The 144,179-nt window shown below is 43.4% G+C and overlaps 3 protein-coding genes and 1 non-coding gene across 12 annotated transcripts in view; 3 read left to right on the plus strand and 1 right to left on the minus strand.

Moving 5' to 3' along the window:
* The first annotated feature begins 8,133 nt into the window (after positions 1–8,133).
* Ccdc28a (coiled-coil domain containing 28A) lies at positions 8,134–25,038 on the plus strand. 3 transcript variants are annotated; one of them, XM_059272701.1, is made up of 6 exons: positions 8,141–8,486; positions 10,756–10,955; positions 14,467–14,627; positions 18,508–18,662; positions 21,890–21,912; positions 24,984–25,038. In XM_059272701.1, exons 2-6 carry the CDS (start codon positions 10,798–10,800, stop codon positions 25,036–25,038), a joined length of 552 nt encoding a protein of 183 aa, XP_059128684.1. In that variant the 5' UTR covers positions 8,141–8,486; positions 10,756–10,797. The 3 variants fall into 3 exon arrangements, with proteins under 3 accessions (XP_059128682.1, XP_059128684.1, XP_059128683.1); XM_059272699.1 differs by lacking the exon at positions 24,984–25,038 and having other exon boundaries at positions 8,134–8,486; positions 21,890–22,811; XM_059272700.1 differs by lacking the exons at positions 21,890–21,912; positions 24,984–25,038 and adding an exon at positions 19,667–20,225 and having other exon boundaries at positions 8,147–8,486.
* A 14,103-nt stretch (positions 25,039–39,141) lies between these two features.
* Positions 39,142–110,683, plus strand: Ect2l (epithelial cell transforming 2 like). Of its 2 annotated transcripts, XM_059272702.1 has the most exons (21): positions 39,142–39,243; positions 40,575–40,687; positions 68,330–68,492; positions 73,612–73,864; positions 74,932–75,097; positions 77,059–77,197; positions 78,181–78,349; positions 80,931–81,059; positions 82,610–82,702; positions 84,486–84,668; positions 86,837–86,940; positions 90,224–90,349; positions 94,928–95,014; positions 97,291–97,505; positions 98,463–98,610; positions 99,804–99,877; positions 99,973–100,129; positions 101,187–101,252; positions 102,847–102,935; positions 107,953–108,125; positions 109,607–110,683. In XM_059272702.1, the coding sequence occupies exons 1-21, from the start codon at positions 39,142–39,144 to the stop codon at positions 109,729–109,731; spliced, it is 2,874 nt and encodes a 957-aa protein (XP_059128685.1). In that variant the 3' UTR covers positions 109,732–110,683. The 2 variants fall into 2 exon arrangements, with proteins under 2 accessions (XP_059128685.1, XP_059128686.1); XM_059272703.1 differs by lacking the exon at positions 90,224–90,349.
* LOC131918904 (U1 spliceosomal RNA) lies at positions 39,407–39,570 on the plus strand. Its single transcript, XR_009381128.1, has one exon. It is a non-coding gene; the product is annotated as a U1 spliceosomal RNA (small nuclear RNA).
* A 3,269-nt stretch (positions 110,684–113,952) lies between the features above and the next one.
* The window catches only part of Reps1 (RALBP1 associated Eps domain containing 1), a 76,830-nt gene continuing 46,603 nt past the window's right edge, over positions 113,953–144,179 (minus strand). For 2 of the 6 annotated variants that reach the window (XM_059272704.1, XM_059272710.1), the window contains exons 8-20: positions 143,507–143,661; positions 134,848–134,969; positions 131,366–131,446; positions 123,972–124,059; positions 122,827–122,928; positions 121,192–121,264; positions 119,912–120,030; positions 118,664–118,728; positions 117,734–117,919; positions 116,602–116,697; positions 116,132–116,280; positions 115,236–115,341; positions 113,953–114,223 (exon numbers count right to left, since the gene is read on the minus strand). In XM_059272704.1, coding sequence (XP_059128687.1) covers positions 114,155–114,223; positions 115,236–115,341; positions 116,132–116,280; positions 116,602–116,697; positions 117,734–117,919; positions 118,664–118,728; positions 119,912–120,030; positions 121,192–121,264; positions 122,827–122,928; positions 123,972–124,059; positions 131,366–131,446; positions 134,848–134,969; positions 143,507–143,661 — 1,411 coding nt within the window. In that variant the 3' untranslated portion in view covers positions 113,953–114,154. The remainder of the gene's footprint in view (positions 114,224–115,235; positions 115,342–116,131; positions 116,281–116,601; positions 116,698–117,733; positions 117,920–118,663; positions 118,729–119,911; positions 120,031–121,191; positions 121,265–122,826; positions 122,929–123,971; positions 124,060–131,365; positions 131,447–134,847; positions 134,970–143,506; positions 143,662–144,179) is intronic. The other 4 variants (XM_059272706.1, XM_059272705.1, XM_059272709.1 and 1 more) reach the window with 4 other exon arrangements.

The following is a 144,179-nucleotide window of genomic DNA, read 5'->3' on the forward strand; positions in this document are numbered from 1 at the left end:
TCTTAATAGACTCTATCTCCTACGTCATTATAAACATTAAAAGGGTTAACTGAAATGAAGCACTTTAGGAGGCTTTTGACACAAAAGCAATCTAAACAGGACTTAGAGAGATTTCCTCAAACATGAGTATTCAATATTTAAAATATTCACTTTGATTTCTTCCTTTAAAAATGCGATTACAGCCGGCCGGTGGTGGCGCATGCCTTTAATCCCAGCACTTGGGAGGCAGAGGCAGGCGGATCTCTGTGAGTTCCAGGCCAGCCTGGGCTACAGAGTGAGTTCCAGGACAGGCTCCAAAGCTACACAGAGAAAACCCTGTTTCGAAAAACCAACCCCCCCCCAAAAAAAAAACACGATTACAATAACCTTTTCCTTAAAAAGCACATCTTAAACTGCAAAGTGTTTCAGCCACGTGATTAAGTAGACTCTTTAAGTAACCTACAGTCTAACCACTACTGATACTGTTTCTATGGAAAGCTTTTTCTTTCTTTCTTCAAGTTTTGTTTTGGGGACTGAGCCCAGGCCCTCAATACATGCCTGGCAAGCGCACCACCATTAATTAAGATACATCTCTGGCCCTACAAACATAATTCTAAAGCACAGTTTACTTAGAAGATAGGGGTTGGGTATTACTCATACAAATAAATATAAAACAATATCTTATTTAGCTTGCTAGAAAATTTGTTAATATTTTAAGGGATTAACATCTATCACTTCTGCAAAGGGTCTAGGATCAACTTCTTATTAATAGGTTTAGGGAGTGTGTGTGTGTGTGTGTGTGTGTGTGTGTGTGTGTGTTGCTTAGAATAGAACAGGGCTTCAGACATGCATAATTTCATCAGCCCCAGGATTTGGCAATTTTCAACCAGACCTACAAGTCATAAAACAATATTCATATAAAAGAACTGCTTTGGGCTTTCCCGTGTTCACTTACTAAAGGACTCAGTTTCCCAGAGAGAAGTCCCCCACTGAGGGATGTTAGCCTCTTGGAGAGAGCACAAAAATCAGCAAAGTCAGATTCACAGCAAGGAAGCTGAGCCTACCAGCTACTCCTTTTCATTATCTCTCCAAAAGAGGAAGTGCCATGTTTCCCCGGGACGTTTTGTTTATTTTGGACTAACAATTACAAACTGTTGGTAAAATTGCCCAATTTATTAAAAAAAAAAAATCCAGGATTTCCAGTAAATTTGAATTTCGGGTCAGCTGGAGTGCTTTGGTTTTTTCTGTGTCCTAGATGCAATATTTGGGAAGATAGGCCAATACTCCTGCTGATCCAAGATTCAAATTTTACTAGCCATTGTATTTAATCTGGCCACTCATCTGTCAGGTCAATTATTTCTGAACACATTACTGCCTTCTCTCCCTAATTCTTACCATCTCCAAACTCATTCACATTAGACATTTTCATTCTTTGAAGGATTGTGTATGTGCGAGTGTGTGTGTGTGTTTTGAAGGAAAAACAGTACACCAGCTTGTCACATACTCTCTCAAGATTCTAGAATCTGCTTCAAGAATTACCAAGAATTCTCATTTGTATTGAAACCGGGAAAGAAAAACACACTCTCATGGAATTATATAATTATATTTTATCACTTATATGCCTCTGTACAATTACAGAAATAGATGATAACTTGATTTGTATTTAAATGTGCTTATTTTCCCAAAAAGTTAGTGGAATGTAGTTTGTCAAAAACAAATATGGGAAAATACTACCACCTAGAGATCAGCAGAGCAACGTGCCTTCTAAGTGAAAAAGAATCAGTTCACAGGAATGCCTGCTTTGATCATGCCTTTCTACTTGCTGCCTTGAGAGTTTAATTCCCCTAACTGGTTCATATTTACTGTGCTGCAGACACTATGCTGGCCTTGGTGAATATAAAGACAGTAAGGCCCAGATCCTTCCTTGAGGAACTAGCAGCAGTCTGAAGAGAAAGACAGGCACATGGGACCCCAGAAACTGAGGATGCAAAAGTGCAGTTGAATCTAAACTCACAGGATGGACATGCTGGCACACTTGTAATCCCAGAACTCAAGAGGCAGAGGCAGGAGGACCACCTCAAACTGAAGGCCACCCTGTTCTACACAATGAACAGTCAAGGTTATATAGCAAGACTGTCGAAGGAAGGAAGGAGGAAGGAAGGAAGGAAGGGAGGGAGGGAGGGAGGGAGGGAGGGAGGAGGGAGGGAGGGAGGGAGGAAGGAAGGAAGGAAGGAAGGAAGGAAGGAAGAAGGAAAGAAAGAAATACCTATTTTTTTTTTCAAGACAGGGTTTCTCTGTATAGTCCTGGCTGCCCTGGAACTCACTTTGTAGACTAGGCTGGCTTCAATCTAACTGAGATCTATTGCCTCTGCCTCCCAAGAGCTGGGATTAAAGGCAGCCACCACGACCGCCCAGCACGAAACCTATCTTTATATGGTAGAAAGTGTGTTTCTTATTATACCAGAGTACATGGTAGTTTATATTTTCCCATTCACTAAGGAGAGCCTGTCTCTCATGAAATTATTCAGTGTATAGACCACCTAATTGATACACATTCTGCCGTTGTTCTCCTCAGCCCTCCCTGAAGATGTTGAACCCAGCTCTCTTCCCTGGACTCTTGTAGTAATTCTTCCAGGGAGATTTGAGCCCATGAGGGATTACTCTTTCTGTGTGGAAGCATGGTTGTGTGCACACACATATACAACAATAGTAAACAATTACAGGTCAAATAACAGATGTCATCATTCTCATTTTTAGATCGTTTTGTTTTAGAGACAGCATTTGACTCTATAGCGCAGGCTAACCAGCCCACGCTGGACTATAGTTCTGAGATTCCATATGTTAACAACCACCACTTTTTGATTTTTGAGACAGGGTCTTTTTAGTGTAGCCTTGCCTGTCCTGGACTCGCTATATAGGCCAGGCTGCCCTCAGCCACACAGAAACCTGCCTGTCGTGCCTCCTGAGTCCTGGGATTAAAGGCGTGCATCTCTGCGACTGGTCAACCTGTTCTTTTCACACTTCTTCCTACCATTTCTCTTCTTTTTCTTTTTTTTTTTTTTAAGATTTATTTATTTATTATGTATACAGAAGAAGTTGCCAGATCTTATTACAGATGGTTGTGAGCCACCATGTGGGTGCTGGGAATTGAACTCAGGACTTCTTGAAGAGCAGTTGGTGCTCTTAACCTCTGAGCCATCTCTCCAGCCTCTTCCTACCATCTCAACTGCCCTTTCTCCTGCCTCCCTTTTCGGATGCCTTTAGCACCAACATTGAGATGTCCTTAACTCTAATCCAGTGATTCTTTCCTCTTTACCTCAAGAGCAAGTCAACTGTCTCAATTTTGTATCTTCCAACTGAGCCTCCTGCACACCTGTGCATATCTAGTTGTCGTCATTCATTACGAGCACACAGGAAGCAGGTCATCTATTTTCTCTCACCTCTGTTTCTCCCACTGTGCTAGTTTGTTGTAATAAAACACGGGCCAAAAGCAACTTAGACAGAAATGGGTTTATTGAGCTTACACATCCCAGTCATAGTCCATCACTGAGAGAAGTCGGGGCAGGAACTCAAGGCAGGAACCTGGTGGCAGGAACTGAAACAAAGACCATAGAGTAGGGGGGTCCACCCTTTTGGGGATTGAACGACCTTTCACAGGGGTTGCCTAAGACCATCTACAACAAAGATAAATATGTTACAATTCATAACAGAAGCTAAGTTACAGTTATGTGTTAAGGTCCAAAAGAAGCCCCCAAGAAAGACCATCAGTCACATATGCAATCAGCATGAGCATTTATGATTTCCAACATGTTGGAGTGGCAAATAGCGACCCCAAAGGGAGGTCATAAGCTCCTTTTAAGTGGAGTTAGGGGAATTCCAGGGAGGAAGGATTAATCTGGTGAAGACTGGTGGAGGAAAGATTAGTCTGGGGCCTGATTGGTGGGAGGCTCCAATGGTTAGGGACCCTCCAGCTACAGGGTAGGGAAAGCTATCTTTAGCTAGCAGAAGGCTGGGGCGGGGGGGGGAGTTCCTGATGAGCCAGCAGAAGGCTCGGGGGTGGGGGGAGCTGCTGATTGGTTGCTCCTGAGTTGTATTCTTCCTGAGAACTGCTTGTTCAGCTCCAGCCAGTTCCAGTAAACCGAAACTAAGGCTTGGTCCCCTGGCAGGGCAATCAGAAACCTGTCATGGCTCTGGTGTGGCTCCCTGGCCCTCTCATTATAAAGTGGCAATGAAGCCGGGTGGTGGTGGAGCATGCCTTTAATCCCAGCACTCGGGAAGGCAGAGGCAGGCGGATCTCTGTGAGTTTGAGGCCAGCCTGGTCTACAGAGTGAGTTCCAGGAAAGGGGGCAAAGCTGCACAGAGAAACCCTATCTCGAAAAACCAAAAAAAAAAAAAAAAAAAAAAAAAAAAAAAGTAGCAATGAAAATAATTTTATTTTCATTAGGAGTCACCAAAACATGAGGAAATATATAAAAGAGTCTCAGCAATAGGAAAGTTGAGAATCACTGCCATAGAGGAATGATGCTTATTGACTTTCCCTCTATCTCATCCTGTTTCTTTTCTTTTCTTTTTTTTTTTTTTTTTTTACAGCTTTGGACCACCTATCTAGGGATGGCACCACCCACAGTGGGCTTGCTGGACCCTCCCGCCTCTATTATTATTATTATTATTATTATTATTGTTGTTGTTGTTTTGGTTTTTCGAGACAGGGTTTCTCTGTAGTTTTGGTGCCTGTCCTAGACTAGTTCTGTAGACCAGGCTGGCCTCGAACTCACAGAGATCCGCCTGGCTCTGCCTCCCGAGTGTTGGGATTACAGGCGTGCGTCACCACCACCCGGCGTCGCCTCAGTTATTAAAAGGCCTCACAGACTTGCCTCCAGGCCAGTGTGATGGAGGCATTTCCTCCATTGAGGTTCCCGCTTCCAGATGACCCTGGCTTGTGTCAAACTGACAAATGAATAGTAACCAGAGACTTGGTGACAGAAATTAAGCAACTCAAAGTTGAAGTGTGGCAGCAGTTTGGATTTTAAAACCTCCTCCCTATCTATGTACAGGTATAAAGAGGGCTCTTCTTTTACTTGCCTTCTTCCTTTCCTGTCCTGTCCTCCATCACCCTTCATGTTAGTCAGCATTCTCTAAAGGAACAACTGAGAGAATAAACACACACATGCACACCCCCTCATCATGTATATCATATATCATTTACGTGTGGTGTGTGTGTGTGTGTGTGTGTGTGTGTGTGTGTGTGTGCCACACGCAGGCATAGTTTATTAGCATTGGCTTATAGGCTGCGGTCATGGGATCTCTTCACAGCTGTAGAAAAGTAAGACATTCTTCCTTTTACTTTTTGCTCCTTTGTAAGACATTCCTTCAAGTGTTTTTAGCACCCTTGTAGTACTCCATGGTAAACTCTGAAAGTCTAGCTAAGGAGAGAAAAACCGAAGGTTGTGATGCAGTGTAGCCAACTCCTGACCCCACGGCCTGCTTTCTTTTTTGGCTAAGCCTTCTTTTAAAGCTGTTCTGATTACAGGAGCTTGGAGAAGATTCCCAGAGGATCAAAACATTTTCAGAACTTTCTGACACCTAGCTCCTAATCTAGTTAACTACTTTAGCTTTAAAAGAGAAGTGTAGTGAAGACAGCTGATGCTGGTGAGGATGTGGAGCAAGGGGAACACTCCTCCACTGTTGGTGGGAATGCAAACTTGAGTAGACACTCTGGAAATCAGTATGGTGGTTTCTCAGAAAATTGGAAATAAGTCTTTCTCAAGACCCAACTATACTACTTGGGCATATACCCAAGGAATGCTCAATCTTACAAGGACACATGCTCAACTATGTTCATATCAGCATTATTCGTAATAGCCAGAACCTGTAAACAACCTAGATGCCCCTCAACTGAAGAATGGATAAAGAAAATGTGGCACATATACACAATGGAGTATTACTCAGCAGTGAAAAAAATTGACATCATGAAATTTGTAGGCAAATGGATGGAACTAGAAAATATCATCTTGAGTGAGGTAACCCAGACTCAGAAGGACATAGTATGTACTCACTCATAAGTGGATACTAGATGTGAGGGGAGGGATGGCCAGACTGCAACCCACAGCTCCAGAGAGGCTAGCTAACAGGAAAAGACCCTAGGAGGGACACATGGATGACCCAGCGAAGAAGTGGATGAGATCTACATGAGTGGACTGGGTGTGTGTGGGGTGGCAGAGGGCGAGGAGTGGGGGATGAGAACATAGGGAGATGGGAGGGTCAAGCTGGAACAGGGACAGAGTGGGAGGGCAGGGAGGGAGATACCATGATAGATGAGGACATCATGGGAATAGGAAGAGGCAGGGTGCTGGGGAGGCTCTCGGGAATCCACAAGGATGACCCCACGTCTGCTGGCAGTGGTCCAGAGGGTGCCTGGACTGGTCTACTCTGGTGACCAGTCTAGCGAATAACCTAGCTATCATCATAGAGCCTTTGTCCAGTGACTGATGGAAGCAGATGCAGAGATCCATAGCCAGGCACCAGGCTGAGCTCAGGGATTCCAATGGATGAGAGAGAGGAGGGATTCTGCAGGTGGAGGACATCGAGATCATGATGGGAGGACGTGCAGAGATGACCAGTCACACTAGTGGAAGCCCATGAACTGTGGACTGGTAACTGTGGAGCCTCCATGGGACTGGACTAGGCCCTCTGGATACGGAAGATGGTTGTTTGGCTTGAACTGTTTGGGAGGCACCCAGGCAGGGGGATCGGGATCCATCCCTGGTGCATAGGCAGGCTTTTGGGAATCTGATGCCTGTGGTGTGACGCCTTGCGCAGCCTTGGTGCAGTGGGAAGGGGCTTGGACCTGCCTAGGCTCGGTGTGCCAGGCTCTGCTGACTCCCCATGGGAGACCTTGATTTGGGGGATGTGGGGATGTGAGGCAACTTGGGAGAGAGGGCTGGGGGGTAAAAGGAGGGAGGAGGTGGGATCTGTGGGTGGTGTGTGGAGTGAGTAGAAAATTTCTTAATAAAGAAAAATGGAAAAAAAAAAAGAGAAGTATAGCCTAGAAATGCAAAGACTCAGTTAAAACATTAACTTTGTAGAACTATAACCCCTCAAATAGTAAGTTTTATGGGTTGTTTTTCACAAGAAAGCATCAGAACTTCCAAAGGCTGGGTAATCAGATCCTTCATCAGGCCTCTTGGAGGAAGGCAGTTATAGCAAAGTCCCAGATGCTTCTTAAAAGCGCCTGCCTGGACACTGGTGATGCCATTGGTCAGCGATATGACTGGGCCAACTCCTTCAGACGCTGCAGTTTTAAAGGGAAGCTTAGCCAGATGTGATGCTGCATAACTGTCATGTTAATTAGGGCGGCCAAAAGGGGGCTTTTGATTACTGGACTTCAATACTTTGGTAGCTGGACCTTGGTAGTCAGCCTCCGGAGGAGGAAATGGCCAAATAAGGGAATAAATCTTGGTGGCTAGCTTTAGGGATGTCATCTAATGGTTTTTTAGCAAGACAGAGGGCATGGGGAGAAGGGTAAGGTCTGCCAGAGCCATGTTTGCCATGCTCTCTGGCTGGCCTGAGACCTTCCATGAGCCTTCTCTCTCAACCCTCAATTCTTTCTCCCAGGGATGAAGTGGAGAGTCAGAGAACATGATAGATTAGCCTTTCTGAATCTCAGATTCGTTTCTAAAACGGGGATTATGACACCCATCTCAAAGGACTGTAGTCAGGTAAACCGAGTTGGGTGTCACATATCCCTAATCCCAGCAGGTAAGAAGCGCGGGCAGGAAGATCACGAGTTCAAGGCCATCCCAGCAACCATAGCCAGTTCTAGGGCTGCCTGGGCCGGAGGAGACCCTGTGAAAAAGAAAACTAAGACAGACAGGCACACAGACAACACAAACAAACTCAACTCCCCCAAAGACCTGCAATGCTTGGACACTAGCTATTTACAGAAACCCACTTTGGAGGCTCAGCAGCAGCAGCGTGGCTGAACCGTCTGCAGCTTTTCAAGCCACACTCGAGGTAGCCAATCGGAGAGGAGGATCCGCGGCTCCGGGCGACCATAGGCTCCGCCTTCAGGTGTGCTCGAACGGCATGCTGGGAACTGTAGTATATGGGGGCAGTCGTTCACCGTGGTGGCTAGCCGCTTCCGGTGAGGACACTAGACAGCCAGTTCCCCCGAGACCGTCGCAGAGGCAGAATCTGGAGTGGCTAGAAACGACTTCTCTTTCCCGCGGCCGCCGGGGCCATACCTGAAGGTGGCTACGGGAGCCCTGAGCCCCAGGCTAAGCGATGCGACCAACGCTGAGGGACCAGGAAGGGGCGTGGCTTCCGCCTCGTAGAGGGGTCCCGCCCCGGTGACGTCACTTCCGTAAACAAAGGGCGCTGTGGAGGCGCCGGTCCCAGGCTGCTGACCCGGGTGGGCGACCCCGGACTCTTGCTGCAGCTGTAGCAGAGGCTTTGGACGCTCTCTGACCCTTTCCAGTTAAGGGAGGGGATCGCAGCCTCTTCCTCCGGTATGTAGTGGGGTGAGGAGGACCCCGCAACCTGCTCCTTCGGGCCCCTCGGCACCCGCTCTGGTCACTGCTGGGTATTGATGGGTCATCACGGATGGGTTGCGGAAGGGAGATGAAATGCAGTCCAGAGGCCCCCCTCGGTGGTCCTGGTTAGAAGCAAGGCCTCGCATTCAACCGTGAGCAGTTCGCCCTCTCTGGAACGGTCCCTGGTGCTTGCCCTACCTAAAGGATTTCAGGTCTCGTGACAGATGTTATCCCCCAGAAATGAGTAGTAAATCGCAAGCTTGTTCCCTCGGAGACCATTGGTTTATTTGCGATGCTTTTCGTGTTAACTCTTATTTTTTTTCTATTGTCACCAAATGTGTATTAGCACTCTTGGATTGGAAGGTTAGTGTGTTTATGTGTATCGTGAATTATACAGATAGATCCTCACCTCCTGGAGACCTGCTCGGTCGTCTTTAATCTGCATTGCATGTTAAACAATTTCCAACTGATTCAAGTGGATTCACGATTGGTATCTGAGATTGATTAGAGACTGGACGTTGGACCCTTTCTCAAGAAAGCCGTCCATTAGATAGCAAAACAAAAACAAAAAAACAAAACCTCAACGTTGTCTTTACAATTCCCAAGTAATTCTATTAGTCTTTTAAAATAGTTGTGGCAGGATTAAAGTCATCACTCTTTTAAGTTTTAAATTTTATTGCCTGTGTATGAGGGTTTTACCTGTGTGCATACAGTGCCCCTGGAGGCCAGAAGAGGGCATTGGATACCTTGGAACTGAAATTACAGATTGTTGTAAGCCACCTTCTTGGTCCTGGAAATCAAATGAGTCATCTGGAAGAGCAGTCAGTGGCTCCTAACTGCTGAGCTGGCTCTCAAGCCCCACGGTATATATTTTTTAAAGACTTGGACATTCATAATGCAATTGACAATTTAAAAGAATGAATAGATATTCATATTTCTGACGACTTTGTGATCCATTAATAATTGAATTTAGAAAAATCCAGATCTAAACAGCCAGTCTTGTGGCATATGCCCATCATCCTAGCACTTGGGAGCAGAGGCAGGAGCATCATCACAAGCCGGCATGGCTTACATAGTCATTTCTCAGCCAGCCAGGGACATAGAGCAATACTTTTTCTCAAAAAGAAAAGGTGAGGTGGTATACATTTTTGATGCCTTTAATCCCAGCATGCAGGTGACAGAGGCAGATGGATTTCTGGGAGTTCCCAGTCAGCCTAGTCGACAGAGCAAGATCCAGGCCAGTCAGAGCTACATAGTAACACCTTATTTAAAATATAGATAGATAGATAAGATCAGATCTGAGTATGGTGGTGTATAGCATACCAATATAATGTACATTACATAAGCCTTCAAGTTGCAGTTTAGATTATTGATGCCCCGATCTACACCTGTTTGAGTCTGCTTTGGAAGGGAGATTGAGAATCCAGCTAAAGCTCCAAGGAGGCTGGGGTTTTGCATGGGTGATTTATTTATATTGGCCACCGTATGTAATGGTGGCTTCTTCAGATTAAGGGCTTTGTCTTATTCATTATTGTTTCCCCAGGACTGATGACAGTTCTGGCTTGTGGAGAAGAATCAGTAGATACTTAGAAGATATGTGAATAGAGAAAACTCTAAAAAAATTTGTTAGACAAAGACCTTTAAGTATGGTGATATATTGTGTACCCTAATAAACTTGCTTGCCACTGATTAGACATAGAGGTGGCACACACCTTTAGTCCTATCATTCAGGAGGCAGAGATTCTTCTGGATCTCTGTGAGTTCAAGGCCACACTGGGCTACATGAGATTGATCCAGTATGGGAGAGAAAACAGAGCCAGGCAGTGGTGGCATACACCTTTTAACCACAGCACTTGAGATCTCATACCTTTGCTTGGGAAACACACACACACCTTTAATCCCAGGAGGTAATATGGCAGGACACAGAAAGGTATATAAAGCATGAGGAAACAGGAACTCACTCTCTTTAGGCTGAGGATTTCATAGAGGTAAGAACTAGTGGCTGGCTGTTCTGCTTCTCTGATCTTTCAGCCTTCACCCTGATATCTGGCTCTGGATTTTTATTAAAAGATCATCTAAGATTTGAACAACGTTTGTGTGCATTAGCAAAGTAAATTAGACATAAGGGATTCCTTGTCCTAACTTCAATGCCTTGAAATTCTTGCTCTTTCGGTCTGTGGAATGGGCCTTTGACTCTCTTTACATATTATAGCATATAGCTGTAACCACTGTCTTTCGAATTTAGGTCATACGAAGCTGGTGTTGATGCGTCGACAAACTTAAAACAATGGAAGAGCGGAAAGTGAAGAGGAAGAGCCCCAAGTCTTTCAGTGCCCACTCTACTCAGGTTGTTAATGCCAAAAAAAATGCCATCCCAGCGAGTAAAAGCACAGGCTTTTCAAATCCCACAGCACAGTCAACTTCCCAGCGGCCAAAGTTAAAGAGGTGAGTTCTTTCCTTTGAGGTTTTCACAGTTAAGTGCTATTAAGTAGTTAACTTCTCTATCCAGCCTCGTTTCCTCTCATGGTTTGACTTTTCCCAGTGCTAGAGATTGAGTCCTCACACATGCTGTGCTCTGCCTCTGAGCCACAGTCTCAGCCCAGGCTTTGACTCTTAAAGCAGCGACTGCAAGAGTTTCGTTTGAATAAATATTCAGAAAGGTGTTTTTGCCCCGGAGAGCTCGATCAGTTGGTAAAACTCCCGTCCTAGAAACCTAAAGGCTTGGGTCTCATCCCTAGAACCCACATGAAAACACCTGGTAGCTCGTTCCTGTTTTCCCAGCCTGGGGATCACAAGAGGATTCCTGGGGCCTGCTGGCCAGACAGTCTAGTTTAGTTGGTGACCTCAAAGAAAGTGCTCCTGGGATAGCTCTGCAAGCATCCTATGACCTCCACTTGCCTGCACACAAACAGGCACAGCCACACGGCCATGCACACCCTCATGCACAGACACACATGTCCATAAAGGAAACACATTTTAATAAGTGGAGTTTTATAGTGTATGTCTGTGTGTCTTCTTCTCTAGGAGGTGTTAACTGATGAAGTTATCTAGTAGATAAACACTTCCAACTTTGAAAGAAGAAGAGAAGTACATTTGCTACACAGACACCTTAAAATCCGTAGTGGATTCTCTCCAATTTTAAAGAGTATGGGTATTGTGGGGATCTTTTTAAGCTGTACATTTCAGATCAGCAGGAGTGGGGCTTCACATGACCCTTTGTAATAAGCTCACAGGTGAGGTAATGGACAGCACTTGGAGTGTTTCTTGTCAAATTGACACAGGCCGGAGTCCTTTGGGAAGCCAGATCTTCAACTGAAGCAATGCCTCCATCAGATTGGCCTGTAGGCAATTCTGTGGGGACGTTTTTCTTGATTAGTTATTGATGTGGGAGGGCCCAGTCCACTGTGGGCAGTGCCACCCTTGAGGAGGTGGGTCTGGGTTGTATAAGAAAGCAGGCTGAGCAAGCCAGTAAACAGAGTCCCTCCATGGACTGTGCTCCAGTTTCTTCCTGCAGGTTCCTACCTTGAGTTTCTGCCCCACTTCCCTGCACAGTGGACTATGAACTGTAAGCCAGATCAACCCTTTCCTCCCTAGTTGCTTTCTGCCGTGGTCTTCATGACAGTAAGAGGAAGCAAACTAAGACACTGAATGACGTGGTTTAATACCATATAAAATACTTGTATAAAAACCCCAGGCCAGTGGCTAAAGAGCTTGCCGCACAAGCGTGAGGATCTGAGTTTGGATCCCTAGCATCCAGGTAAAACCCAAGGTGTGGCAGTGCACATCTGGATCTCCAGCACCAATGGTGTGGAGATGGGGGTCCCTGGGGCTTGTTGCTGAGGCAATCTAGCCAATGTGGCAAGCTCCAGGTTTGATGAGAGTCTATCTCAAAAATAAAGTGGAGAGCAGCAAAGGAAGGGACCTGACATTGACCTCTGGCCTCCACACATGCATGCACACACATGTACACACAACCATGTACATGCACACGCTGCATAAAACACACACATACACACACACAGACTATACAGGCCTTTCCTTGTGAAGAACCGTTACTGACAGACTATGAGTTCTGTATTTTCTCCTGTTTGTTTGTTTGTTTGTTTGTTTGGTTTTTATGTTGTGTTTTTGAGACAGTTATCTCACTAGGTTGCCTTGGCTGGCCTAGAACTCACTATGTAGACTAGCCTGGCCTTGAACACATAGGGCTCTCTCTTCTTCCCTTCCTCCAGAGTGCTCAGATTAAAGATGTGCACCACCACTCCAAGTTCCACTTTTTTTTTTTTTTTTTTTTTTTAGATTTTCATTTTATTTGTATGGGTATTTTGTCTTCATGTCTGTTTGTACATGTCTGGAATCTGAATGTCAGACCGAGGGTGTTGAATCCCCTGGAACTGGAGTTACAGACAGTTGTAAGCTGCCATGTGGGTGCTGGAAATTGAACCCTTGTCCTCTGGAAGAGCAGCTAGTGCTGGTAACCACTGAGCCTTCTCTCCAGCCTGAATTCTAAATTGCTTATGAGTCGTTAGTTTCTTTCTTTACCCCACCCCATCCATGTACCCTCCCAGACCCTCACACAAAGGTGTATGTACACATACACATGCCCTATTCACCGTGTCCTTGTGAGTATAGTTGTGGGGATGAGGTCTTCATTCATTACTGTGTGAGAATCCAGTCCTGAGTCTCTGTATGTAGAGTACTGAATCCAGAATCTACAGTACTTGTTAAAGGCAACGCCAGCGCCTTTGGCTTTTTAACCCATGCTTGGATAGCACCCTTAGAAGTCTGGCTGGCTCTGTGCTGTGTGAACTCCTCTTTCTCTGTTTTTACATAGGAGTGTGCATGGCACCATCTCTCTAGTGTCTGAGAGCCCAGTATGTGCAGATGTGTGTGATAAGAATTCATCGAAGGGCTCCCAGATCCCTTCTGTGGAAATAGCAGCCTCACTGAGGCTTGAAGGGTTCATGAGCAGTGGCCTGGCAAGATGCTGGGAAGTGAAGGACCTGAATGTGGGTCCAGGACTCAGATCAGATGGCGAATATGCTTCAAGAGGCTAATACCATTAGGGGTGGGTTGTTCTGTTTTATTTGAAACAGGGTCTCTCGGGGGCGTGGACTGGATATGTAAATCAGGCTGGTCATCCACCTGCCTCTGCCTCCTTCCTCTGCATCAGGATTAAAGGTTTGAATAACTACACCGAAGAAAAGCAGGGTTTCTGAAAGGTATTGGATTAAGGCAGGCCTTAGCTCTTGAAGGCTTAAATTATGTGAGCTGGCATTATTTAGAAATGGATTTGTCTGCCTCGTCGGGAGGAAAAGGAGACCAGGGACCATACAGAGGACCAGGTGGGCCGTCTGGGAAGACGTGGGGAACTGTTAGGTCAAGACACAGGATGGTGGCAGTGGCTAAGGAGAGCATAGAGGAGATAGATTACAGTTACTCAGCTGGGCTTCGAAACTGCCCGAGGGCTCTGAGGAGGGCGGCAGGATTCGGAATGACCAGGTTCTCGATTCTGGATTTTAAATGTCTTTCTCCTAAGCCCAAGCACGCCTGGCATGCTGTCTTAAGAGCAGAAACCCCAAAAGACTCACCCAGCTCTAAATAGTTTAAGGATAACATTTAGAAAGGGGAGTGTGTGGTGTGTTTTACTGAGAAATGAAATATACAAACTAGGATACTGAAAAGATTTACCAATTTTCTTTTCAATCTAACAAAGTAGCATATTGCATAAAGGTACTAACTAAACTTTTGACATTTCTCAGTGGTTACACTTTATGTATTTGAGATTTTTCACCACCTGTTTTTGTTTGTTGTTGGCTCGAGGTTTCAGGTTTTATTTAGTATTGATTTTCTTGTTTTCAAAAAAATGTTAGTTTATTTAACTAAGAAGTTACGCGGAGGTTGAATCTAGAACACCCTGAGAGATCTAACGTGGTCAATTGTATCGTCTCTGCAGAGTGATGAAAGAGAAGAACAGACCTCAAGCAGAAGGGAAGGGGACTCAGTCCACCCCCATCCAGCACTCCTTCCTCACGGACGTCTCCGATGTCCAGGAGATGGAGCGCGGGCTCCTCAGTCTGCTGAATGATTTCCACTCTGGAAAGCTGCAGGCGTTCGGTAAGCCACCGGTGTGCTCTTCATGCCTCGGGTTAGGATGTTTGCAGCCTGTGTTCTGGAATGTTCCTTTCTTCCTTTTGTCTGGTATGTTCTTGTGTGTGCATGTGAAAGCCAGAGGACGACCTTGGGCGTCATTCCTCAGCACCACCCACCCACCTTCCACCTTGTTCGAGGGCCTCTCAAAGAATCCTTTTCTCTTGTTAAAAGGCAAAGGGATGCTGGATGTGGTGACTCAGGCCTGCAATCCCAGTATCTAGAAGGGAGAGGCAGGAGGGTGAGAGGTCCAAGGTCATCCTCAACCACATAGGGAGTTTGAGGCCATTCTGGGCTACCTGAGCCTGTCTCGGGACAAGCATGCCCAGAGAGGGCTGGGTACGTATGTGGCCTTGTTGGTAGTTGGCAGATTGCCTAGTGCTTACAAAGTCCTCTCTTTGACACCCAGCACTACATAAAGCCCAGCATGGGAGCACACAGCTCTAATCCCACTTCTCGGGAAATAGAGGCAGGAGAACCAGACAGTTCAGAGACATCCTCAGCTACACAGTGGCTTTGGAGGCAACGTGGGCTACACAAAACCTGCCTCAAAAACAAATCAACAAAACACACACTCAGTGTGGGAGAGAGGGAGAGAAGGGGCTACGAAATATATAGACATAAAATTTAAGAATTTAGATTTTATTGTCATGGAATATAATTTGCTTTCTAAAATTATTGGGGGGATTTTTTTAAAGGATGTTTTTGGGGCCAGAGAGATGGCCTAGTGGGTAAGACAGTTAGCCGCTCAGCCATGAGGACCTGAGTTTGTACCCAGCACCTGTGCTAAAAAGCTGGGCATGGCTGGGCGGTGGTGGCGCATGCCTTTAATCCCAGCAGAACCAGGCGGATCTCTGTGAGTTCGAGGCCAGCCTGGGCCACAGAGTGAGTTCCAGGACAGGCACCAAAACTACACAGAGAAACTCTGTCTCAGAAAAAACAAACAAACAAACAAAAAACCCCCCAAAACTGGGCATGGACACAAGCAGGCCTGTAACTCCAGAGATATGGGAAGCAGGTTTCTGGGGCTTGCTGGCTGTTAGCCTTGGTCCAGGTTCACTGAAAGACCCTGTCTTAAAGGAATAAGGCATAGTGGTGGGACAGGACACCTGACACCCTCCTGGCCTCTGCATGCCAGTCTGCACAAGTGCATTCCTGTATATTATATAACAACACCACACAAGGGAAGGTTAGCCAAAATGTTAAAGTAGGATTGCTATTATGGAATAAATATCCTGAAGTGCTCATTTAAATTAGGTTCTCAGTCCCTATATATGGTCTTTTATGCCCCTTCCTTCTTTTGAACCTAATCCATTTCTGAAAAACAAAGCCATATCATATAATTTATCTATTTAAATAATAGGGGAAGTCTTTATCAGCTAAACCAATTTAGGCTTAGTGTATTCAATTTGCCTTTAATTTTGGAAAGTGTCTTGCTATGTATGTAGCCTTGCTATCCTGGAGTTCATGATCTTCTGCCTCAGCTTTCCATGCACTGGGAATTTTCCCCTCTTTTGAAGCAGGACCTTGTATTGCTCAGGCTGGCTTTGAACTCGTTGTGTAGCTGAAGATGACCTTGAACTTCTGATTTTCCCGTTGCCACCTGTCTCCCACTGCTAGGATTATAGGCACATGCCCTGACACCCTGTTTATACAGACTGGGAGTTGAACTCTGGTCTTTGAGACTGCTACACAAGCATCCTACCAAACTGAGTTACATTCTCATCCTGTTGACTGGTTTTTTGAGGCAGGGTCCCATGTATTGTAAGCCAGCCTTGAATGCATTGTGTAGCAGAGACTGCTCTTCAATCCTTGATCTTCCTGTGTCTCCACATTCCAAGTGCTGAAATAGAGAAGTGGGTCACCACACCAGCTCCAGTTTTATTTGTAATAGTATCCTGAATGCTTTGGTTTCTTGTTTTGTTGGCCATGTATGGAAGAATCTTTTTCTTTGGGCTCCCCTAGCAGTAGACATTATCTTTCAGTTTTTTCCAGTCAAGTGAAGTGTTTTTAAATGGCCATCAGATTTGCATTTCTGTGTCTGCTTGTTAAGTAGTTGGATTGCTCTCATCAGGGCCTTTACATAGTTTCAGTCTGGAAATTTCTTTCTTTATCATTGTCAAGAGCCCTCTGTATGTTTCGCCTGTAAACAATCCATTTTTCTTGACTTATTTTTCCAAATATATTTGTCTTTAGATGTTGTGATAGTTTATTTAATCCTGTAAAGTTCTTGACTTTTGTGTACTCACATCTCTTGTCTTTTGTGGTTCCTGGGTCTTTAGTCCTTAGTAATGCTTATATTTCACAAAGAAGCCAGGCTCAGGCCTGTAATCCCAGTACTGGGGAGGCTGAGGCAGGAGAATTCTGAATTCAAAGCCAGGCTGGATTACATAGGAGCCCCTGACTCAAAAGAAGGAGCATTATTTCCTTCACAGACGTGTTCCGCCACCTCATGCTCCACTCCACACCAACAGCATGGCATCCATCCCAGAATGTTTTCACTCTTCTCAGTGGCAATCCCTGTACTTCTTTTACTTAGCTTCCTCCCTTAAGGTCAGGTCATTAACGGTTTTGTTTTGTTTTTAAACAACTTAATGCCTAAGAGCCCACCACCACCACCACCACCACTTTATCTGTAAACTGTGGGCATTTATCTTGGTATGCAAGGACTGGGCCTTTCCTCATGGATCCCTCCAGGGAATCACTAAGCCTTTCTTAGCTGCCATTGATCTTTTGCCCTTCAAAACACGTCCTTTTTATCTTAGGAAGCTTCTGTTGTCTCCTGGCAGGCCATCTAGGTCTGCCTTCCTCTCCATTTTCCTCTGTCAGGTCTGCATCTCTGTATTCATTCATTCATATTCTCACTCATTCTCTCGATCCCTCTCTCCCCCTCCCCTGCCCCTCCTCCCCTTCTCCCTCTTCCTCTCGTTCCATGAACACATATCTCTTCAGGAGATCCAAATGCTGATACACACACTTAGGATGCCACACCTGGCTCCATTTTAGCGTTAGCTGAATTATAGTGTGCTTCTGCAATATATGTAGGGGAAAAGGTGGGTCTTTTGTTTTGTTTGTTTGTTTGTTTGTTTTAAATTTGAGTACCAAGAGGTTGCAGAGGCTGCACTTAAACCAGATGAAGATATAGACGATGTCATGTGTATATATGTTAGTTGTTCTGGGCAGGTAAAATCACTATGCTGGACTTAAGAAATGATGAGACCCATGCCTTAGTGAAGTTGTCTTGCATTACCATGCATATGATTGAAAATATCATTACACTGTGTAATGTATAATCATCACACTTCATAAATATTTGCATTTCTGTTTCCTAAAGGAAGAATATATAATTGGCTGGAAAAATAATTTGTGGTTGAAATTCTTAGACAATTCCTTATTTTACTCAGAGCACTACAGAATGTTGGCTTTTCCGTTCAACTGGCAGGTGTCAAAATGGACATAATTATGGCGTTACTGCTTCTGTATACAATGTTACAGTGGAAGAAAAAAAGTCTTCCCTACTTAAGGAGTGATTTCGCTTTACTATTTTATGCCTGATTTTATTTTAGGGCCCAGTATTATTTCTTAGGTTGGTCATTGTTTCCCTGGCCAATAATTGTATTTGCTCCCAACAGTGAAGAGGCCAAGACAGGAAGATTGTGAACCAGCTTGGCTACACTATCTCAAAAAAATAGAGGATTTATGATCATACACAGAAAACAATTATTAGCAAGCCAATTTACAAACAAAGAAAATGGATTTCTTTTGCGCACCTGGAATTGAAAAGCTGTTCCTCGGGGGTTATAGGCTTTAACACTAATCTTTGTTAATGTTCTGGAATGTTCCCCAGGAAATGAATGTTCCATAGAACAGATGGAACATGTCCGGGGAATGCAGGAGAAATTAGCTCGCTTGAACTTGGAGCTGTACGGGGAGTTAGAGGAGCTTCCCGAGGAGAAGCGGAAAGCGGCCAGCGATGCCAACCTGGACAGACTTCTGTCTGACGTGAGTGGAGTGCTCTGTTGTCTGAGAACATCTTCCTGCAACAACGCCCACATAGCAGTCATCATATACATATACTGTGTATGTGCAATTCATATATACCATGTATCATATACATACATACTCAGTGTTTGCAGTCATCCCCACTGTCTAATTCTAGAACATTTTCTTTACCCCCTAAAGAAGCCTGTGTGTTAGTTTCTCCCCCCAACGCCCTAGCAACCCCTCATGTACTTTCTCTCTCGATGAACTGGCCTCTGTGGCACTTATACACACGGCATTGTGCACTGTGTGCCCTCACGGGGGTTCTCTTAGTTCTGTGTCCTCAAATTTCACCTCTGTTACACTTGACTCCCCTTAGAGAAATACAGTCTAAGAAATGCTTAAACTTAGATTTGTGGAAGCATGTATTATCATAATCCTGGCAAACTTCTGAAGGCACTACTTGCTTCTGTACATTTTTACATATGTGCCTGTATTCTGTAGAGACCTTATCCGTATGCAGATCCGAAGTCCATAGAAGACACCAGTCAAAAGACCTTTGCCTGCCTGGATGGTTACTTCATTTTAAATATAGACCAGTGTTGGTCTTCACAGCAATTGAGAACATTTCCATCTGTCAGTCTAAAGCTACCGTAACAGAGCGCCGCAGACTGGGGTTTAAACACTAGAAGTGTATTTTCTCACAGTTCTGGGAGCTGGAGTTGGAGATCAAAGTGTTGTGTAAGGCTTCAGTTCTCCGTGGTGGGTGGCCATCTTAATGCTCACGGAATTCTTCTCCTGTGCACATCTGTCCAGATTTCCTTTTCTTGTTAAGGTCCTGTTGGACTAGGGCCCACTCCATTGACCTCATTTTGCCTGGATTACCTCTTCAAGGCTCTGTCTCCAAATCCCCACATATTCTGCCATATTCTGACTGACAGCTAGAATGTCTGAGTTGGGGATGGAGAGGGGCACTGCTCAGCCCGTAACATCTTGTCAATTTGCCTCTTTGAAACCTTTTTTAGGGGGCTGAGAAGCTGACTCAGCGACTAAAAGTACTTGCTGCTCTTGCAGAGGACCCAGAGTCTGTCGCCAGCACCCACATGGCGGCCCTCGACCGTCTGTAGCTCCAGTTCCGGAGATCTGAAGCCCTCTTCTGGCCTCTGAGGGCACACCTCTGTGGGGCACATGCTTACATGCGGGCAAAACACTCACACCCGTAAAATAAAAATAAATAAATCTTTCCAGCCTTCTTTAGGGAGCTAGGGAGAGAGCTCAGTCAGCCAAGTCCTTGCTGCTCCAGCGTGAGGGCCTGAGTTCAGACCCTCAGTACCTGCAGTCCCAGCCCTGGAGAGGTGGGGATGCAAAGATCTCTGGGCTTACTGGCCACCCATTCTTGCTGAATTTGTGAGCTCCAGGTTTGGTGAGAGATCCTGTCTCAGAAAACTAAGGTGGAGAACAATTGAGGAAGACACGAAACGTTGGCCTCTGGCTTCCCCGTGTGCAGATGCACACACTTGCACGTGTGCACACACCAAACCTTTGTAGAACAAAGGGAAATAAATAAAAACTGACTTCAGCATATTTTAGCTTCGTTGTTCATAGCTTGTCATTGTTCACCAGTGACAAGAGTCTGTTTCTGCTGCTTTTCTTCACTCTTTTTTTTAAAAAATAAGTATGAAGCAACTGTCGAGACAGGGTTTCCTGGTGTAGCTCAGGCTTTCTTGGAACTCATTCTGTAGACCAGGCTGGCCTCAAACTCAGCCAACCTCCTCTGCCTCCTGAGTGCTGGGATTAAAGGCCTGCGCCACCTCCTCCTGGTGTCTACTCATGCTCTTCAAGCTTTAAGCCTAGAAGATTGGCTGTGCATGCTTGTAATCCGAGCACTTGGGAATTGGACGAAGGAGGAACAGGAGTTCAAGGTTAGCCTCACGTACATGAGACCTCTCGCAGAAACAACAAAAATCCCTTCAAGCCTGTTCTTTTAAATGTCAAGTCTGCCATATAACATTCAGTGTCACAAGTTCATGCTTTGTGCTTTATTTCTATTAAATAGAAGCTTAATTTCTGCACTTTTGGTGCATTTAGGAAAATGCTGTATCTTGGCAAAAAGAACACTGAATTTGAAATCAGGAGACATAGTGCAAGGCTCACATCAGTGTTCTTCTTGGTAACGGTGAACCTAGTTACCAAGTCTAGTTAACCTACCTACTTACCTTTTCTTTTTGAAACTGGTTTTTTTTTTTTTTTTTTTTCATTTTTCGAGACAGGATTTCTCTGTGTAGCTTTGGAGCCTGTCCTGGATCTCACTCTGTAGACCAGGTTGTATTCGAACTCACAAAGATCCGCCTAGCTCTGCCTCCCGAGTGCTGGGATTAAAGGTGTGTGCCACCACTGCCCAGCTCTGAAACTGTTTTGAGTTACTGGAGATTAAGCCGAGGGGCTCGTGGATGCAAGACAAGCACTCCACCACTAAGCTACAGATTCAGACAGCATTTCTATACTTTATATTTCCCCTTCTAAAGTTAAAGATAGTGTGGTCTGAATGTCTGTATCCTTCTAGAACTCACACTTTCAAGTTCTTCCCCTGAAGTGGTACACCAAGAGACAGGTCTTTGGAAGGTAATTAGGTCAAGAGTGAGATTTAGTATCCTGGGAAAAGAGGCTGGAAAGAGACACCCCACTGCTTCCGTCTTGTGAGGACATAGTACAAGGTGCTGTTCTGTTAGCCAGACACGGGCTCTGTTGGCTTCTTAATCTTGGATGGCTGGTCTCGAGAGCCTTCAGAAATGGGTTTCTTTTTTTCTACAAACCACTGATTTAATGATATTTTGTTAGAGACTCTTTCAAAAAGGAATAACAAACAGTAGAGATTACTGCCATTTTAGGTGATTCTAAGAATACTTGCAAAGCTCTAGTCTTCAGGGTTTGCTTCTACTCTCTCTTAGGGTCTTCCATTCAGGCTGCAGCTACTTCATAGTTACTTTATAAAAAGGAATTTCCCAACCTAGAAAATTAAAAAAATTTTAGATAGTTTGTTCATTCAGTAAAGAAAACCTACATGAAGCTATTTTTTTTTTCCAGAGCTGAGGCCCGAACCCAGGGCCTTGCACTTGCTAGGCAAGCGCTCTACCACTGAGCTAAATCCCCAACCCCTTACATGAAGCTATTTTAAAACATGGTTTACAGTGACCTACTAATATTTATTTTGTCAAAATTAATATTCAATTTGTTTCTTTGTGTTGCAGTTAGAAGAATTGAATTCTTCTATGTATCCTTTGCCAACTATCAACAGTGTAAAGTTCATAATCTGTAGTTCCGGGGAAATAATTCCTACCATATCTTATTTTACCACTAGGGCTATGTGTCTTCCCTTTTAACTCTCCCAATCAAATTGTTTCGTTGTTTCGCATGCTGAAATTCTGTGTCTGGTTTGTTCTTCACTTTATATTGTTTTCTTATTTTTTCAAAAGAAATTTAATTATTACATTTCAAGTCATGAAAATTGTGTATTGGACTATAAGAATTATTTTGACTCTTAGATTCTGAGACTACCTAGCAGATATCCAAAGATATGCTTAATAGTATTACTTAAGGTGTATAAAATTGAAAGTCAGGTACCGCTAAAACACAACTTTCAAGGGTCCTTTCACAGATGTCGACATGGCATCTCCATGCCAAAGCTAGGGCAGTGTAGGAATACCTTGCAGGAAAACACCAATAACACGTAGGTGATTTTGATTTTGATATTTCAGTCTGAAACAATGACTTAAGGAACTTTTCAGACTTTTTCTTTTAATGTATTTGTCAACACAATTGCTAATACACAAGAATAATAGGAAACAACCCTGCCTTCAACCTGCTTTCCTATGAGAAGGTAATTTTCTTTGAACATGATAATGGCATGAGATAGGACTTCTGAAATGTGGTTCACACTTCAGTAATGGGACATTTCACACGTCCTTTAACATCTCCAAGGGCTTCTGTAATACTAACTGCTTTGGGTAATGGTATATATGAGGAAATTTCTAAACTATGTAGAATATACAGACGTTAGAGTAGCAAGTCTGAATCCTGCTGTATCGTTTTATACTGTTACTAACTGCTCAGCCTTGGTAATGGTATATATGAGGAAATTTCTAAACTATATAGAATACACAGACGTTAGAGTAGCAAGTCTGAATCCTGCTGTATCGTTTTATACCGTTACTAACTGCTCAGCTGTGCAGAAACAACCGTTAAGTCTGTGCTTTTGCTTTGAGCATGGCCATGGCCATGAACTCCACTTGCCATTCTTAAGTAGCTGAAGTTGCCATTCAGCTCTCACCACGTCTGCTCCCGTCCCTCCTTCCTTCTCTGTATGACACTGAAGGCACTTAGAACCTGATTCTTCAGTGTTTTGATTTTATGTTCTGACTTGAGCTTCAGTATTCAATACGGAAGCCACGAGCTGTATGGCTATTGAGCATATGATGGATTTAGCTAGTCAGAATTAAAATAGGCTTTGACTGTAACAAGGACAGTGAATTTCAGACGTGAAAAGAAACCCAAACATTTCAATTCTGATTGCATGTTGAAAGCATTGCTGCTGTGACTTTATTTGGTTATTTTGAGACAAGGTCTCCATGAGATACCCCCCAGGCTGGCCTCCATTCTAAGATACCCCTGCCTGTGCCTTTCGAGTGCTGGAGTTGCACCATGCCTGATTTGAATTTTAAAAGAATTATATCTGGATAGAGCCAGCAGGATGGTGCTTGTTACGTAGCCTGGGGACCTGAGTCTTACCACCATGACCCAGGTAAGACTAAGGGAGAGAATGGGCTCCACAAATCTGACCTTTGAGCTCCACACGCACCGTGGCATGGCCAAATACACAATATATTAAAAATTTTAAATTGAAATATATCTGAGTAAATAACACATTCAAATTAATGTCATCTGTTTTTCCTTTTAACTCAGTGTTAGAACCTTAAAAACCGTATCTGTAGGTTACATTATATATTTCTCTAGACTTCAGACATTGCCATTCAATTAATCTTCTTTAAAAACGTCACTTTTTTCTCTTCAGTTCTTGTTTTGCTTTTCAATCAGGACCCCCTCTACAACCCAGGCTGGCCTAGCACTCACTGTGTGGTGCAGCCTGGCCTTAAACTTGCAGCAATCCTTCTGCCTCACTCCCCTACCGCTGGCTTCATACATTGGCTCTTGCCAATGCTTTTTTATTGTTATTCGTTACCACTGTCAACTTTTTTCCAGGCTTTTTCCAGGCGATCACAGCACATACATCACGTTAGAGTTTGTGTTCCCGCTACCACTGTCAACTTTTTTCCAGGCTTTTTCCAGGCGATCACAGCACATACATCACGTTAGAGTTTGTGTTCCCGCTGAGCTGTGTCCTTCCATGTCTCGGAGCACATCATGTTCATTCGTACCAGGGTGTCCCTTGTTGAACCTGCAGTTCTCATGCAGACACACTCTGGCCTTTCCCCCTCCTCTCTGTCAGACAGGTGACATTCAGGCTGACTGACCACTCCCGTCCAATGCTCGGTTTGTACCTGGAAGCTCGCAGTCCTGCCTTCCTTCACCGTCGGGTGGTTTTTCTGTGTTAAATCTCAAACCTCCCCACTGGCCAGGAGTACTTTGGATGGCCATGCCTTTGTCTGTGTGCTGTTGTGACCTCTCCATATACACTGCCGACACGGAGCTGTCCTCAGTGTCTCCACTGTTTGAACTGGGCTACAGCTAAACAGTTTAGGACTAAGGAAAATGAAAGTCATGAGAAGGGGCAAGGACACATGCAGAAATTCTGTTTTAGTCAGTTTTCTTGAAGGATGATTAAGATTATATAAAAGGTTACAGGGTTGTGATAATTTTCTCAGGTTTGGCTTTATCAGGAAATTGTTTCCCCAAACATGGTAAAATGGCATCTTTGAGGATTGTCTTAAGTTGCTTAGACTTTTAATGTTTCATTTTCACTGGTTCCTTATCATGAAAATGCTTCTTGCTGCATTAAAAATGAGCCCGGACAGACATGATGCTATACTCCCATGACTCCAGCACTGGAGGCTGAGGCAGGAGGATCTGGCATTTGAGACTGCATAACTAGATCCTAAATAAATGTTTTTAAGCTTCGAATTACACACATGGCGTTGTTCTCTGCATTGAGCCACTGTCCAAACTTGTTGGAAACACGACAGCTTTCCCTTTAAGCCTCCCCTGCTCGCTCTCCCTCCCACCTCCCCTTATCCCATGTCTTCTGTTTCCCGGGTACTGAGTGGAAATTCCTGAAATTTAAAGAAGTACTCACTTTAAAATGAAAACCTTCTTAACTGGTGACTCCAGACAGAAGCTGCATTTGGCAGACGCGCAGGATGTTCCCAATCCGTCCACCAGCTAACGCAGAGAAGCGGCAGCCATTGCTTTCCCAGCCGAGTCCAGTAGCAGAATCATCTTCCACAACAACATTCACGTGCTGAGAGCCAAGTGCAGTGATTGTGTTCACACGCCCGCCCGCCCGCTGGCCGCTTCTAGTCCATGTGCTTGCTGTAATCCCCCGCTGGGGAGGGCGTGGCCTGGCTGCAGGTCGATCCGGAAGTGGGGTGCAGTGGGGTGCGGAGTTGTGCTGCTGAGTTTTCTTCTGTTGCCTTAAGGTTATACTTGAAATGCTCTGTGCTAAACATTCGGTGGGGCTGAAGGGTGTGTCCTGCGATCACCACACCGACCGAGTTCTGGTCACCCGGTGGTGGTACACAGGCCTCCTGTGGCAGCCCAGCTTCAGTTTACGTCAGACAATCAGTACACACGCAGGTGTGTTTCCCAATGGCCAGTGACAAATGTTTAATAAGTATTTGTGAGATTCGCTATTTTTAATAAAGTGATTGTTTTAAATGATGGTCTCTGTTGTCTTTTTGGAAGACCCAGTAGTCTTCAGTCTGGAAACAAGGATACAATCCTCCAAAGTAAACTGCATGTATAATATGATGATTTTGTGCCATCTCTGCGAATTCTGTACGTTTTGCGTATTTAAATACTGTTTCAGGAAAGTACATGGCTTTAGAGCTAGAGCTTGATTTGGATCCCCATTCTTCCCCTTGGCTTTCTAACATGTGTTTACTCGGGCTGAGTTCAACTTTCGTTTCCAATGTAGCACTCGAGGATTTCCCAGCTGGTGGTGGTTGCCCGAGGCTAATAGAAGTGCATGAAAGACACCTAGCCTGAGGCTGGTGCCAGGGAGGCTCGGTAGATACAGCCTCACTAGCTTCCCCTCCTTTGTCTCAGTGATGCGGACTCAGGAGTGATACTAGGCAAACCCTGTCACTGACCTGCACCGGCCACTCTTTTTCAATGTTTTAAAAACTTGACAATTTCATGTATGCATATTGTGTCTTGATTATGCCACCCCCAGCTCCCTCCTTCCACTCCTTTCGAACCCCTTAGTACTTCCCCACCTTCAAGTCCTCGTTAAATTTTATTTTTATAACTCACTGGGTCCAGCTAGTGCTTCCTCTACATGTATGGATGTGTATCCATGGGCAGCCTAGAAGCAGCCACACCCCCAAAGAAAAATGAGTCCCGCTCCCCCAACAGCCATTGATTGTGAATAGCTCTTCAGCTGTGGGTGATTCCTCCTGAGCTGCTCTCTCATCCACGGGGAATATTGACTGGCTTGATCTTACAGGTGACCCTAGTGCAGCGAGCTTATTAGTACAGTCTTTCACAGCATCCCTCCCATCCTCCGCTTTCTTTCTTACTGCTGCTCTTTCTGTGATGTTCCCTGAGCCTCAGGGGACTGGATCATAAATGGCTTGTTTAGGACTGAGTACTCAATGTCACCTACTCTCAACACTTTAATCAGTTATGAGGTTGCTGCCCATTGCAGAACAAAGCTCTGACCAGGGTTAGAGCAGCACTAATCTCTGGATAGAAACATTTAGAAAGCAATTTGACAACAATAATCAGTACTCCCCTAGGACCCAGAACCTCTTCAGCCATGGGCTTTTGACCAGATTTACAGCACTAGACTTGAATTCCCTCCTTTGGAGCAGGCCTCGAATCCAACCCCAAAATGGTTGGTAACCCTATAATAGTCATGCCATTATTGCTTGGGTAGGCACATCTTGATTGGTAGGGTAGTAGTATAGTATGTAGTCTGTTGACCTTTCTTTCCCAGCAGACTATAAAATACCATCAATCACTATAACAATTAGCTTGCAGGAAGGAAGTTTCCAGGTCAATTTCAACCTAATTTCTTTTTTTCTTTTTTTAGTTTTTCAAGAAAGGGTTTCTCTGTGTAGTTCTGGTGCCTGTTCTGGATCTCGCGCAGCAGACCAGGCTGGCCTCGAACTCATAGAGATCCGCCTGGTGCTGCCTCCCTAGTGCTGGGATTAAAGGTGAGCACTGTCGCCAGCCTCAACCTATTTTCTTTACGCATTCTTCAATTGGGTTTTACTTTTTTTTTTTTTTTTACAATGATGATGACTTGTATTATTTGGGGTGCCTCTGTGTCCTTTCTGACCAGTTACTCATAGGGAGGTATCTCATACATTGGGGTTTTCATTTAAAAACTCTGTCTTCTGGAGAAACATTGCCCATTAATTAAAGATACCTCTGTTCAAACTCCTTTTAAAAATGTTTTAAAATTAGTTTACAAAGCATAAGGTGTTGTAGAATATTATTTTCAGGTGTGTTACGTTTGTTTATGTTGCATTTGTTTAACTCTGTGAAGCTGTGTTACTGTGCCTGTCTAAAACACCTGATGGTCTAATAAAGAACCGGCCAATAGTGAGGCAGGAGAAAGGATGGGCAGGGCTGGCAGACAGAGAGAATAAATAGAAGGAGAACTCTGGGAGGAAAAAAGGAAGAGAGAAGAAGGAGTCAGCCACCCAGCTACACAGCAAACCACAGAGTAAGAGAACGGGAAAAGTCCAGAGGCAAAAGGTAGACAGGATAATTTAAGTTAAGGAAAGCTGGCAAGAAACAAGCCAAGCTAAGGCTGGGCATTCATAATTAAGAATAAGCCTCCATGTGTGATTTATTTGGGAGCTGGGTGGCGGGGCCCCCCAAAAGACCAAAAACAAGGCCTTTTTATACATCCTTAGTTGTTTTTGACTCACCCACACACCACAAGCCTCATTCCTGCTTAAACACACTCTCCTCTCTCTCTCTCTCTCTCTCTCTCTCACACACACACACACACACACACACACACACATACACACACACACACTTCCTTGCCACATTTGTTTTGTGCACTTACTCCGTTAAGGCCTCCCGGCCCTATATGCTATTTCTAGCTTCCTGATCGCAAGTAAAACACACACACACATCTAAAAATTTGAAGCTGAGATCCTCACATGAGAGAAAGAGAGAGAGGCATTTGTCCTTCTAGGCCTGGGTTACTTCTGTAACCATATTCTTGGTTACATATTCTTCAGTTCCATCTATTTTCTAAAAAAGTCAGAATTTCCTTTTCCTGACATCTACACAAACTGCAACTTGTGTGTGTGTAGGCTGATTTCATGCCCTAGCTGTGGTCAACTGAGCCGCAGGGATCCCTGTGGTAGGCTGTAGAATCCTTTGAGTATATGCCTAAAAGTGGTACAGTTGGGTCATATGATAGTTCTAATTTAAGCTTTTGGAGACACCTCCACACACAGTTCCATAGTGGCTGCACCAGTTTACAGTCCCACCAACAACCCATACTCTTCCTCAGCATAGTCCTGATGATGGCCATTCTAAGGTAAGATATAATCTCAATTTTAATTTACATTTCCTCGATGCCTGGCCACCCTTTTAACACAGATGTTGTAAAAATCATATTTTTAAAATGAATTACAGAACCTGCTTTGGAGCAAACTGTTTTAACTTACTTGTGTGCCTCCTTTCAGACTTCATACTTGGGTTTTGTTTACCCCCACTATTCACAGGATTTTTAACTTTCCCATACTTACTGCATTGTGAAATCTGCCCCTGTTAAGTACAAAAGAGGTGTTAGAGTGAGGTGTCACAATAAACAAGGGCATTTTCATCAAAGCAGTTAGAAACGTGTTGATGTTCATGTATCTTTCTAATGTCTGTATAACTAATTACTGGTTACAAAGAAAAAAATCTTTAAAATTTCCTGAGGATTTGCTAAAGTTGAACATGAGAAAGGCTAAGAAACACCACCTTTCCCAGCACAGGACTTGAAAGTTGCTGCCTTACGTAAAGCTAAGCAAACCCCGCTTCAGCGTCTAAGCCTTTCTTGGCAGACAACAGCTTTGTGTCAGTCACCTCTTCCCAGGGACTTGGCGAGACCCTCGAGATCCGGCAGCAACTGCCTCCCACCGCCGGCAAAAGAAACCAGGGTTTCATGCATGCTGAGCAGAACCTGAGTCCCGAAAACCCAGGGAAGGAAACTGGGGTCTGAGAGCAGCAAAGACCGAGGTTGGCCACTGGAGCGCGCCACTGAGCAGGGACGCGGGACCTGTGGGGCGTGGTGGCGGGCCTGTGTTGTCATCCCTATGGAGATGGGGCTCTCCCTGCCCCACCTGCCACCCCAGGCTGGGATCTGGAGCACTGCCTCTCCTTTTCCCTGCACAGTGCCAAGAGGAGTCTGCCGCCACCGAGCTCAGCCCCTTGGCCACTTCCCGGAGGTAAAGCCCCTGCCTTCTTGGCGATGTCTTTTCCTTGGGGCCTCTGGAAAAACCTTGAGTAGCTCCCCGTGACCTTGGAGGCCCCTGGCAGGGTCAGGTTTGAGTGGGGCTGTGGCAACTAAAGTCTTCCCTCCTCCAGAACACTCCTGGGTTAGAAGGAAGTGCTCCCGCACTTTGGAAAACACTGGTTTTTCACAGGACTCCAGATTGGCTCAGGCTAGCTCTACCCCTCTGGCTGTGTATCATCATCTTCTATTTGCTCCTCTGGAGTCCAAAGACGTGGGAGGGGGCTGTAGGGCTAATAAAGATGAAACGAAGACTCTATGGTGACTAGTTTGTGGTTCTGATAGTTCATATGCTAGGATTTCATGAATAAGGTGAATAAATATTACATATTGCTAAGTGTTTACCTTTTGAGAAGTACTGGTGGTTGTGCTTATTAATAAACATTGCTCTAAGTATCCGAACAGTTTCCTGGCACCGTCTGTATTCGAGTTCACGCAATTCAAGCAGTGGTTTGCACATCCTGCCTGTGGCAGTCTGTTCTCAGAAACTTGACTCGGGGCTTGCTCAGGAGCCTAGGAAATTGTGTTCTGAAAACACTAATTTCAGAGGGAGAGAAACAGGAGTGGAGGAGGTTAAGAAAAAAAAAATTAGGGCAGCAGTCATGCATTATTTTTCTTGAATGAATTTAAATAGTGCAGTTACTTCTTGCTTTGATTTTGTAACTTTAAATCATTAAGCATATCTAGCATTTAAAAATATCAGCACAAGTACCATTTTTCCTTAATTTTTCTCTGTGTGTGTGTGTGTGTGTGTGTGTGTGTGTGTGTGTGTCTTTGTGTCTTTGTGAGCACATGCACATCAGGATCTAAAGTAGCTCAGGCTGCCCTCCAACTCACTGTGTAGCCATGGATGACTTTTAACTGATCTACTTGCCTCTACCTCCCGGAACTGTGTGTGACACCACACCAGTTTATATGGTGCTAAGGATGGAACCCAGGGTTTCATGCATGCTGAGCAAGCATTCGACCTACTGAACGATAACCCAGGTATTATGTTTTGCATATGTTTAAGCAATGGTGCTTCGAGGCACAGATTTCTTCAGGACACGCCTTCACTCCATTACCTATTATTTTCTTGCATATTTAATATAAATGTGCGTACTGGTTTGTGTTCATATTAAATCATGCTCTAAATGCAGGTAAATGGACTTGACTGGATTGTCTTTCTCTTCTGGTTTTTCTCTGGTTACCCTCACATTTTTGTGTGTTGAAGCTCTTCACTGTAGTCTGGAGACAAACTTTTTTAGAGGCGTTTCGGACACTAAATGAAGCACCTTCCGATTTGCATGTATACGCTGTAAACTGCCAAATGCAATCACCTCTTTGCCAAGGAATAACATTTAAAAAATTATTGTATGGGAAGGGTGTGGTGGCACACCCCTTTAATCTCAGCACTTGGGAGGTAGAGGCAGGCTGATATCTTTGAGTTTGAGGCTAGCCTGGTCTCTGTAGTGAGTTCCAGGACAGCCAGGGTTACGTATGGACACTCTGTCTCAAAACAACAACAAAAATGTGTGTGCGCGCGCGCATGCACACTAGGATGCCCACAGAGTCCAGAAGAGAGCTGGAGTTAGAAGTGACTGTGAGGTACCCCATGTGGGTGCTGGGAACTGAACTCCACAGGTGTTGCAAACACTTCAAACAGCTGAGCCATCTTCCCACCCCAACAAACCCATTTTGTCTGTGATATTCTAAGATGTGCCCCTGTAGTAGAGCAGGATCGGCCTGTTCTGCATTTCTCCAGCTACAAAACAGATCGCTCAGGAAAACAGTTAACTGATGACTCCGTTTTCTGGTTTATTCCAATGAGGCATCCCTTTCTGTAGACTGGCTGCTGCCCAGCCAGTTCATTTCTTAATCTGGGTTTGATTGTTCCAAGAAAATACAGCCAAACAAGACAAACACAGCAGCTTTTCCTCTCTGCTCACATACTTGGGAATATAACCTTCATTCTGGTCACCAAAATGGGAGACATCTCTCTACCAGTCCTCCAGTGGCTCCCCACAAAGCTCTTACTATCAGGTCCACTCCTGACACTTGGAGTTAGCTCACAGGCTATGCTAACCAGCTTCCTGTCACTGTAACACCTATCCGAGACAACTTGTAAAGAAAGGTTTATTTGGGCCCACAGCTTTGAAGGTTTCAGTCCCTGAAGTTAGCCCTGCTGCTTTGGGCCTTTGGTGAACAGCATACCATGGGGTGTGTGTGTGTGTGTGTGTTGAAATGGAAAAGAGAATGGAGAAAATAAGGGAACTAAGGTCCCATAATCTTCCTCAGTGGTTTGCCGCCAATGACCTAAAGACCTCCCGTGAGTCTGTACCTCAGAAAAGCCTTTAAGCACAGCCACTCTGGGTGCCATGCCTTCAACACATGGGCCTTTGGGAGGGACCCTCAAGATCCAGTGACAGCAGATGCCAATCACAACTCCCAGGTTAGGTCTACAGACCTTAGAGAAGGGCTCAGAGATGGCTCAGCACCGCCTGCATGTGCTCGGAAGGGACTTTTTCCTGGGTCCAGCTTGAGATGACGAATCTTCAGTTGATACTTGGACTGAAAGGCCCTGCACTGGAGGCCTGCCTAAGCTGCACCTGGACTCCTAACTCACAGACACTGGGAGATAATCAGTAAGTAAGCCACTGACTGGGAAATAATCTGCTGGAGTTAGATAAACACTGTGATAATTGCATCAGATAGTATACACTCTGGTGAGTGCTGGGTCACAGTGAATGAGGGAAAATGCTATATATTATTTCTTCCTCTAACAGACTCACTGTAATGAGAGCACGTCAAAGCTTCCAAAGCATTGTGCAATGAAAGAAACAAACGTTAAGCTCTAGTCAATTATGACTTCCTAATTATATTTAAACACAGATTCTGCTTCTGAAGAAACACCTACTAATACCTTGTAAAACTACTCTTTGGGTGATTATAAAATGCTGGGACAAGAAAAGAAATCATTTGGGAGGGAGAGGCAGGAAAATTGCCAGGAGTCTGGGGCTAGCCTGGGCTGCAGAGTGAGACATTGTCTCCAAAAAGGGCAAGACATCCTGCGTTAAGGAAGGAGTGACCAGCATTCTGTCCATCTCTCCCTGGTTGAATAGCTGGTTAGGAAAACTGACGTTTTACTTTCTGAGATGGGGTCTCGAGTATCCCAGGCTGGCCTTGAACTCACTATGCAGTGGAGAATGAATGACCTTGAACTTTTCAACATCCTCTTCTACCTCCCCAAGTACAAGGATTACAGGCATGTTACTACAGCACTTGATTCAATTGTGCTGAGGTTCAAAGCCAGTGTTTCAAGGGTAGCAGGCAAGCCCTCTCCCAACTGAGCCCAAACTGACATTTCAGATAATGAAAATAGTATTGTGTAAACTTGCACACACCGCACACACACAGACACACACACACACACACACACACACACACACACACACACACACGATCATGTATTTAAGCCCAGCAGCAGAAACAAGAGCTATTGTGTTGTATTCGGCTCATTATAAAAGTCAGTGATCCCTCCTCACAGAGGAGAGCAACAATTCTGAGAAACTTGCTAAAATCCAATTCTCTTCCGCTGGCTCCTGGAGTGATTTTACATAAAAACAGCCAAATATCTTATAACACCTTAGTGTCATAGGCTTTGTTTTGATTTAGTAATCAGAAGGAGATATTTAATTCCCCACATTGCCCTGAGGGTTTTTTGTTGTTGTTGTTGTGTGTGTGTATGTGTGGTTTTTGTTTTTTGTGTTTTGTGGGTTTTTTTTTTTTTTTTTTGGTTTTTGGGTTTTGTTTTTTTTTTTTTTTTTTTTTTTGGTTTTTGGAGACAGAGTTTCTCTGTGTAGCTTTGCGCCTTTCCTGGATTTCACTCTGTAGCCCAGGCTGGCCTCGAACTCACAGAGATCCACCTGCCTCCGCCTCCTGAGTGCTGGGATAAAAGACGTGCGCCACGACCACCCGGCGCCCTGAGGTTTTTAATCTAGACAACACATCATTATTGTTTGTCGTGACACACTACTACTGCCTTGCATGGCTGCATGGATTCAAATGTGGTGTTCAGTGTGTGTCATGCTACCCTCCTGGAACATTCCCAAAAATTGTTGCCAAGACTGTCTGTGTCTTTGAAATACAGTCACTTTGAAATGCGCCTTTCTCATCGGATTGTATGGCAAGGAGGCAGTACATATGTAAATGCTTGTCTTGGGAGTCTTCTGACTCGGGTCTTTTCTTCAGTGACTGGCTCACTTGGAATTTATAGCACCCAAGGGCTGCTAGAAACATCTAAATTGCTTGCATGTCAGCTAGAATATCACTGACATGTGGCAACCCAACTTGAGCTTTGGGTTATCTAAGAACAGACCTAAGAGGCAACTAGAGCTGCTGAATGACCTTTTTGCATTTATTGTGTGTGTGTGTGTGAGAGAGAGAGAGAGAGAGAGAGAGAGAGAGAGAGAGAGAGAGAGAGAGAGAGAGAGAGAGAGAGAATGAGAATATGTGTGTCCTCTGGGTTGAGCCATCTCAGCTCATTTTTTTCTGACATCGTCTTTCTTTCTTCCTTCCCTCCTTCTCTCTCTCTCTCTCTCTCTCTCTCTCTCTCTCTCTCTCTCTCTCTCTCTCTCTCTCTGTGAGACAAGGTCTTGCTGTGTTACTTTTGGCTGGCTTCTCAGAGATCCTCCTGCCTCAGCCTCCTAAGTGCTGGGAGTGATGCGCCATCACCTCTGGATTCATCTGGATTCATCTGTTGTTAATATTTTACTGAGAGTAGGTTGAAGTTATAGATCAGCATGAGAGGATTCATCACTTCTCTCCGCTAAGTCCTGCGATCATAGAGGAGGCACACTTCTCCATTCACTTAGGACTTTAGAACATCTTTCTTTCTTTCTTTTCTTTCTTTCTTTCTTTCTTTCTTTCTTTCTTTCTTTCTTTCTTTTCTTTCTTCCTTTCTTTTTTTGTTTTTGTTTTATTTTTGAAGATAGGGTTTCTCTGTGTAGCTCTGGCTGTCCTGGAACTCACTCTGTAGACCAGGCTGTCTTTGAACTCAAAATTCACCAGCTTCTGCCTCCCAAGTGCTGGCATTAAAGGCATGTGCCACCTCTGCCCAGCTAGAATATTTTTTCAATAAAATGTTATAGTGTTCTTTGTACTCATTTTTTTCATGGTCCTTAATAGTTTTTTATGTTGTTGTAACTATATATCACTTTACAAACTTCTTGTTCAGAATAGAGAATTAAGAAAAGGCAAATCATAACCATAGGGCTCAAAGTTTCATGACGTGAACTCACTTGGACTCTTATTTCTAGACCATTCTTAGCCCCTAGAATCACTTCTAGTGCCCCCTCCCAAATATTGCTCTTTCCTTCTCCAAAGGAAACTGTCTTGATTCTTAACACCTTGTGGTCAAACTGTATTATTCTGTTCCTAGCTTCTTCTGTCACTAGGGTATGTGTGTGATCCATCTATGGTTTCCTGTAACAGGTCCTCCATCCCATGATACACAGTATTCTGCTACATGGATACATGATACATTTATCCATCCAGCTGTTGATAGATGCTTGGATGATTCCCACTGGAAGCAATTCAGTGCCTCAGCAAATATTCTTTTTGATGTTTAATTCCTATGCGTACTTTTTCTGTTCGGGCAACTATATGTCTATGTTCATCTTCAGTAAGTAGTGCCAAACAGCTGTCTCAAGTACATTTCCACCAGCTGTATCTGACTTCCCAATGCCCACCCCCCCCCCCCCCCCCCCCCCCCCCCGCACTTGGCTCTCTAAGTCTGCGCTGGGTGCCGGGTAACAAACCATCCCACATGTCAGCGGCATGTAACAGTAACCATTTATTTTCCACAGTGTTGTGAGTTTTCTGGCTTCCTCCATGCTGTTCTTCCACCTGTAGTCCTCTTTAGTCTCTGTGGGTACTTGCACACACACAGTATACGTTCACATAGGTACACACACACACACACACACACACACACACATCAATAAAAAGAAATCATTAAAAAGAAATTCTTTCATTTGCTAAATGGGAGGGTCTACCAGTATTATCCTAAATCTTACACAGACCTCACCAAAGAGTCTCGTGTCCATGCTGTTTGTTTGATCTTTGTCCAGAGGCTGTTTGTTACTTGAGACTCTATTGCCAGCTGGAAACTGTCCTCGATAGTCTACCCCCAAACTGAGCAGATCTTTCATGTTGGTGCTGGCTGTCTCACTGGACTTTATTATATGTAACTAAAGAGGTTAATGAATCATTGGTTTCTATGTTCTGCTTGGAACCTCTCTAGTCATGTTTATGTGCTCACGGTTACACTGTATTAGTCACAGTCACACAGGCAACAATGTCGCTCAGCTTCCCATAGCTCACTAACACAGTTTGTCTTCTCATCCTGCCTTAGTAATTCACCTGTTCTTCATCTCCTCATCACCCTGAACCCAGTGTCGACGCTATGTTTTAAGTTATATATGGCTTAAATATACCTCCAGGTATATTAGTTTTTAAGTCTGAATAACAAGCCACCTTAAAAAGAAAAAAAACAGTGGCTTGAAACAATAGCAATATATTGTCCTGATTCACGTGATCAGCTGGTGACCTGGGCAGTTATCTTTCTCTGTGTGTGGCTGGTGGAGCCATCCTTTCCCTGCAATTTAAGTGCCACCTTTGCTATAAGTCAAGTGCCCATACACACATGGCTTAGTTTCTGGGCTTCTATTGTTTTGACTCTTCTCGAGTCAAAATCTCACGTGCTTATTATCCCAACTTTAGAATAAGCCGATCCTGACACACGTGCTGCAGTTGAGTCCTGATGCTTGCTTCTCTTCCAAGTTGTCTTTTGCTCTTCTGTACACATTTTCTAATTGTTCAACAGTTTTTGGATTTTGATTGAGATTTCACCAAGTAATAGAGTAATTTGGGAGAGCTGACATCTATAAGACCCTTGTTCTTATTTTATATCTCTTAACATTTCTCTTGATATACTTTTTAGTGGCTTCACATTGGGTGCCAGAGGTAACACGAATCTTAAAAGATCTTATTAGTAAAAAACCCAGAGCCAGATATTGGGGTAAAAGCTGAAAGATCAGAGAGACAGAACATCCAGCCACTAGTTCTTACCTCTACAAAATCCTCTGCTGAAAGAGAGCAAGCTCCTCTCTCCACTCCGCCTTATCACTTCTTCTCTCCGCCTAGCTCTATCACTTCCTGTCTGTCTGTACAGACCTCCAGACCTCTATGGTTAACTAGTGGCTAGCTCCTCCTCCTGATTTTCAGGCAAGCTTTATTTGTTAGAGCACAAATATAATATCACCACAGACATCTGTAAGGTACTTGTTCTAATTTATATATCTTAACATTTCTGTTGATATAATTTTTAGTATTCTATGTGAAATGTTTGTTCTTCATATTTTAATTGGATTTTAAATGTTATTTATAAATAATACATTGTTGCTTAAAAAATGTTTGTGAGGGGCTGGAGAGATGGCTTAGTGGCTAAGTGCCTGCTTCTCTGCAGGACCCGGGTTCAGTTCACAGCACTCACGTGGCAGCTCATAACTGTAACTCCAGATCTAGGGGATGTAGTACCCTCACACAGACATATATGCAGGCAAAACATCAATGCACATAAAATAAAGATAAATCATTAAAGACTTTTAAATATTTGTGAGCATATGGAAATTGATTTTGCCTGTTGACCTTGTAAGAAGTAGCCTTTAAACCTGTCAAGTTATCTGTCGATTCTTTAGTATATATGTCAAAAATGACAATTTCATTTCTTTCCTTAACATTATTACACATTTTTTTTTCTGTTAGTGATTTATCAAACTTCAAAGAGCACTCAGAACAATGTCAAATAAAGGTGCTAATTGTAATCAGAGGAAAAGGTCCACTTCACTGTTTAGTTCAGTGTTTGACATACATTTCTTAAATGCACTCTTGTTTGGATTAGGAAATACCCCTACTGCTGCTTTACTAAGGTTTGTGTGAGTGTCATGAATAAGTGCCAGAAGCTTATAAAATACACTTTTTGTGAAATTGTTATATAACTTTCCCTCTTTGTTTAGTTTATGATGATAAGTATATTGATTTACGATGTCAAATTATATTTGACATATTGGAGTACATGTCATAATGTAGCACATCTGACATTATGTCACATTTACATTTTAAGAAGAAATCTGGAGCGGGAGATGTAGCTCAGCCTATAGAATCCGTGTCTGGCATGCCAATTGGTGTCTGGCACCAACTCTGAACTCAGCCCTTAGCACCATATACAGCCCAGGTAGTAGCATAGCCATGTAATCTCAACACTAAGGCACTTCGGGTGGCGGGAGGATCAAAAGTTCAAAGGTCATCCTCAGCTAAAGCATGTTAGAGGCCAGCCTATGATATAGAACCCTGAGAAGTGGAGGAGGAGAAGAAGAAACAATGTAATTTGCTGGTTTGGGGTGATTTCTACATCTCTGTTTATGGCAGTAAACCTTCAGTATTCCTTCCGTGTGGAAGTTGTCGTGGGAACTTGGTATCAGAGTTTTATTTTGGAATCGTCACCCTTTTCTCTCTTCTCTGAAAGATCTCATGTAAATTCAGTGTGACTTATTCCTTAGATCTTCAGCTGATACAGAAATGAGTTCTAAGGACGAAATGCCGCGATAACATCCACGCAGTCCATGTTGTGCGTCCTCAACAGGCTCACAGCACGAAGTTATTGGGGACCGAAAGATGGAAATCCATCTTCCATATTATGCTACTGGGAGGAAAGTAAAATGGTAGTCAAAAGATGTTTAATATGCCGGGAGGTGGTAGCTCACGTCTTTAATCCCAGCACTCGGGAGGCAGAGCTAGGAGGATCTCTGTGAGTTCGAGGCCAGCCTGGTCTACAAAGCGAGATCCAGGACAGGCACCAAAACTACACAGAGAAAGCCTGTCTTGAAAAAACAAAAACAAGACGTTTAATATACAAAGTGCGCTTGTATTTTATACAAAGGGGTGGAAACTGAATGTTACTTTGTTACTTCAGTAAATTCGTTACTACTGACTGCCATTTGCAAAAGTGGCCGCAGGGTGCTTGGAGGTCCAAGTTCGTTCTCGTCTTCCGTCTTGCTGAGGCAGGGTCTCTCTCTGGTTTCTACCGCTGTACTGCACATACTAGGCTGGATGGCACTTGAGTTTTCGGCTCATTTTCCTGTTTCCGCTTTTCAAATAAATGTTGGAGTGCGGGGGTCACTGATGTGGGCACCGCACCTGGCTTTTTACTTTGGTTCAGGGCCTGGAACCCAGGTCATTGGGCTTGTGCCAAAAGCCCTTTTGCCCAAGGTCCTCTCCTTGACCCTGTACCTGGATTCCTAACCCTTAGAAATCTCGAGATTTTAAAAAAAAAAATGTCTGATGTTGATGTTTTAAACTATTAAAATTTGGAGTACTTGGTAATGTAGCAATAGATAACAAATACTTACCAACGGCACTTCCGAAACCCTGTTTTAGCTCTCTACTTTCCCAGCAAAGTAAAAACTCTTGTTTAGATTCAGACCTGGATACAAGTATAAAAATACAAAATAAATGTAACACTTTGGAGTTCGTGGGCACTTGGTGGATATTTTCATGGTTTACTATGCATATGTGTATATGCACATACATTCCTGAATTGTAACTCTATGTATGGTTCACCTGTATATTAATGGATATAGTAATTCTATAGTTCCTATAGGAAAAACAATTATTATTGTGGTTGTTTCTAAGCATCCTTAACCATACATCTGTTAAATTGAACCTATAGTTCCTAGAAGTGGAAGAAAATAATTTGCTGAGATGTCACTCAGGAATTTTCCCCAGGAAAGTCTGGAAATGGAGAGCTTCCGCACGAGGTTCAGTGCCTGGACTCCCTTTACCAACCAGTCCTTAAACAGACAGGTGAGTTCCACGCTCTGTAGTAGAAAGGAGTTCAGCTGGTAAAGTCAGTTTTACTGGGTATGTCAAGTCTTACATTGTCATGTTTTTAAAGAAAACATAGTTTAGTTTTGGGGCCTTTTTTTTTTTCTTTTTTTTTTTTTTTTAAAAATAAAAACCTGGCTATATACTTACCTGGCAGGGGAGACACCATGATCAAGCAGGTGGTTTTCCCAGGGCGAGGCTCACCCATTGCACTTGGGGTGTGTTGACCCCTGCGATTTCCCCAAGTGCGGGAAACTCGACTGCAAAATTTATGGTAGTGGGGGACTGCATGCGCGCTCTCCCCTGTTAAAAAAAAAGTATTAAAAAAAAAAAAAACTGGCTATGTCTCAAAGTGAGAGTCTTCTCACCCACGACTCTGTTACCTAGGGGAGGCACCATGTCGGCCCCTGCTCTCACTCTGCACCTCCAGGACATCATGAGCTTCTGGGGGTGGGGGAGGGAAGTACGGAAAGCTTTGGAGAGTTGGCAAGGACACTTTCACGTATGTTTCTGTGTCTTTAATCTACTCTTCCATCGTGTGCCCACTGCATGATTCCGTGTAGCCCGAGAGAGCACCTGTTCTTTTGAAAAATAATTCGAGAAGAATTCTTTGAACAACAGACCAGTCTTGCCAGGTTTTCACGGAGACAGAGCTCATGTCGGTTCAGCTGCTTCCATAGACAGAGGAGAGTAGGTGGAGCTGGGGATAAAGCCTGATCTACAATAAGGACAATGAAAATGTATATGGCTTTGTGTAAGCAACGCTGGCTGAAACCCGGCTTTCAGAGATGTTGGCTCATGCTGTGTGTCCTCACTGGAGACTCAGCTAACAATGGCATTGTGCGATAATAACTAATTTTTAGTTGCATGGTCGTTATAAAGCTCCAAAGCTAGGAGTCAAGAGCACCAAGCCTTGACTCTATTAAATGATCCTGCTTCCACAATTCCGTGAGTAGGGCCTGTAGGTAAGATGAAATATTTGGGTTCTCGCCCTGGGCCACACTAAGCCAGGTAAATCCGGGAGCAGTGACTCCTCTTTGCTCTTTGTTCTCCAGAGGCTCTTCCAGGCCCCTCTGTAATTAGATACCCCCTGGTTTTTCCCACTGGCCCACCCAACAAGCCCTGGCTTGCCTGGATGGCTAGATAAAAACACTTTAAGGCCAGAAGAGAGACCCTACAGCCTATGTGAAAGTACTTGTAAACTGCCATGAATGTGTAAATATTAGCTACGAGGTTATTAGTTGACCAACTGCTTAGCAACTGAGAACTAATGGAAGTGGACAGTGAAATCTCCTTCTCCTCTTTTCTAGCTCTTTCAAGAAAGAGTTACTCTCATAACTCACTGGTTTGGCCTCTGGACCAACAAGCAACGGCGGGAATTCTTATTCACAATTCTTTCACAATGTTCTCAATCACAACTAAGGTAAAAATAGTTTAATGATGTAATTATTGATTCTCAAGGAAACCAAAATATGGTAACATGTTTATATAACCCTTAAGGAGTTTTTCTCTATAAAAAAAAATGAGGCAATTGTTATTTTACAGTTTATGAACAGATTCTTCTAATGCCTGCTTCCTCCTTGAGACTGAAACAGCCCTGGAGGCTTAACACCTTCATACTATTGGGAGGTTCTTTCATTTTTGCAAACATTTGTCAGTGGCTTGGTCTGTTCTCCTGGTCTATTAAATTCTTCTTGGAGCTATCAGATAGATAATATATCCCACATGGATATCGGGAACATGGGCAGACATTTCATAAATGATTATTAAATGGGCAAAAATGTAAGAAGGGACAATACTAGTGGCCTTCAGGGTCATGGGCATGATACACAGCACAGCGGGTGTTGATTGTTAATGGAGTCCTGTTCTTATTCCTTCCTTCCTCTTGGCATAGACAGTGTGACATTTTGACATTTGTTAGTTGAAATCACACAGCTAGAAAGACTAATGTTCTGATCAGGAATTAGTATTCTAGAGATCATTAGTTCTTTCTCTCTCTCTCTCTCTCTCTCCACTTATTATGTATTCAGTGTTCTATCTTCATGCATGCCTGCACACCAGAAGAGGGCATCAGATCTCATTACAGATGGTTGTAAGTCACCATGCGGTTACTGGGAATTGAACTCAGGACCTCTGGAAGAACAGTCAGTGCTCTTAACCTCTGAGTCATCTCCCCAGCCCTTCAATAGCCTCTTATTGGGAAGCTCACAATGGTTCTGCAACTGTCAGATACTTTCCAGTTAGCAGAGAAAACATCAGTCTTGAAAGATAATCAGACCAACCAGTGGGGGGTTTTGTTTTTGTTTTTTGTTTTGTTCTCTCTCTCTCTCTCTCTCTCTCTCTCTCTCTCTCTCTCTCTCTCTCTTTTAGTTTTTCAAGACAGGGTTTCTCTGTGTAGTTTTGCACCTTTCCTGGAACTTACTCTGTAGCCCAGGCTGGCCTCGAACTCACAGAGATCCACCTGCCACTGCCTCAACCAGTGGTTTTTTAAATAGCCAGCTAAATGTTAGAAATGGGCTCTTGTTCTGGGTGGTGGTGGTGCACGCCTTTAATCCCAGCACTTGGGAGGCAGAGCCAGGCGGATCTCTGTGAGTTCGAGGCCAGCCTGGGCTACAGAGTGAGTTCCAGGAAAGGCACAAAGCTACATAGAGAAACCCTGTCTTGAAAAACCAAAAAAAAAAAAAAAAAAAAAAAAGGTATGGCTAACCACTATATTCTAGAAAGCCCCTCAGTATGCCTGGACCTGCATGAAGAACCTAGCTGGGCCAGTGGCAGGTTCTGCAAAGATGATTTTTCAGGATTCATCTCTAAAGAGGTGACCTTGAGTCCATCTGGGATAGCTGCTGGTAACTTCGGCCAACGGTCATAACTGAATGGCATTTCTGAGATGTTGTCCCTTGTCCATGGAGTGAAACTCTTTACCCTGTGGACAGAGAACTGGAACTCTGTCGAGCGGGCAGAGGAGACTCTAGGAAGTGGCGTATTTCCTACTGTTTGCTTAGTGAAACCCTGGGTATGCCATAGCTTGGGGCTCGTTGCTTTCACTCTGAGCTCAAGGAGAGGTTAACCTTCAATTTCTTACACAACTATCAAAAATCTTCAAGAGGTGGGGGCAGTCAAACGGCCTTGAACTTCAAAACGGCCTTCTACCCTTCCTTCCGGCTCTCCCTACATTGAGATCAGTGGGTCTTTTTTTTCCCTCTTCTCCACTGGCCTCTCACTCCTGCATCTCTGGGCAAAGAGTAAATTGTTCACTGAAGCTTCCCGGTGGGGTTCACTGGAAGGACACAGCTCCCTGGCTGTGTTGAATGTATTGCAAAGACTCTTTTATTTAAATACTATTTATTTACGTGTGTGTGTGTGTGTGTGTGTGTGTGTGTGTGTGTGTGTGTGTGTGTAGGGAACAAGTGTCAAAGGAAGCCTAAAGAGGATGAAAGATCCTTTGGAGATGGAGTTACGAGCACTTGTAAGCTGCTGTGTAGCATGGGTGCTGGGAACTGAACTCAGGTCTTCTGGAAAGCTGTATGTGCTCTTAACACTGAGTTATCTCCCCAGCCCTAGGAGAGGGCTCTGCAGTCAGTGTCTGAAGGTCAGGAAGGCATTTTTCAATATCGTCATTTTACCCTACCTTGCAGCTTTCCAGAAAAAGTAACAGACCAAACCTCCTATCCATCCTCCCTTTGTACAGTGCGTTCTAGTCTCCAGGACCATAAATCAAGCAATTTCTGTTGTAACCACTGGAGGTCATCAGAGATCTTGTGGTGTATTTGAGGCTTCTTAACACAGGCATTTGATCCCTGGACATTTCACCCTTTGCTACCTGAATTCTTCTCTCTGTGGGATAAACATGTGTGACCAACCTGTTCTGAAGACTTTCTCTGCTTCGTTTGATGGCAGCTGTGTTCCCACGGAGGGAGCAATGAGTGAGTCATAGTTCATGCATCTGTTAACGTGCTCTGGGCTGCTGATTTCACAGGAAGTTGTGTGTGTGTTTCTGCTTTCTAGATTTGACCTTCGGAGGCCATCTTTAACTTGTAGGGATGGTTTTGTTATTGAACATAATCTGTCTAGTCACACTCTGCCCCGTCTCAGGCTTCCATACTTGGGTGACTTAACCTACCCCTCAACTGTTTCCAAAGGTTCACTGAAGGTTGCTGGTCTAATTCAATTAGAGCTGTGTTCCATTTTAGTTAGATCTAGAAGCTCAACTCATTTTTGAACAAGTTAATGCAATCAGCTTCTCTTAAAACATCTTCATTGAGATAAAATTTGATAAAAAAAAAAAACAACTCATTTTTGAACAAGTTAATGCAATCAGCTTCCCTTAAAACATCTTCATCGAGATAGCATTTGGCGACTAAAGGACACAACTGAATAGCTTTAGAACATTCACACAATTGTGTGGTCATCATACAATCTAAGTTTAACACATTGCCCTCCATCCTTCCCAGAGCACCCTCCCAGTCCACAACAGTCACTCTCTATCTCCTGTCCTTTCAAATGTGTCCAAACACAAGTCTACTTCTTGTCTCTCTAAATTTACCTCCCTAGATTCCTTATATAAACAGAGCCAAGTAATACGTGACTTTTTTTTTTGGGGGGGGGGAGGGTAACTTCTTTCATGTATTAAAATGTCACACTTTATAGCACATTTAGCACTTTTCTTCTTGTCAAACAATATTCCATTGTGTGGACATGTCATATTTTAGCCTGTCATCAGTCGATAGGCATTTGATTTGTTTCTCCTTGGGCTACTGAAGATGATGCTCCTGTGAACATCTGTATCCAAATTTTCTAAAGGAATGCTTTTTAAAATTTATTTATTTATTGGTTTTTTTGAGACTGGGTTTCTCTGTGTAGCCCTGGCTGTCCTGGAATTCGCTTTGTAGACCAGCCTGGCCTTGAACTCACAGAGCTCCGCCTGCCTCTGCCTCCCGAGTGCTGGGATTAAAGGCGGGTGCCGGCACCACCTGGCTAAAGGGGGACTTTTATTTTCCTCCTTTTGTTTGTTTTTCTTTACAGTTCAGTTTTAGATCAATGTCTGGTTTCTGTGCATTCATCAGATTCTTTATTTAGCATATGTGGGGTGGTGTGGTCATGAATATGCTATGGTGTGAGTGTGGAGGTTGGATCACTTGTGGGAGCTGGTCTCTTATTCTGCTGTGTGGGGCCCAATGACTGAACTCAGGCAGTCAGGCTGGACAGCAAGTGCCTTTACTTGTGGCCATTTCTCTGGCCCTTTTCTCTCTCTTAAGCAAACGTATAAGAGGGCTTAGTGGTGGAGTGCTTGCCTAGGATGTGCAAGGGCAGGTTTGGGGGTGGGGGGGGGGCGCACGAGGGGAGCTGTGAAGTATATGTTTAGGAGTGAAATGAATGGTCCTAACAGTAACAGTAGCATCGAACAGTAACAGTACCATCAAAGTTTACTTATTCAGTGTTTCTTTGGAATCCTCCTTATTCCTGTAGTCTTTCTCTTCCATGACTGTAAACTTAATAAATAAGAGAAACATACATCACTTGAATGCTTGAACTCTTGTGTAAACTTCTGTATTTATAGAGCAGTACCTTTCTCATGACAGAGGCCATTGTTGGTTGTCTGATTATCTATTTTTTAAAAATCTTTTTCAGACAATATATTCTGATCACCATTTCCCCCTCTTCCAACTCCTCCCAGAAATTCCCACCTCCTCATGCCTCTTCTACTCCCTTGCCATAGTTCCACATGTTTATTTTGTTTTTTTCCAAATACGTTTTAATTTAGATAGCCACATTTATACACATGATATTTCAATATCAGCAGGAATATGTTATCACAAGTTTCTTTGAAACATTATTCCTAACTTCTGTGAGATATATTTAAACATCTAAGACAGTATTCCACACTGTTAACTTTTAGGAATTGTATGATAACTAAGCTATTTTTCACTAATTTAGCTTCTCCTCTTAACTAAAGAGTCCCCTCCCCTGGGAGTGTTTTCTTCTCTCTGTCGGGCATTTCCCCCAGGACATAACACTCTGGTGTCAGCAGGCCTCGTGGTTCCCACCGGTGTCTGTCTGCTTCCATGTGACTCAGCCGACTTCTGAAAGCAACCGGGCTGTTTGTATCTGTCACACTTGGATAAGCCTCTGAGGACTGAGAATCGCTCTCCTCGCTGCACTGGTGGGACCGGTTTTAAATTGCCTCTACCGGGCTGCCAGCATGGCCTTCCTACAAAGGCCTTTCATTCCACAACCGGAGAAGTTTAAACTTGTAGCCTTCCTGGGTGGGTGGGGCAACACTCATGCAACTGCATTTTCAAGAGGTGGGGGAGGGGGAACAGAAGAAAGAAGGAAGGTCATGAGCAACAGCAGAGAGATCAGCTCAAGAGAGATCAGCTCTGGCCATTTGTCTCCACCAGAGTAGAGTGGACACGGGGTGGGCAGGAAAACCTATGCATTCCTGTATGCTTAAGAAAAAACACAGTGCCCACTCCAGTACACTCATCCATTCTTTCCACAAGGCCCCTTCAAGGGTCAGGCGAGGGAAGTCTACTTGTGTGTGGTCTGAAGAGAAAACTGGGTGTGCAGTTTTTCAGAGACAATCGTACTTCCATCTGAACCTGGAGCCCAGCACAACTGTGCCACACTCTGTGTTCAGAGACTCATTCTAAAGGAGAATCTTTCCGTGTGGCGGTGGGGAAGCTGTTAAGGAAAAAGTATCAGCCAGTGGTGGTCTAACCGTAAAGCAGGAGGAAACAGGCTTTTTAGGGTAGCGGGATCACTGCTGTGAGATTTGCCACCAGAGAAGGATGCAGCTTGATTTGAAACACAGCGTGGGCAAAGTGAAAATCCTAGCCAAGGGGCAGAGTGGAGTGGATGGAAAATCACCATGAGGAAACTCCGGGGTGAGGGGATTCTGTCTAAACCAACCTAGCAAGCCTCTGCTGGAGACAGGCCAGGGGATCAGACGTCCTCTGAGGGGCGGTGAGGGATGGGGAACCTGATCATGTTTCTAGAGTGATCAGGTATCCAGGGGTTGGGCTTTGTGCTGAGTCCACTTGGCAATGTTCTTTGCAAAGACTAGATTTTACAAAGGAGCTCAGCTGGACCGAGGAGGCGGCGGCTCATGAGCCTGAGAGGACAGAAAAGTTTGGGCAGAAAGGAGCAGGCAGTGCCCAGAGGCAAGCGGCATCTGTACTTCAAACTGTTGTATCTGGACACGCAGAAAGTCTGCACATTTGGGCCATCTTGTCTCTTTCTTCCCCTAAGGCCCACATTCTGAGCATTCTCCAACCTTCTACACAGTTCAGTTTGGTTGAGGCGGTGAAACAAAATATTGGCATTCATTGTTGGGATGTTTTGTAGGGATTGATGAAGCTCATAAAGAAAACAGTTAAGCTTATTTATTTTTATTTTATGTATATGGGTGTTTTTACGTGCCTATATGTGTGTGCACCATGGGTGTGTCATGCCTCCAGAGGCCAGAAGAGGGTGTTGAATCTCCTGGGACTGGAGTTACAGACAGTTGTGAGCCACCATGTCAGTGCTGGGAATGGAACCCAGTCCTTTGGAAAAGCAGCCAGAGCTCTTAACCACTGAGCCATCTCTCCAGTCCCCTCCCCAACGAAAATGCTTAAGTGTAAAAGGAAAGGAGAAACCAAACCCCCAAAGCTGTCGTGTTGGGGGAGGGGAGGAGGAGCAGTGGACATGTTAAGCAAGTCCTTGCACTTAGGTTCTCAGATCTCTGTTCTCTGTCATGTTTAAAGTCCCCCTGTATCACGTAGACCCACCACACGGGATGTGATCACATACAGTACCTTGTTTGTCTAAACGACTTTATCCTAAGAAGTAGCCCCAGTAGTATCTCCAGTGGGGGGCGGGGGTAGGGTTGAGATGCGTAAGGGCAGGAACATTCTTTGTCTCTCCTCAGTTCCCGCCTAGGGTTTACACACTTCATCACCTGCACACCCAAGCCATCCCATGTCTCTCTTTTCCCTGCTCCCCTCCCCTCAGGAATTCGATGCCTGAGGATTAGCTGATTACCCCACACTCAAGGACCCGAGCTCGGGTCCAGGGCACCTGGGGATTGGACTGAATTCATCATGGGATCTATATCCGTGTGAGGGTGTTTGGTTGAGGAGAGGCCGTGTAGGGAGTAATTCCGCCCAAGAGATGTTAGCAGTGTCTGCCAAGACCTTCTCCAGGTGTTTGCCTCAACCTTGAACTTCAGCTGGGACTTCAGGACGGGTGTGTGCCCTCTCCCACCCTGTGGTCTCTGTTGTGGCAGGATTAATGCTCAGAGTAGTTAGTCCTTGGGGAAAACATCTCAGGGGACCAGACTGAGGACCAGAGCGTGAGGATGGCAAAACCAAACTGGAGACACCCTGGCCCTGTGATGACATCAGAGGGTCCTTGAATTTGCAGCTGCCCTGATTAGGAGGTCTAAAACAGTCTTTCTATTTGGTAGTCACTTCTCTGGTCATCTCAACTCTTCAGAATGTGGATGAGGGAAAAAGCACTTAGCAATCGAACAGACAGGAGAAAGCCCATCAGCCCCACACTTAGGGTCTCCGTAGTTAATAAGAGCTCTCCTAAAACCGCATGAATACTCTGCACATCTCCTTGACTTGAGCAGCAGCCACAGAATCTGCCTCCCTGCGGCTCCCATACCAGTGGGAAGTCAAGTTCACCAACACTGAACGAGTGCGTCATCCCATCAGACTGGCCTGGAGTTTGTAAAACATAGATCATGGACCTTGATAGAGACTTTGGCTCAAGCAGCCTGGAATGGGATTGAGGAAACTCTGGTCACCAAGTTCCCCAGGTGATCTGGTGCAGGGCCAAGGACAACACACGGAGGGTAGGCTCTCTAGGCCCCAAGGCTCCTTCTACCTTTTCGTCTCCTTCCTTCCTGGGGGCAGGAACACTGGCTACACCAGCTGCCCTGGCTTTGGAAGTGTGTTTTGCCTCCTACACTGGCGAGGCTACTTAGTGGTTGTAGAATATGCGTCATTATGTAGTTGGCCCTAAACTTGATGGGAATAATTAAGGAGATTTTATTCCTATGTAACTGGAAATTCCAGGGATAGATCTGGTACAGCTAAAGTCAAGTTTCAGTAATGAAGCCAATGCCTTCTTTCTCTCCATCTCTGCTCTGCTTTCTGTCTTCAGCAATCTTGACTTTTTTTTAAAAAATATATATTTTTATTTTATTTTTATGTGCATTTGTGTTTTTGCCATGGGTGTCAGGGTCCCCTGAAACTGGAGTTACAGACAGGTGTGAGCTGCCATGTGGGTGCTGGGAAATGAACTCGGGTCCTCTGGAAAAAGAGTCAGCGCTCTTAATCCCTGAGCCATCTCTCCAGCCCATTCTTGACTTCTTGTGCATCCTCAGTGTGTCTACAAGGGATGAAAGTGCATTATTCGGGGTTTCATTTTAATGGGACTAGTTTATAGGTTCAGGGCAGCGCCCTCCCATACAATCCTGTCCCCCTCTGAAGGCTATATACCTCAGGCTAGTACCCAGATGACTTGAACTCCTGATTCTCTTGCCTCCACCTCCTGAGTGCTGAGGCTAAAGGCATGTGACACAATGCCCGTGTATGTGGTGCTGGGGATGAAACCAGGGCTTGGTGCATGCTAGACAAGCATTCTACCAACTGAGCCGTATCCGAGTGACTGCTGTGACCAAGAGACTGAGCCACATGAAGTAACTTAGCCTTGATCCTGTGCTTCTTAGATCTAGAAATGGATACCCAAGGATCACAAAATAGAAACTCAACTCATTATCACCTGTTACTCCAGCTCCAAAGGACTCTATTCCTCTCACATACTCAGGCACCATACTCACATGTGTACACACACACACACACACACACACACACACACACAGATAGACATACAAATATGTGATTAAAAATTAAATAAATCTTAAACAATAAATTGAGGTCATTTTGCCTAAAGAAGGGTAAGGGATAGGTAGCAAAAGTCAAGTGTCAGGGTTGGGGATTTAGCTCAGTGGTAAAGCGCTTGCCTAGCAAGCGTAAGGCCCTGGGTTCAGTCCTCAGCTCCAGAAAAAAAGACAAAAAAAAAAAAAAAAAAGTCAAGTGTCTTCATGTAGCACTCAGCAGACACTGGCTGGGCGCCCACTGTGGGCCCAACACATTTCTGGTTGTGTTAGGGTTCAACAGTGAACAAAGCCTGGGAATTTCTGTTGTTCATGTTCTAGCTCCTTGTTCAGTTCCCCCAGCCTGGCTGTTCTTTGTCTTGCTGGTTCTCCTAGCCAATTGGTTCTGCTGTTTCCAACCATGGGCTGGAAGGTCCAGCTGGGCTCCAGGGATAGAGCTGACTGGGGCAATGAAGGAATGATGAAAAGACACACAGACACAGACACACAGAAATGCTGGGATCTGGTGGACTGGGTTCTCTGGTGGAGAAACCGGAAGCCCCCCAGTGTGTTTATTACATATAGCTGAACAGAGCAGCAGGGTTATTGCATACAGCTAAACAGAAGGCAGGGGTGTTATGTACAGCTGAACAAGCAGGTGGTTTAGCTGATCTCAGTAGTAGCAGTCTCTGTGGGCCACAAACACAGGAGCACATGTGGAACTTTAGCTGAAAGTTTTCCTGGTCCCACCCAGCTCCCCCCTCCCCCCCTCAGCCCTGCAGCCCTGCTCAGACCCAAATGAACACACAGAGACTTATTTTAATTACGAACTGTATGGTATACTAGCTCAGGCTTCTCAATAGCAAGATCTTACACCTTAGATTCACCCATTTCTATAAATCCATACTTTGCCACGTGGCTTGTAGCTTACCGGTATCTTTACATCTTGCTTCTCATGGTGGCAGTTGGCAGTGTCTCCTCTGCCCTGCCTTTCTCCTTCCTCCTCTCTAGTTAGAATGTCCCGCCTAACCCTATTCTGCCTCACCATTGGCCAAGCAGCTTTTTTTATCAACCAATCAGAGAAACATATTTTCACAGCATACAAAAAGACATTCCCCCATCAGGGAACTATGGTGGACATTTCCTGCACACACTGCCCACATCTGCACACAGACCAGAGGAAGGCTTTGCCATCTCTCTGAGCCTCACTCCAGGTAGGGGTGGGGGTGGCTTTGCCATCTTGCCATGAGCCTGAGGCACTGGGTTCCTTAACATGGCTGTGTCCATGTCGACAACACACATTCAGAGCTTCGCTCACTCCAGGCTGCCTCCACTCCCAGCTTCCTTCCTGTCCGTCTCCCCTTTCCTGGATACTCTCTCACTCCCCCACGTTCAGAGCATGCCCCCCTTCAGTAATTCATATTCCAGTTCTTCTAACCCTCCCCACCCCCTGCGGCTTCAGCTTTTCGGCCCCTATGCCCAGTCCCTATCACTCCCTCCCCCCTCCGGTGACACTGTTCATAAAGAATTACTGGACAATGCCGTCTGCAGAGTCGGTTATTATTATTATTATTTTTTGAGCTGGTGTTGCTCTATACCCTTGCTGGCTCAGTGCTGTGGTCTAGGTGCGTGCTATGCCGCCTGAGTGGACATTTTTCTAACGAAAGGAAACTTAGAAGCTTTATGAAGACTACACAAGCAATGTTATGAACTCATATCACATTTTTTTTGACAGTGATAAACTCTAGGTCCATTTTCTTTCATCGATTTCCTCAGCATTCATACCATGGATTATTTTAAACCAATCTCTAGACACATCATTTCATACATTAATATCCCAATGCGTATCTTTAAAAAAAAACCTTAAAATTTTAATCACAAAGCTATTATTAACCTAACACAATGAATAATTCACTAGTCATTACAGCTCTAGTCATAGCTCAAATTCCCTTAACATTTTCGTAAATTCTTAGCTCAAAAATAATTCGTTGGGATGAACACAATGTCCCAGTGGGGATAGCCATTGAGTGACAAGCCTAATCTGATCTCAGTCTCCAGGTCCCACAGGATGGGACAACAGAGCTGACCCCTACAGTTGTCCTCGGACCTTCACATACAGGCCATGGCACATATGTATCTCCCAACCGCCATTCCCCTGCCCCCACCAGCAACCACACACAAATAAAATATTTTCAAAAAGTAATGTTGGGCTGGGCATGGTGATGCACACATAAAGACTCAACACTCAGAAGACTGAGGCAGTCGGATGCTCATGTATTGAGGGCTAGCCTGGGCAACATAGCAAATATCAGGGTAGCCAGGGCTACGGAGTGAGCCACCATTCTAAAAACATTAAAAAAAAAAAATAGCCGGGTGGTGGTAGTGCATCCCTTTAATCCCAGCACTCGGGAGGCAGAGGCAGGCGGATCTCTGTGAGTTTGAGGCCGGCCTGGGCTACAGAGTGAGTTCCAGGAAAGGCGCAAAGCTACAGAGAGAAACCCTGTCATGAAACAAACAAACAAAAAACCAAAACAAAACAAAACAAAAATTCTTTTTTTTAAATAGTTTTTGTTTTGTTTTGATTTAGTTTTTTTTTTTGTTTTTTTGGTTTTTCGAGACAGGGTTTCTCTGTGTAGCTTTGTGCCTCTCCTGGAACTCACTTGGTAGCCCAGGCTGGCCTCGAACTCACAGAGATCCGCCTGGCTCTGCCTCCCGAGTGCTGGGATTAAAGGCGTGCGCCACCACCGCCCGGCCTTGATTTAGTATTTTTTTGGTCAAGGCCTCACTATATATTTGTTCTGATATGGACTATAATAAATCTGGTATCTTGGGGTGGATTTAAATAAGACTCCTGAGGCTGGAGAAAGGACCCAGTGGTTAAGATCACTGGCTGCTTTTCCAGAGGACTCAGGCTGGAATCCCAGCACCCACACAGTAGCTCACAACTCTGTGTAACTCCAGTGCCAGAGGATTTGATAACCTCTTCTGGCTTCTGCAGGCACTGAGGGTTCATGGTGCCTTGTATAACATTAAAAGGACCAGCTTTAATATTATACTTCTCGGGGACTCAAAAAACTACAAACGGCAAGAATTATTTCGGGAAATCAATCTAAGTACACCAAGCTCTTTGTCCATCTACTTTATTCCTCTGAGATAAAAATCCTATCTACACAGCTTCAGTTCTGTTCTCGCGCCTAGCTCCTTTCTTGCCTGATTTCTCTCTATTTTTATCTACTGTTCCCTCTAAATTCTATCTTAATTCTCTCATCTTAATTCTGCCTCATCTAGGTCCTTCTCATCTCGTTCTTACCCAGCTAGTACTTCCCCATCTGACTCTTCCTCATCTTCCATCTCATCCACATGTTCTCTCTGGACAAAATCCTCCTTATCCCTCTCAGTTCTCCATCCTCAAGTTCTCCACTCCTCTCTTCCTCTCCATCTCCTTACACCTCTAAGTCCTCTCAAGTCTCTGAGGTGTTCAGTTATAAACCCAAGCCATAGCAATCCTCCACCTCCAGCCAGGTCACCAGGCTTGAATTCCTACAAGGTCATAAAGGCAGGTAAGAATTTTCCTCAGGCAGTGACCACCAGGCTTTCTTTTACAATCCAAAATGGAGTGGTAAAAGAGGAGGTCAACTGAGTGAGTGCTAATGACTGGTTAGTATATCAAAAGGGATCTATGTGCTCCATCTACATTCCTAGAAGTAGTTAGGTAAGAAGTTAGGGGTCTATTAGTAAGGTTGTATAAGAAAGGAGGGTCTCACCCTAAATAGCACAAGAAATAAATCTATCTGCCTGACCTAGGAGACAGGTGTTTCATTTGGCCTTGGATGCTTGATAGGCATTTTAGATAAATACACTGTTAGGAGTTCTTGGAAACACACATAGCATTACAAGAAAATCACTGTAGGAACCAGCTAATATACTTACAAAAGCTAAAATATCACCAAGACTTCTTAAGCCATGGCTTGGCCTTTGGCGAAGTCCTTGACTTTTCCAAGTCGTAGCTTCTGTGATAGTAGCTGGATTCCATTATGTTTTCCTGCGGCCTGCAGCAAAGGCTCACGAGCATCCCTTCGGACAACACACCCATCCACATACAAATAAAAGAAAGGATCAAAAATGAATTAAGTAGGACTCCTAAGTTTCTCTAAATATATCGGTGCCCTTCCCTTGATGTTCCCTTTTGACTTGAAGAGTTTCCCACAGTTTGCCTCGTGCTGATTGTACCCTCCTGTCTCCTGTAGTTTCTGAAAATTAGTAGTTGGGACCTACTTAATTGGATTCAGGCTTGATTTTTTTGATAAGAACATCTGATAAGTGTTCTTAAGGTTCCCCTTCAGAAGGGCGGTGTTCAGATGTCCCTATGGCTGTCACCGCCTTTCTTCGCTTGGGTCCACTATGTTAGGAAATGTTGACTTGTTAAGTAAGGTTCAGTCCTTTTAGCTTACTAATTGAAATTCTTCTAAAGAGAGAGAGGCCTCTCGTCTTCGCCGAGTCCCCTTCTCTTGAAGCGCTGTTTGTCCTGAAAAAGCAAACAATAATAATCTGGTTTTCTAGCTCCTTTCAGACCGGAGAATTGAGGTCTTTGGAGCATTATGAACTCAAGTATTTTTATTATGAATTTAAATATTTTGATAGGACTCAATTTCAGATTGTTTTGTTTGTTTGTTTGTTTGGTTCTGAGATGAGGTCTCAGTATGTAGCCCTGGCTAGCCTGGAACTCACTATATAGATGGATCTAGCCTGATCTCATGAGTGATCCTCCTGGTTCTTCTGACTCCTGCCTGGGATTACAGGCATGCACCACCACACCTGGCAATATTCGTGGTTTTTTCATAAGTAAAGTGTTCTGTTCTTGGCCCATGGAGCCTCTTCAAGAGGCTCTACACCCAGCCTGTTTTCTCCTCTCAAATGGGAAATTTGGTTCCCTGTGACATCACTATAACTACTTCTCTTTCTTTGTTCCATAATAAAATAATGTATGCATAACACTCCCAGAATAAATCAAGCCACTGCCACCACACATTATATAGTTACTGAAATTTGCTAAACTTTTTTTGCAATTCTTTTTGTCCTTAAGACATATCACATTTAGTCACTTCTCTATTTAGAAATTTAAACTATTCTGATCTATAATTGTGAAAAATAGGCATTCTCCCCTAAATCAAAACCAGAAAACAAAAATATAAACAAACAAGCAACAACAAATAAAAAAGTTGAAATCCCTAAAGCCTGGACCATCCTTCCTAGGCTGTTCTCCTCTGCATCAGGTACATCAGGTCGGAGCTGCAGCTCACCACATCCTAAGCTGAATGTATCCTTGCAAGTCCATATGCTGAGCCCAGAGGACGTTTACCTCAAGTCTACTGCCCTGGATCTCTCTGCAGTATCCAGTAACATTAACTTCTTCCTCCCAGAGACGCTCTTGCCTGTGGATCCCGTGGAATAACTCTCTTCTGGCTTACCTACTGCTGAATTCTCTCTCCCTGTGGCCTTTGCATAAAATGCTAAAGAACGTTAATGGTTCGCAAACCTGCATCATTAAATGTGGGCATTCCTCCGTCTGTTTAGCCCTGCTTCTCTGTTCATGATCCATCTTCCCTAGGCCCCTTGGGAATGCACACCTGTGGATTTCATTTGACATTTTTGTACCAGACAGTTTTTATTTCTGGTCCAGACATCTCCTGTGTTATCCTAATCTTATACCCAACTACTTACTTGATATTGATTTATTTTTATTTATTTATTTTTGGTTTTTTGAGACAGGGTTTCTCTGTGTAGCCCTGGCTGTCCTGGAACTAGTTCTGTAGACCAGGCTGGCCTCCAACTCAGAGATTGGCCTGGCTCTACCTCCCGAGTGCTGGGATTAAAGGTGTGCACCACACCCGGCTCTGATATTTATTTATTTTTAAGTATCTTAGCTATATCTCTCCCAAAACCAATCTGCTTAAAAATGTAATTTTTGTGGGCAAAATGCCCATTTCCTCCTTCTCTTTTAACAGTTGATACCATCAGCCATTCGGTCTCACCTGATCATCACTTGTCCACTTACCCTCAAGCTCTTTACAGCTTATTCAGCTTTCTCCATCTTCATCCCAAGCGCCCGTCCACCTCCAAGTTAGCAAGCTCTGCCTGGGTCACAGCCGCGGCCTCTGACTGAACTCTGTCATCCTCAGCTCCTCCTTTCACAGGGAGTCAGCGTTACCCTGGGGTGGTGGGATTTGCCCTTTTAACATGTTTGCCCCTTCATCTGGTCCCCAAGACCGTGAAGGGGGTATAGCGCTCGTCCACCCTGTTTTTCCTTCATTATTAGTGTGTGTGTGGGTGGCATACATGTGGAGTGTGTGTGTGTGTGTGTGTGTGTGTATGTGTGTATGTGTGTGTGGTATATATGTGGTGTGTGTGTATGTGGTATACATGTGGTGTGTGTGTGTGTGTGTGTGTGTGTGTGTGTGTGTGTGTATGTGGTATGTGTGTGTATGTGGTATACATGTGGTGTGTGTGTGTGTGTGTGTGCGCGCGCTCACTGAGGCCAGAGGAGACTAGAGGAGCATTGTGCTCTAACATTCTCAACCATGTGACTTTGAGACAAGGTCACTTACTGAACCTGGAGCTGGCCCCCAGAGGTCCCAGCGATCCTCCCATCTCTACCTCCAGTGGTGCTGGGGGAATAGGCACGCAAGTGTCCATGTCTACCTTCTAGCAGGGATGCTGGGATCCAAACTCAGGTCCTCACGCTTGCAGAGCACTCTTACCCGGTTAGCCATCTCTCTAGCCTCCCAGCTCTCCTCCTCACCACATCTCCAAAGTTCCCTGTTTTCCAGCTCTTGGCAGTACCTTGCTGCTGTGACATTGACCTTCCCCTCTGCTTAGAGGGGACATCCTCCCACCGCCCTCTTCTCTGAGCTGCTGAGGAAAGCCTCCCTGGATGTCTCAGGTCAGCCGATTCCATCAATTCAACAATGGCATAGCAGTGTATACTTATTTGCCGTAATACTTGTTACATTCAAGATGTATTCATTTGCTGTCAGGTTTTTTATTTATGGATACTCCCCCCCCCACCCCCGACCAGACTATAGGCTCCATAAATGCAGGAATTGTATCCTGTTATTTTTCTTCCTGATTTTGTTTTGCTTAAGAGTTACTTATTTTTGCCGGGCGGTGGTGGTGGCGGCGGCAGCGGCGGCGGCGGCGGCGGCGGCGGCGCACGCCTTTAATCCCAGCACTCGGGAGGCAGAGCCAGGTGGATCTCTGTGAGTTCGAGGCCAGCCTGGACTACCAAGTGAGTTCCAGGAAAGGCGCAAAGCTACACAGAGAAACCCTGTCTCAAAAAACCGTAAAAGAAAAAAAAAAAAAAAAAAAAAAGAGTTACTTATTTTTATTTTGCGTGTGTGAGTGTTTGTTACATGTAAGTATGTACACCGTGGGCCCGCCCAGTGCCTGTGGAGTCCAGAAGAGAGCTTCAGATCCCCTGGAACTGGAGTTACAGACGGTTTATGAGCCACTGTATGGGTGCTGGGAACCAAACTCTGGCCCTCTGAAAAAGTAGCAAGTGCTTTTAATTGCTTAGCCGTCTCTCAACCCCTTGTTTTGCTTTTTGGGGTAGGGTTTCACTATGTAGCCTTCACTATTATGAACCTCTGAATATAGACCAGGGTGGCCTTGAATTTGTTATCTGCACTATAGCTATGTATTACCACATCTGGCTTGCTTCTTTCTTTCTTTCTTTCTTTCTTTCTTTCTTTCTTTCTTTCTTTCTTTCTTTCTTTCTTTCTTTCTTTCTTCCTTCCCCCCTTTTTCTTTCTTATCATTAAGACCTTAAAATATAATAAGAGATCCAATCAGTATTCGTTTAATGAATGCATCAATGAACCAAACCACAACAAATATGCACAAAATAGCCCTTTGGTTCTGAAATAATTCTGGATCATATACTCTTTAGAGAAGGAGTATTTAAGATGTTCTAAAAATTCTGCATTTCCTTCCCAGAACAACACTCATGAGTATGTATCCAAAGTTGCTTGAGATTTTAGAAAGTCCTTGTGCTCTTTATGACTATATGGGCAACAGTGTAAACAGAATAAATTCAGTTTTTTTTGCTACTGTAACAAATACCTAGGACAACCAGGTAAAAGAAAGAAAGGCTTATTTTGGCTTAGTCTCGGAGGTTTCCGTCTTTGGTTGGCTCATTGCGTGGGGCCTGTAGTACATGGTAGTTGGAGCACCCATGAAGGCAGCTGCTCTTCTCATCAAGTAGCCAGGGAACAAAGAGAGGAAGGAGCTGGATCCCTCCATGCCTTTTGAGGGCATATCTCCAATGACCTAACTGCCTCCCATGAGGCTCCGCCCCTTAAGTTCCACTACCTCTCAACCAGAGCAAACTAGAGACAAAGCCTGTCTTATATATGGACCTTTAAGGGACATTGGGAGCTAAACAATATCAGTACATAATACCAAGTTCTATAACTTCATGTCCGTCATTATTTTCCTTGACTCTGTGGTATCTCCACAGTTTGGCTCTTGCCCAAGACTCTCCCATTTCCTCTTCTATTCTTCCAATGTATCCATTTAGTTTATTCTTTGTTTCAAAAACTATGCTCCTTTACTTTAAAATATATTTTCCTCTTCCAAATGAACAGTTAAAACCATTCCTGTTAGCTGGGTGGTGGTGCACACCCTTGTTTTTTGTTTTTTTTGTTTTTGTTTTTGTTTTTTCCGGAGCTGAGGAAAACAAACCCAGGGCCTTGCGCTTGCTAGGCAAGCGCTCTACCACTGAGCCAAATCCCCAACCCCTTTAAGGTTTTTTGTTGTTGTTGTTTTTTTGTTGGTGGTGCACACCTTTAATCCCAGCACCCAGGAGACAGAGGCAGGCAGATCTCTGTGAGTTTGAGACCAGCCTGAGCTACAGAGAGAGTTCCAGGACAGGCTTCCCTCCTACTTGTGTGTGCATTTGCGCACACGTGTTTGTGTGTGTGTGCATGTGTGTGTGCGCACCTGCAGGTCTTGTGCAGGTACCCGGAACTGCTGTGTATTTGTTACCTCAGCCTCATCAAATCCAGAAGACAGCATTTCAAAATTTTGTGCTCCCACTCCCACCCCATGTTCCAGCTCTTGGACTCTCTCATCTTTTCTAGAATCTTCCCTGGGCCTTTGAGAGCCTGATATCTATGTCTGCTTTAAGGCTTGAGCACTCAACAACCCATGACTTGGACCTTATGCTAACATAAACTTCACGTCTGTTCTGATTCCCATCCCTCCCCTAGACCTTTACTCTTGCGTCCCATCTGACAGCATGCCTCTGGCATCTTCCCCAGGGGATCAGAAGAGAGAGAAGTAAAGCTTAAGGACTCAACTCTCTGGAGAGTTCTGTGTGTCTGTTCCTCCCTGTCTGAACTTGAGTGCACCGTGCGTGTGCATGTGTGCTGTCTGAACTTGAGTGCGCCGTGAGTGTGTGAGTGTGTGCGTGTGTGCGTGTGTGTGTGTGTGTGTGTGTGTCTGTCTGTCTGTCTGTCTGTCTGTCTGTCTCTGTGTGTGTAAATTGCAGAAAATTGCAGATTTACTTTTCCATTACTTTTTTTTTGGGGGGGGAAGAGATTATGCTTTAAAATGTTGTTGTTATATTCCCCAGTCCTCCTACACATTTGAAATTAGCACATGGATTCCCCTTTTGGCTCAGAGTTTTGATTTCTAAGAAGCGTTATTAGGTTCTATAAATACACCATAACTTATCTCAGACATTTAGCTTGTTTCCCGGGCATTTGCTATAGAAACAACACACACAGGAATATCTTTTAGCTGAGTCCTTGGCTGCATCCTCAATCATTGAGGACAGACTCCTAGAGGATGAATTGTTGGACGCAAAAGCACATTGGGGTGGCTGTTGGCACCTCTCATCCTGCCAACATGTCTTCTTGGTCTGTGCGGCTGGCTGAAACAAACTGCACAGTCGACCCTTACCTGGCCATAAGTGTTTTCCAGCAGCTGCTAGACTGAGATGTGCTGCCTAGGCAACTGAAAAACAAAGACCTTAGCCAAATCCATTCGTCCTCCCCAGGCTGTCCTCCCCAGGCTGTCCTCCCCAGGCTGTCCTCCCCAGGCTGTCCTCCCCAGGCTATCCTCCCCAGGCTGTCCTCCCCAGGCTACCATCCTCCCCAGGCTACCATCCTCCCCAGGCTACCATCCTCCCCAGGCTGTCCTCCCCAGGCTGTCCTCCCCAGGCTACCATCCTCCCCAGGCTACCATCCTCCCCAGGCAGTCCTCCCCAGGCTGTCCTCCCCAGGCCACCATCCTCCCCAGGCTGTCCTCCCCAGGCCACCATCCTCCCCAGGCTGTCCTCCCCAGGCCACCATCCTCCCCAGGCCATCCTCCCCAGGCCACCATCCTCCCCAGGCTGTCCTCCCCAGGCCATCCTCCCCAGGCCGTCCTCCCCAGGCCACCACCCTCCCAGCCATTTTCATCATTATTCTGGCAGCTTCTTTCTCCTTCTTATCAGAAATTTAACCAACAATGAGATTGGAGTCCCCTAGTACTGGGCTGTGTTGTTTTTGAAAGTACACACTGTACATTCAGTAATACACTGCAAAGCACTGCCGTGAATTATGTAGATAAAACTATCCTTGTCACAAGAAAATGAGCAAAGCACATTGTGTTCATTTTCTCCTCCTTCTGTGTTGTTATTTCTCTTCGTTGATTTCTTCCTTGGCAACATTAAGTGCAAAGTGATGAGCCGGGTGTCATTACTGCAAAACCTCCCTTCTGTTGCTCAGGCGTGGATTTTTTTTTTTTTTAAAGCATAATTGGGCCATTTTCTGTTCTTCTTGCCCAAGATTCATTATTCTTCAATATGTGTCTGGTAGCAGAGCAGACCAGGCACAAACATAAAACATGGATAATTGAAGTGTAGTTTATAAGTAACTCACACTCTGTTTTTCTCTCTGGTCTCTCCGGGGTGCAACAGTATCTTCTACAACGTGGGATGGGGTTAGAAGCAAAAATTCTAAGATACCCAAAGACCCTTCTTTGAAAAGGTGCTGAGGCTGGGCCTGGCGGTGCATGCTTGTAATCGCAGCACTTGGGATTGAGGAAGGAGATGGTCAGTTTGAGGCCAGTCAGGACCACCAAGTAAGTTCAAGGCCAGTGTGAGCTCCATGCAGAGAGACCCTGCCTCAAAGAACCAAGGGCTGGGATATAGTTCGTTGGTAGAGTACTTGTCTAGCATGTATGACACACTGGGATATGTGTGTTCCCAGCACCTCAAGGAAAAGTGGCTGAAAAAATTTCAGCTTTATATATTATTTTGCTAATTTTCTTAAAATTCCAAAATGAGAGTAAATTTTACCTCAAAGGGACTGGAGAGATGGCATAGAAGTTAAGCGTGCCTGCTGCTTTTCCAGAGGACCAGAGTTAAGTTCCCAGTACCCCCTTTTTGTGTGACTCCAGCTCCAGGGAACCCAACACCCTCTTCTGGTCTCCAAGGGTATCTGTGCACGTGTACACACACACACACACACACACACACACACACACACACACAAATATAAATAAAGTAAATCTTTCTTTAAAAAGAGGAAGATGAAGAGGAAGGAGGAGGAGGAAAAAAAGAAGGAGAAGAAGAAGGAGAAAGAGGAGAAGGAGAAGGAAAAGGAGAAGGAGGAGAGAGAGGAGAAGGAGGAAGAGAAGGAGAAGGAGAAGGAGAAAGAAGAATCAGCAGTCAGAAAACTGGTTCTAAATTCTACCAGACAATTTGTAGTTGTAGTTGGAACAGTAATCCTTCGGAGCTTAACTGTTCTCGGTGTGTCATGGTCTTGTTCAGTTTGAATGCCAATTTCTTTTTTTTCAAGACATGGTTTCTGTGGAACTCTCTTTGCAGACCAGGCTAGCCTCGAACTCACAGAGATCTGCCTGCCTCTGCCTCCTGAGTGCTGGGATTAAAGCCGTGCGCCACCATCGCCCAGCTTGAATGCCAATTTCAAAGGAAGTGACACAGTTATTGCATGTACTTTATCATCAACACTGAGAAGAGTCCCCAAATAACCCATTTGTGGGTATCGTATGGTGCCAGCCCTGCACATCCACACCCCTGTCCTCCTCAGACTCTGCTGCCAACAAGTTCACTGTAAGGCACTGTCTCTGGCTGTGACTAGGCTGTGTGGACACAGGTAACAAACAGCAGTAGCTTAAACAAGGCCAGGAAGTAGGTCCATGCAAAACATACCATGAAGTAAGTACTCACGCTCGCTCACTCTCATTTTGTTTTTTGTTTGTTTGTTTGTTTGTTTGTTTTGGTTTCAAGACAGGGTTTCTCTATGTAGCCCTGACTCTCCTGGAACTCCTTCTGTAGACCTGGCTGGCCTCAAAACCACAGATCCGCCAGCCTCTGCCTCCCTAGTGCTGGGTTAAAGGCACACGCCACCACTACCCGTTGTGGTCTCTCTCTTTTTTTTTTTTTTTTTTTGGTTTTTTCGAGACAGGGTTTCTCTGTGTAGCTTTGCGCCTTTCCTGGAACTCGCTTTGGAGACCAGGCTGGCCTCGAACTCACAGAGATCCACTTGCCTCTGCCTCCCAAGTGCTGGGATTAAAGGCGTGCGCCACCACCGCCCGGCGTGGTCTCTCTTTTAAAACATTTGTTTTCCAATAATTTTTAGGCAAGAATAAATACTTTCTTTGCCTTTTCCATCTGGATTCCTCTACTTGATTAAAGTTTAATAGTGTATTGCTCAGTAGTAAATATCTGTATCAAGCTTGCCTTTTTTATCCTTTATCACTTGAGAGTAAGTTGTAACTGTGATTCTCATAACCCTCAGCACGTCAATGTCAATTTTCCTTTTCTTTTGTGTGTTCATGTGTGATGAGGTGCATACGTGTCTATGGGTGCAGGTGCACAAGGGAGCACATACATGTGCAGCCCAGAAAACAATTTTGAGTTTTGTTCCTTAGCCACTGTTTTTGGAGACCAGGTTTTTCTTTGTTCTGGGCTTGCCCAGTGTGCTATGCTGGCTCTCCTCAGCCTCAGCTCTGGGATAACAAGTGGACACCAGCGCACATGGCTTGGGTTCTGGGGATGGAGTTTGGCTCCCAGTTTTTCTATCTCTAGATCCACCCTCCCTGTGGAACAGTTGCCCAGGGTGTCCTTGTCTTTCATTTCTTGACAGTTTGGCAGGGGGCAGGCTAGTTAATTTTGCCACCTCACTTTTAACTCAGACCACACCAGGCTGAGTGAACCTATCACAACTCTTTCCCACCACACAGTCTCTCCAATGCCTGCTTGTTATCCAATTAGGAGAAATGACTGACAGTTTGGAACAGGCTGGCCTAGATATTAAAAGTAGGAATAAATGAAACACATTTTATAATGTAGCAACAGCTCTAGACGGGAAGGAAATTTTATCTTGTGTAGAAGTTACCAACTAAAAGGCAAAAGAAGTCTATTTCTTTTAGGAGCACAGACCTAAAGAATAACTCATGTGGTGATATATTGTGTACCCTAATAAACTTGCCTGGGGATCGGAGGACAGAGCCAGCCACTAGATTAGACATAGAGGTCAGGCAGTGGTGGCACACACCTTTAATCCCAGTACTGGGAAGCACACATGCCTTTAATCCCAGGAAGTAACGACAGGGTGGAGAAAGGTATACAAGGCATGAGGAAACAGAAACTAAAGCAGTTCAGCTGAGACCCTTTCGGGTGCAGACTCAGAGGATTTCAGTCAGAGGATTCATGGAAACAGGATCAGCTGAGGAGTTGGTGAGGTGAGGTTGGCTGTGGCTTGCTCTGCTTCTCTGATCTTTTAGCTTTCACTCCAATATCTGGCTCCGGGTTTATTATAAGACCATCTAAGATTCGAACAACAAAATCACAAGAACATTCAAACCAATACACCTTTGCTTTGCATTTTAGCTCCATTAAAAAGCTTAAGCTCCCATTGTTATCAGTTATAAAATAACAGATAAGAGTAAAGTAACTCCCCAACTCATCCCCAAACAGGAAAGACCATTCTACCTTAGATGAAACAAAGCCATGTCTATAAATGCAAGTCACAAGTGTGCCAGTAGAAAATGGAGAAGTGGTGAATAACAGGCCCACCAAGCCTGAGAGGCAAAGAATGAAATGCACCAGAATCAAGACACATGGCACAAGACCCTCCGGGGAGCCAGGCACTGGAAGCAACTGTTGGGAGGTGTTGTGTAGGAGAAACCATTGGATTCCCAGTCAAGAACTCCATCCTGTTCATTCAAATTACTGTGCTTTTTGTTGTTTGTTTAAAAAAATTAATATTTATTATCATGGTGCGTGTGCGCACCTGGTCTGTCGTGGGTGCACATGTCCCACAGCATGTGTTTGGACATCAGAGGACCACTGTAGAATTGGTTCCTTCCTTCCACTTTTATGTGGGTTCTAGGGATCAAACTCAGGTTGCCAGGTGTCCTGGTGACAAATGCCTAGTATTTTTTGAGATACAGTCTCTTTGTGGCACACACAGCTCTAATCCTAGCCTTCTGGAGGCAGAGATCCATCTGGATCTCTGTGAATTCAAAGCCACACTGGAAACAGCCAGGCATGGTGACACATGCCTTTAATCCCAGGAAGTGATGGCAGGAAGCAGAAAGGTATATAAGGTGTGAGGACCAGGAACTAGAGCCTTTTAAGCATTTAGGCTTTTAGCAGCAGTTCAGCTGAGATCCATTCGGATGAGGACTCAGAGACTTTCAGTCTGAGGAAACAGGATCGGCTGAGAAGTTGGCCAGGTGAGGTTAGCTGTGACTTGTTCTGTTTCTCTGATCTTTCAGCGTTGACCCCAATATCTGGCTCCGGGTTTTTTCTTTGTTTGTTTGTTTGTTTTTGTTTTTTTGTTTTTCGAGACAGGGTTTCTCTGTGTACTTTGCGCCTTTCCTGGATCTCGCTCTGTAGACCAGGCTGGCCTCGAACTCACAAAGATTCACCTGCTTCTGCCTCCCGAGTGCTGGGATTAAAGGTGTGCGCCATCACCGCCCGGCTCGGGTTTGTTTTTACTAAGAAGACCTTTTAAGAGTCGAGCCACACAAGCTCTTGATCCTCCTGTCTCAGTCTCCGAAGTGCTGTTACTTCAGGCTTGTGCCACCACATCTGGCTGCAAGTCATGACTCCTCTTTTTATTGATCTTTTGTGTATGAGTGTTTTGCCTGCACATGAAGCACACCTCCTGTGTGCCTGATGCTCTCAGAGGTCAGAGGGGTATCAGATTTCCTGAAACTAGAGTTATAGATGGTTGTGAGGCACCATGTGTGGGGGCTTGGAGCTGAACACAGGTCCTCTGTAAAAGCGGCAAATCCTCTTAATCAAGGAGCCAACTCTCCAGTCCCAGGATTCTTCATGTTTTCGTGTAAATCAATCAAGGCATGTAGGAATCTCTTACAAAAACTCCAGTGCAAAAAAAATCTAGAGACACTGACTTCTCCCTGCAGGTGGTAGGGTGCATTTTACATGTTTTTTTTTTCCTATAACATGTTTATTTAACAAGTATTTATTAAGTGCTTTTATATGCCATGTACTATCTTCAGCCTTGTGTAGGGGACACACACACAGAAGTTCCATGGAATGTACATGTAGAACAGACTTTATTAGGAAAAATTCTTATAGGATATGATTTATTTCTTTGTGACAAATTCCATACATGTATAGAGTGTATTGTGATCATAACCACATATATGCCCTTAAGGCCTCTCCCACTCTCGCTGACTCCCTTTATCTCAACTAGTGCTCGCCCACCCTGATGTCAACACCCTCCTCCTCCCTTACCCCAGGGAAAACTCACATAGACAGAGAGGTGGCAGGATGACCTCACCTTTCATCACCACACAGCTTAGGCAATGTGGAGATGGGTTGTGTGGCCCTGGGCCAGTGAGTGAGTACAAATGCAGACTTGGCCCGGGAGATTTGATGTATATTTATAGCATGGGGGAGGGGAACAGAGAATTATAGAGGATGCTGCCCTGTTTATAAAAAAAAAAAAAAAAAAAAAATGGACACTTGGCACTCAGCAGTTATTCTTCTGTTGAACTAAACCAAGTCTGCTGAGAGAGCTTTCTGCATAGTCATGGCTAAGTCATCCATCAGGATCAGTCCTTCCCAGTCCAGCCCCCTGAACTTGAGACTCTTTTAATGTAATCCTCTGTGTTATCTTCAGTTGGCATTGAATTACACTAGGTTTTATGTGTTTGTTCTCAAGTGATGTGTCAACCAAATCTCATACAGCTGGCCAAGTAGGGAAAGACATGCTCAACACTGAGAAGTCATAGAAGGCTTCTGTAGTGAAGCCAGTCTATATCTTTAGTAGAAAATGGACTTTTTTGCATCCTTCTTCAGCCTTATCTACTTCCACATCTTGGGCATGAATTATGCCCGGTCATGATGCCTCCAAGATAACCTAGTTGCCCTTTCCTGGGCTTATGAATTCCACAGGAACATGGAGGTTGCCATTTTACAGCAATTTCATGAATGATCTGGGGTGGGGGTTAAGGATAGTCATGGGTATGCCACCGCAGTCAGGGTCCGAATCCATGTCTATTCAGGTGTAAGGAGTGGTTTAAGCAGGAAAAGGAAGAATAAGAATGCACTATTTCTTTTCATGTGAGTGTTCATAAAAAAAATGAAAAGAAATGTACACTACCCTGTAAACCAATGTTTTCCTCTCCTGACCTCTTGCTCCCTGTCCCAGCACAGAGACTTATATTAATTATAAATGATCGGCCAATAGCTCAGGCTTGTTACTACCTAACTCTTACATTTTAAGTTAACCCATATTTCTATTTATGCTTTGCCATGTGGCAGTACCTTTATTAGCATGGCATGTTCATCTCCTGCTCCCTCTGCATCTGGCTGGTAAGTCCTGATTCCACCCTTCTCCTTCCATTCATTCTTAGTTTGGTCGGCCTGCCTATGCTTCCTGCCTGGATACTAGCCAGTCAGCGTTTTATTAAACCAATTTGAGTGACAAATCTTTACAGTGTACCACAGGATTATTCCACCCTTTGACTCTACCTTGCACTGATTCCTGGATGCCATAGCTTAGCCCTTGACGGGAGAGGCATGGCTACAATTTAAAATAACTGAAAACACACAGAAGAACTTTGCTTTAAGCTTGGCAAAAGTCTATGAACCATACAGCTTCATGGATAATGATGGCTTTTTTTTTGTGAATTAGAAGAATTTCTCACCAGATGTTCTAGTGCCTTATGCTGTGATTCTGTATGGGGCATAAATCTAGCTGAGATGTTCATCTCCAGCAGAGATGTTCATCAATATTCCCATTGCTTTAAAACATGGTCGCATCATGGGATTGTGTAGACCAGACACAAAACTGAGTTTACATTGACGGTTGCATCTGATGCATACAGAGTCATCACAATATTCTGATTCTACATGGCCCAAATGCCATGGATGTAGTCAGAAGGTGGCTGGATCTTAGTCTCAGGACAACATGTATAGCTTAAGCCACTTGAAGCTCAGAGTGCTTCACAGAGTATCCAACATGGTGGATTACAACAGGTCTTTATTACACTGAATGGAGCTACCACTCTTTTTTTTAGACTTATTTACTTATTATGTAGCATGTATGACTGCAGGCCAGAAGAGGGCACCAGATCTCATTACAGATGGTTGTGAGCCACCATATGGGTGCTGGGATTTGAACTCAGGACCTCTGGAAGAGCAGTCAGTGCTCTTAACCTCTGAGCCATCTCTCCAGCCCTGGAGCTACCACTCTTAATGGTAGACGATTTTATCAGTGAGCGTTCCTGTTTTCAGGTGTGGGGACTTGTAGATGAGGCTCCAGACTGAGCCAGCAGTTCTGGTAAGGCAGTGGTCAAGACCACCTCTAGGCGTCACACGTGTTCAGCAAGGTGGCTCGGTCTTTTCTTAATGGGAAATGCTGTTTCCATTTCTAGGAAATGTGTTGAGGCTTAAGCCACCCTCTAGGAATTTGCTCATCTGTGTCCACTGGGGCCCGATGACATTGGATAGTAGTGGCCACTTAGCAGTGGGAGAAAATTCTGTAGTGCCAAAGGCCTTGATTAGCAGGACTTTTTCCAGCACCTAGAGCTGGTCATAGATGTCTGAGATTCCAGTGAGTTTGGCAGTAATGCGGGATCCCTGCTGCCTGGATTGCTTTCAGCCCTTCCTGCCCCAGCAATAGGTCCTCAAAGACCACCACCTATCCGGTAGCCTAGCACTGTAGAGTTTTGTCACCAATATATAAAGAGAAGAGTATTACACACACATACAAGTGTGCACACGTGTGTGTATGTGTGTGCGAAACTTATAAAACTAGAAAGGGGACCACGAGAGTGGAGGAGGAGAGCTCAGTAGGGGAGTGGGGGAATATGTCTGACATGAAAACCAAAGAGAGGCTGTTGTGAGAGAGATTACCAAGGGCAAAGCAAGGGATGGGGGAGTCATCGAGGGAAGGAGACAGCAAGGACGGAGGCTGATGCTATATGGATGAAAATGCCATAAGGAACGCATCGCTTTGCCTGATGACTTAAAATTTCATTTAAAAAAATGGAGCTAGACTTGCAGTAGTTCTTAACCTTCCTAATGCTGCGACACTTTATTGCAGTTCCTCATGTTGTAGTGACCCCTCCTCAACCATAAAATCATTTTTGTTGTTACTTCCTAACTGTAATTTTGCTAGTGTTATCAGTCAGAGTCTAAATATTTTTTGACACAGTGGTCACAACCCATAAGTTGAGAACACCTGGTAGAGAGAAAGCTCAGAAGTTAAGAACACTGGTTGACTTTCCAGAGGACCTGGGTTTGATTCCCAGCACTCACATGATGGTTCACAACCTCTGTAACTCCAGTTCCAAGGGATTTGATGCCCTCTTCTGACCTCTTCAGGGACACACGAGTGCACAGCTATATATGCAGACAAAACACATATAAACATATATGTGTATATAGATGCATATATACATACATATATACACATAACATATGGATATACACATATACATACATACATACATACATATGTCCAATGCTGAGGATGTAACTCAAGACCTTGCTCAGGTTCGGGAGGCATGTTACCACTTCCCAATCCCTGATTTAATTACTTTACAATGGAACTTTGGAAAATAACAATGACTGGCATCTTTACAGGATCTTTTAGTCATAGTTAGATGATGGTGTTAAGAACTAAACTTCTGTGTCTCTCTTTGTAGGTTCATGCAAGACTGGTTTTCAGAAAGGAAGCAGGTGGCCAGAGTGGACTTCTCGACAGTGTTACCGCGCTCCATTTCTCTCTATATCTTTTCCTTTTTGAGTCCGAAAGACCTGTGTGCAGCTGCTCAAGTCAGCTGGCCCTGGAAGTTTCTAACAGAACAGGTTTCCTCCTCTCACTTCCTAGTTATGGGACACAAAAGCAACCATAATCTGTGGTGGGTCAGTCAGGATGGCTCTCTTCCCTGAAATAACAGTGGCGGAGAGCCTGAAATGTAGTTAAATGCCCCTAAGGAGGAAGAATGGAGGGCTAGGGAGAAGCTGGCTCCATGGCTAAAGGCGATTGCTGCACAAGTGTGAGGCCCTGAGTTTGATCCCTGGAACCTACGGAAAGCTGGACATGGCAGCACACGTCTATAGTCCCCATGCTTCTCCAGCAAGATGGGGGATGGAGGCAGGAGAACCCTGGGCACTCATAGGCCAGCTAGCCTGCTGCATGCAGTGGTGAAGGTCAAGAGAGGCCTTGTCTCAAACAAGGTGGAAGGGAAAGGCTAACTCACAAAGCTGTCTTCTGACCTCCATTGGTACACACTCACCTGTGCTCATACACGTGACCACACACACACACACACACACACACACACACACACACTTAAAAATGGAGATCAGTGAAATTCAGTAAGCTTATTCTTTAGTTGGAAGGTTTTTTTTTTGGTTGTTGTTGTTTTGTGTGGGAGCCCATTCTCGGGTTCCTCGTGGTTTTACCCAGCAGGTCCACATAGAGGATGATTAGGACCACGGGCCTGAGTGCAGGTGTCTGAGATGGTCTGCACTTGGCTGTGCTGGGGAGGAGGTCTTTTGCTCCACCCCTTGGCGTCTCTATAAAAACCCTGGGGCAGAGACAGTTGGGGCCCTTTGGAAAAGGTTCCAGGCCCTCTCGAAGCTATCCTTTATTTTCTGTTTATCTCCGCAAGATTCTCCGCAATAAATCCTTCTATCTAATATTTCCTGCTGCTCACACTCAAGAAAACTCTGGGGAGCTGTGGGGTTGGTGGGTAAACGCCCACAGTTTTGTTTTGTTTTTCCTCCTCTGTTTTCCCAGTTTCTATACTGGGAATCAAACCCAGAGCCTCACGCATGCTAGGTCAGCACTCTACCACTGAACTAAATGCCAGCATCAGTAACATTTTATAATCATGGCTAGATACACCATTCCAGTAGTCTATTTACCTTTATCATGCTTGTGAATTAGTCACTGCGATTATTTTTTAAAAATTTCATGTACAGAAGTTTGCTATTCTTTATGAAAAATGTTTTGAGCTTTGTTTTTTTATACGGTATTATTTTATTCATGATAAATTAATTCTGGAAAATTGGTCCATAATCAGAGCATCTACTGAATCCTTGGCTGCCATCTGCTGAGGAACAGAACAGCAGCAAAAGCCAACATCTGCCATTGCTTCTGCCTCTGGTCTAGGTGTATGTCCACTGCCTTTTACGAGAGTTCATTGTGAGAAGGCAGATGTGCTCCAGCTGTGCTCCATGTTTTCTCCTGTACACTGCACATGTCCAGGGATGACTGTGTCCAGATCTCATCTCAAACACTGGCTGATGCTCAGTGAGGGCCTCAAGCCCAAGCCAGGCAACGGCCATTGTTTTATGGACTGTTCCCAGGCTCCTCAGACTCAGGCACTCTGACTTAACCCAGTGTTTATATATTTTCACTCTTGGCTTTTCTGTAGCCACACACCTGAGATATGCCCTCTAAAGAGAATATGCTCGTTCAGCATTTGGCAGGCATATATATATATATATATATATACACACACACACACATACCTATACATATACATATATATACATATATATACACATATATACACATATATATGTATGTATATATATGTATATATATGTATAGGTTTGGTTTTTAGGGTACAGAGAAGTGAACCCAGGACCTCTTATATGCCAAGCATATGCACTCTCTCTAAGCTGTAACCCCTGTCCACAAGCTTGGATTGCTTTTATCTGTGTGTGTATGTGGCGGGAGCATTGTGCAGTGTCCTAGCGCTTATGTGGAGTTAGCATCTCAGATGTTGGTCCTCACCTTCTACCTTCTTTGAGACATGGCGTTTCACTATTTACTGCTGAGTCCTCCTGTGAGGTTCAGGGATTCTGCCTCCATCTTCCACCTCACTGTAGGAGCACCGACATTACAGACGTGCAACTGTGTCCACCTCTACATGGTGACTATTGCTGCGATGAAACATTATGACCAAAACCAAGTTGGAAAGGAAAGGGTTTATTTGACTTACACTTCCACATCATAGTCCATCACTGAAGGAAGTCAGGACAGGAACTCAAACAGGGCAGGAACCTGAAGACAGGAGCTGATGCAGAGGCCTTAGAGGGGAGGTGCTTACTGGCTTGCTCAGTCTGCTTTCTTATAGAACCCAGGACCAGCCCAGGGATGGAACCACACACAATGGGCTGGGCTCTCCCCAGTCAATCACTAATTAAGGAATGCTCTATAGCGAGATCTTATGGAGGCATTTTCTCAATTGAAGCTCCCTCCTTTCAGACGACTCTAGCTTGTGTCAAGTTGACATAAAATTACCCAGCACGCATGAACTCTGGGGCCCAAAAGTCAGGTCCTCATGCTTGTGTGGGAGCACTTTACCCACTAAGCCCAAACAACGATTTTTTCTTTTTTTTTTTTTTTTTAGCCAAAGTGTTTAGTCTATTTATATTCATATAGATTTATTCATATGTCTGATACATTTGAGTCGAGACCCACCATCGTTATAGTTTTGTTTATCTTTAATAAGGTTATTACGCTTGAGGCGGGGTCTTGTGCACTCCACGCTGGCCCAGAGCTTGTTCTGTAGCAGCAGAATACTCTGGATTTCGGATTACACTTCCTCCAGCTCCCGAGCACACACAGCTTCCTGTCGTCTCCCTTTTGTTTTGCTCCTGTTTTGTTTTTATTCTACTCAAGTCTTCCTTTGGACTGCATAAATGTTTTTACTCTTCATTTCAAAGTTTTAAGTATTTTTTTCCATAATTATCCGAGATCATCGCACGCACTCTGTTATCTGATTACTCTGAAGACAACGCAAGGACCTTAGACCCTTTAAACTGTGTACACTCCCTCTATTTTTGTGCCTTTTTGTCATTTTTTTTTTTTTTTTTCGAGACAGGGTTTCTCTGTGTAGCTTTGCGCCTTTCCTGGAACTCACTTTGGAGACCAGGCTGGCCTTGAACTCACAGAGATCCGCCTGGCTCTGCCTCCCGAGTGCTGGGATTAAAGGCGTGCGCCACCACCGCCCGGCTTGTCATATTTTTTAATATGCACATATACATATATCACAAATGTATAGTTGTCCTTGACTACCTGTAGCAGATTGGGTACAGCCCTTCCCCCTTCCTCCAAAATCCACAGCTGCCCAAGAGCTTTATATACAATGGTGTATCTACACGTAATCAGTCCTCTTGGATACTTTAAATTCCTCCATATATGTTATTATTGTTTAGAGATGTATTTTTATCATATTTAATTCCATGTATGTAAGTACTAATTGCACGTATGTATATGTATGTGTATCTATCGGTACGCCTCCGAGAGATGGGATTATAAGAGTGTACCACCAAGCCTGGCTCCACAGTCTCTTATGCGAGTCTTCCATCATTTTGGCTTTCGGTGTTTATGCCTGGCTTTTCTTCTGATCTGTCTTTCAGTTTTCTGTGTCTTTAGCTGGATTTGAATGTGCTCTTGTCTGTTTATTGAATTTTAAAATTAAGTTATTATGTTTTCCAGGCCTAGAATATTGATTGGCTTCTGTTGCCAACATTTTCCACTCGGCCTCTCAATATTCCTGGGCATATTAATTATAGGATTTTTTTTCGAAATTTATGTCTCATAATAGCAGTGCTTGGCTCTTCGTCAGGACTCTCTATAGTTACTAAATACTGAAAGACAAATAAAGAATTCCTGTCTTTCTGAGTATTCAAATTATTTTTGGTTGAATGCAGTTACTGGGCATAAAACACTGACGTCATCATCTAGGTCTCTGGATGATGTCATCTTTCTCCAGTGAGAATTTACTTTTGCTTCTTGCATGGGATTAGGCCAACAACTGACCGTGCAAATCCCATCAAGGAACGAGCTACTTCAAAGCTGGCCTCAGTCTTTGTCATAGTTTGCATAACTTAGTCTTACTCTTCCTGCAGTGGCGAGCCCTGAATTCCAGATTGTGTGTTCTCTCTCTCTCTCTCTCTCTCTCTCTCTCTCTCTCTCTCCTCTCTTCCATTTCTTTAGCGCTCTGAATCTTTGAGCCACAGCCACGTGGCCTACCTCTTAGCCTAAGCACACTTTACTTTGAAATTGCCAAATGTGGACTGGGGAAGTACTCAGTTATAGGGTGCTTGTCATCCTTGAGATCCTGGGGTGAGTCCCCAGCACTGCATAAACCAGGTATGGTGGTACACACTTGTAATCCCAGCACTCCAGAGACGGAGGCAGGGAGGTCAGAAATTCAAGGTCATTCTCAGTTATGCTATGTGGTGAATTAAAAAGCCAAGAACTGGCAAACGCCTTAAAGTCAGTCTGGGTTTCCTTTTGTTCTGAGATCTTGAGGGCACAAGGTTTTTACTGCACTGGTAGTTTTAGAATGTATACACACACACACACACACACGTAGTGTGTCTTTTAAGATCTTGCTGTGTCTCCCAGGATGCCCTAGGACTCCTGGGCTCACAGTGTACCTCCTACCCCAGCCTCCCAAAGATCTGGGAGTACAGGTGCATGGGCGCATGCCATTGTGCCCAACTTTTTTTATTTTGTCTAGATTGTGATTTCAGTGAACCACATGAAAGTCACTGTTTTTTAATATGTCAAAAATTGTTGCAATTTGACAATATAATGAGTTCAATAAAAATTCTCCTCTGTGGGAGGGTTGGTCTGAAGGAAACTATTATACTTGAATACTCATCATCTAGACTTAAAGTAACAGAATGCTGTAGGAATGCTGGATAAGTGTCACAAGATGGCATATATATGCATTATATATTCATATATAATGTAATGCGTATTCACCAAAGAACATTCTTCATATGGAATAAAATATACTTCATACTTTTTGTAGATTGAAGTTTAGACATTCAGTCAACAATACTAGAAATGTCAGTTTACCAAAAACTAATGTGTATGTGACTGAAACTACCGTTGTTAGAAAACTATCACTTAGAAACGTGGCACCCATCTTTCTCTTGTTCTTTTCCCAAGGATTGCTTATGGATGCCCAAATGCACCAAGTTTGGATGGTTTCTGCCCTATACGCCAACACAGAATGAATACGGAGCTTGGAAGCACCACTACATTGCTTGTGTGTCCAGCTTGGACTGGCTAACGCCCAGGGAGGCTGCTGCTGTGTATGGAACACTGAATGAACCCAAACCAGAAGATGAGGAGTTCCAGGAGAGGCAAAGAGAAAAGTGCCTGAGAAAAATCATTTGGGAGAATATTGCATTCCGGAAGAGTGAGTAGCATTATAAAACTTTCTGTCTTACCCGGATGCTGAACGGATAGGTTTAAATACAGGTTCCCATCTAGAAGGAGAGCATGTGGGATTACTCACCAGCATATGCTCAAGGCCAGCTTCTCCGTCCTTTATTATGTTCTTTCAGTTAATTGATAATAAAAAGAATTTCAGATGAAATATCTAAAGTCAAGCATCTGCCTCCATAGCAGTCTACTTCTAGGTTTGTCAGAGCATAAACCAAGAAGGGACCTGGTAAAATGCCTCAGTTGCTGACATGCTTGTCCTATTAGCCTGAAGACCTGAGGTAGAATTGCCGGTACCCACATGGGGGTGGGGGAAGTACCCTGAGCTAGGGTACATGTGCCTTGTAATCCCAGTTCTAGGGAGGCAGAGACAGGAGGATCCTGGGGGCTTCCTGGCCAGCCCCTGGAGCCGAGTCAACCTCTAGCCTCCACTTGTGTGCTTGCACCCATACATCTGTGCACACGCTTGTATGCATGCATGTGGCCTCTCCCCCCACCCATTCACACACAAAAGGAGGAGGTGCAAACACAGGCAAAAGCAAGAAGTAAATTCAGGACAGAAGAATTGGGGCTGGTGAAAAAGAGGCGTGACCATGGGGTTGAGAGCAAGAAGAGCAATTGCTTCGATGGGCAAGAGGAAAGCAGGGACGGGGCGTGTGCTCGGGGAAGCCTCTGATGCGCACATGTTCTTAAAACACACTGTCACCTGGCTTGGGCTCACACTTCTCTTTTCCCTCACTCTTCCCTGAGAAGATTGAAACAAATGAGAAATTACACCCAGACAAGGACAGAAAGGTAATCAAACCTATGGGCTGATTATTTGGTCCTCACAAGAAGAATTTCTTGTTCTCTGAGCTTTTGCTGATTGACCCCAGATGACAGAGAGCGAATAAGAAGTCCTATAGGAGTGTGTGCAAGTGGCTATGATTATTGTTTGGAATATTGCCCTGGAGTAGTTTTCTTTTTGATGTCTTGGTCTGTGTCAGCTTGGCTGGGAAAATGTGGTGTAAAGGGGAAGGCCTGCTGCTGTTTGTTTTTCAGGGTTGTTATTCAAAGCTCGACCCCCTTGGCTGAGTGGAATGCGCTCCAGGATACTGAAGTCCCCGAGCCTGCCCCGTGGTCCTCAGATGGGGACGGATGGAGCAGGATTCTATGAAGCTTTGGAAAGACAGCTTGTTCTGGCATCTTTAGATGCTTTGCCTAAGCGGTGAGCAAACTTCTACCTACTGAGGGCTCGAGACTCTCCTGTGTTATGAAGAACTCATTATAGAATTATTCAGTCAACATAGGGATCTCAGTAATTAGATGGTTTGTATTCTATGAAATGTCAGGAAAAAAAAAAAAAAAAGCCGGGCGGTGGTGGCGCACGCCTTTAATCCCAGCACTTGGGAGGCAGAGCCAGGCGGATCTCCGTGAGTTCGAGGCCAGCCTGGGCTACCAAGTGGGTTCCAGGAAAGGCGCAAAGCTACACAGAGAAACCCTGTCTGGAAAAAACAAAACAAAACAAAAGAAATGTCAGAGAAGGAATCAGTGACTTAATGTTCAAGAATAGCAGTCTTTAAATGCTTTCTGAAGAGGAAAATATGGAATGTTCAAAACTTATGTCTAATATACTTTTAACCCTATGGTAAAGTTATATTGCAGATATCATATATTTTCTAAAACTGTTGAGCAAAAATGACGTTTCCCTACATTTTTTATGGAGTAAAAGGAACCATGGCGTTTTTGGTAGTCATCTTTCCACTGTCCTAATGAATGCTTGACATAAATCAACTTATAAAGAAGAAAGGTCTCTTTCAGCCCATGGCTTCATGACCAGTTGGCTCCATTGCTTTGGGCCGGCAGCAGCACGAACATCATGGTGGATGCACATGACAGGAGAAGCTTATTCCCTTTATGGTGCCCAGGAAGTGAAGAGGAAAGGGGAAGTCGCTAGGGTCCCACTATTCCTGTCAAAAGCACACCCTCGACGACCCAATTTCCTTCTCTTAGGCCCACCTTCTAAATATCCACCCTACCTCTAAAGAGCACCATGGACTGGTGACCATGGCATTTAGTACCTGAGGAAAATTGCAGATCCAAATTACAGAAGCATCCAGACAGATCTGGACAAGACTCCCCCTTGTATTTGTAAATCTGAACACAATACTCTTCTCCTGCTGAAGTTAGAGAAATTCGGGCTGTTTTCAGAGACTCAAGTCATAACACATGTGCACAGTGCCAGGATTCGGTTCTTTTTTTTTTTTTAACTTTATTTTTGTTTTATGTGTGTTGGTGTTTTGCCTGCATGTCTCTGTGAGGGTGTCAGATCCCTGGAACTGGAGTGACAGGCAGTTGTGAGCTGTCATGTGGGTGCCGGGAATTGAACCCGGGTCCTCTGGAAGAGCCGTCAGTGGTCTTAACCGCTGAGCCATCTCTCCAGCCCCAAGGACTCAGTTCTTATTCTACCTACCTCTCCTGTCTGATGCTTGTGACTTCCACAACCTGCACAGATGCTTAGAAACTGAGAAAAAGAGGTTGGTTTTGCTTTTCACTTTGGATTTGACACTTACGTTTCAAATGAAGACTCTAAGATCCGGATAGGGGACATAACTTACCCAACTGTCACCATGTAAACATAATATAAAAACGTATTATGACTGAATCCTCACATTCTACCACTCCTCCAGCTTCACACTGACACCACGTGCAGATCTGTGTTGGAACATTTGTGAGTGTGGAATTATGTTTCACTCGCCCAAAGGCACATAAAGAATTTTAAGAAGCATAGGGCACCTCTTGTCCTTGGTAAAGTGGGAATGGGGCTGTGGAGAGAATGGAGACATTACTCAGGAACCCCTAAAGGCTAGAAGTGAATTAGGAATCGCTTGGCTACCCCTTTTAAAATATAGTTTAGAACCCTTAGGTGTATCGTAGTATTTATTTTAAGGGCCCAATAAAAGCTAGGTGAGGGACGAGGAGCTTTTCCTGCATTCCTCATGTGGAAGGGGAGAGACAATGGGGCCCTACCAACCTGGGACCCCTGTTTGTCACTGTCCCTCAGACTGCTAGGAGAGTCGAGAACTCAGGGACGTTGGCTACCCACCGGTGTTCAGAGGATGTTGGTACTTATCAAAAGTCATGTCAGCAGAACATTAGGATTTCATCCATCCCTCTTGCCTCCTACAGAAGCAATCTCTCTGGAAGTCACTCCTACCCTTTATTATTAAAGAAAAATCACCTTGGCGTTGGTAGGACTGATGGCAGTTCTTCTGGTGCTTTGCAGACACATGTCATCCTGATCTCATCGCGGATTCCTGCCTATGAGGTATACCGCTGTGCTAGGAGGCTCGCCCTTTCCTGAGGGGCTTTTTTTTTTTTTTTTCCATCTGAACTCATGAAATCTTTTGGCTGCCATGTGTGTGAAAATGATTTATCTCCTGAAAGGAAAGTTGTCCAATCAAGTGAACCTTTACAAGACCCCATACAGTTTTAAAAATTGAAAACAATAAAGATAAAAGTAGTCAAACTTATTTTGAAAAAGCATGAGAGGTCCAAATTGCTGTGTGTGCAGTTGGTGTCAAAACACTCCTCTTGGATTGAACTTGTTGCTCTTAAAAAATTAGCCAGCATGGTGATTGAAAATATTTAAGACTCTTCCAGAATTCCCAAGATGTTTAATAATACTTTGTGATCAATAGTTTTCAAAAGTGGGTTAGAAGTACTACTTTATGATCTATTTAAAAACAATGCCATTAAAATATGATCATTATAAAGTGAAGTTATAGCTAGGTATAGTAGTGTGTACCTGTAATCCAAGTATTTAGGAGGCCGAGGCAAGAAGATAGATACAAGTTTGAGGCCACCCTGGATCACATAGAGAGTATCAAGTAAGCTAGGACACATAATGAGACTGTCTCAACATATAAAAATAAATAAAATGAAATGAAGTTATGTATTTTAATTATATATATAATTAGAAGATTTTAAAATCTACTTAAGTCCATTACAAGACAGTATTAATTCAATTTTTATTGTTTTTCCTAAATTGTGCTTAAGTCTGTATGGTATATATAAAAATAGAGAGGCTGGAAAAAAATAACCTAAATCATTAGTACTATTGATCTGCATGATGGAGTTGCAAATGAACTTCATATGTCCCTCATAATTAGAGACAGAATAAAGAAGCTAGTGAGAGTCTAGTTTCTTCCTTCTGTGCTTTCTGAAACAATTCTGTAGCAGTGATTGCGTATTGTACATCACCGCGGTTCTCTGACTTGTTCTAAAGCTTGCACACGCTCTCACTTCTAGATGGTGGTGGAGAGCGTGAAGGTGGGTGTCGTGACCGTCCTGTACGAACACAGCGGTGTGACCCTGGAGGGCCTGCTTCATCTCGTAGACAGAGCTCTGCAAGGGCGGAAGGCACAGAGCCTGGGAATATTTAGCGGTGGAAACAGCAGAGAAATTGACTTACTCCAAGGTTGGTCTGGGGACTGGAGGAGAACAGCCTGAGTGTCTGCAGGCTTATCCACAAACATGACTGTCATAGCTCTGTTAAATTCTGATCTACTAGGAAAGGTCCATTTTGCCTGCATGAAGAAAGTAAAGTAACTTTTGATGATTTTTTATGATAATCTTAAATATTGTGATTAAAAATCACAGCATAATGATTACAAATCCTTTATAAGTATACAGTTTGTTTAGTCAACATTCCTTTTTTTGTTTGTTTGTTTTTTGTTTTTTCGAGACAGGGTTTCACTATGTTGCCTTGGCTTTCCTGGAACTCACTCTGTAAACCAGGCTGGCCTCGAACTCACAGGGATCCACCTGCCTCTGCCTCCCGAGTACTGGGATTAAAGGCGTGCGCCACCACTGCCCCATTCACATTCCTGTAAAGCTTTCCCATCTTGCATTGAAACTTAAGGAACATCTGTCTTCCTCCCCTAGCGCTGTCCCCGATAACCATTGTGCCCTTTAAATACAGAAATGGAACCAGTTGTTTAGTCTTCTTGTGACTAGATGTTTTCACTTCTACTCTCAGGCTTCATACACTGTATCAATTGACTTCTTTCTCTCTTAAGCCGAATACTTACTAATCTACTCTATGTATGTGCTCCAGGGTGCTTACCACTTGATCCACTAGTAGTCTTTCGGGTTGCTTCTACTTCTTCTACAAACCTCTTTTGCCCTTGCTTCCCACGATTATGGAGGTATACCCCTAAGTATGATTTTGTCAACAATGTACAGCTATACCAAGGGCCCTGCGCCATTTATTTGTGAAGATTCTTGTTTTCACAGTCTCCAGTCTCACTGTGTCTTGATTTGCACATCTGTTGATGAGCAATGCTGAACATCTGTCATGTGCTTGCTGCCCATTTCTGTATTTTCTGAAAACAAGCCCTTTGCTTCTTAAAAAGTGGGTTGATTTTTTTCTGGAGCTGAGGACCGAACCCAGGGCCTTGTATTTGCTAGGCAAGCACTCTACCACCACTGAGCTAAATCCCCAACCCCATGGGTTGATTTTTTGAATAGGTTGAGTTGTAGACATTCTTTGTATGTTATGGATATTAATTCCTTTCCAGATATGTGATTTGCTAGGCAAGCGCAAGGCCCTGGGTTTGGTCCTCAGCCCTGAAATAAAAAAAAAAAGAAGAAGAAGAAAAGAAAAGAAAACTTCTAGTATCTATCCTCTTATATCTAAAGCAGAATTGTTTTAATTTTATTAACATCAAAACTTCCATCCATGTGGGATGAGAGTTTCCAGGGAACTTGCATAATGGCAGAGTAGCAAGCTTTTTTTTGGGCCGCCAGCTCACAAAAAAATGACATGAAGACCTATTATTAATTATGAAAGTTAGACCCATGGTTAGGCTTGTTCCTAACTAGTTCTTTTTTCTTTCTTTCTTTCTTTCTTTCTTTTTTTTTTTTTTTTTTGGTTTTTCGAGACAGGGTTTCTCTGTGTAGCTTTGCATCTTTTCCTGGAACTCACTTGGTAGCCCAGGCTGGCCTCGAACTCACAGAGATCCGCCTGGCTCTGCCTCCTGAGTGCTGGGATTAAAGGCGTGCGCCACCACCGCCTGGCCCTAACTAGTTCTTATAGCTTAAATTAACCCATATTTTTTAACCTATGTTCTTTTCCATGGCTCAGTTACCTTTACTCTGTACTGCCTATCCCGCTTCCTCAGCATCTGGCTGGTGACAATGCCTTCTTCTTCCCAGAACTCTCTGTTCCCAGAAGTCCTGCCTGACTCTTCCTGCCTAGCTATTGGCCACTCAGCTCTTTACTAAACCAATCACAGTGACACATCTTCACACTGTGGGAAGGAATATTCCGCAGCAGGGCAGAACAAGTCACAAATCACTCCCGAGGAAGTGGAGGTAAAGGAGACTTTGAGGTGAAGTTGGCCAACTCTGAGAGCCTTATTTCTGCTCAGACCTTATTTTTTCATTGACAATTGCGGGAGCTTTTTCTACTTTGGAAATCAGTTGCAGGATCCCAGGGCTTGACCGGCCATTCACCTTAAACTCTGCTCAAATCCTGATTGGTGACTCCCAATGAAGCTGCATAATGAAGGCAGACACACAAAGACCAAAACCTAAGTGTCTAACACCTCATTAATACAGAGTGCAAAGGACCCTTTGGCCATAGTGCTGTTCAACGGCACTTTTTGTGGCCCTAACATGGTGCTTTTTGTTGTTGTTGTTTTGGGTGGTTTTTTTTGTTGTTGTTTTTTGTTTGTTTGTTTGTTTGTTTTGTTTTTTGAGACAGGGTTTCTCTATGTAGCTTTGCACCTTTCCTGGAACTTATTCTGTAGATCAGGCTGGCCTCGAACTCACAGAGATCTGCCTGGCTCTGCCTCCTGAGTGCTAGGATTAAAGGCGTGTGCCACCACCGCCCGGCTTAACATGGTGCTTTGCAAAGCACAGGTGCCCTGGAGATCTTAGTTTTAAGGGCAAATACTGTGTTTTGAACTTGTGATTTTCATCTTCACAGACTGCTAAAAGTTCCTGTTTATAATGATGTAACAAACCAATATTGATATTTCAATTTTTTTCCTTAGGCTATAAAATTTGTATTAAAAATTTACTGTCGCCTGAAGTGAGGGACTTCTGGGAGAAATTAGGAAGCTGTGTGGCCACCAAAGAAGAAGAGGGACGTGTAGACTTCTTTGTGCCTCTTGGAGCATCAGGTCAGCATCAACGTTCTAGAAAGGCAGGGGACATGTCTACTTATGGTTCTACTTTGTGTGCTTCTGAAATGCCTTCACAAATGAACCCACTTAATGCATGAATCAATGGCTCATTCCTTTTTACCATTGTAATTATAGCATGGAGTACCACCACACTGTATACAATAACTTGTTCATCTATACAATGTATTTTATAAGTGAAGCTGCTGTGAGCACACGTGGGAACGTGTGCATTCACTTCTCTAAGGTATATAAGACCCCAGTGGTGGACACTTTTACAAAGTGGTTGTGCACCTTTACTTTTCTAGAGAGTGTGTCTGAGAACGGCATGGCTCAACACAGTGATATTTATTTTAGTTTTAGCCATTCAAGTGGATAGAGAAGCGTCTCATGGTGGTTCTAATGTGCAGTCTCCTACTGAGTCATGATGCCGAGCATCATTTTATGTACTTATCCACCATTTAAAAATCTTCCTCAAGTGTCCGTTCAAGGATCTCGCACATTTTGAAAAGTAGTGTAATGCCCATGGAGGCCAGAAGAGGACGTCAGATCCTCCAGAACGGGAGTTACCACAAGGTTGTCAGAAGCCATGTGGGGATGGGAACCAAACCTGGATCCTCTAGAAATGAAGCAGTGCTCTTAACCTCTGAGCCATCCCTCCAGTTCCTGTATTTCTAAATTCCTTGCACAAAGATCATAAAGAGTTCCTCCTGCAAACTTCATAGGAATTTAAGTTTGCCATTTAGATCTGTGGCCCATTTGATTTATTTCAGAATGTGAGACATGGGTTGAAGTTTAATTTATTTTACATATGGGTACCTATTTTCCCAACACCATTCTTTGTAAGAAAGCCCCCACCCCCACCCCTGAACTTTATGTACAAGTTTACTGCAATCAGTTGATGATACGGACTTCAGTCCACTCTGTCTGTGGACTCTCTGTCTGATTTCATTATCAATGAAAACATTAGGCATTAAGTCCATCAGCTTCTACCATCTTGTTCCTAGAAGCAATAGGGTATTTATTTTTGGACAACAGAGAATTAAAATATCCCATCCATTACGTAAGTTTCTTTTCACGTAATTCAATCTATTCATTGAATTCAACAATCCACTCTATATTCCAATCTCTGTCACTGAATAAGGGGAGAAATTAATGCCATATTAAATCATGACTATTTTGTTGAATCCCGTGTTTATCTCTCTCAACCCTGTCCACTTTCAATGACAATTCTCCTTTACTCAGATTATTTTAGGAAACCCCTGTGAGGTTTTCTCTGTCTTTGGCTTAAGTATTCCAAACTTGCAGGTGAGCATTTGCATGCCCTCTTCCCACATCTTACTGCTTTATCCTCACAAATCAGGTGTTTGGACATCAGTCTGTAGGGATAAAGGTGAGACGTTCATGGGCTCTTTGACAGAAGGATTTGACTTGAAGATGACAGTTGCCTGTGTTTTTTCTCGGCCAGCTCTGCCATGCTTCTAAGTAATATCTGTCTGTTTCTGGAGAACCCTGTGCGTAAACTAATGCAAGCTTTTTGGACTGTGCAGAAGCAGGCATGGAAGTCCTTTCTCAGCTGTCTCAACTAACTGGCACGTTCTTCTCGGCCCCCACCGGAATTGCGACTGGTTCATACCAACACAGTAAGTGTGTATCTGAGAGCTGGCTGCTGTGCCCAGTAACATACGGCCACTTCAGCATCACTGAAGGGCAAGTACTAGGAAAACATGCCCTCTGTTTCATTTCCCCTCATCAGCAAGCAGCGGCTGTACACCCTTACTGATGTACACCTTTGCCGATGTACACCCATCCTGGTCTGCCTACGGCAATTGCTACTCTCTCTCTCAGGGGAACTGTCCCATAGATGTGTCCTTTCACGTCACTGAGTCATTCATTTAGAGGAGGATTTTATTTGCTGCAAATATTTTGCTTCAAGCCATCATTTACTAAAACCCTCTTTAAAGAGTTTATCAAAATTGCCCAGTTGCTGATTTAGAGAAAGAATGTGTCTTCCTAGTTTAAAAAAAAAAGAATGAATTTGGTTTTACTTGGGAACAGAAATTGAAGCCTTAAGGAAGCCTTAAGGAGCTGGAGAAGGGCTCGGCTTAGCCCCTACACAGTAGCATGATGAAGAAGGGAAATGGATCAAAAGAGAAATTACACTTGCGTATATACCTTCACAAGAAAGCTACTAACATCGGGTAAAAACGGAACACTGGCTGACCAGAGAACCACATGGCTGTCCTGCAATGTCACTCCTCATTTTCTCGTGGAAAACTCCCCTCAGCCTACCAAACAGGGCTTGGCCTGTCTTGGAAATGCTACGAACCCCGATGCTTTCGTCCCCAAAGGCCTTTCGTGACTGGGGGGAGTTGGCACGAGCGGAGCGGGACACTTTTAAGGGAAATGATCCCATGTAGAGGAACAGAAAGCACATTGACTTCACAGTTCCCAGAGTTCTGAAGCAGACACAGCTGGTTCACTGTAGTTCACACAACATCAGCAAACGATGGTGTCTGAGGCTCTGTGGAGAGAGCTGCCCAGCTCAGAGCAACAAGGCTTGCACCCTGTTGTCCGCCCTGTCCTTTTCTCTTTCGGTGGTTTCTTCTTACTCTGCTTGTAAAAGAACACATTTAGAAAGTGTTGCATAGGCTTGTCAGTGACAGGAGAAACAAATGGATCTTACTATCCATTCGGGTAAACAACAACAACAACAAAACCAGTGGGCCACTCCATCATGATGTAGTTGCTTTGCAAGGAGACTAACTTTCTTACCCATCCCCTATAGCTGTGTGGAATATTTTGAGTTCCCCGTAATTTGAGAGAGGCAGGAGTGGCTGCTGTGGGTTGGCCTTGAATGGCTTGGCAGGGGCGTGGGAAGTGCTGAGTAGGAAGAATTCTCACTTTTAGAATGGAGAGATACAGTCTTACTTACATCCATCCACTCGGCTTCCCAAAGCACCAGGCAGTGACTTCATTTCCAATTTCAAGTAGAGCATGTCAACCTTATCTGCCATGAACAGACGGGCATTCACTGTGTTCTTTTCGAGTTTCTTATTTTACCCCCGAAAGCAGGCTGTGGCTGCTTATCTTCTCCCAAGAAGGGACACTGTGCCCAGTATAAAGACAGCTGAGTTGGTTGTACTTTAAACAAAAAGTAGAAATCCCCTGCTTCAGGTCAAGTCTTGAGCTACTTGGAGAGCTCAAGGCCAATGAGAGGCCTTGTCTCAAATAATAGGGTAGACAGCACCTGGGAAACAACCCCTGAAGTTGATGTCTGACCTCTACATCTAGGTGCACACATGTGCATTCACACACATGTACACCTGTACACATACACACACACACATAACGTACGTACATATGTATGTACATACGCATGCAGTGATCTCAAGTCTTCAATAATAAAAGTAAAAATCCTGTCAGTTCTTAGTGACTGGCTGGGGGCACAGCAGGACAGACCACCTCCTTCTAACTACTTCAGTGAGTCCAAGCTGCAGGCATGGTCCAGCTTCACAGACTCCCTGGAAGACACCTTGAAGTCAGTGAGGAAGGAGTTACATCCACTCTTCAAGAACTTGCAGAAGAGTATCAGTGGCCAGATCATAGGTAAGATCTCTGACACTTTTGCTGCAGATCAGGCCAGAGCTTATTTATTACTTGAGAAAATTCAAGACTGAGAACGGCATAAGCAAAACCCAGCTGTAACACATGCTTGGTCAGACATCACCTCCTTGGTTTTTCAAATACTCAAGAGAAAACTAGCCGTGCTCAGAATGTTGGAAATGACTCCTGTTTTCAGGTGTCTCCATCTTATTGGTCCATACGGCAGCCCATCTGCCCTGGACAGAACTTGCTTTTTGCCCAGTTAGAGAACGGTATCTTTTGCCACTATGACCTTCTAGCAGTTAAGCAACTCTTACTCATGGTATCTATTATACAACTTGTTGTAGCTGGAAGGTTTCTCTGGTCCCACCCGGCCCCATGGGCCACAGCCATTTATAAAATAATCACCCAGAGGCTTAATATTATTTACAAACTGTATGGTCTAGGGAAGGCCTCTTGCTAACAAGCTCTTATATCTTAAATTAACCCATTTCTATTAATCTATGTATTGCCACATGTTCCGTGGCTTTACCTGCATCCCATTACATGTTGCTCCTTGGGTGGTGTCTCCCTAGACTCCGCCTTTCTTTTCCTGTCTTTCTCCTTTCCTGCCTGCCTCTAAGCTGCCTTGCCATAGGCCAAAGCAGCTTATTTATCAACCAATGGGAACAACATATATTCACAGCCCACAGAAAGACATTTCCCAGCAACTTGTTCTACAGTTCAGTTAGTATCTAAAATACATAATTCACCCAGATGCCTCAGGCAGATAAGCCCATTCGGGTTCCCCTCCAAATATGCATATAAATTATATATTACAATTTTCTCCTTAAACAATGAAATAAAATATGCAGCTTGGTGCTGGGTTCCATGGTCTTTTAATGAGCCTGCTGGACAGCACGGAATCAATTTTCCATTCCCACTCCATTCCCCTGATCAACGTACCATAATAATCTTTGTAGAATAATGTACTCTCAACATTAAATCACAGACTAAACCAGTCTATTCTTTAAAATGAAGTACTTTGACCATCTGGGTAAATATGTCCCCCTTCATCCCTAACCATCTCTTCATATTTAAACATTCCGTCTGACTAAGACAGTATCATTTGAACACTACAGACCCATGCCTTCCTCCCTTTCCCTGTGGTACATACAAACAGTAGCACATGTGTGTAGCACAGATATTTTGTCCATCAGTACATATTCTACATTTTGATTCACAAATGCCTCTTATGTGGAGATCTTCCCCTGTATTTTCCTGTACGATCACATTTAGGAAAGGCTAAACCAATATTCTTAAATAGTTTAGAAACTATAAACCAGCCAGGTGGTGGTGGTGCACACCTTATATCCCAGCACTCATGAGGCAGAGGCAGGTGGATCTCTGAGTTCGAGGTCAACCTGGTCTATGTAGAGAAACCCTGTCTTGAAAAAAAACCGAAAGAAAAACAAAATTATTTAGTTGGGCAGTGGTGGTACACACACCGTTAATACCAGCACTTGAAAGGTAGAGACAGGAGGATCTCTGTGAGTTCAAGGCCAGCCTGGTCTATAAAGTAAGTTCCAGGACAGCCAGGGCTACACAGAGAAACCCTGTCTCAAAAAACAAACAAACAAATAAACAAAACACCTCCCCAAACAAAAACTATAAACCAGGAGAAATAATTCTTCCTTTTTCTCTTATAGATACTAAGATTAGATAGAAAAATGGAAAAGTAAATATTTTTTTTATGAAAGTATGTTGGCAATGAGAAGTCAATGGGAAAAGCTGTTTTCCAGTAAAAGCATGTAGATATTAAAATATTAAAATTTGATAGATACCATTGTATGCAAACTACTTTCTTTAAATTTAAAATGTTTACATTTGAACACAAGGTGAGGGGAAATGGGAGAATGTACATTGGATCTAACATCTAACATACAAGGTTCCATTCATAATTTCTCTTATTATTGTCTAATTCTTAGATTCCAGTTCAGTGTTGGTTTTACCACATTGAAATCGCTTCGACTCCTTTCCTATTGTATAACAGAGCTTCTCATGGCAATCATAAAAATGTGGTTCTGTTCCTTGCATTGTTGACCACTAAAAAACGTAACTGTGATGACTGTTTTCTTTACCACCACATGGCTTGCATGAATTAAGTACAGTGTATGTGCCTTACATTTCAGGGCAATTTATGTTTGATGCTCTGAGTATGGCCAGCATTCTTCAGAACCAAGATGCTGCACAGGCTCTGGCCGATGGGCTGATGGAGTTGTCAAAAGAAGGCTCTGTAAGTGTTTTTGTTGAAGAAAGAAAACAGGACAAATTTCAGCACAAATAAATCCCTAGTTTACATTTGTTACCTTTTACCAGTTTATTGCTCTGGGACACAGATCCTCAGAGAAATTATATCAGTTTATAAAAGCAGACACAGAGAGATTCTGGACTCAAGATGTGATTTACTAAGGGTATAAAACAGAGAAGCAGGAGACCTCCTGGGTTATTTAAAGTCTATTAATTTGTGTGCTGTTTTCTGTCTCGTGCCTAATTTCAGTCAGAAGAAAGTTCTAATTTCGTTCACTCACGGCCTTATAGGTTAGAAAACTTGTAGTCTACATAAACGTTATACAGTAGTATGAGCCGGGGAACCACAACACGGGAAAACAGGTACAATGTGATGATGGGCAAAGGGGGTTAGATGAGGAAGGGTAGGAAAGAAAACCAAAAGAAAAACAGGCAAGGCAGCATTTGGGGGCTAGGGATACTTGGCGGGTCTCAAGAAGCATTTATATTATCATGGCGTCTCGGACAGTTTACCAGGAAAGGCAGCGTACATTTCAGAAGACTATAAGAGGTTGGTTGGCCTGGGAGCTAGCATAGTGTCTTCCTTGTAAGTGTGAGGACCTGAGTTTGACCCCAGAACCTATGTGCAAGCAAGTGAGGTGTGGTGGCAGATGCCTGTAATTCAAGTGCTGGGGAGGGAGAAATAGGTGGATCCCTGGGGCTCTCTGGCTAGCCAACATTACTTACTTGGTGAGTTCCAGACCAATGAGAAAACCTCTTTAATATAAAAAGTGGACAGTGCCAAGATTGTCCTCTGGCTTACACACACACACACACACATACACACACACACACACACACACACACACACACACACACACAAGGTTGGTCCATAGGCTCCCTTTCTCACAGCCTCAAGGATAACTGTGAAGCTGAGGGAAACTGTGAAGACATTCGGGAGGAAGTCAGAATAAAAGAGGAAGAAGCCATGATTGGTGCATTCTCAGGGCTGTGCATGATCTTTACTCTTCAAGGACCGACTCCCTCCTCCTGTGGTGATTCTACCATTTCCACATGATCTATGCACACATTCCCTCCCCTTGCTGCTGTTTGTCTGCTCTGGTTTCCCTTGGTTTTCTGGGGGCAGCACCAGAAAGCTGCAGGCTTAGCTACACTGTATGGACCTACTCTTAGCCATGGACTTCCTGCCACAGAGTCAGCTCAGGGGTACTCCAACCTGACACCCAGTGAGTCAAGGCCTTGACAAGTTTCTCTGTTGAGCTGATCATGGATATTTAGTGACCCAAAGGCCTGGAAAGATCTGTAGCTGTTAAGTTTCTCCAGTCCCACCCAGCCCTGTGGTCCCACAGCTGCTTATAAAATAATCACTCAGAGGCTTAATATTAATTGCAAATTATATGGCCTGTGGGTCAGGCTTCTTGCTAGCTAGCTCTTATAACTTAACCCATTTCTATTCATTTATATATTGCCATGTGGCCATGGCGGACAGGTCTGCTGGCATCTTGTTGCTCCTTTGGTGGTGGGTTGTCATCTCTTCGACTCTACCCTTCCTCCTCTTGTGTTCAGTTTGAATGCACCACCTTACCTTATCCTGCCCTGCCATAGGCCAATGCGGCTTTATTTATCAACCAATCAGAGCAACACATATTCACAGCATATAGAAAGACATCCCACAGCAAAGATCCTGCACTTTCTCTCAAACACCAATTGGCTAAACATGTTTGGTGGAGGAAAAACCATAGATGGCATAATTTTGATGAGGCTTCAACCTACAGTGTGAGAAGGAAGCAGACTCCATGGTGTGTTCACAGTGCTTCTGCCCTGCGCCTCTCCGAGGCTTGCTTCTCTCCTGAGAGACCACAAGATCCATGCTGGTCTTTTCTTCATCTAGTCAAGGGTTGTTGTAAGCCACTTTGAGTCTAAAGATCTCGAGAGATCCCTCCCCAAGAACTTGTATTGTGAAAAAACGCTGAGCATTAAGAGTATATCTGTTAACCAGAATATGGGATGATGAGAAATTTACTAATATTAGTTGAATAACAATTACTCTGTTTTCCAGTCATATGATTTAAACAGAGAGCTGAAAAGTCTGCTAAAAATGTGTCCTCTCTTTTTCATGTATCCATGTATAGTGCACATGTGGGCATTGGTGTGTGTGTGTGTGTGTGTGTGTGTGTGTGTGTGTGTTGTAGAATATTATTTTAACTATTTTAACTGGGCAAAGATGTGGTACATTTGTTTATGCTGTGGAATATTACTTTAATTGTTTAAAGGTATGTTACTTTTAATTATGTAAAGATGTATTATATTTGTTTCAGCTTGCCTGCCTAAGGCACCTGATTGGTCTAATAAAGAGCTGAACAGCCAATAGCTAGGCAGAGAAACGATAGGCAGGGCTGGCAGGAAGAGAGAATAAATCGGAGGAGAAATCTAGGCTCCAGAGGAAGGAAGAAGGAGAGAAGAAGGAGAAGAGAATGAGAGATATGCCTGGCGCCAGAAGCCAGGGAGCCGCCAGCCAGCAGACACTAGAAGCAGTGAAAGTAAGATATACAGAAAGTTTGGGCCAGGCGGTGGTGGCACACACCTTAAATCCCAGCACTCGGGAGGCAGAGGCAGGTGAATCTCTGGGAGTTCAAGGCCAGCCTGGGCTACAGAGTGAGTTGCAGGACAGGCTCCAAAGCTACCCAGAGAAACCCTGTCTCGAAAAACAAAACAAACAAACAAAAAAGATATACAGAAAGAAACTAAAAAGCCCCTGAGGCAAAAGGTAGATAAAGAGAAACAGGTTAATTTAAAAGAGCTAGTCAGAAAAGAGCCAAGCTAAGGCTGAGCATTCAAAACTAATAATGAGTCACTGTGTCACGATTTGGGAGCTGCTTGGTGGCCCCAAAGAAAAAGCCTGGTACATGTGTGTGACGTATGACGTCTATGTGTGTCTGCAGGGCAGAGGTTGGCATCAGGTGTTTCCTTGATCACTCCCTGCCTCATGTTTTGAGACAGGGGCACTCACTAACCCTGCAGCTCATTGATTGGGTTAGGCCGGCTGGCCAGTGAGTTCTGGGGCTCCATCTGAGCACTTACCCAGGGTTACAGGTATGTAACACCAGAGCCCAGTTTTCCTTTGGTACTGGGATCAGAACTCAGGCCCTCAAGGTCACACAGGCCCTTACCAACTGAACCCAGCCCACGCTCTCTTTTCTGTCGTATATTTAGTATGTCAGATGAAAGTTTTAAATAGGATTTTTTGCGGGGTGGGGTTCATTTCTCAGGACAAACCTCTGGAATTTTTGTCATATTTCCTACTGAAGAAATCTAGTAAGAGGAGCGAGGAATTTGAAGGAAATGATATTCTGATAGAACGTGACGTAAAAGTAACACCGGATCCACTCACCAAGGTAAAAGTTGCTGTTGTGTTTTTCCATGCCATGGTGCTTCTCTGTAAAGTGAGGCTCCTGTGGGGAAGATCTCCTGAAGGATGATGGTTTTCCTGAAGAGCTTCCAGCAGCCAATTGTTTTAGGAAGATCCCTGTCACGGACTATTGTTAGATAGGGTGTTCCGTGGTACTCAACGTGAGTGGCATTTCAGCCACTTCAGAGCACAGCTCCTCCGCTGACTTGAGAGCTGTGTTTTGCTGCAGGAGGGCGCAAATTTGTATTTTGCTTCACCACTTACTCAGCTGAGTTCTCACTGAGGTAACTTGAAAAAAAAAAATCACAGACTAAGACCCTTTGTGTTGTATATCAAACTAAGACAGGGCACACGCCTTTAATCCCGGCACTTGGGAGGCAGAAGCAGGTGGATCTCTGTGAGTTCGAGGCCAATCTGGTCTATGTATCAAGTTCCAGGCCAGCCAGGACTGTATGATGAGACTCTGTCAAAAAACAAACAAACAAACAAACAAACAAACAAACAAACAAACAAGAGAATTCCTTTTTTTCCTCTTCCTCCTCTTCCTCTTCTTTATCCTCTTCTCCCTCCTCTTCGATTTTGTGAGAAAAGGTCTCCTGTATCCCAGGCTGACTTTGAACTCACCATGGAGCTGAGGAAGACCTTGAACTCCTGCTCTTCCTGCCCCTTACTTCTTGGCTTCTGGGATCACAGGTGTGTGCCACTGTGCTAGGCTTTTGAAGAGCTGAGATCAAGCCCTGGGTTTCATAAATGACAGGAGAAGACAGGCTACAGAAGACCTCCTTTTTCAGTTGAGATTCAAATTTATAAAAAAAAAAAAAGTTGAAGCTAATCCTTCACAAGAGAATAATTTTGTCAGTGCTTGATTCAGACCCCCCCACACTCTTGGCTACATGAAATAATCAGAATTCATTGTCATTCACAGAACTGATTCATTGCATGGAGAAAAAGTAGCATTATAGAACCACTTATACCCAGGGAAAAGATATTTGAGGGCTTAGGACGCTGTCACCCAATGCAAAGTCCCCATCTAGACTGTTCGTAGGTATAGACTTCTGAGCTGCCCCTGCAGGTGAATCACCTGCTGCTCTATTCACACGACGTTCTGAAATTCATTAGTGCATCCCTAGAGCACAGCACAGGGCAGAGCCCAGGAGACCTGCTGGACATTTCTCTTTGCTGTGTACCCTGCTAGACCACGCAGAAAGGGGCTATCTCCACACACTAGGGTTTAGTTTTAAAACTATAGATATTTGTTTAGAAGAGCTCATAAGCCCACAGTTACAAGAATGGAAATAATGATATCTCTCAGATGCAAGTCCTGAAGGGGCTTGTGCAATAAGGACTTGTCTATCAAATCCAGATCTCTTCTGTCTCTGCCTGCCTGCCTGCCTGCCTGATATTCATCCATCTATCCATCCATCCATCCATCCATCCATCCATCCATCCATGCACCCACCCACCCATCTTAATCATTACACTGAGTCTGAAATGTCCCCACAGGTTCTTGTTTCAAGTGTTTAGTTCCAGCGTGTGGTACCATTTAGAAGTCTTTGGGAACCTGCCTGGTGAAAGTTGGTTACTAGTGTCAGGCCCTAGAAGGTTATACCTGGTTCTGGTCCATGCCATGTGGCTAAGTTATCACCTCCTGCTCCAGTAGCCATTGTAGGAGATGAGCCACCCTGCCTTTGCCACCACAATGGACTGAGATCCTCTGAAACTGTGAGCCACAATAAATCCCTTCTCCATTAAGTTGCTTCTGTTGGGTGTCCCGTCACAGTGATAGGAGAGTAACTAATGCAGTCACTATTCTGTCTCCTCGGCCTCCTCATGTTGCTGTCCAAGCAGTCCTTACTCGGGGCTGCTGTGTGCCTGCATGGCTTTCTGTAGTATTTACACTAACATTGTGCAATCTTGGAGATGAGTGACAATAATAAACATCCCCAGATTCTTTCAAGGGTGTGCCCCCCCCCCCCCATGACCCAATGTCCTTTTGCTAGGCCCCACCTCTCAACGTTGCTACAGAGCAGTGACTATACTTTCAATGCATGGTCTTTGAGGGACATTTGAGAATAAGCAATAGTGGGTGGTTTTCCACGGTAGAGCACCTACCTTATCTGAGAGGTGGCAGTCTAATTCTGCAGGGTTTCTGCTGTCCTAATTTTGAGACAGTGTGAGTCTGATTCTCACTTTACATCTGCAGTTGCTTTCTCTCGCAGAGCCACTGGTGTCTCCAAGGAGTTGACAAAGTGATGGTTCCCTGGCTATAAATAACTAGTGCTGTAATTTATTTTAAAGCGAAGAGTGTTCCACTCACAGGGACATTCTCAAGTTGTTTTGTTTTTTTCTTTTTTTTTTTTCTCAAAATTCAAAGGCTCCTCCCTCCCTAAGCCAAAAGTCTAAACATATACCAGGCTGGCATGAGACAACCATACATGGGAAGGAAGAGCAGAGAGTCCCTGGAGCAGACAGGCATTCTAGTGGGTAGAGACTGCAAACCAGGAAGAGAGCTGAGAATGGCTATTGCTCAGGGACCACCTCCTGTGCCCAAGTTTGTGCCCGCTATAAACTGTTGACATGACTGTTCCATGGTGTAGTTAAGGGGAAGGTTTTTATATCTGATATGAGAGAGAAAGCAGCTAGAGCATAGCAGAGTGAGAGAGCAAGAAAAAGAGAGAGAGAGAGAGAGAGAGAGAGAGAGAGAGAGAGAATGAGAATAGCAGGGTTATAAGGAGAATGAGTTGCTGAGGGAGGGAGCCCATGTGCTGGAGGGAGTTTAGTACAGGAGGAGGTGAGGAAAAACTAGGATGCTAGCCTGGGTTTTGAAATGTGAAACAGGCACTTGTGATACTGCAGGAGCCTGGAGGCCAGCATGTGCTTTGATATGCTAATAGGCACCACAGGTAGCCAGTTTGTCCCTTCTCATAGAGGTAACTGGAAATGACTCCTTTTCGTAGATGAGAACCAGTTTCACAAGCTCCCGAGGAATTCTGGCTTTTATCTAACAGCCAGAAATCCTCCTATAGTTCAGGTTGAGTCCATTTCTGGATATTTGGACTGCTTTTTGGAGTTTGGGGAATTGAAGTTGTCTTTGGACCTGACAGCTGCTCTATGAAACCACACAGTAACATTTTCTCCTGGTAAAGTAAAAGGAGTCTTGGTTGAAAACTGATGTTTATAGCCAGGCCTGATGGTGTATGCCTGTAATCCTAGTATTTAGGAGGTGCTAGAAGGGTCAAGAGTTCAAGGTCAGCCTTAGCTAAAGAGCAAATCTAAAGAGGTATAGGGTACTGGGAACTCTGTCTCAAGGAAACAAGACAAGCAAATCCTCAAACAAGGGGATGTTTGTCCTCCAACCTCTTTCAGGGACAGCAGGGGATCTCCACTAAGAGTTTTAGCTTTGAGTAGTAAAAGCAGCTGTCTTCTGACAGGAACATTGGGCTATTGTTCTGTTGCTAGAGGGGACCCTGGGGTGCTGCTCAGGTAACCAGGGGACTTTTTAATTCTGATGCACTAATTTATAGACAGGCTGCAAGGTATGATAAAGAGAGAAAAAGCCATATTTAAATGTGAAAACAGACAAATCTTGGAAGAGTATGTGAACTGTTTTATGACACTTTATCATGAGTTGAAAAAGGGTGAATTTTATAAAGTGTTAGAGCCCGTTCTTTCTAGCATCTTCAAAGTGAGATAAGCCACTTCCCAGCAGCTGTGAAGGGAAAAAGCAGCATCTAGGTCAAGCCCACTGTCAGGAGTGTGGAGATGCTTTAAGCTTGAGAGGCGCCCTGAAGGGCAGGACCCCCACCCTACCTTTCAGGGAAGAAGCTAGAATTTAGTTTTTAGGTATAGTAGCTCAAAGGAAGCTAAAGGCTGTTTATATTTTTATATTTTGTGTGTGCACATGTACATGTGTACATGTGTGGAGACCAGAGTAGTATTTTCTATTGTTCTCCATCCACCCACCCACCCATCCATCCATCCATCCATCCATCCATCCACCCATCCATCTTTATTGAGGCAGGGTCTCTTCACTGTGCCTGGAGCTTGCTGTTCTAGAAAGATTAGCTGACCAGCAAACCCCAGAGACCCTCCTAGCTCTTCCTCCTAAGGCTGGGATTACATGTGTACACATGGGCACTTTTACCCACTGAACCAGCTCCTAAGCCCCTAAGTCAGTGGTTCTTAGCCTTCCTAACGCTTTGACCCTTTAATATAGCTCCCCATGCTGTGGTGACTCCCAACCATGAAATTATTTCATTGCTACTTCATAACTGTAATTTTGCTATTATGAAACATGAGGTAAATATCTGGCATGCAGGATATCTGATGTGACCCCCCCCCCAAAGGAGTTGAGAACCACTGCCCTAAAGGCTGTTATTAAAAACATAAATCTTAGTTTAAGAGCGGCACCGCATTTGTCAAGCGCTTAATTCATTGCCTAGGGACCCTGTGATGAGACCTGAAGGGAGATGGCTTCCCAAGGCTCGTGTGGGCAGAGTACTGAATGGGCTTTCAGGGACCACAGGACCCACCTCCAAGTAACCAAGTTCCATTTCCTCTTCAGGAAAGAAGTGCCACAGAAGACAGTTCTCAGGACACAAAGTCAAGTCCAAGCCCAAGCGACCTGAACATGGAGGTGCTGGTTAAGCTGGTAAGCCACCTATTACCAACTAGGATCTTATCAGTGTTGCCACCGACAGGGAAGTCATTATTTACCATGGTTAGTTCTTTGTTTTCCTTGGAAACATCCCTTAAAGAGAGGAACAACCAATCGACTACTTAATTGAACTGGAGGAAAAGATCGATTTTTCTTTTCCCCTGTAATTATGCTATAGACTCAGAAGTTGATTCCAAGGATGGAGATGTGACATCTGGGAGAAAACCAGTTTGTATGTGACCCCCATGATTTTCCATGACTAAGGACATCATTTAAAAAAAGGATACATGGCCGGGCAGTGGTGGCGCACGCCTTTAATCCCAGCACTCGGGAGGCAGAGCCAGGCGGATCTCTGTGAGTTCGAGGCCAGCCTGGACTACCAAGTGAGTTCCAGGAAAGGCGCAAAGCTACACAGAGAAACCCTGTCTCGAAAAACAAAAAAAACAAAAACAAAACAAAAAAAAAAACCAACAACAAAAAAAAGGATACATGGGCGTGAAGATTTGCAGTTTCTAATTAGCCCACTAACTTACAGGCTAACTTCAAAAGCTTACTCTTAATATGTTTATCTAATTATTCTTTATCAGTAAAAACTTGGGAGTCAGATATGGGGTAAGAACCTGAATGATCAGACACACAGTGAAGAATTGACCAGTGACCTTCTCTCTTGTTCCTCTATCCAAAAAGGCTGAAATCCTCTCTAAGCCCTGCCCTACAACTTCCTGACTTTCACTGTTCTCAATCCTCCAAAACTTCTATGGTTAATTTTGGTCAGCTAGTTGCTAGCTCCACCCTCTGATTCAAAGGAAACTTTATTGTCAGAATGCGATCAAAATATCACACAACATACTCTAGTCAGTATATAGGACGTGCTCTGCCCTGGGCTGAAGAACAGCATTTAGAGAGGGATGTCAGACATGCAGAGACTGTTCCAGCTGCCAAAATGCACAGCATGCATGTATTAGTTTGGAGTATTCAACATGGCTTCACATTTGTTTACATTTCTTTTTCCAAAGACTCCAAAGACGTTAGTATCCACAGTTTTACAGATGAACATCTGAGTTAGAAAACCTAAGTGACTTTACCTAAGGTTAGACTCTCAGAGAGAAAAAATGTGTGTGAGTTCTACAGCCTTGAGCTTGAACTTAGAGATTTTTAGAGTCCCTTCACACCTAGGGAGGGTCCAGGACAGGCCTTTCCCTTAGGACATGGTTTCTCACTCTCCCTACAGACCAGTTTCTAGAAATCAGCAGGGAAAGTCATCACAAACAGGTGGTAACAACTGCTACAGCCTTCTGCTTATTGGAGGTTACACGCCTGTACTACCATACCTGGCTTGGATTATTATTTTTTAATTGTTTTTGGCCATGCTAGGACTTGAATTTAGAGTCACTCTATACAAGTGCTCTACTGGTGAGTTGTATCCTTGGCTCTTGTTTTTTTTTTTTTTTTTTTTTTTTTTCTTTTTTTGAGACCGGGGTTTGCTATATGGCCTAGGCTGACTTTTAATTCACAATCCTCTTGCCTCATGAGAACTCCCAAGGTATGTGTACCCATGTCTTGCCTAGGATTTTTTTTGTTTTTAAGACATTTAATTCTACTTGGAGACAGAAGAATTGTATGGAAAAGCATTTGTCCTTGGAGGTTGGGGTCTAGGATCAGAGCCTGATGGTTTAGGCTCACATGTAGTTTGCCTAGCATGTACAGGACTGGGTTCAATCCCCAGGGCCAGAAAAACAGGTCTTTTGTTTTCTAGTGATAAGTGGAAAAACAAAAAGAACACTAAAATTGTCCAGTAGAGCAGGTGTGTAAGGTCTTCTATGCTGTTCTATTAACAGAGAGAGCATAAAATCACTTTCGGATCAGAAAGGTAGGAGCCGAATGAACGTTCCTGCCATTCCCAGAGGAAGGGTGATTTTACAGGGGTATTCCCCACCCTATCTGATGTCAACCAAGACATCTTTGGCTATGTGTGGGGAGGGAGGAAATAAGCTTGTGCATACAGTGGGCACTTCATGTTCCGTTCCTTATGCTATCGCAGTGGATGAGAAAGAGCCGAAGACATTCAAGAGTGGGTAGGCCACCACCAGCTGTCTGTCTCAGCTCACTAAGCTGCTGGGTGGCTTCTAGATCTACACCATTGCCACCTTCCCTTAAGACGATCCCTCTTTTGGGTCTTGCCTCTTCCTCCTCTTCAGGCGTCTTGCTATGGGCCCTTGCTGAGGGCCTCAGTCATTACATTTCTCCTGAATTCCTGACGTTTTCTACAGGAGAGAAAGCTAAAGATGAACTCAGTAGAGAAACGAACCCAAGTTGTGAGGGAGCTTGTACAGAGCGAGAGACGGTATGTGCAGATGCTGGGCATCGTGAGGGATGTGTACGCCAGGCCCCTGAGGGCAGCGCTCTCCTCAAACAGAGCCATTCTGAGTGCTGCCAACACACACATCATTTTCTCTGATATTCTACGCATCTTAGATCTCAACAGGTAAACCCTAAAGATGGATTCTTTAAAATGTGGGAAGAGCACATTTTGTCTCAAAAGTCCCACTGTGGCTCAGCCTTCTCTATCTTCTTGGGGACCCATTACCTGGAAGAGCAGAGAGTCAGCCTCTTTTGCATGTCACTTGACAGCTACCACCAGCAGTGATGGCTTCCAGTCCGACCCCTGCCCCAGGTCACAAGTGTGAGAAAGAGTTCAATGCCGAGGCATTCTGTAATCAACAGACCGCTCACACAAAAGTCCATGGGAAAGAGTCAACATCTAACTGAGGAACAGGACAGGAATACAAGGAGTCAATGGGAATAGGGAACTTTTCCATTGTGGGTTTCCTATATGTATCAAGAGATTGAGAAGAACAGTGGTTTCTACCTGTGGTAGGGTTAAGTGAGCCAAGTGCTGGTCTTAGTCAATGTCTACAGATCTGGAGAGAGAGTTCCTCACCTCTCTGGGCCCAGCGCCTACCCAGTTCCAAGGCTGACGAGACCTCTTTCAGTTTTCATGGCCTGGAATGGCTGAGAAGGGTCACCTTGGATCTGTAGAGTATGCGGGCTGTATGCAAGTTATGGCTGTATGCATTTAAAGGTTAAAGGCCAAGGCCTTGAAGCTTTTGAAGGCTCCATTCTCCTCAGAGGACTGTGAGTGTGTCCATAGCTCTGGCTCTCTGAGGGTGGGACAGTTAGAAGTGGTTCTATTGTAGGAAGCTGGATTCTGACAAAAGATTAATGTAAAACATGGGCTCCTGGACAGCCAACCTCCTCCCTTACTGCCCAGCTCTCTTAATCCTGTCAAATTCAGACTTCTCTGTGGTAAAGCACTCAATTGGTCAAAATCAAATCCTACCACAAAACATTAGGCAGAAAAGCCTATACCAATGAATTCATTGCTTATGTTTGGAGGCTCTCACAGGCTCCTATCTCTAGATACAATCTTCTCGTGTTGTAGAGAATTTCTAGATAACCTAAGAGACAGACTACAGGAATGGAGCCCAGCCCACTGTGTGGGAGAAATATTCATAAAGTTTGGAAGGCAGTTGAACACATATACCAATTTCTTCAACAACTATCCAGTGGTTCTGAAAACCATCGAGAAGGTAAGTGGCTGTTACCTCCATGCTAACACTGTACAACTCAAAAGACTGAGGTAAATGGGGAGGGGTGTTTCTCAGCTGCTCCCTCTCAGGTCTCCTCCCATATACTTGGAGCTTCTTGAGGACAGGGACCTTGACATGGAGGCCAACACAGCGGTGGGCATACAGCAGAGCTCAGGAACTGATAGTTGACCTGTAGCAATCCTCATATACACTGCCAAATTTTCATATATTCCAGCCACTTAGTGACAGGACATTGAACAAGTTGGAGCAAGATTGTGAGCTCTGAATACTCTGCTGCTGCAACGGCAGGGGAAAGGGCACACAAGGTTGGCTCAATGGACACCTTGACCATGACTTTTGAACTTGAGGTCAAGAATTAGAGCAATGAGTGGCATCAGAAACAAACTGGTGGCAAAACCTATATAGCCATGGCCAATACTGATACCTTCTTCATTAGCACAAGGAGTGCATACAGCTGCTCAATACATTTAACTACGGTAGCTATTATTATTCCAACACCACCAAGTCTTGTTAAGTCCTTTAATTGTTTGCAGGTATAAATGACCTTATTTCTACAATATTTGGGGGGCTTGAAATCAGCAAATCTTGGACTCAGACATTAGCAATATTGACATCTTTTAGACGTGTACACACTGAATGGAAGGACATAGTTTCACGGGTATACTCGTGGTGATAAATGAGTGCATTTGACACGGACATTAAGAATAGTGGAATACTTTTGTAGTATCACTCTGGAAAACATGACTGACAGCATTAAAGGTGACTATCAGTGATTACAGAAATTAAGTTGGATTTATTGCATGGCAGACCCTTTATGGGTGGGATTCCGTTCCCTCACTCTGAGATTCCATTCATTTTACAGATGAGAAAGTCGGGTAACTTGACAAGGTCACCTACTCAATTTATTCTAGTTACAGTCCAATCCTATCTTAATTATAAATCTCCATTTCTCTCTATTGATTAAGTTAATGGATATGGGTAGATCTGTGGCATAATTAAAATACTGGAGTTAATGTATTAGAACACATGAATAGTACTATTGATACTTCGATTAGATGGAGATGCTCCCTTCTTGCTTTGGTGTTCCGTAGATCATCACTTGCTGGTGGAACACAAGGCTTTATAACTCTCTGACAGAGCAAAGATTTGACAACGTAATTCTCACCTTTTAGTGCAGAGAAATGACCCCAGCATTCCGAGCTTTCTTGAAGAGGCATGATAAGACCATTGTTACCAGAATGCTGAGGTGAGTTTCTAGGGAGAGCACAGCTGGGCACTCAAGGGCAGATTCTCCATGATCAAAAGTACTAACCAGGGCACCCTACCCTATGCCCTGTACAGCCTGCCAGAGCTGCTTCTGTACCCATCCCGGAGATTTGGAGAATATATTCACCTGCTCTATGCTCTGAGACTCCATACTCCCGCAGGACATACAGACCGTGGGGACCTGACCACTGCAATTGATCAAATCAAGAAATATGAAGACTACATAGAGCAGGTGGGTTGCCGATATTCACGTGTACCCTTCAGAATGTTTCTGTGCTCTTGTGGTGGTCTCTCTTGAAGACCCAGGATGTCCTCTTTTCCCCTTTTAAAGTTAAATCCAAAGTCCTATTTCACAAATTTTGGACATAAAAGGCATCTATTCCAAGCCAAACAGGGTGAGACAATGTTTCCAGATAACTGTATGGTCACAGTGCTCCCCCGCACACTTCATTTTAAACAGGGTCTAATGTGTCCCGGATTAGCTTGAACTTGATATGTAGCCAAGGATCACCCTGAACTTCTGATCCTCCTGTCTCCCTCATTTCTGGAGCACTGGGATTACAGACATTCCCCAGTATTCCTAGGTAATGTACTGCTTGGACTCAACCCCAGGGCTTTGTGCATACTAGGCAAGTACTCTGTTGTAGCTGAAGCTATCCTGTTCCTGCCCAGCTCCCATGGCCCTCAGACTCAAGTAAACACACAGAGACAGACTTATATTATTTATAAACTATATGGCCTAATGGCTCAGGCTTCTTGCTAGCTGTTCTTATACCTTAAATTAACCCATTTCTATTAATCTATACCTTGCCACGTGGCTTGTGGCTTACTGGTACTTTACATCATGGCAGCGACTGGTGGCGTCTCTCTGCCTCAGCCCTCCTGTTCCCAGAATTCTCCTCTCTTTGTCCTGTGTATACTTCCTGCCTGGCTACTAGCCAATCAGCATTTTATTAATCAATCATCCACAGCACTCTGTCACCGAGTCACAGCCCCAGTACCACCTCTTCTAGTGTGAAAGTACATAAAATTTGGATTTGTATAGATAAGAGCCAAAATGTAAAATCTTTTGCTTCCAAAGTCAAGTCACTTTACTCAGTAACTAAAGTAGTCATTATTCCCTATATACTGTATAAGCACATCATACCCTGAAATGACTTTTTCTGTTATTAAAACACTGGGTCCAGAAAATTGGTATTTTTATAAAGTACCAAGCTCTTTTCTAGGTGTCACAAATATTAATAAAAATGTCATGTCCTTTGTTTGCCTAATATAACCTTGTGTTCTAGATAAAGGAAAACATCAATATGAAAGAGCAGCTGTCCGATGTACAGACGATCATCTCGGGGTGCCCTGTACGTACACTGATGTTTTTGCTGCATCTCACACTCATGAGTATAACCTTGTCACTGGCAAGAAGAGACATGGAGATCCTGCGGCAGCTAAGTTTTGTGGGATGCTGTTTACTGCCAAGCACTGCAGGCTTCCATGTAACTAACATATCCCTGTTATCTGCATTAGACAATTCGTATGTGAGTTGGGCCCTACCTATCCCATGGTTGTGATCTTCCAAGGTTATAAGTAGCTCCTTGTTTGGTGGTACTCGGATCATGACTCCCTGTGAGTTGAGCACAGCACGGTCATGTGTTTTACACGATCTCTGTCTGACTGATGAAGTCCTTGGTGCAAGGTTCAGTGCACTGAAGACGTCCACACACTGGAACCTGTTAGCCATCTATCCCTCTGTAAACCTGTCTGTTCGCCTTCATCTTCTGACTCCCCTACCACCCGTGGCGCCCACCATACATACTCTCCATTCTTTAATAACGTACCCTCTTGCCATTGCTCTTTGAAGATATGCTTTCTTCTTCGAAACTGTCTTCCTGTCCTACTTCACTGGATAAGTGCTATTAGCCCTTTCAAAATTAGGTCAGGGGCTGTGGAGATGCCTCAGTGGGTAAGAGCTCTTGCTCCAAAGGCATGCTGACTTGAGTTCAAGTCTCCAGCACTTATGTAAAACGCCAGGGAGACCACAGGCAGACACCTTTAACTCTAGTGCTGAGGGAGGAGACAGAATTGCTGGGGCTAGCTGGCTGCCAGTTCAGCTCCAAGCTTCCCAAGAGACCTTGTCTGGAGGGAAGAAGACAGAGAGCAATAGAGCAGGACAACCGTTGTCCTTCTGCCCTTCGTGTGTGCTCACACACCACACACACACACATTTAAAATGAAATCAGTCATGATCTTATCTAAGTCTCCTTGGTCTCTGGCTGGAAGCTTTCTCTTTGGTGTTCCATATCCTCCCTATGAACAGCCCTGTCATATGGCCCTGCACTCACCCCTTCACAGACTGGGCGCCCCACCATGTGCGAGCTTTGCCTTGTTTTCTGGTGTCTAACATTCAGCAGGAGCTTGGGATAGATGATGAATGAAAGTATTGATTAACTGGAGGTACTTTTACTTGGTCAAATTGGAGAAGGAGGGAGTAGTTTTGTCCTAATTTCCTTCTTGTCTTGGTACGGAAAGAGCAGTGTGATTAACTGGACTGCAAAAGTATTCTTACAACTCACAGAACTTTATCTTTGGGGTTTCTGTGCACACTGAGAAGGCATCCCCATGGCCAGAGCAATGCATGGGCCTACGTCTTAATGCTACTAATTCATCTGCCCCTTTTTCTTGACAGTCCTTTTATCCCCTCCCTAACTTTGTTTTTTGACAGTAGGAAAAGTGTCAAAGAAAATATCTCGAAAGCTTTAAAAAAACTGACAGCCTCAAATATTGTTTTCGTTGTCACTTTGGTTTGCTAAAGGAAGCTTGTATTATAAAGTAAGAAAAGACAGGTTTTTCTACACCTGCACTAAGTTCTAGTCAACATCTGCCTGCTCTGGGATGTACAACAGTTCTGCACTAATGGGATTTCAAATAATCGTAATCCTACTTTTTATTTTATAGACCCTATCAGAAGTAAACCGATACCTGATCAGGATCCAAGATGTAGTTCAACTTCATTGCTGTGGGGAGACAATGGACTTCTCTTCAAGGTGAGCAGCAGCTGGCCGAGACTACGGACACCTTCAAAGCAGAAATTGTCTTGCTCATTGCTCACCCCTGGCACTCAGTACAATGCTTGACCTTGTGTGCAGTCAAGAGAACCTTTGTATTGAATCAAAGTCACACGCATATGCCTACAGGTGATGTACGACACTTTATCATTTTGTTTGCATTCTAGATGGCAGAATGAGAAAACAGTGTCCGCCAAGACTATAAATCCCACAGCAGACCTTCTCAAGGTCGGTTAGTTTCCTAATGAGATCAGAGCCAAGCATTGTGGGAGCTCACACCAATATTATGCTAAAAAGCAAGAGGATCATTTTATTATCCTTAGATTCCTGATCAAGTTAACACTGAAAATGACTTTACCATATTTACTTTTCATAATGCTCAGAAGTGTAGGAACAGGTGGAAAGATGCCAAAGGCTATAAATTAGTCTTCCTGTTGCTCTTTTAGAACAAGAATGGACAAGTTTTTCTATGAAGGTCCTAAGAACAAATATTTAGAATTTGCTGGCCAAATGAGCTTTATGGCAATGACCTTTTCTGTTGTAGCAGAGACAGCTACACAATAGTGCTCTATTCATAAACAGTACCATTACATAAATGAACAGCTGTGGCTATGTGCCAATAAAACTTTATTTACAAAACAGGTGACAGACCATAGTTTCCTGATCCCCATCTTAGGAAATGGTCAATGTTTTCAGTCTTGAGGGCAAAGGCAAATTATTCAACACATAATTTTATTTCAATGATTATGTCAGCAAACTAGATCAAAAGGTGCCAGGGCAGTGGGGTAGATGGGTCACTCCTTTCACCTCCATGCCCACCTGAAGATCTCGAATGAAAATCGAAGGCCATGAGAAGGCTGAGTTCGATCTCCAGGACTGACAGTGGAAGGAAAGAACTGACCTCTGCAGTTTTCCTCTGACCTTCCCACACAAGGAAATCAATGTGAACAGAGAGAGACAAATCAAATCACAACAGAGTGTCTTTTGCCTCACGGACTTAGCACTGTTGGTTGGTAGCGATGGTTAAGAGCTGCAGTAGTGGGAAGAAGCTGCCCTCTGACCCCACAAGTCTAAAGGAGCTGGCATGGTGGCACATGCTAGCTGATCCAGGCTGGGTTACTCTATGTATTGCTTCTTGAACAGTCAGTCTTCATGTCTTCACCTAACTACTGGCAACATGTTTCCTTAATTTTGGTTTGAGAAACTGTCCATTATGTTTGAAGAAAAATTTTGCTGGCTATGTAATTTTAGGTTGTTGGCGATTTCTTTCTTTCAGGATTTTACACCATTCTTTTTGCTTGGTCGGTTTCGAAGAGAAGCTCACAGTAGTTCTTATCCTTGTTCATCTAGACTTTTGTTGTTCTTTGTAGTCAAGTTTGTCCTTGAGTTTCTGATGGAGTGGTGCCTTATGCCTAAGTGTAGAGATTTAGTCTGTTTTTGGAGCTTTCTGGGACTGTGGTTTGCATGTATCTCTGTCGGGATATACACATGTGAGTTTGGGTGTACAGAGGTCAGATAAGGGTGTTGGATCCCCGGGAGCTGGAGTCACAGGCAGTGATGAGCCATGGTGTGGGTGCTGGGAAGTGAACTCATGTCCTCTGGAAGAACAGCAGACAACCACTGAGACATCTCTCCATCCTCTAAGCAAACTTACTTGGAGGATTTCTCCTGTTCTTCTCTCTCTTCCTTACCTGGTATTCCCATGACATGTATGTTTTGTTTTGTTTTTCGACTGGCCTTTCGTTTATTCTCTTCTCTCCAACCTCAGTCTGTTCCTGTTTCTCAGTTTCCGACTTTTCTCCTCACACCTTCCAGCTTGCCACTCCTAACTCAGCTGGGGTCTCCCCATCCGCCCACCAATGGGATTCTTCGTTACAATGTATTTTATTTTCGCCATTTCCTTTGATTCTGTAGGAGTTTCTATTACTCTATTACCTGGTTTTCTTCTGCTTTGTCCATTTTTGTCCCTTTTAGATTTCTTAACATATTAACCATGGTTAAATTCCTAATTTGAATGTTTCAAAATTTCTGCCATATCAACTGTGCTTCTGATGCTTGCTTGCCCCCTCTCTTCTCTCTGCCTTTTGCCTCTCAGCACTCAACACTTACTGAAAGCTGGAAAAACACGGACAAACCAAAACAGGCCTTTTGGTGTGAGGTTTCATGCCCCCTACTTAGGCTAGGCTTATTGTTGTTACAGTGAAAGGCTGCCATTTCCCCTCATGGCCTTATTTTGTCCAGGCCTAGTCTTAAAGACTCCTAAAAATAAAAGATAGTCTGAGTGTTCTGCCTGCATGCATGCATGTGGACCATGTGTGTGCCTGGTGTCCATGGAAGCTAGAAGAGGGTGTCAGATCCTCTAGGAACTGGAGTTACAGGAGCTACATGTGGATGCTGGGAACCAAATCCAGGTCCTCTGTAATAGTAAGCGCTCCTAACTACTGAACCATCTTTCCACCCCAAGACTCCTTCCACGGCGTCTAAGCCTTGTGTTTTTGTCTACTGTAATCATACAGTTGTCCTACGGGTGCGGTAGAAAGATGTGACAGGAGGGACACATTCTGCAGTTCTCTCATCACCGTGGCCCAGGCTGGTCTCTAACTTGTGGATGTCCTCCTGCCTTAGCTCTCCCAAGGACTGGGATTACAGGTGGGCTCCACTCCTCTAAGTGATAGGAAGGCTGTGGGGAATGGAGTGATTAAGAAGCCCCTTTTCCCAGGCTGCTAAAAGAACCCCATGGGGGCAGGCTTTTGTTAAAGACCTTGTTAAGAACTCTGGGGTCATATTTCTGAACGGCCATGCCTGCCACCCTTGTCCTCCAGTCAAGAAAGAGTGTCTTCTCAGCTCAGTGACAGTCTGGTGGGTTCCTGGAGTGGAAGACAGACCACTGTCTAAACTACTGGCTGCTCATTACGTCAGTATTACAGGTGGAATTACTTGATTTGCTCGTTTGGAGAACTTGGAGAGCTCGTGGTGACTTGTCACGGGACTTGTTAGAGCACCGAGGGGTGAACGCCAATCAGACACACACATGTAAAAAGTTCCTCCTCCACTGCCCTTGAGTGGCCACACACCGTTAGTGTGCAGCGCTCTCCTTTCTCTGAGCCTCACTGGTTACACAAGGACTCTCCCCACTCCTGTCACTCAACCTTGTCCATTCTAAAGGGGAAAGCCCGACATTTAGTACTCAAGCAAGCATGTTTCAATGGCATTCTTCATAGCACCCTGTAAGCTTCTTTCCTATCATAAAGCCATTTTTTTTTAACATTTTTCTAAACTTAAATATAGAAAAAAAGAATTGTTCTTATCGGCTATGTGGCAAAACCTTTCCCCATCCCCCGGGAAACAACATGGTAAAATTCTTTACCTAGTGAAAGCGGCCTTTTCCTACATGTGGTTGATCAATCACCCTTTCTGGCTTTCTCTCTCCTTTCTTCCTAGTTCTGTCCTAGTTTTGAGAGTACCTCATCAACTCGATCTAAAGCACCCCCCCAAATAGAAGTAAATGTGAAGCAACCCACTGACAGCAGCATAAATCATAACCATAGAAAGGAGGAAATGTTTACATGCAAGAGCTGACTCTAGTGCTTGATGACCACTGTTTTTATTTACCTGCATACCCAAGCATCTAAAATGAGCCTAAAGTGTTCTCTACCTGAAATTTCCTAACTCTGATCCAGTCTTTGGTCCAGCTCTTAGGCACAGATGTAACTAAAATGACTTAAATGTCCTACTTCTCAAAGCCTGGCTGGATCTGTGGAACTGGAGTCACTAGAGGCTTGCCAGAAATGTACAGACCCCAATATGCATAGAAAGTCCAATATGACAATATCCTGGTAACTCAGGTCAGCATATGTATGTGTGTGTGTATATATAAAATATCAGTCATTACAAAGTGAATTATAATGAACTACATCAAGTTTTGTACACAATATAGAACTCCTTCACAAAAATAAACCATTTGACAAACTGCTTCTCACTGTAAACCCTGACAGTTATAACAGCTCATGTAAAGATTTTGATTATATGCAAAGAATCATCCAGCAACCTGGCCGAAAGCAAAAATCAGAGGGTCATAGATGAGGTACAAAGCACACCAAAGTCTGCTCTTTGCCTACAGCTGACCATTTTTAGCAATGTCAATAAACACAAAGAACAATTTACTTTTTATTTTTCATATGGATAAAGATATTGAGCTACCTCCCTTTCAATTTCTCTCCAAATGGAGTAAGAAATTAATTTCTAACCAATAGTTAAATGGTTCTCCCCCAAGTTTCTACTGTATGCCTGATTTCTAATGGGTCCCCCAGGTTTCCAATGGATGCCTCCACTCACAACATTCCCTTATATTTCCCTACCTGATGTGTCAATCTTAGCTGAAACTAAGCAAACCCGTATGGTTCTCAGTCACCCAAATACATACAGCACACCACCAAACCTGATGGAAGTGATGAGAAGTCATGACCGACTTCATTTACTAAAGGAGGGAGGGGGGAAAAGTCAATGCTCATTTAGACCAGCAGCTGGGTTCATTCCTCTACGTGCATCTGCTCCATGTACACCATGTGCGGCTTGGTGCCAGCGGAGGTCAGAAGGCAGCACTGGGTGCCCAGAACTGGGGCCGCACTGGGTGCCCAGAACTGGGGCCACAATGGCTGTGAACCACCATTTGGTTGCTGGGAATGGAACCCCAGTCCTCTTCAACAGCAACACATGCTCTTAACCTGAGCCATCTTCCCAGTCCTCACTTTTCATGTTTTTCACATTATGAAATACTTGTCTAATGGATGAGATCAAATAATTCTATCAGATACCTTGATGGCCTACATTATTGGGCTGAGAGAAGATGCAGGACCACTTTACCAAGGATTCCATGAATTACACAAAAGGTCTGTAGTGGAATAAGGTCTTAATCATATGTGTATCAATTTAAAGACGGTTAACTGTTCAACGAGATGCATACCCATGAAAATAGCTCTTCTCTCCACTCTAATAGGCTCTACGAAGAGACCCGAGATCTCAGCCTCTTCCTCTTCAATGATGCACTGCTTGTTACCAGCCGGGGCACATCTCATACTCCATTTGAAAGGACTTCTAAAACAACTTACCAGTTCATTGCATCAGTGGCCCTTCCCAGGATGCTCGTAGAAGACATTCCAGACTCCAAATGTATGTATTTTCTTTCATGAGAAAAGCTATCTCATACCAAACTCATTAACTATAAAAATATCCAAGTAGGGGAAAGGCTGGAGCAATTGGCTAGTTTGTGAACAATTACCAATACTAAGATTTCATTAACTTGTCTCTGAAGAAACAAAAGTTGGCAATATCAGAAACGTACCTTGGACAACAGAAACCAACTTTTAGTCACAGAGATAGGCAAGGGCCACATCATCCTGAGGGCTTCTGTGAAACTATCTTACACTTTCTGAAGATGCTACAGGCTTGAGCTGCTATTTCAGGTATCTGTCTGTCTGTCTATCTACCTATCATCCATCCATCCATCCATCCACCCATCCATCCACCCATCCATCTATCACCATTAGTGGCACTCCTGGAGATAGAATCTAGAGCTTCATACATTCCAAGCAAGTACCTCACTGAGCTATAGTCCCAGCCCTCTATCATTTTTCCTATTCTGCTAGGAGTAAGTCGTTATTCCAGACTTGAGTGTCCTTTTCTTCCTTAAATTAGCAATTAGCTAGTTCCTCTCTAAAAGGGCCAGTGTTTACAAAGTGTGCTTAGTAACTCCAATAGAAATAGCATGTCATTAAAGAACGCAACTGAAACGGGAGGTGCTTATTTTTAATGTTGCATACTGTACCTCCTCTATTTCTCACGATCTGTCTCTTTCCTACATTTCTGTTAGGACAGATAACTGGAAGGTAACATTTCTCCCTGCAATACTTTCCCCGTGTGTAGACAGGACCTCAGCTTAAAGCAGGAACCAAGACCTTACTTACGTTTTTGACTCCCGAGTCTCGCTCTGCCTTTAACCACTGAGTACGGTTAGTACCGGGCACTTTTCCTCAGTCCCTCCCACTGCCATCTTCAGCTGCGCTTACATAAAGGCACAGGCACTAAGACCACGGCTGGCTGTGCCATTCATGCTAAGGCAATTCCAAGTCTAGCCTCTCCACAGCCACCAGGAAAGAGCTTTTACTGATTCCAGATCTTTCTAGAGGTACTGAAGTAAGGGGTTACAGAGCTTCACATTATCTATCATCTGGTCTTCAAAATAACTGACAAATAATGATAAAGATAGGATTTTTAATGATGCTTCAATTTTGCTTAGAAGACAATCTTCTAAATTATATTTGTACTCACTTTGAATTCTTGACTATAGGCTAATTCTAAGATTAGCCAGTCAAGTTTTGAACTTAAAACATTTTTTGATTATTGCCTTTGAAAATTAAACAGTGTAGCTCAAGTGCAGTATTGCTTAGCCATGAAGAAAACCTTGCCATATGTGAGATCACTGATGAACACAGAGAACATTATGTTTAAGTGAAGTAAACTAAGCAGGTAAAAAGAAAGATGTTCCTTAATCAGGCAATGATGAGTTATGTAACTATAAATACAGTCAAAATCAATAAGTGGTATACTTTCAATAGATGAAAAAAAATAATGTATCTCAAATGTTTTCACAGATGTCAAGAATGCATTCATTCTTCAAGGTCCAAAACGTGAATGGATCTGTGCTACTGAGGTGGCGGATGATAAATTCCTTTGGTTGTCTATACTCCAAACTGCAATCAGAAGCAGTATGAAGTAAGACTAGATTCAAAACAGACAAGAAGGTTCTTGGAAATTCATATACCATGTTTTCTGCTTCAGAACATCTAGTGAGAAACAGAGGGATCAGTCATGGACGCTGAGGAGATGGACGAGCTAGGACCATCTGTGAGGTTCCTTTCAACTTTTAAAATGTATGATTAAACTATGTGGGGTATCTAAGAACAAGTCTAAAATTTTGAACCACATCTTTCGGTAGCTACTGCTCATAAGCATTATTTAAAACAATTTGACATGATGAGCAATGAGAAAAAACGTGTAGGTTTTTAAAAATGAGTAGTGAAAAATCAGAATGAATGTTTCTTTCATGAGCATTCTAGAAAAATACTTGAATTTTGGGATTCACCAATCAACTTTTTCATGAAGCAATTAATGATTTTAAGGATATGTCTAAGAAATAGAAATAGCAGCTTTCTTAAGCACTTGTCAAACAATGTGAATGTGCCTCTTTGAAAGGCATTAGAATATGCCATTTTAAAGTACTAAAAAGTTTGGCAAGTTTTGTTTGTTTTCTATAATTCTTACTTTTTGCTTTAAGATCAAATTCTTGGCTCTTCCAAATAACCTTAACATTTTTTTTAAAACAATACTATTAGAAATGCACTGGTGGGAAAATGTAATTTTTAAGTAACAAAAATGAATGAATGGGACTGGAGATACAGCTCATTGGTTAAGAGCACTGGCTGTTCTTCCAGAGGGCCCAGACTTAATTCCTGGGACCTACATGGTAGATTATAACCTGTAACTCCAGTTCTAGGGAAACTGATACTCTCTCTGGCCTCCATGGGTACCAGGTATGGACGCAGTACACAGAGATACATGCAAAACACACACACCTGCTGTGGGATGGTCTGTATGTCAAATGTGTTGCTGATTAGTCAATAAATAAAACACTGATTGGCCACTGGCTAGGCAGGAAGTATAGGCGGGACAAGGAGGAGAATAAAGCTGGGAAGTGGAAGGCTGAGTCAGAGAGACACTGCCAGCCGCCACGATGACAAACAGCATGTGAAGATGCTGGTAAGCCAAGAGCCACGTGGCAAGGTATAGATTAATGGAAATGGATTAATTTAAGCTGTAAGAAAAGTTAGCAAGAAGCCTGCCACGGCCATACAGTTTGTAAGCAATATAAGTCTCTGTGTTTACTTGGTCGGGTCTGAGAGGCTGTGGGACTGGCAGGTGACAGAGATTTGTCCTGACTGTGGGCCAGGCAGGAAAACTCTAGCTACACACACCCATAAAAATTAGAATAATCTGTAAAAATTAACGGAAATTGTTGTACTTTAGACTCAGGGCCCAGAGACTCCTGAAATGGAATGGGTTGAAGACTCCTCCCTAAGGACTAGCTTTCAAGGCACCCAGAAGGTGCCATGTAAGCTTCCAACAGGAGGGAAGCAACCAACAGTCCTAGCTAGCTATGATGTCTATGAACTACAATGACCAGCATGGCATGCTAACCATAAGAATCAAGTTGTGGCATGTATTCCTGGGGGTACCAACAGCTCTATAATTGGACTTAAGACCATCTCAACAAGAAGGAAATCAGGCCTGGCACTGGAAACCTAGCCAACTACTCAGGGCTAGTGAGGTCATGGATCTCAGAGGAGAACCTGCCCCCACCACTTTACTAAACCAGCATGATCCCCAACTCATTCTAAATATCTGTCCTTCTAGTCACAGGTTAGTGTGGTCCTTATCCCTCAATAAGGAAAGCTTTCTTTGCAACAAACAGATCATTGCAGAAAACCACAACCAATCAAAGAGCAGATTTACGGAACTCAGTCCCAGTGGATTCATCTACAAGACATCCCCAGAACCTAAGGCTCAGGGAACATTGTGGAAGGCAGAAATTTGGGGGGCAGGGGTTGGGAGGTGGGGATTGTGAAAGCCAGAGGACTAGGAAGTTTTCTGTGAGAACTTGTCTCCTAATAATGTCAGGAGCTACACCCATAAAGTCTCACCAACATGACTATTTAAACATGAGCTGAACAAGGACAGCTACAATAGAAAAGCCAACATGGATGGGTGAAAGATCAGGCCTCAACCCCACACAAAGAACTATAGACAACCATGGCGTGCTGAGAGTGGAAGAAACAGTCTTCCTTGGGGAACATAGCAACGATTGGATATCCAATACCAACTGGTCAGCCCTGAAAATAGGCAAAGAAATAACATTTACAGACTGAGCAGACTGTATTTAGGAATATGATTGTATATACATATATGTATACATATACAACAATGTATACCAAAAAAGAGGCCATGAATTTAAAAGAGAGCAAGGAGGGGTTTATGGGCAAGTTTGGAAGGAGGAAATGGGAAAATGATCTATCATCTCAAAAACTAAAAGAAGTAGCCAGGCATGCCTTTAATCCCAACACTTTGGAGGCAAAAGCAGGAAGATCTCTGAGTTTGAGGCCAACCTGGTCTATACAGAGTTCTGGGACAGCCAGGGATAGAGACCTTGGCTTAAAAATAAGTAAATAAAAAATGAAAAAATAATGGAAATCTAGTGGAAAGAAAAAAAAAAGAAAGCAAGCACCTGTAATAAACTTTAGGTGAGTAAAAAAAGAATTCTTTGGCATAGTTAAATGACTGATTGGTGAAAGCTGTATGCTGGGATTATGTTGTTGTCTACTTTGTTGTTAGTAGACATAGTTTGTCCACTGTTGTGTTATGGTAATTGAATTCATTGGTACAGTGTAGAATTGTAAAGTCAGGCTACTGAAATATATTTCAAAAATGAAACTTTAATTTCCAATTCTTGAAAGTTTAAATTATGGCTAAAATATATAGAAATTAAATATTGTATTTTTTTTTAATTTTTTTTTTTGGTTTTTTGAGACAGGGTTTCTCTGCGTAGCTTTGCGCCTTTCCTGGAACTCGCTTTGTAGCCCAGGCTGGCCTTGAACTCACAGAGATCCACCTGCCTCTGCCTCTCAAGTGCTGGGATTAAAGGCGTGTGCCACCACTGCCCAGCAGAAAGAGAGAATGAGTCCTAGGACCCATTTGAGAACCATATTTCTTTTTCTTTTTTCTTTTTTTTTTTTTTTTTTTTGGTTTTTCGAGACAGGGTTTCTCTCTGTAGCTTTGCGCCTTTCCTGGAACTTACTCTGTAGCCCAGGCTGGCCTCGAACTCACAGAGATCCGCCTGCCTCTGCCTCCCAAGTACTGGGATTAAAGGCATGTGCCACCACTGCCCAGCATATTGTATTTTCTTATTGGTGTAAAAATTACAATTCTCAGCCTGGTAGTGGTCATGCACACCTTTAATCCCAGCACTCAGGAGGCAGAGGCAGGTGGATCTCTGTGAGTTCGAGGCCAACCTGGGCTACAAAGCGAGATCTAGGACAGACACAGCTGTTACACAGAAAAACCCTCTTGAAAAACAAACAAACAAACAAACAAATAAATAAAACAAGCTTCAGATTCTGTTATGATGGATCAGAGGTGTCATTCTTCAGGCATATTCTACATTTTTTTTTTTAAAGATTGGGTCTTTCACTGGCCCCAGAACCCAAGGGACTTGTCTGTCTAGCCTCCCAGTGCTGGGATTACAGGCACACCATCATGCCTGGCTTTAAAAAATTCAAACAACTGGGTTCTGTGAATCAAACTTAGGTCCTCTTCCTTGCAAGACAAGCATTCACCAACTGAAGCAGGATCCTGGTCCATGTATCACTTTGATTAGAGTTAGCACCTCAGTCATGCAAAGAGCAGTGATGTTTCCAAATGGCTTCCCCACTCCTCATGCAACGGCTTCATCCCTTTCCTTCACTTTGAGGGGACCAGGAAGAAAGACCTGTCTTCATAGTTCGGAAGCTTACACCACATAAATATGCCCTCACATAAACACACACACACACACACACACACACACACACAAGTCATGGGTGAAATTCTACACGAAAAGGAAAGGAAAGGGAAGGAGTTTCTGAGAAACATACCAGGCTCTTGACTCAAACACCGGGTAGGGAGCTCATCTTAAACCCTTTATAGAACAGATTCTGTACATAGAGAGACGGTGACAGTCTGATAACGTTTTCCTTTTGCAAAGATTTGAGTTTGTGCTTGATGAGAAGCACACTCTGCAAATCCAGTCACGGTATGGTGTGGCCACATATTATGAGGGGCCAGTATTAATGCTATCTTATGTTATGGCACAGGAAATGTGAGGCATGCCAACAAACACAATGCATCCTCCAGAAAAAGTCCTCCTGACCCTTTTATTGTTGAAATTAAAAAATAAAAGATACTTAAATACAATGGTGAACATATAGGGCAAAACAGAATCATAAAATTTAATGTTCAATTAAGCAGTGAGCTGAAGGTTTGGGTTTCCAAATAGGCTCTGAACCCCAAACTGCTTAAAAATGGGCATGTTCACAGTTAACGGCATCGGCTTATAGGTGAGAGAACGGGCGGAGCTGTTCCAGTTGGACCTCCAGGGAAATTCGCTCCTCAAGAACATCCTGAAAGAGATGCAAAGTCCAAGTCATGGAGAAGCAGACAGAACCTGACAACACTAGCCCTGCTTCAAACACAACTCTATTTGAGAGAGAGAGAAAGAGAGAGTGATTCCTATTTTAAATCCAGTTCACTTTAGAAGGCAATCTGTACATTTCCAATAGGAAAACATGATCCTACTAATTCAAAGCCATTTCTGATGGCAGACCCAGGCATTAAGATGCTTTTAGGTTAATTGTTAGAAGAGCTAGTGATTGTAGCAGATGGGTATGACCACACAAATTTTGAATAAAGCCTTAATTAATTGTATATGAATGTGTTCACATGAACTCTTTCCTCTGGTGACGGTATCTGATCCTAGATCTCATTGTGAATTTCAGTTTTACAAAGAAAACTTTTTCATTCGGAATCTTCAGCATTATTATTAATTGTGTGTGTGTGTGTGTGAAGGTTGGAGAACGACGTATGGGAGTCAGCTCTCCTCCACCATGGTTACAGCAGTAGAACCCTGGTGTCCAGGTTTGCAGGCTCGTGTTTTCACTCTCAACCACCTCACTGGCCCAGGAAACGTTACTGTGACTTAAGGTTCCTCTTCTTTTTTCACGGGCAAGATGATTTCAACTTTCCCACTCTGTCTTCATTAGACTGGTTTAAGTTCCTATTACTGAATCTGAGTTGTCTGTGATCACAGGATAAACCAGTAATAGCCCAACTGCCTACGTATTACATGGAGCACAGAGCCGTATATGTACTCTTGGAGATAGAAAATCCACTTTTCTTCTTGACGTTCCTTCATGGAGGTTAACAATGTTATAGGAATAGTGATGTCTTACATATGCAGGATAGGACGCTGTGCACCAGAACTGTATTAGGAAGTTCCTTTTAGTATTAAGAGTCAACGGCTTACGCATTTTAGCGTAAGTTTCAGAGACTGACAAGAGCTATTGGCTCAGATTCAAGTCCCCCCAACTGAGATGTGCTGCATTCACAGACCTTCCGATTCAGAAAGGACATTACCTTTAGCTGCTGTTGCAATTCACTGTTCAACCTGGCCAGAACCGTGTTGGTTTCCTTATTGCGTCTAATCGATGCCTGGATAGCCTTTTTATCTTTCCCCACAGACCTGAGAAGACACAGGGGCAAAGACACCTTCATTTCTTTCCCGTCTTTAACCCTTTACTCCCACTGACTTCTAAGCAGGAGGAGGAACAACTTCTCCCTTCTTAGCAGAGCTCACTCACTTGTTGTTCCAATAACAGAATATGTAAGCTACAGAAGCCCAAGACCATAGCTGTTACTTTATTTTTCTGTTGAATTCATGGAGTGAAATAGTCTGGATCAAGTTTTTTGTTTGTTTTTTTTTTTTTTTTTTGAGGCAGGGTTTCTCTCTAGCTTTGGAGCCTGTCCCAGAACTTGCTCTGTAGACCAGGCTGGCCTTGAACTCACAGAGATCTGCCTGTCTCTGCCTCCCGAGTGCTGGGATTAAAGGCGTGTGCCACCGCCACCCACTGTTTATAGACTTTCTATAAACAGCCAGGCAATGAATCCTTTTGGCTTTATGAGCCATACCGTTCCTGCTGTGTGCCTTTGTTTCTTTCTCTTTTCTTAGAAATGTAAAAGTTGGGCCAGCAAGCTGGCCCAGGTGGTAAGGGCACATGCCACGCAGGCATGATGACCCCAGTTTATTCCATGGAACCCATATGAAGACCCAACTCCCCAAAGATATCCTCTGACCGCCATATGCAGGGCAGACTGTGTGGAGGTCAGGGGGCAACTTGTGGAAGCTGGTTCTCTCCTTCCATCAGGAGGGTCCTGGGTTTGAACTCAGGCTGCCAGAAGAACTTCTTTCTGTCCGGTGTTCTGAACTCACTTTGTGTTAGTGCTGAGATGCACTGAGGAACAGCTTGGATTACCTGGGAATAGAAGGCTGTGAGGCAAGGACAGCAGCTAGGACACCTGTCTTCTGGGTGTGCTCATCCACATCTGGCCGTAACTCATCTTCCGACTTCAATCTTCTTCGAACAGGCTTAGGTGGTGGAGCCAGAGGTGTTGTGCCTTTGCTCTACCCGACAAGAGAAACGAGCATTCTTAGCGCCATTCATGCTTAATTAGCATTGTGCTAACACCAATTGCCTTTTTAAAGCCACCTGCTGTGAAAAAGGAGGTTACTTGTCTCATTTTACAACCATTTATGTATCTGTGGCAACAGCTGAGGAAAAACAGGAACAGATGTTTATCACCATGCCGCCCAGGCCGGAGGTCGTGACCCTCCTGCCGCTGGACTGGAGATGCGCATCCTCTGCCTAGCCGACTTTATTCCTTGACAAGCATCTTGGCAGTCCCTGTACACACAAACCGTTCACAGTATAAAGACTTTTCGTACCACATTGGCAGGAACACTAGCAGCTGTCTTTTCTTCGATTTTACCATCTGTTTGGGCGACCCGAAGAGAGCTTGCGGGGTCGGGAGCTTTTTCAGCCTAGAGAGGAATACATTATCTCGTTACTATACAATTATATGTAGCAAAGACAGAACATGCAACAAAGTAAGATGTTAGGAGCTGTTCATACTGACAGGAAGTCTGAGGTGAGGATGAGACACACCGAGAAAACTCTGCCAGACGACTGTCTAGTGCTGAAGTTGGAAAACAAGACTGGAGAGTAGACACAGCCATGGCACTGACCGTGCTAGCTGCTGCGAGGCTCTTGAGACTGGGGGATGCCACGTCCATCCCAACACATGAACGACAGTCCCCTGGGCACGTCTACCTCTGCCCCCATGTCCACCACCACCTTCCTGGGCACAGTCCACTCCCCTAACGGGCCAAGTCAGCTAAGGGGGTTCCAGTAAGAGCTTCTCTGTGGTTCAGACCCATGGAATCTTAGGTTATGCCAGTCAAATTAACATGGGTCATTGCAGCAGTTAGAGGTTCAACAGCTGGAGCAATGAGAATGGAGATGTCAGTCGGTAGTACTTTTCTCCTTCCAACTCTACATATTTATTTTCAATGACTTAAGCCAGAGATCCATACAGACAATGCCACCAGATTCCCGACCACTAAAACTATATATAGTCTCCTAGAACAGTCAATGGAGACTAGGTTTTGGCACGGTGGTGTTTTTGAGAGTGTGTGTGTTGAAGTGTGTAGCTGTGGTAAACATAGCTTCTTATCCTATGGAAATCTTCATCAATTCATACAACCAGATGCTTAGTACTAATTCCCCAGAGCAGCATTAACCAGGACCAGGTGCATGTGTGTTTCACACCACACCTACCCCTGTCCCTGACCCCTGAATCTGACTTACTAAATATCATATTGCAACCATCGGACATTAGAGGCCAATGAAGTAGCCGAGAAGCACAGATGGAGGGTATAGATATCCTCCACAAGAGGCAGCAGCAGGCCTTTCACTCACTCAGGCCTCTGCTAATTGAATCTGCTCTCTCAAGAGTCCTCTTTACAACATATGGCTTGACGGGACTGTCACAAATGAGCTGAACCCCAGCAAACTCACTGGCAAGACCTCAGGATGTTTCTCGGCTTCGTTGTCTTGTTCTTCAGTTACATTTGATGCAGCAAATACTTCAAATTGGCTGAAATCTGCAAAATTTGGTTGTTCTGGTATCTGCTGAGGTGAGGTACTAGTGTGAGTTATCAGCCCATCGGCATCCACTGTGCGATGCACTGAGGGACCAGGTGCCTGGACAGTGGGTTAGAACACAGGAACATGCATTTTATTAGCATCGCCAGTGCACAGCATGGTGGTCTCCATTTGTCACACTCAGTGACTATCTCAGATACATATGCACACAGTCTGTCAGTCTGTGCTGAACTTGGCTTTCTCTCAGTACGATGCCAGGCTCCTACACACACCCACACCTACACCCACCCACACTATATATATATATATATATATATATATATATATATATATATATATATATATATATATACACACACACACATACATACACACACACACACACACACACACGCCTCTGTGGATGCCATTCTGCCATTCTTTTTCCCGGGTCTTAATTCCTTCATTTCACTTGTATCTTCTCAATATGCTCTTTAACTTTACTAGTCACCAAGGCTGTCCCCAACTATTTTATAAATATGTCTACTTCAATTCTGACCAGAAAGGGTGCAAATGTCCAGGGAGACACTGGATTCTGTCTATGAGGCAGTGCTGGACCCATGACATCCTCAGGTATTTCCCTCTCCTAACCTACTGTTCTGCTAAACCCTTTAAGACAGCATTATCTGTTTCTTAGTAACCCAAATTCTTACTGGAATCTTTAGCTCCCAAGAATACTTAAGTCACTGACCTAAGTGCTGACCTTACAGATAATTACAAATAGAATGACTTGTCTAAGCTGACAAACTGACCCTGAGGAGGGAGGGCAATATGCCGTTTCTAACACGAGCACAGGAGAGTTACCTGGGAGGGCTGAGGTCTTGGAGGCACTGCAGGAGGGTGGGCAACAACTACAGCCTGTTGCTGTCCTGTGTGAAGATGCACAGCTCTTTAGTGATTCTGTAGTTACTTTACCGAGAAGAAGCAGGTGAATGTGACCACACGAGAAAACATGTCTAAGACAATCTGGTAACTTCCCAAGGGGCTGAGGCTATAGCTCAGCGGTAGAGCAGTTGCCTAGCATGCTTGAGGCTCAGGTTTGACCAGGTGACATGGTATCTCATACCCATAATGCCAGAATTTGGGAAGTAGAGTCAAGGGGATGAGAAGCTAGTTCAAAGTCAACATTGGCTACGTAGTGAGTTTGAGGCCAGCTCGGGCTACATGAGACTATCTTAAAACCCAAACCAAAAGCTCTACACATGACATAATGGTCCAATTTCATGGCCTCTCTTCAGAGCTCATTTCTCATCACCTCCACTACATGAGGGACTGTTGACAAGCTCCTGCCTACTTCCTTAACAGTAACCTGTTCTTAGTTTTTTCCTCGACTGTTCTTTTAGCTACCAGACCAAAGTCTTTAAAACTTTCCTTTAACTTAAAACTATCATCTCTGTGTAAACAACTGTCAGTATTTCCAGTTTTCTTGGCTCAAAGTCCAATAGTCTGTTGACTCCTTACGTTTTCCCTCATTATCACAACCTTTAATCACACTGATGAAAACAATCGATGTAGTTACAACACTGCCAGTTGTAGAAACACTGACATCCTGGAGTCATGGTTCTTGGCCGTCCCTACAACACCCCCAACACTCATGCAAGCACATCTTCCCCGATTTCCTGTGGCGGCTCTCAAGCTCCATCATGACTTTTGTATTCAAACACACCTCAGTCACTAGGAAAACAACATTCTCCCCACTTCAAAAAAAAAGTAGTTTTCATCTGATGTTTTTATTTTATATTTTTTTTTGCTTGTTTGTTTGTTTTGGTTTTTTGTTTGTTTGTTTGTTTGTTTTTTGAGATACAGTTTCTCAGTGTAGCTCTGGCTGTCCTGGAATTAGCTCTGCAGACCAGGCTGTCCTTGAACTCAAGATCCACCTGCCTCTGCCTCCCAAACGCTGGGATCATTTGACATCTTTAATTCACATTTTTCTTCAATGTAAAAAATAAAACATATTAAGAGAAACAAAAAGAAGTTGTATCTTGGACTAACTTTAAAACAATGTATATTAGTATAGTTAATGCCTATTTCGATTCCCTAGCCCCTCCCTACCTGTGGTAACTGCAAAGGTCCGATTCATGTCTAGGGATGATGACCTAGAATGAGAGGGCTGTGGCCTTGGAGGGGGAGGTGGTGGCGCAGTGTTATCAGGTGACGTTCCTGAATGAGACCTGCAAAAGTCACCCATCAACTGGTTATGTCAATACTGGAGCTTGATTCTTTCAAACTTGGCTAAACAACCAAAGACCCTATTAGAATGACACTTTTTCAAGCAGTGCCTATGAAGGTATTACAACTAATAAGAGCATCACTCTCTATGCTGTGTCTGAGACAAATAGTTACTTAATGTGCCAAATAACTATTTATGAAGTCATAAACAAACCTGTTAAAAACTGGAAGTTACTGTCAACATGATTTCATCAGGACAGACCACAAATCTCGTGATACTTTGCATTCAATCGGAGGTAACACTAGCCTGAAACACTATGAGAATCTCCACACGGTTACTTTTCAACAGCTCGAATGTGATAAGCTGGGACACAATCTGGCTACACTCTGAGATGCTCAAGCGGTGTCACTGAAGATACCCCACTTTAGAGGTCACTGTACCCAAACTCAACTAGCTCTATACACTCTTCTCTTTGGGACCAAAGTCTTTTATTCTGAAAAGGCTCTCCATGGCTCTGACAAACAGATCTTCACATACAGGGATAAAATGAACAAACTCCAAAATAGCTGAGAACTCCAAGAAACACAGAACTCCACACATCAAAGAAGGGAAACAAGAGGGCTTCTGACTTTCTAGTAAGTTCCTTGAAGTTGAGGGCAGGTGTTCATCTCTCTCTCATGGGCATGTTGCAAAGGGATTTTCAACATATGCAGAGTGTGAGAAGTGAAGGATGCTTCTATCCTGTAAGTCTGAGTGGGTGTAAGGTCCATGCAGACAAACCTCCACCAGCACCCTTTGCTTATCCCATGGACTGTTTATACCTGCCGAATGAGCAGGCAGCTCCCCTTTGGACATGCTTCTGGGTGTTCAAAACAATGTTCTGGGGGTACTTGCCACAGAGTCGAATGCTTATCACTTAAGACTCTCACTGCTCTACTGTCACAAAGGGTTCATTATGAAATTATCAGCTTTTTATTAGACCGTTCATAAAATACATAAAAACAAAATAGTAACAATAAGGCTTCCCTTTTATTTTTTAACAAGTAGAACCAAAATATTTGTCTTTTACATAAACTAACAGGTATTTAACAGATTTCCCTAAGTAACTTCAAATACTAAAGTGCATGGAGAGATCTCAACACAGTTTGATATAAATACAGACCTTTGACGAGTTACATTGCTCCCAATCTGCTCCGGGTCAGAAGGGAAAGAGTCTGAACTACTGTATCCATCTGCTGGTAAATAAATACATCCTAGTGAATAATACTCATTTCTTTGCTTTTCACTCTCTGCCACAAATGCAATAGATTGTTCCACTGCTTCAAAATCATAGACATTCAAAGGCTGCTAAAGAGGTTAACAGTTCATTCCAGTGCTACCAATTGTAAAAACCAAATACATCATGCATAGGAATACGGTGGACAGAACAAGTTACAATCTAGATCAAATATCTAATGAAACAAATATTCAAAATAAATCAGAAAAATCATATATATACACATGTATATATAAAACAATTATTTCTCATACAAAAACATAACTATATGGTTGAATATCCCTTATATGAAATGCTTTGGGCCCAAAATGCTTTTGGTTTCCATTTTCTCTTTTTCCAGATTTAAAGCATTTGCATAGACATGAGATACATGGAGAATAGAGCCAAGTCTAAACACATACCCATTCATGTCCCATATCTACTATCACATGCACAGCCAGATTCATAGTGTGCCTTTGTTTTTCCTGCAATCTGTCAAGAGTTCAGGTGATGGCATTTTGCTACTCAAAAGGTTTAGGACTCTGAAGCATTTCCTATTTGGGATTTTGAAACGACTGTTGGTCACTCTGTATTCCAGATTCACAAAATATGATTTAAAGTAAACAATAAAATGGTTAACCATGGACACTGAGAGTATGAATAGTCATTTTCTTATTTTCATAGTAAGTATGAACTATAGTGCAGTAATAAATAGCTACTTTCAAATAAACATTAGAAATAGTGTAAGAAAAGAAAGCTCCTTTCTTTACCTGGGCATGGTGGCACTGTGCCCAGAGAAGAGGCGCTTTCTTTGCTCCTGGAGCCTGCCTGTTTTCCAAACTCGGCTGCAGAGGCCACCCTTGACTCCTTTCCCCTACGCTACAGCACACAGGTAAGCAAGGCTTCTAGTCTTCCTATAGAGGTTACAAAGTATAGTCCCGAATCTGGCTGCTTCTCACTACCTGCACCTCTCCCATTCTAGCCCAACCCACCATCCTCTTGTGACTGGATTATCATAACTGTCTCCTGTTTCAGCACTTGCCTACTTTGGGTCTAGAACTACAACAGGCAGGGTGAGTCTTAAAAAGAAGGGCAGATCTCCCGTCACTACTCCATGGGACATTCTCTAATGACTTTTCACACCATTGCTTCTGCTCTCGTCTCCCTTGCTGCCTCTGCTGAGCACACCGGTTCTACTCCAGGGCACCACCCGAGGGCTGCACACTGGCTGCTGCCTGTGTTTCAGTCATCGTTCCCATAAGTCCCAGCTGTCCTTCAAATTCTAAGTCAAACGTTATCTTCTAATAAAGCCTTCTCTGTTCTCCTCATTTAAAATGGCACTCCCATTCTCCTTTCCAGCTTTTAGGTTCTATCCATGCACTTAGCTTTCTTGTCCCTTAAGAGTCACCCCACCCCAATCTCCCTTATAAACTCAACCCCATTTTACGCAGCAAACACAGTGTTACTAAGTATCTCAATCCCCCAGACTCTAAATTTACTTCATAAACTCAAACGTGAGCTATGATGCCATCTTTCACTTACCTACAGTATTTCCAGAAGGAAATTTCACTGATGAGTTGATTTTATTTTCTTCAGAAAGGTCAGATGGTTTCACAAGCAATGGACTTGTGGGATTAGTGTGATCTAGTAGAGAATTTAAAAGAGGCAACAATACAAGAGACAGACATTTGTATTGATAAAATTAATAAGAGATCACATTACAATATAAGACTTCATTTAGATATTGCAGAAAGTGTCTTAAGACAACACAATCTTTTTATTTGATAAAGCCGATTTATAAACTTGTTCATGGGAAATTCTGTTCCCTTCCACAATAGGAGGTAATTTATCTGTCTGCATTTTCACTTGGTTAACTTATCCCTGCCGCACAGGTAACAACAAACCACCCCAAGTCTGGGCTGTGAATGTTGTCCATGCTGACTTACACAGTCAGTCAGTGCTCCCGAGAATTGTCTAGGCCGGCCCAATGCTGCCCAGCTGGCACTGAAGCACCGGAGGCTGAGGCAGGAGATGAAGGGTCTGAGGCCAGCGGAGCTACAGAGTGAGAACCCAGATGGTGCCTTACCACCATCTGCAACTCCATGCCAGGGAGGCATCCAGTGGCCTCTCTGACCTCTTCGGGTACCAGGCACACAAGTGTTGCATACACAAACACATAGGGAAAATACTCATACATATAAAATAAAATAAATCTAAACAACAAAAAAACTCCAGACTCCAGAATATCAGAAATGTCTCATTTTCAAATGATCCTGTTTATTTTGTAAAATTTCCCCCTAAACACCCTCATTTTAAAGCTTTATACGGTAAACAATTTCCTTTTAAGAACTGCTATTTGTTTAAAGATGCAGCTCTGGGGGCACACACAATTGTAGAAAAGTACTAGGTTAAAAGGAAAATAAAGAATTACGAGTCAGTGTGGTGGAGTGAGTATGTCTTTACTCTCAGCACTTTAGAGGCAGAGGCGGGTGGATCTCTGTGAATTCAGGGACAGCCTGGTCTACAAAAAGAGTTCCAGGATACCCAAGGCTATGACGTGAGACCCTGCCTCAAAAAACCAAACCAAAAACGGTCATTTCTGAAAGAAACTCGACCCTTGGAAGAAGAATTCCCTCTGCATTCCAGCAGCAAGCTGAGATGCAGTGGCCTGACGACGTCTCCCTTACCACTGCTCGACCTCTTCAGTTCCATCTCCTGCATGTGGATTTTGCTCGGAGTCATGCGAATGGGAACTGGATGGACAATAGCAGTGTCCTAGAGACAAAGGAAGTAAACACGGGATCTGCGTCAGGAATCGTGGGATCCTGAAGACTAACAGCACAGAAAGCTCCTGCCCAAGCTTTTCTCATTCACAGGAATGCAAACATGACATCTTTAAAAATTAAAAGCTCCATTTAAGAAAATCAAGTTTACATGCTGAATAATTTGATTTCATAATGTAATTTTAAATCGAATGATTAAAGAATTTCATGAAATTTGCTTATTAAAAACATAGCTCAAAACAATATATGAAAACAAACTGCAATGATCTGATGAGATTATATAAATGTTAACCTTTGAGGCAAATTAAAATATTTCATGAGAACTCAAAAGCTAAGTGACAGACTGAAAATTGTTTTTGCGAAAGTGCTTAAGAAAATTTTGCTTTTTTTGAAATCTATAAAACAAAAATAACTAACTAGAAGTCTGTCCTACTGCAACTGTAGGTATAATAAATGCTTCCTACCCATAAAGGAGTACACTACTTTAGAGGAACAAGAAAGACACCCCCACTAACATGCCAGGATTTTATGAGTGCAATACATCAAATATGTCTAAGCTCCTGGGAGGCGATTTCAGGAGTACAGTAGTTGATGGTAGTGACTTCTGGAAGGAAGAGTAAAGGCCAAGAAAAGAGGATGAGCGGACGACAAAGGAGACGTCTCAGAACCAGAAGGAAGGCAGAGAGGAGCCCTAGGAAGGAGGCCAGCTCTGTGGCTGAGACCCTCTGGGGAAGGACAGAACCTGATCAAACACCTGGCTTCAGAGCAGCCGAGAGCCAGGGCGGGGAGGGCGGGGCTCCCCTATGCTTCCCATGCTATCCCTGTGACCCGAGCCCCTCCCAGGTGAGTGTCTAGAAATGCAGTGGAGTGCAGCACGGGGCACTGACCTTCAGTTTACACTGGACACCGTTCGGGTGATAAAACGGATGAGGGAAAAAGGACACACCAGCACGCGCCTTTTATTTTACAGGCCGTTGGCTTACTCTGTCTAAACTTAAACAATTTACAACAAATTTGTCATAGCTATTACACGAACAAAATCATTTCGAGTAATTTCCTGTTCCTATTCCAGTGAGACTCTAACCAGAATTCATGTAAATAAGCAATAAACCTGAACCTCTATTTCCCTGTCCCTCTAAAATTACAGTTAAAATATCAATATTATACACAGGTGAAAGTTTTGATTTCTCTAACATTCTCAAAAAATATTTAAAATAATACATTTAAGACATTGCCATATTTATGATTATAAAAATGTGGCTTTACTAATAACATCTTAGTTTAAAATTTTTTATATTGCTAGAATTTTCATTTTTGCTAACCTGGTGGGTATTGGTGGCTTCTCACAAAAAAGAATGTTTGTACTTCTTCCTTGTAGTCTCTGTGTGTACATATCTTTTATATTGGTTTGTTTCTAAATGATACAGCTTTTAAACATACACTTTGTCATTTTTTCCAGTGCATGATTAATATACTTAGTATTCTTTGTATTTTGTTCTTAGTCTAATTAACCACTAAAATAGTTTGTGCGTGTGGTGCTTTTACAAAATATATATTCCCCTATTCCAAATTTAGACATTTACACATGATACTGTCTCCAAGGTTTGTAAATGTGTCCCTTCTACACGGACTGTTGACTTGGACACAAAATTTTCAATACATTCACTGAATGAGATTTTTAATTGTATGGTTCTAATCCTTGATCTTTTAATTGTTAAAGTTGGGTTAATTTATTCCTCTCTCAAGTGATTTTTCCATTTTAACTTTAGTTTTATAGTTTTTGCTTCACTTTTTAAAGATTTCTTTTTCTTTTTCTTTGTGTACTGTGGTGGTTTGAAGAATGGCCCCCGTGGGCTCCTATGTTTGAACACTTAGTGCCATGCCTTTACTCCATCATGGACTGTACCCTCTGTAACTGTCAGCCCGATTAAAGTCTCCTTTATCAGTTGTCTGGCTCATGGTGCAACAGAAAGTAAGACCCATCAGTATATATTGAGTGGATACGGGTATGTAGATACAGGTACCCACTGAGGCCAGAGGCATCTGATCCCTCAGAGTGCTTAACTCGGCAGATGCTGGGAACCGAGTTCTGACCCTTTGCAAGAGCAGAATGAGCTCTTAACTACTGAGCCTTGTTCTAGCACCCTTCATATACTCTTAAGTTATGAGGTGAAACATTAAATTTGTTGTATCTTTCAAGTGAATATAATTTCATTGCCTTTTAAAAACAAAACAAAACCACAGTCTCACCACGGAGCTCTGACTGGCCTTTAACTCCCAAGTGCTAGGATTAAAGGTGTGAACCACCTTACCCAGCTAATTTTATTACATATTTTTATTTACACACAAACTGCATATGCAATAAAAAAAAAATCTAAGCCTTAATTTCCCAAAAGGTATGCTAAGTCTGTACCAACCCATCGGCTTTCAGTAGCACACTGTACTTGAACAACTACGGGCCGCTGATGGTCTGAAAGCTTTTAGTCCACTGGCTTCTGTGGCCCACAGAAGACAACAAAATACTGATGAGCTTAACATGGACGGCCAGGCCTAGCCTCAGAATAATGCATTATACACTATGTTTGTGGCTTATGCAGCTAGACAGGAAACTTTCACTTTAATATGCTAATGAAGAACCATGAATGTCTATAACAAGTCATACTTTCTCTCTGCTCTTATCTACTGTCTCCAAATCAAAAAACATAAACCCTACAAAACCCATCACACCACCATCAAAAACCAGTAGAAAGCAGGCTCTGCTCAGTTTCTTCTACCTATTCAAACTGCCCAAAAGCCAATTCCAACTGCACATCTGTATCATGTATTTGGGTGCCTAATTAATATAATTCAGAACTTTTTTATACTGTCATATGCACTCTCATCTCTCAATATTTTGTACATGCCTGCTGCAGAAACTTTCTGTCCAGCAGGGGATACAGGGTCTCACCCTCTAAGGTCCAGGAACCCTAAGGGATGTCTTAGCAAGGTTCTTCTTCTCTGTGCCGGTGAATGAAGATCTTCACCCAAGACTCTTGAGGAAGAGATGTATTTGGGAAGGAGGAGTCCAGGAGAGTGGCTGCCTCTACAGGGGTGGGAAAGAACTGCCCACAACTGAACAGGCAGGGTGGTTTATATAGGATTTTTTAGGGGGCGGAGTTTCTCCAGGGAGAAGGTTTTCTGCTCAGGGATTGGTTAGTTTCATTGGTCAGGGGCAGAGATGGCTCTGACTTCAGAGCTAAACTGTGCTTCTTTCACTGGCCTTTCTTAGCTTTTTGGCTTTAATTCTAAGGCCAGGGCATATTCTTTAACTAGCTCTAATTCTAGGGACAAAGTGTGTTTCTTTGGCACTGGTTTCAGAGTCAGGGCATACTTCTTTGGTTCTGGGTTCAGGACTAAACTGTTTCTTACACTGGCTCAGGTCCCAGCCCCCAGGCTGTGTTTCTTTAGCTGGCCCCTTCCCTGCACCCGCCATCCTATCACCCCTTCCTGTCTAGTCCAACCCTGCCTACTGTCCATTCTAGTGCTAAGGGCTCAGCGTCTTTTGACCCGTCACTTCTTCACACCGTCCGCCAAGTCTGCTTCCCCAGTTCCCTTCCTTGCCTATCTCATCCTGGCACGTGGTGCTAGCTCCTAGCTGACAACCAAGTGAGGCTGACCTCCTCAGTCTGGCCTGCTGAGATGTCTCCATCTGGATTCAACTACAGTCTGTAACCCCAGCCTCCCTCAGCACATATGTGTGCCATATGCTATCGTTATGCAGAACTTATCTTGCTCAGAGATTCTCTGCTCCAAAGGCCTTGGTCTACTTTCGCTAACTCCCACTTCCAATCAGGACACACAGGGAACCACTTACGGGGCCGCTGGCAATGCAGCCTGCCCACTTTCCTTAACTTCTCCTTTTCCTGTCTTTCTCTCTCAGCTACTGGCCAAAGCCTGGGCATCCCTGATCCTCTGAACTCTGCTCCCCTCCTGTCATGCAGCTGCTTCCCAGCCTCCACTGCAGAACCTGCCAGCTTTCTAGACCCTACCTTAAAGCCATAGCTTTCCTCTCTCTTCTCCATCTCCCTCTTCCTGACAGCTGCCAACAACCACAGCAGGGGTTCTCAACCTGTGGGCTGTGACCCCTTTGGAGGCTGACAGACCCTTTCACAGGGGTCAGATATGAGATCTCCTGCATATCAAGTATTTACATTACGACTTATAACAGTAGCAAAATTACAGTCATGAAATAGCAATGAAAATAATTTTATGGTCAGGGTGACCACAACTCGAGGAACTGTATTAAAGGGTCACAGCATTAGGAAGGTTGAGAACCACCGAGTTACAGCTTGTCTGCCCTATTGTTTTCCTCTTAAATGCTAAAAAAAGGGTTCTGAGCTAAAAAAAAAAAAAAAAAAAAAAAAAAAAAAAAAAAAAAAAAAAAAAAAAAAAAGACTCATCATACAAATAATGGACCTTCTTCTGTCCAACACTTCCTCAAACATCCTTTTTCTACCTATAGTTCTGCCCAGCGATATACCATGATAATTACCACAATTAGCATTATCATGATCATCAATTAACAATAATTAAACTGGTTTGTTGAAGACTGAAATCTTTCTTCTGGCATCTTTTATTTCTGTAGAATATCACAGAAGGGGTGCTATCAAATCAGCTGAGTTGGTTGGCCTTACAGGTGGATCAAGCTAACCCCCTTTTACATGCTCAACTGCTCAGCTCTACAGCCCTCATCGGGACACAGACTAGTACATTACACTTGTCATCAGTCTAGAACTTCCTCGGTGTGTTGATCCCATTCACCCTAGCGGAAGTGAAAGAAGAGAAAACAAGTTTATGGAAATGAGCTCATCAGCACTTCAGTTTCACCAGAACTGTGAAGCTGCTGCTGTGGTGTGTACAGGGTGACCTGTGTGACAGGTGTCAAGTGTCAGTAGACCAGGCTGAGCTTTCACAGACCTTTAAAAGCACTCCACTCAATGAAAATGTTGAGTTCATACTAGAACAGTACTGTGAATTTGTTTGCTTTTGCTCCCACCCCCCACGGTGATTCTGCTGAACAAGTCCTGACTCACTAACTGCAATCCTTGTTTATACAAGCCTGCAAAGGGTCATTTCAGAGTGTGGCTACAGGCTGTAGCCTGCGGACAGGCAGCACTCAGGTATTAAAGGAAGTGTAAGACACTAAGAGGAGAGGACACAATTAAGTCAAAGTAGAGCGTTTTTTCTAATTGAGAATCTGAAGTGAGATGAGACTGGGTTAGAGAACAAAGATTTAAATTTACTACCCACCCCCCAGGCATAGAGAGCTGAGTGTAAGTATTTAATAGTATGACCTGAATGACCAAATTCAGTAGTCTAAATTCAAGTTTAAAATCTCAATGAACCAACCATGTCTTATTTTCTCAAAGTCTTGTGTCGTGTTACAGGAAAGTTTGGGGGTTTTTTCTTGTTTTTTTTTTTAAGACAGAGTCACTCTATGTAGCCTAGGATCATTGGTCTCTCCCTCCCAAATGCTAGAATTACAGGCGTTTGTCACCATGCCCTGCTGAGCTATAGAGTTTTTTAACACCATAGTTGGCACTCACAAATCTGGACTTTATTCTAAGATATGAGAAGAACATCAAATATTTTTTTCTTTATTTCCTGCCATTCGGTAGTAGAGTTCAAGGTTAGCTTGGGCCACACAAGACTGTCTCAAAACAAAACCAAAAACAAACAAATAAATAAGCAAAACCCCCAAATGATGTTCCCACCTGGTCTGGAAGAGTGTTTATACTATCAGTCATTATTTCCTCTGCCTTTTAAGTGTTAGAAAATAAACCAAGTTTCTTTTATTGCTAATTCATAAAACATTTCCATTAGTTAAACTATACAATAACTAGAAGACAGGAGTAATAAAAATAAAGCTTAAGGCTAAAAGAAACTTAAGGCAAACTCCTGTTACAGAGCTTCTCACATCCCAAGAGACCAGAACTGCGGCTTCGAACAAGTATCAAAATTTCAGTATTTTCAGAGACAAGAGGTTTAAACATAGTCAAAGAAGCAGCAAATGCCTGAGTCATCCACATACTAACAGCCTTGGAAACAATAAATTACAGCCGTAACATTTTTAAAACATTTTAAAACATTTTTAAAACATTTTTAAAACATTTTAAAACAACATTTTAAAACATTTTTAAAACATGTTCGAATTGAATTCAGTAGCTATAAAAGCATCCTCTATAAAATTGTAAAACACACTGAAACCTCATTAACTTCCTGCTGCAGCGGTATTTTCTTTAAAAGCCACTTTCTCCCAAACCACATTAAACGTCAAGACCCTTTAAGATGAATATACGCTGGCTGTCTTTGATCAAAAGCATCGAAAAAGAATGTGCCTGTGCTCTGGAGAGAGCTCAGTGCTTAGAGTTTTGGCATGAACAAGGCTCTTGGTTCAAACCTCAATACTGGGTGGAGTGGGGCACAGACATGAATGTCCTGTGTCACTTTCTCTGCACCTTTCTATGTTTACACTCTCCTTCCTTCCTAGTTACTTTGTCTTTTTATGCAGTATGCTTATGAGCATGTCTCCTCTTGAAAAGAAACAAGAGAAACCACACAAAGGAATGAGCAGTGAGAAGAATGATTTCTAGCTATAGTTTAAAAGATTTCAGGCATTTGAGGGACAGGTGGGGTATAACTCTATAGGGATAGAATTTATTTTCAAATCAAGATGTGAACTTTGTAGCATTTCTTAAAAAGCCACACAGAAAACCACAGGAAGACAAGACAGAGGCTCTGGAGCACAGACAGGGCTGAGCTGACCAGTTTGCTCTTATTGTGATGAACTCGGTGCTCTTCACCAGAACTCAACACACCCATGAAATAAAAGGTGTGTTATTGGGATATTAAAAAATGACACTGCATAAATATTTACATGTAGAGTACATGTTACATGATGTAAAAGCATACACATAAAATATTTACATAAAGTCGCTACACTGAAACAAGCAGTCTATGTTGAATAGAACATACACTTAGCAGATGGTAACATGGCTAACCAAATCAACTGTCACAAAATACTCCTTACAGACACATGTACCAGATTTTAAACAGAAAGTTTTCTCTCACCAAAATAACTACAAACTACAAGGAATGGCAAAAATGTCCTCCCACTATCGAGCACACAAAAATCAAAAGGCCTGCCAAATTTCCCTCTAAGCACTACACTGAATCATGCATATCAGCTAAAAACCATAATGATGGAAACTGGGTTAATAAAATTAATTTCAAACAAGCAAGCTAAGTGATTGACTTACAGGATCAGCTGGTGCAATGTTAGAATCAAATTGGGTCAGAGTTTGTGAGCTTGAAGAGCGTTCACTAAATGTCTCCCACTGCTGAACAGACAGAGGAGAGAGAAGTCAGCATGGGGAGATGCGCAGGAGATCACTGGAGAAGACTCAGCAAAGTCATTCAGAGGCCGCACTGCAAGCTGCGTCCCCAGAGCCAGCAATGCTGGAGTTCCTAATTCCCATAACCACTTCAGACTCATCTATGCCGGGCCATCTGATTAACGTAAGGTGAGTACCTTCATAACCAAATGTGCGGTAAAAATTTAATGCAATCTCTATAGATGAGATCAAAACTTTTACAGAATTAACACTCAAAATACCATCAAGAAAACAGAGTATAGTGATGAAAATGGCAACCAAATAGAAATGCACAGGGGTGTCTTGACTAGAACAAAGTTAACTTCAAATTCTGTTCAAACTCCAGTTAAAACACTGATTTAAAGAAGCCGAGGAGCTGAAATTCAGGTAAAATGGAGCATTCACTGCGACTTGCCAGTGCGACCCCTGAAAGATGATTCCATTATGTACATGCACGTATTTTATACATATGCATAGATATTTAATAAAATATCGCTGAGATAAAATGCAAGGGGATTCTGCAATTACTAATGTTTGAGCTTATTTGTCAATTTGTAGCAAGTCAACCTCTGCAATCAGCACCACGAACAGGGCCATGCCAGATCACAAGACAGAACTGCCAATCAGGCACCCTCCCCATGCTAGGAAAATCAGAATGCGGCCATAAGAGCAAATCAAGCATCTGAGTATGTGTTATATACAGGAGATGCACGGGAAAATACTACTGTTCTAAAAGAGGTACACAAAGAAATATCATACCTCTTAAAATAGGTGGAATAATAAGTCAACATTAATTACAGTAAATTCCATTTGCAATCTTAATAACAGCACAGAATTTTTACATCAAGATTGTATTAAAACTATCATTTGAATCTGATTCTTAAAATGACAAATAGTCCTCTGAAGAGGGAAACATCTACTTACACATATACAATATATACACATGAATGCTTACACACGGACACAATTACCTCATTGACCAAAATCCTTTTATATAATTGTTTGTAAGAGTATATACTTTTATGCTTCAAAGTTCAACTTTATATTTAAAATAGTGATATTCAATTTGAGTAGACATAGAAATTAGGTTTTAGCAAATGGGAATATTGCTGAAAATTACCTACAAAAATGGCTAAAAGAAGCATTTAACATCATTTCCTACAGGTTACTTTAACATGAAAAATAATGTTGATTTAAAGTTGTGACTAAAGCTCACAATTGCTCACTTTTATCATGGGCTTCACGTAAGGAACTGATTTACCAAATTTGGTAATGTAATTAATTTCTTCTTCAATAATTCTTGTTGTAAGGATTTAGAAGGAAGTGAACTGTCTACCTTATAGAAAACAGCTGACATGCAGAACTAAGCTCCCTGGAAGGCAGTCTGTATTATCTTTATTTAAGTACAGCCCTGAACAGCAACAGGCTCTGGCACCTGACTACTGGCATACTAGCTGGGCTGTGTGCACTTGGCTGAGCTCCATAACCTCTCTGTGTTTCAGTTACATCATCTTTAACACGAAACTAGTAATACCCACGTCACTGGAGTGTCATGAGGAACTAAGAAGTCAAATTAGGTGAAGAGCCTTTGAATAGACTGGCATATCAAAAGTGCTTTAAAAAGTTAGGGATTACTGGTAGTGTTTTCTCCTACAGCACCTAATCTGTATCCACTAGTGCCAAATAGACACTGAAAGAATATTAAGCGTTTGTGGGAGATAAAATTTATTTTTTATTAAATATTAAATATAAATTTAATTCCAATTAGATATTTTAATAGCTATTAAGAAAACATTGTAAAATCATTGTCTCATTAGCTTTCTGGTCTTCTTATGCATAGCAACAAAACTTATGTCATTTATGATCTTATTACTAAGAATTATAAAATAAAACCTGGTAGGTCTTTTTGAGAGGGATAAAATATGTACCTGGAATCAGAACTGAAAAGTACTTTTATCCCCATCTCTCAAGATCACATCTGATTTCTTTTAGAATGGACTCTGGAACCTAACACTTGAGAAGCGTTGCTTTTCTGTACAAACTGTCAACAATGGGCTAACAGCACCCTGTTAACTTAGTATTGCTTTTTAAAAACTGACAAAAAAATGGAAGTGCAGCCTGATGACTCTAACCCTATCTCCATAAGCCACCTCTACTAGCAAACTCTTCACGGCTTCCTCCCTCGCCCTCTCCCCACAAACACGGAGCTAATGGGCTACACCCTACAGAAGGGATGGTGGAGCTACTGGCAGCCGTGAGTCCGATGAACTGCCAGGTCTCCATTTCCCAGCGGCCCCAATAACTAGCATGACTTTAACAAAATACTTTTCTGGCTTTAAAAGACAAGGAAGCACAAAGGCTTACTTTCCCCCGGAAGTCAAAGAATTAATTTTTGAAGATATGAAACTCAGTTAGCAAAGAAAGCTGCTTAAAAGGCTAATAATGGATTCACCAGAGCACAGAAGTTTTACAGGGGGACCTCAAGGGGTATGAGAATGGGGTGTTCAGGACCTTCCACTTAATGTTAAGAGTGCTCTCTTATGGTCTGTACAGCGTAAGTCCAAGTAGTTGGGAAGCAGCGCATTTGTCCCTATTCTGTTTTGTATACCACTGGTCAAAATTAATATGGTAAAATTACTTCGTTTTGTATTATTATTATTTTTTTTTCGAGACAGGGTCTCTCTACGTAGCTCTGGCTGTCCTGGAATGCACTATGTAGACCAGGCTGACCTCAAACTCACACAGATCCTCTTGCCTCTGTTTCTCAAGTGCTGGGATTAAAGGTGGGTGCCACCACGCCTGGCCTCCATTTTGTATTTAAATAAAACTAATTTTAACTAGTTTGGGTTGCAGAAGATACTTCTTCCATGCAGAAAGCTACCCCAGTGACTTGTCTTTTCCATTACTTTAATGCCAAGATTGCAAATGTATCCTCGCACACCCTGCTTATACTACTGTGAAGTATATACACTGTGAAGGGGACACAGGACTTGTGTCCACATATTGCTCTTGAATCTCCCTGGACATGAGATCTGGTTAAGTCACTCCCTCTTTGACTTTCAGTTTATACATTTGCCCCACCTAATTCACAAAGCTTTAGTGGGGATGGATGGTGAAAACCATAGGACGGTGTACACAGTACACTACACCTCACAAGCCACATGACTACTACTATTTCTGTCACTGTCTTTCTTAGGTCCTCTCGACTGTGTGCATACTGGGGGAATCCTGTGCTGTGTGTGTACTGGAGGAACCCTGTGCTGTGTGTGCACGTGTGTGTACTGGAGGCACCCTGTGCTAAGACACCTGTTTGAAACGTCTTCCCATAAACAAGCTAATTTGAAGCGAGAAAGGGAGGCTTTGCTAACCTCACTGCTCTGGTTGAGCTCAGGCCAGGTCTGGTTCAGGGACGGCATCGATGGTGACTTGCTTGGAGGTGCTTCTGCAGGAGAGCCTGAATAACCTACCTCACCTGGCTGGTCCCCCACATCTGCAATTCAGACACAGAAATCCCATCAACAACATATTATAGTTCGGATGATTCATTTATTTATGTATAGCTAACAGATAATTTTGGGTAAGTGGTAATTTGTACTCTGAGTTTCCTTTCGCAAAGTAGATACTTTAACAGACAATACTTACATTATTTATAGTCTATGTGACATCATGGCTTCCTAACTTTTCATGAAAAGAAAGTCAAGTTGGAAAAAAGCAGGAAGAACAACGTTAGACAGCTAACAGTGCAGGAAGGCTGTGGATTATTCTCTGACAGCAGGGACGGATTCCTGTCAGTTTCCCACAGTGTACCCCTCAGCACTCCTCAGTCAGGGCGTGGAAGGCTCCCACACTCTAATCCCCAGTGAGGCATTGTCCTGTGTGTCTGCAGTCAAGACTTGTGATGGCCCATAATAAATCAACTTTAAGTCGATTTTTCCCAACAAAAATGATTTCTATCAAACAAAATTCTTCCATTTTCCCTTGGAATTATTTTGAAAACTGCCAATTCACTAACATTTTCTCTACAAACCTTCCTCTTACCATAAAACTATACCTCGAAAGGAGTACCTATCCATGAGAAAAAAGTGAAGTCAGCAAGTCCAGATGAAATGTAAGGCTCTGTATTTATTTTAGGATCCCCCGCCCCAGGCTCCAATCTAGGGCTGTGTGTACACTAAATACATACTTGTCCTCCCGCTGAGCTACAGCTGGGCCTGCGGACCCTAAGCCTTTCTCGTTTCATTGTGTACACTGGCGTTTCTAGACTGAAGGGACGTAAGATCTATGCTAGGATTTCAAAATGGTCTTTAAGCATGTTGAGATATTCTAGTTTGAATTTCATTTAAGTCTTAAAGTATCTCTAAAATTAACAGAAGGAATTTCAATGACAACTAAATCTCAATTTCCAAGTTTTACAGAGCTTTGAATACATCCCCTATCAACAGGGACTACATAATGAAAAATGATTCTACCATCTGTTCATTTGACCATGGGAGAATTGAAGAAAACTGCTCTTGAATTTTTCCATCAAAATGAAAGACACTTGTTAACAAATGTTGACATCTGGATTTCTTTCTTTTTTCTTTTTAGTTTTTAATTATGTTTATTTTTATGTATCTCTGTTTGGGTTTGCGCACATGAGTGCAGTACCTGTGGAGGCCAGAAGGCGGCATCAGATTTCCAGGAGTTAGAGTTGTAGGTGTTTGTGAGCCAGCTGACATGGGTGCCAGGAACTGAACTGAGGTTCTCTCTAAGAGCAGCAAGGGCTCTTTTTTTTTTTTTTAATTGTTAATTTTTAAAAAATTATTTTACATACCAACCACAGTTTCTCCCTTCCTCTCCTTCTGTTCCCTCCCTCCATCTCCTCTACCCCTCCCCCATCCACTCCTCACAAAGGGTAAGGCCTTCCATGGGAGTCAACAAAGCATGCCACATCAAGTTGAGGCAGGACAAAGCTCCTTCCCCCTGCATCAAGGCTGAACAAGGCATTCCACCATAAGGAATAGGTTCCAAAAAGCCAGCTCATGCTCCAGGGACAGATCCTGGTCCCACTGATAGGGTACCCACAAATAGAGCAAGCTATACAACTGTTACCCACATGCAGAGGGCCTAGTTCAGTTCCATGCAGGTTCCCTAGCTGTTGGTCTAGAGTCTATGAGCTCCAACCAGCTTGGGTCAGCTGTCTTTATGGGTTTCCCTGTCATGAGCTTGACCCTCCCACCCCCTTGCTCATATAATCCCTCCTCCCTCTCTTCAACTGGACTCCTGGAGTTCAGCCCAATGCTTGGCTGTGGATCTCTGCATCTGCTTCCATCAGTTACTGGATGAAGGTTCTATGATGCCAGTTAGGGTAGTCACCAATTTGGTTACAGGAGAAGGCCAGTTCAGGCATCCTCTCCACTACTGCTAAGAGTCTCAGGTGGGGGTCATTCTGTGGATTCCTAGGATTTTCCAGCACCAGGTTTCTCCCTAGTGCATAATAACCCTATCTACTAAGATACCTCTTTCATTGCTCTTGGCATCTGGATTTCTAGACAGACAGCTATATAATAAAATCTAGCAAGGTACAGTCCTCAACTTTCCACTGTAGTCAGAAGCCTTCCAGTCTCTGTGCCCAACACAGTATCTAATGCTAGATGCAAACAGATACTTGTTGAAGTTGCTTTTTGTGTTGTTTGCTTCCACGTTCTGAGAATCACCATTAATCACTGAAGGTTAACAGTTCAAAGTTCCCCTTCTTCTGCTTTATTAGGGGCTCTCCCACGTTCCATTCACTCACCCTGAGATTCTCCCTATAATACACTACCCTCATGTTCTAGTTCACAGCCCAGCACACTGTGACTTTACATCGTAAGATCACATTGCTGTTTCTACTTGCTCAGTCCTACATCCTCCTAAGAGTAGTGTCAGGGTGGTCCAGAACCAACAGAAGTGGAAGAGCATCAGACACTGCTCCATAAGACATCTGACCTTGTCAAGTTCCTGTGAACTAGCACAAAAACTGTAAGGAGTAGCAGGCAAGGCCTTGTCAGGCAGTTCAGGGTTTGTTTCTGTGGGAACACACACGAAGGATTCCTCCACCCTACCTCATGACAATAACGAGAAAGTAGCCTAGGGAAGGAAGGAGATGCTGACCGTACGTGTGAGAGCAACCAAAAGCAGTGGTCCAGCTGGACAAACATCAAGTGTCCTTAGGAGACTCTCCTGAGAAGCTCCTGGCAACTGATGGCTGCGGGGAAAGGAAGGGGGAGATTTCTTCAGGGATGCAGCCCGCGAGGATGCCCATGCTCCAGCAGAAAGCCCTACACGTGTGCACACACAAGCGGCACTGAGTGGACGCGGTGGATCTAGAAAAAGACGACCTGAAACTGGCTGGGAGGGAGCAGTAGAGTAGGAAATGGTGGGGAGGAAATGGGAGTGGATTCGATCAAGACACATAATATACATGCCTGAAATTCTCAAAAAAAAAAAAAATGACCTTATAATAAAGGGGGAAAAATCAATTAAAAAATAGCACTGACTACAGGAAAGTTAATTTCTAGATGCACCAATTTAGAGCCAGATTCTATCATACTCAGTATCATCTCAGGACAATCTCAGGCATGACTTTCTAGGTCTCTCTCTTCAGATGTCATGTTCCCATCAATTCAGGCCCATTTGCATCCCACTCTCACTCTAGGGCACTTACATCCAACCTAGTACAAAGCTACAATGGATCTAGCCTTTTGAAGCTGAAAATGAGAAAGCTAACTCCCCAAATAATTATTTCAGCATTTATTTTCCTAGAAAGCTATGGGCCATGGGCTCCTTCTTGGATGACTTCAAGAGTGCTTCAGGAGTCTAAAACTCAAAATTACTTGTGTAATGACATTAATTTTCCTTTTGTTGACATCGGCCCCACCAGAGCAAAAACAAAAGGGAAGAGTGCCTCCTCCTCAGCACAAAGCAAGACACAAAAGTGTGGTTACTAAGTTACTGCAGTCTTCACTCCTGCACATGGAAGTGAATCTTAATATGAACAAATAAACAGTACATGAGTAAAACATGGCACTGAAAGTGCTGACAGTGGAGAAGTAGAGATTAATTTGATTGAGTTCTAGAGCTGAAACCACACCCTGTTAATACCAGTATGGTAAAGTGGGGATATACAAAGTACGTCTACTGCACAACCAAGTGCACTGACTGAGCCAAGGAGGCACCATGGGACTCAGCTGACAGACGAATGGATGGCTTTTTCATAGAACACTATCATTCTTTCTTTTTTGGAACAAACTGCTAACAAATCATAATTCTTTAGACCTGATTAAGCAGATATGTTTTTCAACTCAACTTTCATGGAAACACTACAATTCTGAGAACTATGCATATGTGTCCATAAGCTTCAGGACTTCCTAGCACTTACCAACTTCTCTAACAAGAAGGTTGTGGGGTTGGAAAGATGGTTCAGTGGTTAAGAATTCTGACTGCTCTTCCAGAGGTCCTCAGTTTAATTCCAAGCAACCACATGGTGGCTCACAGCCATCTACAGTGGGATCTGATGCCCTTGTCCACCATAGAGGCATAAATGCATAGAGTGCTCATATACATAAAATAAATAAATCTTAAAAAGTTGTGATATTAACAAAGATGTTTTCTGACATATCCCAACATCTGAAAGGTCTGTCTGACTCAATGAAGTGGACTGTTATAAGTAACCATTATATTGTATTCAAAATCATGTATACATGAAAGGTTTATTCAAATACAAGACAGACAAATGATCTGTAATGCTATGATGCAAAACAAAAAAAAAAATGTATCACTTCAAATTCCACACTGCAACTTTCAAGCAACTACAGCTGGGTTTTAATACGGTACCAAAGACTTTCCACAAAACCTGAAAACACTACGGGGCAGTCTTTCCATCTGCGATGTAAGACTAGATTTGCTCCGTGTGCTTCCTGAGTTGTCAAAGTTTATTTGTCCCGATATGCCGGACAGTAAACATCTGCACCTCTGTAGACCATCACCGCAACCACTCGATCCTGCCACTGTGCTACAGTGGCCACCACAGGCCAATTCTAAGAAAATGAGGCTCGCTATACAACCCAACTCAGTTTTACTAATGACCATTAAAATTGAATGTCACTGAATTTTCATGTGCAATAAAATATTCCTCTTCTTCTGATTTTCTAATGATAAACACTGTGAGGCTGGGGCCATGACAGTTTGTAGTGTCCTTGCTACAAGTTCCGGGCTTGTATCTCAGCACTGCATACACCAACAATCTCAGTCAAGAGGTGGAGGCAGGAAGATCAGAAGTTTACAATTAATCTTCTACTACACAGCTAGTTAGAGCCTAGCTTGGAATATAGAAGACCTAACTCAACCAAACTAAACCACAAACTACCCTGGGCTAGGGATGCCCTCAGTGGAAGAACACTTTTTAGTGTGTGTACAGCACCAGGCTCGACCCCAAGGACCATCTGAAGCAACACACACACACACACACACACACACACACACACACACACACACACACACATAGCAGCAGCATTCTTGGTTTGTGGACTATGTATTCAGAGTCAGGCAGCAAACTGAATTTGGTTTGTGGGGCTTACTTAGCCTTTTGGACTCCTAATTTACCTTGAATAAATAATAAGCCCAACAGATTGAATAAAGAAAGCCATCTGACAAGCGGGCTGATGCCCACTGGCAGTTATTACAGAGATTTGAAAAAGGGAAAACAATGGCACCTTTTTCATAAACTTCATATTTTAGAGAATATTTTCATAAAAATATTTATGCTAACATGTAAAGAGTTTATTGGTGTTATTTTTATTTTATTTTATTTTTTTTTAAAGATTTATTTATTTATTATGTATACGACATTCTGCCTCCATGTATGCCTGCAGGCCAGAAGAGGGCACCAGATCTCATTACAGATGGTTGTGAGCCACCATGTGGTTGCTGGGAATTGAACTCAGGACCTCTGGAAGAGCAGCCAGTGCTCTTAACCTCTGAGCCATCCCTCCAGCCCTGGTGTTATTTTTAAACGAAGATACAAGTATTTTTTTTTTCGAGACAGGGTTTCTCTGCGTAGCTTTGGAGCCTGTCCTGGATGTCACTCTGTAGACCAGGCTGTCCTCGAACTCACAGAGATCCGCCTGGCTCTGCCTCCCGAGTGCTGGGATTAAAGGCGTGCACCACTGCTGCCTGGCTACACAAGTATTTTTAAAACATGGGTACTGGGGAAGGAAGAAGGGAAAATAAATTATTGAATAACTATTTAATTCACATGCACAAAGGCTCGTGGAGTCCATAGTTTTTGAGACTATTGGAAGGTTACGATCAGGAAGCAGAAAAGCTGCTGTCCTAGGATAGACTGGCCACACTGTCCCCTTGTTCTCTGCCACTTTAGTCACAGATGGCCGTAGGAGGAGAGCAAATTGTTCTTGTTCTGGAAACTCTAAGTGTCTGAGGTGCTGGAAATCAACAGCACCTCCTCAACTCTGCTCCCTGGAAATACTCAGTGCAGAGCGCCTGTCCATCCACAAATACCAACGGGGGAATTTACCTCTGACCTCTCACAGTGTTCCAGCAGGAGACTGAACACTGTCAGCCTGCTTCCCTCCTGAAGGTTCTACTCTGCCCCCGACTGTATCACAGCTGTTGTACTGGAAACAACTGGGGGGACTTCAGCAATGAACTTTCAAAACAAAGCTAAATGTCTAAGCATGTTCACTGCAATGCTGTTTTAAGGCAAATGGAAAAGAAATTTAATAGGAAACTGGTTATAGGCACATCCATATTATGGGATATGTTCTATGAAAAAGAATCTTCTAGCTAGCTCTGTATCTCATGAAGTGCCAAGGTATCTGTCTGATGTTACAAGAGAAAAACTAGGGATATATAGTATGATTGGATTTGTGTACAAACTGATCTTTTGGTCTGTATACCATTATATTGAAAAATTTGGAAGAATACAAAAGAAATCATTAACAACGCTTAATTTGGTCAATATAATCTCAAGTCTGAATTTACATGGATTTTTAGTGAACTACTTATAAAATGTTTGATATCGTCTCTTCCTTGCTTTAAAAAAATATTCACATAAGAAGTCCTAGTTAAGCCGGGCGGTGGTGGCGCACGCCTTTAATCCCAGCACTCGGGAGGCAGAGCCAGGCGGATCTCTGTGAGTTCGAGGCCAGCCTGGGCTACCAAGTGAGTCCCAGGAAAGGCGCAAAGCTACACAGAGAAACCCTGTCTCGAAAAACCAAAAAAAAAAAAAAAGAAGTCCTAGTTAGAGTCCAGGGACTTTATGCCGTACCTGAGACCAACAGAGAAACCCACACCCAGTTCTACTGCATGTGGCAATAATAACGGAGGAGGAAACAGAAGGGGTCATTGCTTTCCCTCTGCTGGCATTTCAAGCACATGCTGCGGAGCTGCTCAGATGAGCAGGTGATCTTCACTTGCTCTGAAATGTAGTCATTTCAAAACTATGAACACTGCCTTAGCATATTCAATGGTGACTCACTAGGCAGTGACGTATAACCAACAAGAAGCTTCTAGTCAAATACTCTGAGAGGCAGATATGTCAAATAACCCTAAAAACGCATGTAAAATTGTAACTGTCTTAACAAAGCCAGTCTCTGGACTGACTACCAGGATCAAGCTGGCTTTATTGTGGAAACGCAGGGTCAGTCCAACATATGTAAGTCAATAAATGCAACAGCTGTCTAGAGGAAAGTGACTGTGTGTGGCTGCTTTTGTGTAACTTCCTACTGTTTAGGTAACTGATAAGAAAGGCAGACCATGGATGTTCCTAGGTTAACAAATGTTCTTACAGATAATGGCTACTAAGAGCTAAATTCAGCTTTAATTTCCCTCTTTAAAGTATGATCTTTTCATCTCCATGCCTGAAAGAAAGCTTGGACAAGAGCACTGAAGACAATGAGCAGCTTTATGATTAGGGTCACTGGGAAAGTGACCGTCCACTGCCTTTCATTCTCTCAGAACTGAAGAAAACCACAGTCAACAGCTGAAGTCTCTTTCCTTTTGAAAAAAGATACCAGTAAATAGACATCTGCTTTTTCTGTTATTTGTTAATGATTACATATATATCATTATATACAATAGTGTTAGTCTAAGATCAAATTCAAAATTTCCAGATTTCTTTAGTCTTCAAAAAACCCCAATATGCTTATTATTATGAAAGCCTAATACATTGACTAGAAAGGCTCATGATGCACTTCCAACACTTTTTAGGCAGTACACCATGCAGTTAGAAACAGTGAGACAGTCAGTGGGCATCACTGTGAAATTCTCTTCAAGTCTCATCCTCCCATGGGTAAGAAGAAAGTTCTTTTGATTGCTTTTCTCATTTTTTACCTTGAGACAGGCTCTAATCCTGTAGCCCAAGCTGGCTGGGAACTTGCAGAAATCCTCCTGTCTCAGTCTCCCAGATGCTGGGATTCCAAGTAACAAACCACACCCAGCCTTCTGGACCTCTACTAAAGCTGAATACCTACTAATTCAAATTCAGTCTATCCATTTTTAGCACTTTTATTTACTTTTTTGGGGGGGTGAGAGACAGGGCCTCACTATGAAGCTCTGACCAGCCTGGAACTTGATAATGTAGACCAGGCTGGCCTCAAACTCAGAGATCTGTCTGCCTTTGCTGGAATTAAAGTTGTGTATCACTATGCTTAGCCAAATGTGTGCTCTTGATAAAAACATTTATGCTATTAAACTTCATTGTAACATCTATCTTAATTTCCTTTTCAAAATGAAGTATAAGGTTCATCTAAGCCAGTGGTTCTTAAGTTGTGGGTTATGACCCCTCTGACAAAACTCTATCTCCAAAATATTTACGTTACAATTCATAACAGTAGCAAAATTACAGTTATGAAGTAGCAATGAACAATAGTTTTATGGTTGGGGGTCACCACAGCATGAAGAACTGTATTTATTGAAGGATCTCAGCATTAGGAAGGTTGAGAACCACTGACTAAGTAGACTCCAGCTCTCTGTGGCTGCTAGTCTCACCTGCTGAATCTTCCAAATCTATCAGTTTGGGCATCAGGCTTTCAGGGAGTTTTTCTGGTAAGTCATAGCCATTCTTCCTAGCAACCACCAGATGAAAAGCAGCACAAAACTCATCCAGTGTCAATGCGCCATCTTTATCGAAGTCTGAGAGTTCCCTGGAAGACAAGCCCATTATCACACTTTGCTTTGGACTCCCTCATTTATAAAAAAGAAGACAAAAATTTCTCACAAGTAAGTTAAAAGAAAAAATCCCATATGTGCAAAGAGGTGTAACTAAACAAATATATCACAAATGTACCACAGAATCAAGTGATTGACATCTGAATGCTCATGGTACGATCCTGTCAATATTCCTACATGCTCGACATTCTCTGAGTAAAATAGGGAAAATAGTCTCCAAAATTAAAGTCACCAAATGAACTTTAATAATAGAGTTTAGTTCAAGTAAGGTATATAAAATAAACTCCTGGAAATTATTTAAAATTCTGTTTTTATTATCAAAGTCCAACAGCTTTACACTTTAAGGAAATAGCCTGGTTCAATAGCATGGTTAATAGAAAAACATGGCCTCTGCCCTGCTGTCTTTGCCCCTACACTGAACCCAGGTGTATGTGCTCAGGCTGACCTTAAACTCCTAACCCTCCCATCTCCGCCTCCTGAAAGCTGTGACTAC

Source organism: Peromyscus eremicus, chromosome 8b, assembly GCF_949786415.1.
Source record: "Peromyscus eremicus chromosome 8b, PerEre_H2_v1, whole genome shotgun sequence".
Lineage (NCBI taxonomy): Eukaryota > Metazoa > Chordata > Mammalia > Rodentia > Cricetidae > Peromyscus > Peromyscus eremicus.

Bases quoted from the DNA above. Each gene is read 5' to 3' on its own strand.
- Ccdc28a (XM_059272699.1), top strand. From the start codon at position 10,798: ATGGAAGAGCGGAAAGTGAAGAGGAAGAGCCCCAAGTCTTTCAGTGCC. The intron at 14,628-18,507 runs GTAAGCCACCGG...AATGTTCCCCAG, and splicing joins TGGAAAGCTGCAGGCGTTCG to GAAATGAATGTTCCATAGAA. The intron at 18,663-21,889 runs GTGAGTGGAGTG...TTTGTGTTGCAG, and splicing joins TGGACAGACTTCTGTCTGAC to TTAGAAGAATTGAATTCTTC.
- Ect2l (XM_059272702.1), top strand. From the start codon at position 39,142: ATGTCACTCAGGAATTTTCCCCAGGAAAGTCTGGAAATGGAGAGCTTC. The intron at 81,060-82,609 runs GTCAGCATCAAC...TGGACTGTGCAG, and splicing joins TGTGCCTCTTGGAGCATCAG to AAGCAGGCATGGAAGTCCTT. The intron at 95,015-97,290 runs GTAAGCCACCTA...CGTTTTCTACAG, and splicing joins TGGAGGTGCTGGTTAAGCTG to GAGAGAAAGCTAAAGATGAA.